At 39.2% G+C, this 129,598-nt stretch overlaps 20 protein-coding genes across 23 annotated transcripts; 16 read left to right on the top strand and 4 right to left on the bottom strand.

Moving 5' to 3' along the window:
- Nucleotides 1–15,842: 15,842 nt before the first annotated feature.
- LOC146364044 (uncharacterized) lies at nt 15,843–18,406 on the bottom strand. 2 transcript variants are annotated; one of them, XM_084918284.1, is made up of 5 exons: nt 18,155–18,406; nt 17,884–17,928; nt 17,464–17,662; nt 17,080–17,280; nt 15,843–16,959 (listed from the first exon to the last, which is right to left on the bottom strand). In XM_084918284.1, the coding sequence occupies exons 3-5, from the start codon at nt 17,527–17,529 to the stop codon at nt 16,366–16,368; spliced, it is 861 nt and encodes a 286-aa protein (XP_084774410.1). In that variant the 5' UTR covers nt 17,530–17,662; nt 17,884–17,928; nt 18,155–18,406; the 3' UTR covers nt 15,843–16,365. The 2 variants fall into 2 exon arrangements, with proteins under 2 accessions (XP_084774410.1, XP_084774409.1); XM_084918283.1 differs by having other exon boundaries at nt 17,464–17,928.
- A 9,364-nt stretch (nt 18,407–27,770) lies between these two features.
- Nucleotides 27,771–30,945, top strand: LOC146364043 (uncharacterized). Its single transcript, XM_084916033.1, has one exon. The coding sequence runs from the start codon at nt 28,415–28,417 to the stop codon at nt 30,533–30,535; it is 2,121 nt and encodes a 706-aa protein (XP_084772159.1). The 5' UTR covers nt 27,771–28,414; the 3' UTR covers nt 30,536–30,945.
- Nucleotides 30,946–32,647: 1,702 nt separating this feature from the next.
- LOC146364042 (uncharacterized) lies at nt 32,648–35,229 on the bottom strand. Of its 2 annotated transcripts, XM_084918359.1 has the most exons (5): nt 34,960–35,229; nt 34,689–34,733; nt 34,269–34,467; nt 33,885–34,085; nt 32,648–33,764 (listed from the first exon to the last, which is right to left on the bottom strand). In XM_084918359.1, exons 3-5 carry the CDS (start codon nt 34,332–34,334, stop codon nt 33,171–33,173), a joined length of 861 nt encoding a protein of 286 aa, XP_084774485.1. In that variant the 5' UTR covers nt 34,335–34,467; nt 34,689–34,733; nt 34,960–35,229; the 3' UTR covers nt 32,648–33,170. The 2 variants fall into 2 exon arrangements, with proteins under 2 accessions (XP_084774485.1, XP_084774484.1); XM_084918358.1 differs by having other exon boundaries at nt 34,269–34,733.
- Nucleotides 35,230–35,859: 630 nt separating this feature from the next.
- LOC146364041 (uncharacterized) lies at nt 35,860–39,694 on the top strand. Its single transcript, XM_084915867.1, has one exon. It carries the CDS (start codon nt 36,504–36,506, stop codon nt 38,622–38,624), a length of 2,121 nt encoding a protein of 706 aa, XP_084771993.1. The 5' UTR covers nt 35,860–36,503; the 3' UTR covers nt 38,625–39,694.
- A 523-nt stretch (nt 39,695–40,217) lies between these two features.
- LOC146364040 (uncharacterized) lies at nt 40,218–44,101 on the top strand. The gene has a single exon (XM_084915879.1). The coding sequence runs from the start codon at nt 40,862–40,864 to the stop codon at nt 42,980–42,982; it is 2,121 nt and encodes a 706-aa protein (XP_084772005.1). The 5' UTR covers nt 40,218–40,861; the 3' UTR covers nt 42,983–44,101.
- Nucleotides 44,102–45,237: 1,136 nt separating this feature from the next.
- On the top strand, nt 45,238–48,381 carry LOC146364039 (uncharacterized). Its single transcript, XM_084915957.1, has one exon. It carries the CDS (start codon nt 45,269–45,271, stop codon nt 47,387–47,389), a length of 2,121 nt encoding a protein of 706 aa, XP_084772083.1. The 5' UTR covers nt 45,238–45,268; the 3' UTR covers nt 47,390–48,381.
- A 1,263-nt stretch (nt 48,382–49,644) lies between these two features.
- LOC146364038 (uncharacterized) lies at nt 49,645–52,788 on the top strand. Its single transcript, XM_084915950.1, has one exon. It carries the CDS (start codon nt 49,676–49,678, stop codon nt 51,794–51,796), a length of 2,121 nt encoding a protein of 706 aa, XP_084772076.1. The 5' UTR covers nt 49,645–49,675; the 3' UTR covers nt 51,797–52,788.
- Nucleotides 52,789–53,750: 962 nt separating this feature from the next.
- LOC146364037 (uncharacterized) lies at nt 53,751–56,612 on the top strand. Its single transcript, XM_084916032.1, has one exon. The coding sequence runs from the start codon at nt 54,082–54,084 to the stop codon at nt 56,200–56,202; it is 2,121 nt and encodes a 706-aa protein (XP_084772158.1). The 5' UTR covers nt 53,751–54,081; the 3' UTR covers nt 56,203–56,612.
- Nucleotides 56,613–58,423: 1,811 nt separating this feature from the next.
- LOC146364036 (uncharacterized) lies at nt 58,424–60,990 on the bottom strand. Of its 2 annotated transcripts, XM_084918287.1 has the most exons (5): nt 60,733–60,990; nt 60,462–60,506; nt 60,042–60,240; nt 59,658–59,858; nt 58,424–59,537 (listed from the first exon to the last, which is right to left on the bottom strand). In XM_084918287.1, the coding sequence occupies exons 3-5, from the start codon at nt 60,105–60,107 to the stop codon at nt 58,947–58,949; spliced, it is 858 nt and encodes a 285-aa protein (XP_084774413.1). In that variant the 5' UTR covers nt 60,108–60,240; nt 60,462–60,506; nt 60,733–60,990; the 3' UTR covers nt 58,424–58,946. The 2 variants fall into 2 exon arrangements, with proteins under 2 accessions (XP_084774413.1, XP_084774412.1); XM_084918286.1 differs by having other exon boundaries at nt 60,042–60,506.
- A 642-nt stretch (nt 60,991–61,632) lies between these two features.
- On the top strand, nt 61,633–64,949 carry LOC146364035 (uncharacterized). The gene has a single exon (XM_084915995.1). The coding sequence runs from the start codon at nt 62,277–62,279 to the stop codon at nt 64,395–64,397; it is 2,121 nt and encodes a 706-aa protein (XP_084772121.1). The 5' UTR covers nt 61,633–62,276; the 3' UTR covers nt 64,398–64,949.
- A 1,654-nt stretch (nt 64,950–66,603) lies between these two features.
- Nucleotides 66,604–69,825, top strand: LOC146364034 (uncharacterized). The gene has a single exon (XM_084915882.1). The coding sequence runs from the start codon at nt 66,635–66,637 to the stop codon at nt 68,753–68,755; it is 2,121 nt and encodes a 706-aa protein (XP_084772008.1). The 5' UTR covers nt 66,604–66,634; the 3' UTR covers nt 68,756–69,825.
- A 1,136-nt stretch (nt 69,826–70,961) lies between these two features.
- On the top strand, nt 70,962–74,183 carry LOC146364033 (uncharacterized). Its single transcript, XM_084915889.1, has one exon. The coding sequence runs from the start codon at nt 70,993–70,995 to the stop codon at nt 73,111–73,113; it is 2,121 nt and encodes a 706-aa protein (XP_084772015.1). The 5' UTR covers nt 70,962–70,992; the 3' UTR covers nt 73,114–74,183.
- Nucleotides 74,184–74,706: 523 nt separating this feature from the next.
- On the top strand, nt 74,707–78,541 carry LOC146364032 (uncharacterized). Its single transcript, XM_084915874.1, has one exon. The coding sequence runs from the start codon at nt 75,351–75,353 to the stop codon at nt 77,469–77,471; it is 2,121 nt and encodes a 706-aa protein (XP_084772000.1). The 5' UTR covers nt 74,707–75,350; the 3' UTR covers nt 77,472–78,541.
- Nucleotides 78,542–79,113: 572 nt separating this feature from the next.
- LOC146364031 (uncharacterized) lies at nt 79,114–82,899 on the top strand. Its single transcript, XM_084915946.1, has one exon. The coding sequence runs from the start codon at nt 79,709–79,711 to the stop codon at nt 81,827–81,829; it is 2,121 nt and encodes a 706-aa protein (XP_084772072.1). The 5' UTR covers nt 79,114–79,708; the 3' UTR covers nt 81,830–82,899.
- A 1,092-nt stretch (nt 82,900–83,991) lies between these two features.
- On the top strand, nt 83,992–87,257 carry LOC146364030 (uncharacterized). The gene has a single exon (XM_084916025.1). It carries the CDS (start codon nt 84,067–84,069, stop codon nt 86,185–86,187), a length of 2,121 nt encoding a protein of 706 aa, XP_084772151.1. The 5' UTR covers nt 83,992–84,066; the 3' UTR covers nt 86,188–87,257.
- A 1,136-nt stretch (nt 87,258–88,393) lies between these two features.
- On the top strand, nt 88,394–91,260 carry LOC146364029 (uncharacterized). Its single transcript, XM_084915994.1, has one exon. It carries the CDS (start codon nt 88,425–88,427, stop codon nt 90,543–90,545), a length of 2,121 nt encoding a protein of 706 aa, XP_084772120.1. The 5' UTR covers nt 88,394–88,424; the 3' UTR covers nt 90,546–91,260.
- A 1,559-nt stretch (nt 91,261–92,819) lies between these two features.
- LOC146364028 (uncharacterized) lies at nt 92,820–95,204 on the bottom strand. Its single transcript, XM_084918308.1, has 5 exons — nt 95,130–95,204; nt 94,859–94,903; nt 94,439–94,637; nt 94,055–94,255; nt 92,820–93,934 (listed from the first exon to the last, which is right to left on the bottom strand). Exons 3-5 carry the CDS (start codon nt 94,502–94,504, stop codon nt 93,344–93,346), a joined length of 858 nt encoding a protein of 285 aa, XP_084774434.1. The 5' UTR covers nt 94,505–94,637; nt 94,859–94,903; nt 95,130–95,204; the 3' UTR covers nt 92,820–93,343.
- A 1,438-nt stretch (nt 95,205–96,642) lies between these two features.
- On the top strand, nt 96,643–99,509 carry LOC146364027 (uncharacterized). Its single transcript, XM_084915961.1, has one exon. It carries the CDS (start codon nt 96,674–96,676, stop codon nt 98,792–98,794), a length of 2,121 nt encoding a protein of 706 aa, XP_084772087.1. The 5' UTR covers nt 96,643–96,673; the 3' UTR covers nt 98,795–99,509.
- Nucleotides 99,510–101,000: 1,491 nt separating this feature from the next.
- LOC146364026 (uncharacterized) lies at nt 101,001–110,653 on the top strand. Its single transcript, XM_084917762.1, has 2 exons — nt 101,001–103,009; nt 110,483–110,653. The coding sequence occupies exons 1-2, from the start codon at nt 101,032–101,034 to the stop codon at nt 110,623–110,625; spliced, it is 2,121 nt and encodes a 706-aa protein (XP_084773888.1). The 5' UTR covers nt 101,001–101,031; the 3' UTR covers nt 110,626–110,653.
- A 5,874-nt stretch (nt 110,654–116,527) lies between these two features.
- Nucleotides 116,528–119,522, top strand: LOC146364025 (uncharacterized). Its single transcript, XM_084917628.1, has one exon. The coding sequence runs from the start codon at nt 117,172–117,174 to the stop codon at nt 119,290–119,292; it is 2,121 nt and encodes a 706-aa protein (XP_084773754.1). The 5' UTR covers nt 116,528–117,171; the 3' UTR covers nt 119,293–119,522.
- The last annotated feature ends 10,076 nt before the right edge of the window (nt 119,523–129,598 follow it).

Below are 129,598 nucleotides of genomic sequence, written 5' to 3'. Positions count from 1 at the left end.
CATTCAACGACAAAAGAATGCAGTACAGACAAAAGAAAATGACGATCTGCTGCAACAGCTGAAGGGACTTTATGACACGCTCGGCCACACTGTGCAAGTCGAGAAAAAAGCCTCCCCAGAGCAGCAAAGAAAGGATGGGGATGAACAAATAGCCCGGAAAAAGGTGAGATTTGACCTGAGCAATACGGAATACTTTCCATCCAAAGACGACAATGAGCTGAAAGAACAACAGAAAGAAGTTAGAGACCTTAAGGGTAAAATGGGTAACAAGCTTACCACATATGACAGTAAGCTAAAAGCAGTGCATGGCCTGCTACCTCCTATTTCCACTAGGGCCCGGTCTAAAACTGTAGACAACTCAAAGAAGCAGTCTGAGTCTAGGAGCTCACTCAACCTCAAGTCCACTGTTACTCCCAAGGCAGAAGAAGAAATGTTTCATCCCCATCCACCTGTACTTATTTCCCAGTCAACTCTACGTAGAGTATACAATCCTGGTACAAAAATACTCAAGCGCCGGCCTTCAGCCAAACCCGAACAAATCTAAAAAATCCTCCTACCAGTTCTCACACTGACTCCAAAGAAATAATCAGCTTTTAAGCTGGTTAAAAAAGATCTATTTCTTTGTTTCCAAAGTCAAAATAAATCACAAAGAGACAATATTAGAAAAAAAATTTAATACCCGCCCATCCTGAGGGTATATTACATCCGTAACCCAGGAGAGGCTGTATTTGCTATAACATCATAAATGTAAGACAATAAGGACATCTCTGCATGTGTGAGGAAGTGACATGCATTTCATCTATGTCGCTTCATCACCCCCAACCGGTCGCGGTAGATGGCCGCCCCTCACTGAGCCTGGTTCTACTGAAGGTGTCTTCCTGTTAAAAGGGAGTTTTTCCTTCCCACTGTCGCCAAGTGCTTGCTCATAGGGGATCTTCGGATTGTTGGGTTTTCTCTGCGTTATTGTAGGGATGTTACCTTGCAATATTATATTATATATTATAATATAATATTGTAGGGATGTTACCTTGCAATATTATATTATATATTATAATATAATAAAGGTTTAAAATTGGCACAAATAAAATTGATGTGAACTGAGTTTTTCTTTTGATGTGTACAAGTGGTTGTATTTGAGTACTTTTGATCTGCTTTTATTCACTACTACGCACACACTGGCTTCAAAAATACAAAGTGATGGCAGTCCCCATGAAAAGGGAATTTTGGCTTCATTTTTGTACAGTGGCAGGAAGTGGAGTGAGGTTATTAAAATAGGCTTTTCTCAGCTATTTTTAAAGCTACATTTTAGTTAGTTTTTAGTTAGCGAACCTTTAGTTACTGTGGCCAAATACATATTTCATTTTTTAAAGTAAACACATTTTCAGTCATTCGCAGTCAGACATTGAGGAAAAGCACATGTTCGGTAGCTAATCCTTGTATTTACCCTGACAGTGAAGACATCGTGGACAGCGGAGAATCTCCCGGTGGTGGAGCAGACTGGGACAGAGTTCCACTGATGAAAAAGAGAGTCACGATGGATATTATAAAAATTAAATAAAAAAAGATTCACACCAAAAGATTTGTGATCTACACAATCCAAGCTGATCAACGATGAGCTCAGTATTTTCATTTAATATATTTTTCATCTGCTTGAATGTTTCCTGGTTCACACAGTGCTCAACCTGCTAGATTTTTGTTTGTTATTAATTTATTTTAAATGTCTAATCTTATCTTTGAATCAAACATTCATACATATATACACTATGTTCATTATAATAAGATACATATATACTGTCAGACACCACTCTGACATTCCATTCATGCTCAGCTGAATATTAAAATGGAAAAATATGTGTCATCTCTGCATACGCTATGATCATTATAGAATGACATGAAATATTAAAACTGAGCTTAATCTTCAACATAAGCAGTAGTCATATAAATTCATATACTCTTAAGCACAAATGGTGAAAGTTTTTCTGCAGAATAAGTACTTGTACCTTTTGTGATGTTCGCCAGTATTAGTTGTATCTGTATTGCGGTGTTCTGATAGTATGGCTTCTTATACTGAAGAAATGGGTCTAAATAAATAACTAAATAAATCCTCCAGCACTCGTTATTGTCACCTATTGCTAATGTTTTGACGCTGGTAGCCTCTCATACGCTGTAAGAATTTAATTCAACTGTTTATCACAGAAAAAGTGTGACTTGTAGGACACGTGAACCTAACACTAGCGGGCATAATGTTAGCTTAATAGTCAGCTCAACAGCTGTTGTTAGCTCCGGACAAGTGACTACAACAGCAGCGATGAGCCCCGATGAACGGATCCGGGGGCGGATGGGCTCGTACATAAATGGATCGATCCGGGCGGGATACGGTGGGAAACGACAGATACCTTAAACTTGAAGACAGGCCAAGTAGAAGGATCGCTAAAGTCTGCTAAAAAAAAAATCGCAATGCAAGCTGATCAAACTTGCAAAGACACAAATTCAAATGTAACCCATTCTGGAACAAAATGACATCATAATAGACTGTCCTTTGAATGTCACGACGTTCGGCGATAACGTCACTTGAACTCCTTTGAAGACAGTTCTGGGGGCGGAGTCAGATCCTATAAATATCCCCCAAGTACATACCTTGAACCCATAGATCGCTATAGTTCTGAAGTAAGTAGGGTTTCAGTTTCCACTTGCGAACACTTTGTCGTCTCATTGAGTAGATCATTTTTCAAACACAGAATAACAGGTCGTATAAACTAAACTAAATACATTCATTTCGAAATGACTTCCCTAAGCTACTTTGATATGCAGATGCTCAGAAATGAGATAGAAAATTACAAACAAGCTGAAAAACTTCAGCTTGAGGAAATCCAAGAAAAGAATTGTAGGATTTCAAGTCTTGAGGCATCTTTGAAAAAAGAGCAGGGACTGGTTGCAAAGATGAAAGACGAGTCCAAAGAAATGCAGGTGCTCAGAAATGAAATACAAAAGTACAAACAAGCTGAAAAGCTTCAGCTTGAGGAAATCGATGAAAAGAATTCTAAGATTTCAAGTCTTGAGGCATCTTTGAAAGAAGAACAGGAACTGGTTGCTAAGATGACAGAGGAATCCAAAGATGAAAAGATGGAAAAAATGGAAAATGTTTTGCTGGAAACCAAATCCCAGCTAAGGTCCGCAGAGTCACAGAATGTAGATCTCACAAACAAATATGAGGCAAAAATTCGGGCTCTTCGTAAGGCAATCAAACACCTTGAAAATAAGTGTGCCACTGAAAAAACGATGCGGGACAAGAAAGAAAAGGAGGTGGAATCTCTGGTTGTCCTTAAAATCCAAAATGAGCAGGAAAACCAAGAACTCAAGATGAAGCTAAGCAAGACGACTGAGGAAAAAAATGAAAATGTTAAAGAACTGCAGAAACAAAATGAGCAGCTTCAGACTGAGATTCAGAACAATGAGAAGTACATTCATCGTAATGACTTCCTTGAAAGAAGGATAGACGAGCTTCTTACACTACCTGGGGAGGTGTACTGCCGTCAACAGAAAGTTAAAAGTGTGGAAGAAGAAAAAGAGAAACTACAGGCTGAACTTAAAAAGTGTCAAAGACAAAATGAGGAGTATAAAGCGGGAAAGCGCTGGGCAATAGACGAGAAAAACAAACTGACAAAGAAAAATGATGAACTGAAAGTATGTCTTAGGGAGAAGGAATGTAACAACATAACGTTGAGGAAAGAGTTAAAAGCCAAAGTCCTGGAATCTGAAAGTCAGATAAAGGAGCTGGCAAGGCAACGTTTTACTATCGACCGCCTGGAAAAATGTCTTAAGGTTAAAACTAAGCAAATAATTAAATTTGAAAATGAGACGCAGGAATCTGGGAAGAAAATTTCATCCCAAGAAAATAACATAGCCCGTCTGAAAACTGCTCTTAGCAAAGCAGAAAACGATCTGGAACTGGAGATAAAGAGAAGTGAAAATCTTAGGTCTGATAAAGTGCTCCTTTCTGAGACAAAGTTCTGCATTGAGAACAAACTCTATACAGCTAGAGACACTATAAAGACACTTCAGAATAAAATCAAAGAAAAGGCTCAAGAACTCCAAGAGACAAACGTAGACCTTGCCAATGCTAAGACCAGCTATAATGCTGTAAAGACTGAGCTGGACATTATCAAACTGCAGCAGGCAGAACAAAAGAAAGAACACGAGAAACAGCTTAGCTCTGCAAATGACAACCTCTTCACAGTGAAGTCAAAGTTGACGCAAACTGTGGAGGACAAAGAAGAGGTTGAGAAAGCTCTGACAAAGTCCAAACACGCAGTATTTAAGCTTGAGCAAGTAATAGAAGAACTGGAAACTGACATTGGCATTCAACGACAAAAGAATGCAGTACAGACAAAAGAAAATGACGATCTGCTGCAACAGCTGAAGGGACTTTATGACACGCTCGGCCACACTGTGCAAGTCGAGAAAAAAGCCTCCCCAGAGCAGCAAAGAAAGGATGGGGATGAACAAATAGCCCGGAAAAAGGTGAGATTTGACCTGAGCAATACGGAATACTTTCCATCCAAAGACGACAATGAGCTGAAAGAACAACAGAAAGAAGTTAGAGACCTTAAGGGTAAAATGGGTAACAAGCTTACCACATATGACAGTAAGCTAAAAGCAGTGCATGGCCTGCTACCTCCTATTTCCACTAGGGCCCGGTCTAAAACTGTAGACAACTCAAAGAAGCAGTCTGAGTCTAGGAGCTCACTCAACCTCAAGTCCACTGTTACTCCCAAGGCAGAAGAAGAAATGTTTCATCCCCATCCACCTGTACTTATTTCCCAGTCAACTCTACGTAGAGTATACAATCCTGGTACAAAAATACTCAAGCGCCGGCCTTCAGCCAAACCCGAACAAATCTAAAAAATCCTCCTACCAGTTCTCACACTGACTCCAAAGAAATAATCAGCTTTTAAGCTGGTTAAAAAAGATCTATTTCTTTGTTTCCAAAGTCAAAATAAATCACAAAGAGACAATATTAGAAAAAAAATTTAATACCCGCCCATCCTGAGGGTATATTACATCCGTAACCCAGGAGAGGCTGTATTTGCTATAACATCATAAATGTAAGACAATAAGGACATCTCTGCATGTGTGAGGAAGTGACATGCATTTCATCTATGTCGCTTCATCACCCCCAACCGGTCGCGGTAGATGGCCGCCCCTCACTGAGCCTGGTTCTACTGAAGGTGTCTTCCTGTTAAAAGGGAGTTTTTCCTTCCCACTGTCGCCAAGTGCTTGCTCATAGGGGATCTTCGGATTGTTGGGTTTTCTCTGCGTTATTGTAGGGATGTTACCTTGCAATATTATATTATATATTATAATATAATATTGTAGGGATGTTACCTTGCAATATTATATTATATATTATAATATAATAAAGGTTTAAAATTGGCACAAATAAAATTGATGTGAACTGAGTTTTTCTTTTGATGTGTACAAGTGGTTGTATTTGAGTACTTTTGATCTGCTTTTATTCACTACTACGCACACACTGGCTTCAAAAATACAAAGTGATGGCAGTCCCCATGAAAAGGGAATTTTGGCTTCATTTTTGTACAGTGGCAGGAAGTGGAGTGAGGTTATTAAAATAGGCTTTTCTCAGCTATTTTTAAAGCTACATTTTAGTTAGTTTTTAGTTAGCGAACCTTTAGTTACTGTGGCCAAATACATATTTCATTTTTTAAAGTAAACACATTTTCAGTCATTCGCAGTCAGACATTGAGGAAAAGCACATGTTCGGTAGCTAATCCTTGTATTTACCCTGACAGTGAAGACATCGTGGACAGCGGAGAATCTCCCGGTGGTGGAGCAGACTGGGACAGAGTTCCACTGATGAAAAAGAGAGTCACGATGGATATTATAAAAATTAAATAAAAAAAGATTCACACCAAAAGATTTGTGATCTACACAATCCAAGCTGATCAACGATGAGCTCAGTATTTTCATTTAATATATTTTTCATCTGCTTGAATGTTTCCTGGTTCACACAGTGCTCAACCTGCTAGATTTTTGTTTGTTATTAATTTATTTTAAATGTCTAATCTTATCTTTGAATCAAACATTCATACATATATACACTATGTTCATTATAATAAGATACATATATACTGTCAGACACCACTCTGACATTCCATTCATGCTCAGCTGAATATTAAAATGGAAAAATATGTGTCATCTCTGCATACGCTATGATCATTATAGAATGACATGAAATATTAAAACTGAGCTTAATCTTCAACATAAGCAGTAGTCATATAAATTCATATACTCTTAAGCACAAATGGTGAAAGTTTTTCTGCAGAATAAGTACTTGTACCTTTTGTGATGTTCGCCAGTATTAGTTGTATCTGTATTGCGGTGTTCTGATAGTATGGCTTCTTATACTGAAGAAATGGGTCTAAATAAATAACTAAATAAATCCTCCAGCACTCGTTATTGTCACCTATTGCTAATGTTTTGACGCTGGTAGCCTCTCATACGCTGTAAGAATTTAATTCAACTGTTTATCACAGAAAAAGTGTGACTTGTAGGACACGTGAACCTAACACTAGCGGGCATAATGTTAGCTTAATAGTCAGCTCAACAGCTGTTGTTAGCTCCGGACAAGTGACTACAACAGCAGCGATGAGCCCCGATGAACGGATCCGGGGGCGGATGGGCTCGTACATAAATGGATCGATCCGGGCGGGATACGGTGGGAAACGACAGATACCTTAAACTTGAAGACAGGCCAAGTAGAAGGATCGCTAAAGTCTGCTAAAAAAAAAATCGCAATGCAAGCTGATCAAACTTGCAAAGACACAAATTCAAATGTAACCCATTCTGGAACAAAATGACATCATAATAGACTGTCCTTTGAATGTCACGACGTTCGGCGATAACGTCACTTGAACTCCTTTGAAGACAGTTCTGGGGGCGGAGTCAGATCCTATAAATATCCCCCAAGTACATACCTTGAACCCATAGATCGCTATAGTTCTGAAGTAAGTAGGGTTTCAGTTTCCACTTGCGAACACTTTGTCGTCTCATTGAGTAGATCATTTTTCAAACACAGAATAACAGGTCGTATAAACTAAACTAAATACATTCATTTCGAAATGACTTCCCTAAGCTACTTTGATATGCAGATGCTCAGAAATGAGATAGAAAATTACAAACAAGCTGAAAAACTTCAGCTTGAGGAAATCCAAGAAAAGAATTGTAGGATTTCAAGTCTTGAGGCATCTTTGAAAAAAGAGCAGGGACTGGTTGCAAAGATGAAAGACGAGTCCAAAGAAATGCAGGTGCTCAGAAATGAAATACAAAAGTACAAACAAGCTGAAAAGCTTCAGCTTGAGGAAATCGATGAAAAGAATTCTAAGATTTCAAGTCTTGAGGCATCTTTGAAAGAAGAACAGGAACTGGTTGCTAAGATGACAGAGGAATCCAAAGATGAAAAGATGGAAAAAATGGAAAATGTTTTGCTGGAAACCAAATCCCAGCTAAGGTCCGCAGAGTCACAGAATGTAGATCTCACAAACAAATATGAGGCAAAAATTCGGGCTCTTCGTAAGGCAATCAAACACCTTGAAAATAAGTGTGCCACTGAAAAAACGATGCGGGACAAGAAAGAAAAGGAGGTGGAATCTCTGGTTGTCCTTAAAATCCAAAATGAGCAGGAAAACCAAGAACTCAAGATGAAGCTAAGCAAGACGACTGAGGAAAAAAATGAAAATGTTAAAGAACTGCAGAAACAAAATGAGCAGCTTCAGACTGAGATTCAGAACAATGAGAAGTACATTCATCGTAATGACTTCCTTGAAAGAAGGATAGACGAGCTTCTTACACTACCTGGGGAGGTGTACTGCCGTCAACAGAAAGTTAAAAGTGTGGAAGAAGAAAAAGAGAAACTACAGGCTGAACTTAAAAAGTGTCAAAGACAAAATGAGGAGTATAAAGCGGGAAAGCGCTGGGCAATAGACGAGAAAAACAAACTGACAAAGAAAAATGATGAACTGAAAGTATGTCTTAGGGAGAAGGAATGTAACAACATAACGTTGAGGAAAGAGTTAAAAGCCAAAGTCCTGGAATCTGAAAGTCAGATAAAGGAGCTGGCAAGGCAACGTTTTACTATCGACCGCCTGGAAAAATGCCTTAAGGTTAAAACTAAGCAAATAATTAAATTTGAAAATGAGACGCAGGAATCTGGGAAGAAAATTTCATCCCAAGAAAATAACATAGCCCGTCTGAAAACTGCTCTTAGCAAAGCAGAAAACGATCTGGAACTGGAGATAAAGAGAAGTGAAAATCTTAGGTCTGATAAAGTGCTCCTTTCTGAGACAAAGTTCTGCATTGAGAACGAACTCTATACAGCTAGAGACACTATAAAGACACTTCAGAATAAAATCAAAGAAAAGGCTCAAGAACTCCAAGAGACAAACGTAGACCTTGCCAATGCTAAGACCAGCTATAATGCTGTAAAGACTGAGCTGGACATTATCAAACTGCAGCAGGCAGAACAAAAGAAAGAACACGAGAAACAGCTTAGCTCTGCAAATGACAACCTCTTCACAGTGAAGTCAAAGTTGACGCAAACTGTGGAGGACAAAGAAGAGGTTGAGAAAGCTCTGACAAAGTCCAAACACGCAGTATTTAAGCTTGAGCAAGTAATAGAAGAACTGGAAACTGACATTGGCATTCAACGACAAAAGAATGCAGTACAGACAAAAGAAAATGACGATCTGCTGCAACAGCTGAAGGGACTTTATGACACGCTCGGCCACACTGTGCAAGTCGAGAAAAAAGCCTCCCCAGAGCAGCAAAGAAAGGATGGGGATGAACAAATAGCCCGGAAAAAGGTGAGATTTGACCTGAGCAATACGGAATACTTTCCATCCAAAGACGACAATGAGCTGAAAGAACAACAGAAAGAAGTTAGAGACCTTAAGGGTAAAATGGGTAACAAGCTTACCACATATGACAGTAAGCTAAAAGCAGTGCATGGCCTGCTACCTCCTATTTCCACTAGGGCCCGGTCTAAAACTGTAGACAACTCAAAGAAGCAGTCTGAGTCTAGGAGCTCACTCAACCTCAAGTCCACTGTTACTCCCAAGGCAGAAGAAGAAATGTTTCATCCCCATCCACCTGTACTTATTTCCCAGTCAACTCTACGTAGAGTATACAATCCTGGTACAAAAATACTCAAGCGCCGGCCTTCAGCCAAACCCGAACAAATCTAAAAAATCCTCCTACCAGTTCTCACACTGACTCCAAAGAAATAATCAGCTTTTAAGCTGGTTAAAAAAGATCTATTTCTTTGTTTCCAAAGTCAAAATAAATCACAAAGAGACAATATTAGAAAAAAAATTTAATACCCGCCCATCCTGAGGGTATATTACATCCGTAACCCAGGAGAGGCTGTATTTGCTATAACATCATAAATGTAAGACAATAAGGACATCTCTGCATGTGTGAGGAAGTGACATGCATTTCATCTATGTCGCTTCATCACCCCCAACCGGTCGCGGTAGATGGCCGCCCCTCACTGAGCCTGGTTCTACTGAAGGTGTCTTCCTGTTAAAAGGGAGTTTTTCCTTCCCACTGTCGCCAAGTGCTTGCTCATAGGGGATCTTCGGATTGTTGGGTTTTCTCTGCGTTATTGTAGGGATGTTACCTTGCAATATTATATTATATATTATAATATAATATTGTAGGGATGTTACCTTGCAATATTATATTATATATTATAATATAATAAAGGTTTAAAATTGGCACAAATAAAATTGATGTGAACTGAGTTTTTCTTTTGATGTGTACAAGTGGTTGTATTTGAGTACTTTTGATCTGCTTTTATTCACTACTACGCACACACTGGCTTCAAAAATACAAAGTGATGGCAGTCCCCATGAAAAGGGAATTTTGGCTTCATTTTTGTACAGTGGCAGGAAGTGGAGTGAGGTTATTAAAATAGGCTTTTCTCAGCTATTTTTAAAGCTACATTTTAGTTAGTTTTTAGTTAGCGAACCTTTAGTTACTGTGGCCAAATACATATTTCATTTTTTAAAGTAAACACATTTTCAGTCATTCGCAGTCAGACATTGAGGAAAAGCACATGTTCGGTAGCTAATCCTTGTATTTACCCTGACAGTGAAGACATCGTGGACAGCGGAGAATCTCCCGGTGGTGGAGCAGACTGGGACAGAGTTCCACTGATGAAAAAGAGAGTCACGATGGATATTATAAAAATTAAATAAAAAAAGATTCACACCAAAAGATTTGTGATCTACACAATCCAAGCTGATCAACGATGAGCTCAGTATTTTCATTTAATATATTTTTCATCTGCTTGAATGTTTCCTGGTTCACACAGTGCTCAACCTGCTAGATTTTTGTTTGTTATTAATTTATTTTAAATGTCTAATCTTATCTTTGAATCAAACATTCATACATATATACACTATGTTCATTATAATAAGATACATATATACTGTCAGACACCACTCTGACATTCCATTCATGCTCAGCTGAATATTAAAATGGAAAAATATGTGTCATCTCTGCATACGCTATGATCATTATAGAATGACATGAAATATTAAAACTGAGCTTAATCTTCAACATAAGCAGTAGTCATATAAATTCATATACTCTTAAGCACAAATGGTGAAAGTTTTTCTGCAGAATAAGTACTTGTACCTTTTGTGATGTTCGCCAGTATTAGTTGTATCTGTATTGCGGTGTTCTGATAGTATGGCTTCTTATACTGAAGAAATGGGTCTAAATAAATAACTAAATAAATCCTCCAGCACTCGTTATTGTCACCTATTGCTAATGTTTTGACGCTGGTAGCCTCTCATACGCTGTAAGAATTTAATTCAACTGTTTATCACAGAAAAAGTGTGACTTGTAGGACACGTGAACCTAACACTAGCGGGCATAATGTTAGCTTAATAGTCAGCTCAACAGCTGTTGTTAGCTCCGGACAAGTGACTACAACAGCAGCGATGAGCCCCGATGAACGGATCCGGGGGCGGATGGGCTCGTACATAAATGGATCGATCCGGGCGGGATACGGTGGGAAACGACAGATACCTTAAACTTGAAGACAGGCCAAGTAGAAGGATCGCTAAAGTCTGCTAAAAAAAAAATCGCAATGCAAGCTGATCAAACTTGCAAAGACACAAATTCAAATGTAACCCATTCTGGAACAAAATGACATCATAATAGACTGTCCTTTGAATGTCACGACGTTCGGCGATAACGTCACTTGAACTCCTTTGAAGACAGTTCTGGGGGCGGAGTCAGATCCTATAAATATCCCCCAAGTACATACCTTGAACCCATAGATCGCTATAGTTCTGAAGTAAGTAGGGTTTCAGTTTCCACTTGCGAACACTTTGTCGTCTCATTGAGTAGATCATTTTTCAAACACAGAATAACAGGTCGTATAAACTAAACTAAATACATTCATTTCGAAATGACTTCCCTAAGCTACTTTGATATGCAGATGCTCAGAAATGAGATAGAAAATTACAAACAAGCTGAAAAACTTCAGCTTGAGGAAATCCAAGAAAAGAATTGTAGGATTTCAAGTCTTGAGGCATCTTTGAAAAAAGAGCAGGGACTGGTTGCAAAGATGAAAGACGAGTCCAAAGAAATGCAGGTGCTCAGAAATGAAATACAAAAGTACAAACAAGCTGAAAAGCTTCAGCTTGAGGAAATCGATGAAAAGAATTCTAAGATTTCAAGTCTTGAGGCATCTTTGAAAGAAGAACAGGAACTGGTTGCTAAGATGACAGAGGAATCCAAAGATGAAAAGATGGAAAAAATGGAAAATGTTTTGCTGGAAACCAAATCCCAGCTAAGGTCCGCAGAGTCACAGAATGTAGACCTCACAAACAAATATGAGGCAAAAATTCGGGCTCTTCGTAAGGCAATCAAACACCTTGAAAATAAGTGTGCCACTGAAAAAACGATGCGGGACAAGAAAGAAAAGGAGGTGGAATCTCTGGTTGTCCTTAAAATCCAAAATGAGCAGGAAAACCAAGAACTCAAGATGAAGCTAAGCAAGACGACTGAGGAAAAAAATGAAAATGTTAAAGAACTGCAGAAACAAAATGAGCAGCTTCAGACTGAGATTCAGAACAATGAGAAGTACATTCATCGTAATGACTTCCTTGAAAGAAGGATAGACGAGCTTCTTACACTACCTGGGGAGGTGTACTGCCGTCAACAGAAAGTTAAAAGTGTGGAAGAAGAAAAAGAGAAACTACAGGCTGAACTTAAAAAGTGTCAAAGACAAAATGAGGAGTATAAAGCGGGAAAGCGCTGGGCAATAGACGAGAAAAACAAACTGACAAAGAAAAATGATGAACTGAAAGTATGTCTTAGGGAGAAGGAATGTAACAACATAACGTTGAGGAAAGAGTTAAAAGCCAAAGTCCTGGAATCTGAAAGTCAGATAAAGGAGCTGGCAAGGCAACGTTTTACTATCGACCGCCTGGAAAAATGCCTTAAGGTTAAAACTAAGCAAATAATTAAATTTGAAAATGAGACGCAGGAATCTGGGAAGAAAATTTCATCCCAAGAAAATAACATAGCCCGTCTGAAAACTGCTCTTAGCAAAGCAGAAAACGATCTGGAACTGGAGATAAAGAGAAGTGAAAATCTTAGGTCTGATAAAGTGCTCCTTTCTGAGACAAAGTTCTGCATTGAGAACGAACTCTATACAGCTAGAGACACTATAAAGACACTTCAGAATAAAATCAAAGAAAAGGCTCAAGAACTCCAAGAGACAAACGTAGACCTTGCCAATGCTAAGACCAGCTATAATGCTGTAAAGACTGAGCTGGACATTATCAAACTGCAGCAGGCAGAACAAAAGAAAGAACACGAGAAACAGCTTAGCTCTGCAAATGACAACCTCTTCACAGTGAAGTCAAAGTTGACGCAAACTGTGGAGGACAAAGAAGAGGTTGAGAAAGCTCTGACAAAGTCCAAACACGCAGTATTTAAGCTTGAGCAAGTAATAGAAGAACTGGAAACTGACATTGGCATTCAACGACAAAAGAATGCAGTACAGACAAAAGAAAATGACGATCTGCTGCAACAGCTGAAGGGACTTTATGACACGCTTGGCCACACTGTGCAAGTCGAGAAAAAAGCCTCCCCAGAGCAGCAAAGAAAGGATGGGGATGAACAAATAGCCCGGAAAAAGGTGAGATTTGACCTGAGCAATACGGAATACTTTCCATCCAAAGACGACAATGAGCTGAAAGAACAACAGAAAGAAGTTAGAGACCTTAAGGGTAAAATGGGTAACAAGCTTACCACATATGACAGTAAGCTAAAAGCAGTGCATGGCCTGCTACCTCCTATTTCCACTAGGGCCCGGTCTAAAACTGTAGACAACTCAAAGAAGCAGTCTGAGTCTAGGAGCTCACTCAACCTCAAGTCCACTGTTACTCCCAAGGCAGAAGAAGAAATGTTTCATCCCCATCCACCTGTACTTATTTCCCAGTCAACTCTACGTAGAGTATACAATCCTGGTACAAAAATACTCAAGCGCCGGCCTTCAGCCAAACCCGAACAAATCTAAAAAATCCTCCTACCAGTTCTCACACTGACTCCAAAGAAATAATCAGCTTTTAAGCTGGTTAAAAAAGATCTATTTCTTTGTTTCCAAAGTCAAAATAAATCACAAAGAGACAATATTAGAAAAAAAATTTAATACCCGCCCATCCTGAGGGTATATTACATCCGTAACCCAGGAGAGGCTGTATTTGCTATAACATCATAAATGTAAGACAATAAGGACATCTCTGCATGTGTGAGGAAGTGACATGCATTTCATCTATGTCGCTTCATCACCCCCAACCGGTCGCGGTAGATGGCCGCCCCTCACTGAGCCTGGTTCTACTGAAGGTGTCTTCCTGTTAAAAGGGAGTTTTTCCTTCCCACTGTCGCCAAGTGCTTGCTCATAGGGGATCTTCGGATTGTTGGGTTTTCTCTGCGTTATTGTAGGGATGTTACCTTGCAATATTATATTATATATTATAATATAATAAAGGTTTAAAATTGGCACAAATAAAATTGATGTGAACTGAGTTTTTCTTTTGATGTGTACAAGTGGTTGTATTTGAGTACTTTTGATCTGCTTTTATTCACTACTACGCACACACTGGCTTCAAAAATACAAAGTGATGGCAGTCCCCATGAAAAGGGAATTTTGGCTTCATTTTTGTACAGTGGCAGGAAGTGGAGTGAGGTTATTAAAATAGGCTGTTCTCAGCTATTTTTAAAGCTACATTTTAGTTAGTTTTTAGTTAGCGAACCTTTAGTTACTGTGGCCAAATACATATTTCATTTTTTAAAGTAAACACATTTTCAGTCATTCGCAGTCAGACATTGAGGAAAAGCACATGTTCGGTAGCTAATCCTTGTATTTACCCTGACTAACGAAATATCTCTGCTGAAGTCACTGAGATGGTTTATATGAGAAACAGAAATGTTACTGGCCTGATCAGTCACTAGGCAATGTTGCCGTTACTGTACCTTTAGGAGTTACACAGTCAGAGCAACATGCTGGACTCTTCTTTAGCTCCTCTGCAGAGCCAATTATTAAATATGTGTGTGTCGTGGGTGTGGTCTCTGGCCAGCTGCAGAGGAGGGGTGACGCAGTGAGCTCCCGGGGCGGCGCAGGGGCGGGGTGAACAGGTGTGCTGGGATCTGACAGTGATTGTGTCTCTTTATATGTTGGCAGTGACAGTCGGAGGAGGGAGGCGGACGTGACAGCAGAGAGAGAGAGCAGGAGTGTCTGTGTCCCAGTACAAAACCACAGTATTAAATAAAAGTTCTGCTGTCGTCATATTCGCTCCAGTTTATGTTTCTTGGGTCCAACGTTACAATGTGCAAACAGCAGCATGTTTCTGGCTCCCTCCACACATGGTCAAGGTCAAGTTTATTGATCGAGCACATTTCCAACAGCCCATGCTGCACAACTTGCTTTACAAACTAGAATGCAACTAAAACAAGTAAAATGCACTACAATGACGCAATAAAATGTAAATGAATAATAACACTAAAACAAAATAGAATGCATTTAAATTACTTATTGGCAGCTGATTTGACGCAGTTTCAACTGAAGATGAATCAATGAGAGGATTAAAAAAATGTTCTCACAGTTTTCTTCAGTCGCAAACTGTCTTTAATATCAGTTCCAGTTTCAAGCAGATATCTCAGTTTCTTGATAACACAGCTGATACATACTCCAATGTTTAATGCAAGAAAAACCTTTTTGAATGCTTCTCAGAGGAGATCAAAGCACTCATAACACTGGTGTTAATTTTCAACACATTATCGGTCTTTACCACAGTAAAATCAGGTAGCTGTCATTCAATGCCAACATCAGCCTACCTGACAAAGCCAAACTAAACTAAGCTTTTCCATCAACTTCCATCAGACATTATAGTTTATCCAAGCAAAATGTTTTCTTTTTAGAAATTTAAGGTTTTGAGGAAAATAACAGCATCTATGAAAGTACATGAATTATTGATTAGGCTATTTGAAAATGGTGAAAGACAAGTCTGATAAAAAGCTGAAAAGATGCTGACACTGTTGTATTTCACGTTAGAATGAATGAAACAAAACTGTAATGCCTGAAAGAAATGTACAGTGGATTTCTCATTTGACTATAAAATATAAATGACTTTTGCTGGAGGGACTGAATAGCCAAATTCAATATAAAGATCTACTGTTCCATCACGTTTGGCAGCAAATATCTCATTTATCAGTCCATAGTGGAAATAAATAAGCATTCAACCTCTGATTTGACATTTTATTACTGTCTTAACAAAAATTGCAGTAAGAAAACATGACATTCTGCAAAAGAACGATACAAGCTGAACTCATTTTGGTTTGAAGTGAATCAGATACCATTCATTCACTGACTCCATTTCTAATTTGCCATTTCCCAATTCAGTAGAGAGCTCTGACTTGAATCATGTGTGGAAGGGACAAAGTACAACTCTGAGCAGCACCGTACAGCACGCAGAGACAGTGTGCATCTCTATCGCTGCTGCAGGTATGAAGCTGTGAGGATCACTGACCAGAATGCGTCCCTTTAACAAACTGATGAAACCAGCTGTAACACAGGACTTGTTTTTTTTTTTGTAATGCAGTCCAGCAAATGTGTTCTAGGAAGAAAGAGTCAGCTGATTCATTTGCTACAATATAAGAGGTATTAGCAGTTCACCCTCCTTCTTAGCGTATGGCACAGTTTTTAAAAGTAGAGGCAGAGTTTCTGTTTAATGCTGTGAAAGCTCTGCCACACTCAGCTGTTATCCATCAGTGTTTAGCAGCCCGACTGGGCTTTTTAACAGTCTTCACTTTTACAGAGTTTTTGTACAGTAGCAGTCTCTCTGTGGTGTGAGGTGGCAGGCGGTTCCTTTTTGCTTTCACAATGCACGCAGCCATCGGACTGAAACGGTCAAAACCTCCAGATGTGGCGGGCACCGCCAGCAGCTTCTTGGCGAGGCCTTGGAGCTTCGGGAATCGAGAAGCACATTTCCAGTACTGAAGAGTAGAGTTGCTTTCCCACAGCGGTTCAGACAGGTACACGTCGAACTCTGACATCTTTAGAGTCTTTGCAGGCGGCTGAAGGAAGTTGAAGATGGACTTCCTCTTGAGGTCGTTTTCACTGATTTCAGGACAGTTGTTGTCTGAGCTGCCAGCACAAGTGTCCTTCACGGCATCTGTCTGGCTTTCTTCTTTCACATCGTGCTCCAGCCCACTGCCTGTCTGATCTTTCTCTGCCTCAACAGTAAGAAAAGTTGAGGCTTCCATGTTTTCTAATGTGGACTCAACAATGCTGCGAGCCTCAGATTTTGACGGAGGTGTTAGGAAATCACTCTGTTCATCCTGGTTGTCATCAGAAAACGGCTGCAAAAAAAATGGTTGTTTTAAATGTACACACATTTTTTTCCTTTATCTACTCAACACGCATATTCAACTAAATATCAATCTACAGAAGTCCGCTATGCTTCTGGCCTAATTTGGTACCTGCAGTTTGATCCTAGGATCCAGCACAGCAGCTAGTATCATGTCCTTCTGGTGAATCACTGGCTGGAAGTGTGTGTAGAGGCCTGTGCGCAGGGCCTTGCAGAAGTGGGTGTAGTTGGTGACACAATTCTCCAAGGTTTTATCAAGTCCAATGAGGGACGGTATGATGAGAGACATAGTCACACCATTTCCCTGCAGGACCTACGATAGATAAGACACAAACATGTCTTCTATTAAAGACCCTGTTCACATTTCTTCTTAGCCTGATTATGGGATTACTGAACAAAAGGTTACACATGTAGATTTGGAAATTTCATTATAGATGTTGAAGATGCCTGGTGTAATTATTGCACACATCAGGTTTTTATTAACTTGCTCTGTTACCTGTAAATCCTCCTCAAAGGGCTCAAGAAGACCTAGAATGTCAATCACTTGTTCCCTCATAACCATGACCAGCGGTGGGGCGCTGGCTGTGTCACTACCTCCAGACAGACTCCTGGACCATTCGCCGTAGCATCATGGAGTTCCAACGACAGTTGCTAGAGGAAGGGCACAAAGACACATTGTACTCCTTCATCAAAACCTAATTTAAAAGAAAAAAGAAAAAAAGGCAAAAATAATCTTGTTAAAAGAGCTCAGGTCTGCATCTTTTCTGTAAAACATTTGCCACATTACACTAAATAATGTAAGCAAGAGGAAACGTCTCTTAAATTCTGTTTTTCCTCCCTCGCAATGTAAATGAATATATTGAAACCCAGCTTTAAATACACTTGGAAATAACATTTAAATCCTTTCGTCTCATACCTCGCTCCAGTAGGGGCTGCTCAGAATCATTCATACCAGAGTAACCTGAGAGGATAATATATATTTACGCTGAAATGTTAGAAGTGTGACAACATATCATCTCTTTAAACTAAAGCATTGTATTCCTTTTTGAAAAATACAAATTTGATGGCAGCAACATAAAAGTTTGAGACATGCAACAAAAGACAGGAGAAGCTCTGCAATGGTAAAATTAAGCCCCAATTCGAATTATGTTATATAAAAAAAGTATCTGGCAGCAGTCCCAACTTACCTGAGCCTGAACTCACAGATGGTGTGATACCTAGGCTAAAAGGGAGAGGAGGACAATCTGGGTTTATCAAACCACACTTCAAAAGCAAAGCAATTGTAATTGTACAGGGGTGCACTCCTGCTCGTGACATGAATAACTTGCACAGCTGGGGAGGCACCATCAATGCTGAATGGTATTTGCAAGTTTTCTTGTGTTGTATTCCCTGGCATCCACAGTGAAGACATCGTGGACAGCGGAGAATCTCCCGGTGGTGGAGCAGACTGGGACAGACTTCCACTGATGAAAAAGAGAGTCACGATGGATATTATAAAAATTAAATAAAAAAAGATTCAGACCAAAAGATTTGTGATCTACACAATCCAAGCTGATCAACGATAAGCTCAGTATTTTCATTTAATATATTTTTCATCTGCTTGAATGTTTCCTGGTTCACACAGTGCTCAACCTGCTAGATTTTTGTTTGTTATTAATTTATTTTAAATGTCTAATCTTATCTTTGAATCAAACATTCATACATATATACACTATGTTCATTATAATAAGATACATATATACTGTCAGACACCACTCTGACATTCCATTCATGCTCAGCTGAATATTAAAATGGAAAAATATGTGTCATCTCTGCATACGCTATGATCATTATAGAATGACATGAAATATTAAAACTGAGCTTAATCTTCAACATAAGCAGTAGTCATATAAATTCATATACTCTTAAGCACAAATGGTGAAAGTTTTTCTGCAGAATAAGTACTTGTACCTTTTGTGATGTTCGCCAGTATTAGTTGTATCTGTATTGCGGTGTTCTGATAGTATGGCTTCTTATACTGAAGAAATGGGTCTAAATAAATAACTAAATAAATCCTCCAGCACTCGTTATTGTCACCTATTGCTAATATTTTGACGCTGGTAGCCTCTCATACGCTGTAAGAATTTAATTCAACTGTTTATCACAGAAAAAGTGTGACTTGTAGGACACGTGAACCTAACACTAGCGGGCATAATGTTAGCTTAATAGTCAGCTCAACAGCTGTTGTTAGCTCCGGACAAGTGACTACAACAGCAGCGATGAGCCCCGATGAACGGATCCGGGGGCGGATGGGCTCGTACATAAATGGATCGATCCGGGCGGGATACGGTGGGAAACGACAGATACCTTAAACTTGAAGACAGGCCAAGTAGAAGGATCGCTAAAGTCTGCTAAAAAAAAAATCGCAATGCAAGCTGATCAAACTTGCAAAGACACAAATTCAAATGTAACCCATTCTGGAACAAAATGACATCATAATAGACTGTCCTTTGAATGTCACGACGTTCGGCGATAACGTCACTTGAACTCCTTTGAAGACAGTTCTGGGGGCGGAGTCAGATCCTATAAATATCCCCCAAGTACATACCTTGAACCCATAGATCGCTATAGTTCTGAAGTAAGTAGGGTTTCAGTTTCCACTTGCGAACACTTTGTCGTCTCATTGAGTAGATCATTTTTCAAACACAGAATAACAGGTCGTATAAACTAAACTAAATACATTCATTTCGAAATGACTTCCCTAAGCTACTTTGATATGCAGATGCTCAGAAATGAGATAGAAAATTACAAACAAGCTGAAAAACTTCAGCTTGAGGAAATCCAAGAAAAGAATTGTAGGATTTCAAGTCTTGAGGCATCTTTGAAAAAAGAGCAGGGACTGGTTGCAAAGATGAAAGACGAGTCCAAAGAAATGCAGGTGCTCAGAAATGAAATACAAAAGTACAAACAAGCTGAAAAGCTTCAGCTTGAGGAAATCGATGAAAAGAATTCTAAGATTTCAAGTCTTGAGGCATCTTTGAAAGAAGAACAGGAACTGGTTGCTAAGATGACAGAGGAATCCAAAGATGAAAAGATGGAAAAAATGGAAAATGTTTTGCTGGAAACCAAATCCCAGCTAAGGTCCGCAGAGTCACAGAATGTAGACCTCACAAACAAATATGAGGCAAAAATTCGGGCTCTTCGTAAGGCAATCAAACACCTTGAAAATAAGTGTGCCACTGAAAAAACGATGCGGGACAAGAAAGAAAAGGAGGTGGAATCTCTGGTTGTCCTTAAAATCCAAAATGAGCAGGAAAACCAAGAACTCAAGATGAAGCTAAGCAAGACGACTGAGGAAAAAAATGAAAATGTTAAAGAACTGCAGAAACAAAATGAGCAGCTTCAGACTGAGATTCAGAACAATGAGAAGTACATTCATCGTAATGACTTCCTTGAAAGAAGGATAGACGAGCTTCTTACACTACCTGGGGAGGTGTACTGCCGTCAACAGAAAGTTAAAAGTGTGGAAGAAGAAAAAGAGAAACTACAGGCTGAACTTAAAAAGTGTCAAAGACAAAATGAGGAGTATAAAGCGGGAAAGCGCTGGGCAATAGACGAGAAAAACAAACTGACAAAGAAAAATGATGAACTGAAAGTATGTCTTAGGGAGAAGGAATGTAACAACATAACGTTGAGGAAAGAGTTAAAAGCCAAAGTCCTGGAATCTGAAAGTCAGATAAAGGAGCTGGCAAGGCAACGTTTTACTATCGACCGCCTGGAAAAATGCCTTAAGGTTAAAACTAAGCAAATAATTAAATTTGAAAATGAGACGCAGGAATCTGGGAAGAAAATTTCATCCCAAGAAAATAACATAGCCCGTCTGAAAACTGCTCTTAGCAAAGCAGAAAACGATCTGGAACTGGAGATAAAGAGAAGTGAAAATCTTAGGTCTGATAAAGTGCTCCTTTCTGAGACAAAGTTCTGCATTGAGAACGAACTCTATACAGCTAGAGACACTATAAAGACACTTCAGAATAAAATCAAAGAAAAGGCTCAAGAACTCCAAGAGACAAACGTAGACCTTGCCAATGCTAAGACCAGCTATAATGCTGTAAAGACTGAGCTGGACATTATCAAACTGCAGCAGGCAGAACAAAAGAAAGAACACGAGAAACAGCTTAGCTCTGCAAATGACAACCTCTTCACAGTGAAGTCAAAGTTGACGCAAACTGTGGAGGACAAAGAAGAGGTTGAGAAAGCTCTGACAAAGTCCAAACACGCAGTATTTAAGCTTGAGCAAGTAATAGAAGAACTGGAAACTGACATTGGCATTCAACGACAAAAGAATGCAGTACAGACAAAAGAAAATGACGATCTGCTGCAACAGCTGAAGGGACTTTATGACACGCTCGGCCACACTGTGCAAGTCGAGAAAAAAGCCTCCCCAGAGCAGCAAAGAAAGGATGGGGATGAACAAATAGCCCGGAAAAAGGTGAGATTTGACCTGAGCAATACGGAATACTTTCCATCCAAAGACGACAATGAGCTGAAAGAACAACAGAAAGAAGTTAGAGACCTTAAGGGTAAAATGGGTAACAAGCTTACCACATATGACAGTAAGCTAAAAGCAGTGCATGGCCTGCTACCTCCTATTTCCACTAGGGCCCGGTCTAAAACTGTAGACAACTCAAAGAAGCAGTCTGAGTCTAGGAGCTCACTCAACCTCAAGTCCACTGTTACTCCCAAGGCAGAAGAAGAAATGTTTCATCCCCATCCACCTGTACTTATTTCCCAGTCAACTCTACGTAGAGTATACAATCCTGGTACAAAAATACTCAAGCGCCGGCCTTCAGCCAAACCCGAACAAATCTAAAAAATCCTCCTACCAGTTCTCACACTGACTCCAAAGAAATAATCAGCTTTTAAGCTGGTTAAAAAAGATCTATTTCTTTGTTTCCAAAGTCAAAATAAATCACAAAGAGACAATATTAGAAAAAAAATTTAATACCCGCCCATCCTGAGGGTATATTACATCCGTAACCCAGGAGAGGCTGTATTTGCTATAACATCATAAATGTAAGACAATAAGGACATCTCTGCATGTGTGAGGAAGTGACATGCATTTCATCTATGTCGCTTCATCACCCCCAACCGGTCGCGGTAGATGGCCGCCCCTCACTGAGCCTGGTTCTACTGAAGGTGTCTTCCTGTTAAAAGGGAGTTTTTCCTTCCCACTGTCGCCAAGTGCTTGCTCATAGGGGATCTTCGGATTGTTGGGTTTTCTCTGCGTTATTGTAGGGATGTTACCTTGCAATATTATATTATATATTATAATATAATATTGTAGGGATGTTACCTTGCAATATTATATTATATATTATAATATAATAAAGGTTTAAAATTGGCACAAATAAAATTGATGTGAACTGAGTTTTTCTTTTGATGTGTACAAGTGGTTGTATTTGAGTACTTTTGATCTGCTTTTATTCACTACTACGCACACACTGGCTTCAAAAATACAAAGTGATGGCAGTCCCCATGAAAAGGGAATTTTGGCTTCATTTTTGTACAGTGGCAGGAAGTGGAGTGAGGTTATTAAAATAGGCTTTTCTCAGCTATTTTTAAAGCTACATTTTAGTTAGTTTTTAGTTAGCGAACCTTTAGTTACTGTGGCCAAATACATATTTCATTTTTTAAAGTAAACACATTTTCAGTCATTCGCAGTCAGACATTGAGGAAAAGCACATGTTCGGTAGCTAATCCTTGTATTTACCCTGACAGTGAAGACATCGTGGACAGCGGAGAATCTCCCGGTGGTGGAGCAGACTGGGACAGAGTTCCACTGATGAAAAAGAGAGTCACGATGGATATTATAAAAATTAAATAAAAAAAGATTCACACCAAAAGATTTGTGATCTACACAATCCAAGCTGATCAACGATGAGCTCAGTATTTTCATTTAATATATTTTTCATCTGCTTGAATGTTTCCTGGTTCACACAGTGCTCAACCTGCTAGATTTTTGTTTGTTATTAATTTATTTTAAATGTCTAATCTTATCTTTGAATCAAACATTCATACATATATACACTATGTTCATTATAATAAGATACATATATACTGTCAGACACCACTCTGACATTCCATTCATGCTCAGCTGAATATTAAAATGGAAAAATATGTGTCATCTCTGCATACGCTATGATCATTATAGAATGACATGAAATATTAAAACTGAGCTTAATCTTCAACATAAGCAGTAGTCATATAAATTCATATACTCTTAAGCACAAATGGTGAAAGTTTTTCTGCAGAATAAGTACTTGTACCTTTTGTGATGTTCGCCAGTATTAGTTGTATCTGTATTGCGGTGTTCTGATAGTATGGCTTCTTATACTGAAGAAATGGGTCTAAATAAATAACTAAATAAATCCTCCAGCACTCGTTATTGTCACCTATTGCTAATGTTTTGACGCTGGTAGCCTCTCATACGCTGTAAGAATTTAATTCAACTGTTTATCACAGAAAAAGTGTGACTTGTAGGACACGTGAACCTAACACTAGCGGGCATAATGTTAGCTTAATAGTCAGCTCAACAGCTGTTGTTAGCTCCGGACAAGTGACTACAACAGCAGCGATGAGCCCCGATGAACGGATCCGGGGGCGGATGGGCTCGTACATAAATGGATCGATCCGGGCGGGATACGGTGGGAAACGACAGATACCTTAAACTTGAAGACAGGCCAAGTAGAAGGATCGCTAAAGTCTGCTAAAAAAAAAATCGCAATGCAAGCTGATCAAACTTGCAAAGACACAAATTCAAATGTAACCCATTCTGGAACAAAATGACATCATAATAGACTGTCCTTTGAATGTCACGACGTTCGGCGATAACGTCACTTGAACTCCTTTGAAGACAGTTCTGGGGGCGGAGTCAGATCCTATAAATATCCCCCAAGTACATACCTTGAACCCATAGATCGCTATAGTTCTGAAGTAAGTAGGGTTTCAGTTTCCACTTGCGAACACTTTGTCGTCTCATTGAGTAGATCATTTTTCAAACACAGAATAACAGGTCGTATAAACTAAACTAAATACATTCATTTCGAAATGACTTCCCTAAGCTACTTTGATATGCAGATGCTCAGAAATGAGATAGAAAATTACAAACAAGCTGAAAAACTTCAGCTTGAGGAAATCCAAGAAAAGAATTGTAGGATTTCAAGTCTTGAGGCATCTTTGAAAAAAGAGCAGGGACTGGTTGCAAAGATGAAAGACGAGTCCAAAGAAATGCAGGTGCTCAGAAATGAAATACAAAAGTACAAACAAGCTGAAAAGCTTCAGCTTGAGGAAATCGATGAAAAGAATTCTAAGATTTCAAGTCTTGAGGCATCTTTGAAAGAAGAACAGGAACTGGTTGCTAAGATGACAGAGGAATCCAAAGATGAAAAGATGGAAAAAATGGAAAATGTTTTGCTGGAAACCAAATCCCAGCTAAGGTCCGCAGAGTCACAGAATGTAGATCTCACAAACAAATATGAGGCAAAAATTCGGGCTCTTCGTAAGGCAATCAAACACCTTGAAAATAAGTGTGCCACTGAAAAAACGATGCGGGACAAGAAAGAAAAGGAGGTGGAATCTCTGGTTGTCCTTAAAATCCAAAAAGAGCAGGAAAACCAAGAACTCAAGATGAAGCTAAGCAAGACGACTGAGGAAAAAAATGAAAATGTTAAAGAACTGCAGAAACAAAATGAGCAGCTTCAGACTGAGATTCAGAACAATGAGAAGTACATTCATCGTAATGACTTCCTTGAAAGAAGGATAGACGAGCTTCTTACACTACCTGGGGAGGTGTACTGCCGTCAACAGAAAGTTAAAAGTGTGGAAGAAGAAAAAGAGAAACTACAGGCTGAACTTAAAAAGTGTCAAAGACAAAATGAGGAGTATAAAGCGGGAAAGCGCTGGGCAATAGACGAGAAAAACAAACTGACAAAGAAAAATGATGAACTGAAAGTATGTCTTAGGGAGAAGGAATGTAACAACATAACGTTGAGGAAAGAGTTAAAAGCCAAAGTCCTGGAATCTGAAAGTCAGATAAAGGAGCTGGCAAGGCAACGTTTTACTATCGACCGCCTGGAAAAATGCCTTAAGGTTAAAACTAAGCAAATAATTAAATTTGAAAATGAGACGCAGGAATCTGGGAAGAAAATTTCATCCCAAGAAAATAACATAGCCCGTCTGAAAACTGCTCTTAGCAAAGCAGAAAACGATCTGGAACTGGAGATAAAGAGAAGTGAAAATCTTAGGTCTGATAAAGTGCTCCTTTCTGAGACAAAGTTCTGCATTGAGAACGAACTCTATACAGCTAGAGACACTATAAAGACACTTCAGAATAAAATCAAAGAAAAGGCTCAAGAACTCCAAGAGACAAACGTAGACCTTGCCAATGCTAAGACCAGCTATAATGCTGTAAAGACTGAGCTGGACATTATCAAACTGCAGCAGGCAGAACAAAAGAAAGAACACGAGAAACAGCTTAGCTCTGCAAATGACAACCTCTTCACAGTGAAGTCAAAGTTGACGCAAACTGTGGAGGACAAAGAAGAGGTTGAGAAAGCTCTGACAAAGTCCAAACACGCAGTATTTAAGCTTGAGCAAGTAATAGAAGAACTGGAAACTGACATTGGCATTCAACGACAAAAGAATGCAGTACAGAAAAAAGAAAATGACGATCTGCTGCAACAGCTGAAGGGACTTTATGACACGCTCGGCCACACTGTGCAAGTCGAGAAAAAAGCCTCCCCAGAGCAGCAAAGAAAGGATGGGGATGAACAAATAGCCCGGAAAAAGGTGAGATTTGACCTGAGCAATACGGAATACTTTCCATCCAAAGACGACAATGAGCTGAAAGAACAACAGAAAGAAGTTAGAGACCTTAAGGGTAAAATGGGTAACAAGCTTACCACATATGACAGTAAGCTAAAAGCAGTGCATGGCCTGCTACCTCCTATTTCCACTAGGGCCCGGTCTAAAACTGTAGACAACTCAAAGAAGCAGTCTGAGTCTAGGAGCTCACTCAACCTCAAGTCCACTGTTACTCCCAAGGCAGAAGAAGAAATGTTTCATCCCCATCCACCTGTACTTATTTCCCAGTCAACTCTACGTAGAGTATACAATCCTGGTACAAAAATACTCAAGCGCCGGCCTTCAGCCAAACCCGAACAAATCTAAAAAATCCTCCTACCAGTTCTCACACTGACTCCAAAGAAATAATCAGCTTTTAAGCTGGTTAAAAAAGATCTATTTCTTTGTTTCCAAAGTCAAAATAAATCACAAAGAGACAATATTAGAAAAAAAATTTAATACCCGCCCATCCTGAGGGTATATTACATCCGTAACCCAGGAGAGGCTGTATTTGCTATAACATCATAAATGTAAGACAATAAGGACATCTCTGCATGTGTGAGGAAGTGACATGCATTTCATCTATGTCGCTTCATCACCCCCAACCGGTCGCGGTAGATGGCCGCCCCTCACTGAGCCTGGTTCTACTGAAGGTGTCTTCCTGTTAAAAGGGAGTTTTTCCTTCCCACTGTCGCCAAGTGCTTGCTCATAGGGGATCTTCGGATTGTTGGGTTTTCTCTGCGTTATTGTAGGGATGTTACCTTGCAATATTATATTATATATTATAATATAATATTGTAGGGATGTTACCTTGCAATATTATATTATATATTATAATATAATAAAGGTTTAAAATTGGCACAAATAAAATTGATGTGAACTGAGTTTTTCTTTTGATGTGTACAAGTGGTTGTATTTGAGTACTTTTGATCTGCTTTTATTCACTACTACGCACACACTGGCTTCAAAAATACAAAGTGATGGCAGTCCCCATGAAAAGGGAATTTTGGCTTCATTTTTGTACAGTGGCAGGAAGTGGAGTGAGGTTATTAAAATAGGCTTTTCTCAGCTATTTTTAAAGCTACATTTTAGTTAGTTTTTAGTTAGCGAACCTTTAGTTACTGTGGCCAAATACATATTTCATTTTTTAAAGTAAACACATTTTCAGTCATTCGCAGTCAGACATTGAGGAAAAGCACATGTTCGGTAGCTAATCCTTGTATTTACCCTGACAGTGAAGACATCGTGGACAGCGGAGAATCTCCCGGTGGTGGAGCAGACTGGGACAGAGTTCCACTGATGAAAAAGAGAGTCACGATGGATATTATAAAAATTAAATAAAAAAAGATTCACACCAAAAGATTTGTGATCTACACAATCCAAGCTGATCAACGATGAGCTCAGTATTTTCATTTAATATATTTTTCATCTGCTTGAATGTTTCCTGGTTCACACAGTGCTCAACCTGCTAGATTTTTGTTTGTTATTAATTTATTTTAAATGTCTAATCTTATCTTTGAATCAAACATTCATACATATATACACTATGTTCATTATAATAAGATACATATATACTGTCAGACACCACTCTGACATTCCATTCATGCTCAGCTGAATATTAAAATGGAAAAATATGTGTCATCTCTGCATACGCTATGATCATTATAAAATGACATGAAATATTAAAACTGAGCTTAATCTTCAACATAAGCAGTAGTCATATAAATTCATATACTCTTAAGCACAAATGGTGAAAGTTTTTCTGCAGAATAAGTACTTGTACCTTTTGTGATGTTCGCCAGTATTAGTTGTATCTGTATTGCGGTGTTCTGATAGTATGGCTTCTTATACTGAAGAAATGGGTCTAAATAAATAACTAAATAAATCCTCCAGCACTCGTTATTGTCACCTATTGCTAATGTTTTGACGCTGGTAGCCTCTCATACGCTGTAAGAATTTAATTCAACTGTTTATCACAGAAAAAGTGTGACTTGTAGGACACGTGAACCTAACACTAGCGGGCATAATGTTAGCTTAATAGTCAGCTCAACAGCTGTTGTTAGCTCCGGACAAGTGACTACAACAGCAGCGATGAGCCCCGATGAACGGATCCGGGGGCGGATGGGCTCGTACATAAATGGATCGATCCGGGCGGGATACGGTGGGAAACGACAGATACCTTAAACTTGAAGACAGGCCAAGTAGAAGGATCGCTAAAGTCTGCTAAAAAAAAAATCGCAATGCAAGCTGATCAAACTTGCAAAGACACAAATTCAAATGTAACCCATTCTGGAACAAAATGACATCATAATAGACTGTCCTTTGAATGTCACGACGTTCGGCGATAACGTCACTTGAACTCCTTTGAAGACAGTTCTGGGGGCGGAGTCAGATCCTATAAATATCCCCCAAGTACATACCTTGAACCCATAGATCGCTATAGTTCTGAAGTAAGTAGGGTTTCAGTTTCCACTTGCGAACACTTTGTCGTCTCATTGAGTAGATCATTTTTCAAACACAGAATAACAGGTCGTATAAACTAAACTAAATACATTCATTTCGAAATGACTTCCCTAAGCTACTTTGATATGCAGATGCTCAGAAATGAGATAGAAAATTACAAACAAGCTGAAAAACTTCAGCTTGAGGAAATCCAAGAAAAGAATTGTAGGATTTCAAGTCTTGAGGCATCTTTGAAAAAAGAGCAGGGACTGGTTGCAAAGATGAAAGACGAGTCCAAAGAAATGCAGGTGCTCAGAAATGAAATACAAAAGTACAAACAAGCTGAAAAGCTTCAGCTTGAGGAAATCGATGAAAAGAATTCTAAGATTTCAAGTCTTGAGGCATCTTTGAAAGAAGAACAGGAACTGGTTGCTAAGATGACAGAGGAATCCAAAGATGAAAAGATGGAAAAAATGGAAAATGTTTTGCTGGAAACCAAATCCCAGCTAAGGTCCGCAGAGTCACAGAATGTAGACCTCACAAACAAATATGAGGCAAAAATTCGGGCTCTTCGTAAGGCAATCAAACACCTTGAAAATAAGTGTGCCACTGAAAAAACGATGCGGGACAAGAAAGAAAAGGAGGTGGAATCTCTGGTTGTCCTTAAAATCCAAAATGAGCAGGAAAACCAAGAACTCAAGATGAAGCTAAGCAAGACGACTGAGGAAAAAAATGAAAATGTTAAAGAACTGCAGAAACAAAATGAGCAGCTTCAGACTGAGATTCAGAACAATGAGAAGTACATTCATCGTAATGACTTCCTTGAAAGAAGGATAGACGAGCTTCTTACACTACCTGGGGAGGTGTACTGCCGTCAACAGAAAGTTAAAAGTGTGGAAGAAGAAAAAGAGAAACTACAGGCTGAACTTAAAAAGTGTCAAAGACAAAATGAGGAGTATAAAGCGGGAAAGCGCTGGGCAATAGACGAGAAAAACAAACTGACAAAGAAAAATGATGAACTGAAAGTATGTCTTAGGGAGAAGGAATGTAACAACATAACGTTGAGGAAAGAGTTAAAAGCCAAAGTCCTGGAATCTGAAAGTCAGATAAAGGAGCTGGCAAGGCAACGTTTTACTATCGACCGCCTGGAAAAATGCCTTAAGGTTAAAACTAAGCAAATAATTAAATTTGAAAATGAGACGCAGGAATCTGGGAAGAAAATTTCATCCCAAGAAAATAACATAGCCCGTCTGAAAACTGCTCTTAGCAAAGCAGAAAACGATCTGGAACTGGAGATAAAGAGAAGTGAAAATCTTAGGTCTGATAAAGTGCTCCTTTCTGAGACAAAGTTCTGCATTGAGAACGAACTCTATACAGCTAGAGACACTATAAAGACACTTCAGAATAAAATCAAAGAAAAGGCTCAAGAACTCCAAGAGACAAACGTAGACCTTGCCAATGCTAAGACCAGCTATAATGCTGTAAAGACTGAGCTGGACATTATCAAACTGCAGCAGGCAGAACAAAAGAAAGAACACGAGAAACAGCTTAGCTCTGCAAATGACAACCTCTTCACAGTGAAGTCAAAGTTGACGCAAACTGTGGAGGACAAAGAAGAGGTTGAGAAAGCTCTGACAAAGTCCAAACACGCAGTATTTAAGCTTGAGCAAGTAATAGAAGAACTGGAAACTGACATTGGCATTCAACGACAAAAGAATGCAGTACAGAAAAAAGAAAATGACGATCTGCTGCAACAGCTGAAGGGACTTTATGACACGCTCGGCCACACTGTGCAAGTCGAGAAAAAAGCCTCCCCAGAGCAGCAAAGAAAGGATGGGGATGAACAAATAGCCCGGAAAAAGGTGAGATTTGACCTGAGCAATACGGAATACTTTCCATCCAAAGACGACAATGAGCTGAAAGAACAACAGAAAGAAGTTAGAGACCTTAAGGGTAAAATGGGTAACAAGCTTACCACATATGACAGTAAGCTAAAAGCAGTGCATGGCCTGCTACCTCCTATTTCCACTAGGGCCCGGTCTAAAACTGTAGACAACTCAAAGAAGCAGTCTGAGTCTAGGAGCTCACTCAACCTCAAGTCCACTGTTACTCCCAAGGCAGAAGAAGAAATGTTTCATCCCCATCCACCTGTACTTATTTCCCAGTCAACTCTACGTAGAGTATACAATCCTGGTACAAAAATACTCAAGCGCCGGCCTTCAGCCAAACCCGAACAAATCTAAAAAATCCTCCTACCAGTTCTCACACTGACTCCAAAGAAATAATCAGCTTTTAAGCTGGTTAAAAAAGATCTATTTCTTTGTTTCCAAAGTCAAAATAAATCACAAAGAGACAATATTAGAAAAAAAATTTAATACCCGCCCATCCTGAGGGTATATTACATCCGTAACCCAGGAGAGGCTGTATTTGCTATAACATCATAAATGTAAGACAATAAGGACATCTCTGCATGTGTGAGGAAGTGACATGCATTTCATCTATGTCGCTTCATCACCCCCAACCGGTCGCGGTAGATGGCCGCCCCTCACTGAGCCTGGTTCTACTGAAGGTGTCTTCCTGTTAAAAGGGAGTTTTTCCTTCCCACTGTCGCCAAGTGCTTGCTCATAGGGGATCTTCGGATTGTTGGGTTTTCTCTGCGTTATTGTAGGGATGTTACCTTGCAATATTATATTATATATTATAATATAATAAAGGTTTAAAATTGGCACAAATAAAATTGATGTGAACTGAGTTTTTCTTTTGATGTGTACAAGTGGTTGTATTTGAGTACTTTTGATCTGCTTTTATTCACTACTACGCACACACTGGCTTCAAAAATACAAAGTGATGGCAGTCCCCATGAAAAGGGAATTTTGGCTTCATTTTTGTACAGTGGCAGGAAGTGGAGTGAGGTTATTAAAATAGGCTGTTCTCAGCTATTTTTAAAGCTACATTTTAGTTAGTTTTTAGTTAGCGAACCTTTAGTTACTGTGGCCAAATACATATTTCATTTTTTAAAGTAAACACATTTTCAGTCATTCGCAGTCAGACATTGAGGAAAAGCACATGTTCGGTAGCTAATCCTTGTATTTACCCTGACTAACGAAATATCTCTGCTGAAGTCACTGAGATGGTTTATATGAGAAACAGAAATGTTACTGGCCTGATCAGTCACTAGGCAATGTTGCCGTTACTGTACCTTTAGGAGTTACACAGTCAGAGCAACATGCTGGACTCTTCTTTAGCTCCTCTGCAGAGCCAATTATTAAATATGTGTCTCTTTATATGTTGGCAGTGACAGTCGGAGGAGGGAGGCGGACGTGACAGCAGAGAGAGAGAGCAGGAGTGTCTGTGTCCCAGTACAAAACCACAGTATTAAATAAAAGTTCTGCTGTCGTCATATTCGCTCCAGTTTATGTTTCTTGGGTCCAACGTTACAATGTGCAAACAGCAGCATGTTTCTGGCTCCCTCCACACATGGTCAAGGTCAAGTTTATTGATCGAGCACATTTCCAACAGCCCATGCTGCACAACTTGCTTTACAAACTAGAATGCAACTAAAACAAGTAAAATGCACTACAATGACGCAATAAAATGTAAATGAATAATAACACTAAAACAAAATAGAATGCATTTAAATTACTTATTGGCAGCTGATTTGACGCAGTTTCAACTGAAGATGAATCAATGAGAGGATTAAAAAAATGTTCTCACAGTTTTCTTCAGTCGCAAACTGTCTTTAATATCAGTTCCAGTTTCAAGCAGATATCTCAGTTTCTTGATAACACAGCTGATACATACTCCAATGTTTAATGCAAGAAAAACCTTTTTGAATGCTTCTCAGAGGAGATCAAAGCACTCATAACACTGGTGTTAATTTTCAACACATTATCGGTCTTTACCACAGTAAAATCAGGTAGCTGTCATTCAATGCCAACATCAGCCTACCTGACAAAGCCAAACTAAACTAAGCTTTTCCATCAACTTCCATCAGACATTATAGTTTATCCAAGCAAAATGTTTTCTTTTTAGAAATTTAAGGTTTTGAGGAAAATAACAGCATCTATGAAAGTACATGAATTATTGATTAGGCTATTTGAAAATGGTGAAAGACAAATCTGATAAAAAGCTGAAAAGATGCTGACACTGTTGTATTTCACGTTAGAATGAATGAAACAAAACTGTAATGCCTGAAAGAAATGTACAGTGGATTTCTCATTTGACTATAAAATATAAATGACTTTTGCTGGAGGGACTGAATAGCCAAATTCAATATAAAGATCTACTGTTCCATCACGTTTGGCAGCAAATATCTCATTTATCAGTCCATAGTGGAAATAAATAAGCATTCAACCTCTGATTTGACATTTTATTACTGTCTTAACAAAAATTGCAGTAAGAAAACATGACATTCTGCAAAAGAACGATACAAGCTGAACTCATTTTGGTTTGAAGTGAATCAGATACCATTCATTCACTGACTCCATTTCTAATTTGCCATTTCCCAATTCAGTAGAGAGCTCTGACTTGAATCATGTGTGGAAGGGACAAAGTACAACTCTGAGCAGCACCGTACAGCACGCAGAGACAGTGTGCATCTCTATCGCTGCTGCAGGTATGAAGCTGTGAGGATCACTGACCAGAATGCGTCCCTTTAACAAACTGATGAAACCAGCTGTAACACAGGACTTGTTTTTTTTTTTGTAATGCAGTCCAGCAAATGTGTTCTAGGAAGAAAGAGTCAGCTGATTCATTTGCTACAATATAAGAGGTATTAGCAGTTCACCCTCCTTCTTAGCGTATGGCACAGTTTTTAAAAGTAGAGGCAGAGTTTCTGTTTAATGCTGTGAAAGCTCTGCCACACTCAGCTGTAATCCATCAGTGTTTAGCAGCCCGACTGGGCTTTTTAACAGTCTTCACTTTTACAGAGTTTTTGTACAGTAGCAGTCTCTCTGTGGTGTGAGGTGGCAGGCGGTTCCTTTTTGCTTTCACAATGCACGCAGCCATCGGACTGAAACGGTCAAAACCTCCAGATGTGGCGGGCACCGCCAGCAGCTTCTTGGCGAGGCCTTGGAGCTTCGGGAATCGAGAAGCACATTTCCAGTACTGAAGAGTAGAGTTGCTTTCCCACAGCGGTTCAGACAGGTACACGTCGAACTCTGACATCTTTAGAGTCTTTGCAGGCGGCTGAAGGAAGTTGAAGATGGACTTCCTCTTGAGGTCGTTTTCACTGATTTCAGGACAGTTGTTGTCTGAGCTGCCAGCACAAGTGTCCTTCACGGCATCTGTCTGGCTTTCTTCTTTCACATCGTGCTCCAGCCCACTGCCTGTCTGATCTTTCTCTGCCTCAACAGTAAGAAAAGTTGAGGCTTCCATGTTTTCTAATGTGGACTCAACAATGCTGCGAGCCTCAGATTTTGACGGAGGTGTTAGGAAATCACTCTGTTCATCCTGGTTGTCATCAGAAAACGGCTGCAAAAAAAATGGTTGTTTTAAATGTACACACATTTTTTTCCTTTATCTACTCAACACGCATATTCAACTAAATATCAATCTACAGAAGTCCGCTATGCTTCTGGCCTAATTTGGTACCTGCAGTTTGATCCTAGGATCCAGCACAGCAGCTAGTATCATGTCTTTCTGGTGAATCACTGGCTGGAAGTGTGTGTAGAGGCCTGTGCGCAGGGCCTTGCAGAAGTGGGTGTAGTTGGTGACACAATTCTCCAAGGTTTTATCAAGTCCAATGAGGGACGGTATGATGAGAGACATAGTCACACCATTTCCCTGCAGGACCTACGATAGATAAGACACAAACATGTCTTCTATTAAAGACCCTGTTCACATTTCTTCTTAGCCTGATTATGGGATTACTGAACAAAAGGTTACACATGTAGATTTGGAAATTTCATTATAGATGTTGAAGATGCCTGGTGTAATTATTGCACACATCAGGTTTTTATTAACTTGCTCTGTTACCTGTAAATCCTCCTCAAAGGGCTCAAGAAGACCTAGAATGTCAATCACTTGTTCCCTCATAACCATGACCAGCGGTGGGGCGCTGGCTGTGTCACTACCTCCAGACAGACTCCTGGACCATTCGCCGTAGCATCATGGAGTTCCAACGACAGTTGCTAGAGGAAGGGCACAAAGACACATTGTACTCCTTCATCAAAACCTAATTTAAAAGAAAAAAGAAAAAAAGGCAAAAATAATCTTGTTAAAAGAGCTCAGGTCTGCATCTTTTCTGTAAAACATTTGCCACATTACACTAAATAATGTAAGCAAGAGGAAACGTCTCTTAAATTCTGTTTTTCCTCCCTCGCAATGTAAATGAATATATTGAAACCCAGCTTTAAATACACTTGGAAATAACATTTAAATCCTTTCGTCTCATACCTCGCTCCAGTAGGGGCTGCTCAGAATCATTCATACCAGAGTAACCTGAGAGGATAATATATATTTACGCTGAAATGTTAGAAGTGTGACAACATATCATCTCTTTAAACTAAAGCATTGTATTCCTTTTTGAAAAATACAAATTTGATGGCAGCAACATAAAAGTTTGAGACATGCAACAAAAGACAGGAGAAGCTCTGCAATGGTAAAATTAAGCCCCAATTCGAATTATGTTATATAAAAAAAGTATCTGGCAGCAGTCCCAACTTACCTGAGCCTGAACTCACAGATGGTGTGATACCTAGGCTAAAAGGGAGAGGAGGACAATCTGGGTTTATCAAACCACACTTCAAAAGCAAAGCAATTGTAATTGTACAGGGGTGCACTCCTGCTCGTGACATGAATAACTTGCACAGCTGGGGAGGCACCATCAATGCTGAATGGTATTTGCAAGTTTTCTTGTGTTGTATTCCCTGGCATCCACAGTGAAGACATCGTGGACAGCGGAGAATCTCCCGGTGGTGGAGCAGACTGGGACAGACTTCCACTGATGAAAAAGAGAGTCACGATGGATATTATAAAAATTAAATAAAAAAAGATTCAGACCAAAAGATTTGTGATCTACACAATCCAAGCTGATCAACGATAAGCTCAGTATTTTCATTTAATATATTTTTCATCTGCTTGAATGTTTCCTGGTTCACACAGTGCTCAACCTGCTAGATTTTTGTTTGTTATTAATTTATTTTAAATGTCTAATCTTATCTTTGAATCAAACATTCATACATATATACACTATGTTCATTATAATAAGATACATATATACTGTCAGACACCACTCTGACATTCCATTCATGCTCAGCTGAATATTAAAATGGAAAAATATGTGTCATCTCTGCATACGCTATGATCATTATAGAATGACATGAAATATTAAAACTGAGCTTAATCTTCAACATAAGCAGTAGTCATATAAATTCATATACTCTTAAGCACAAATGGTGAAAGTTTTTCTGCAGAATAAGTACTTGTACCTTTTGTGATGTTCGCCAGTATTAGTTGTATCTGTATTGCGGTGTTCTGATAGTATGGCTTCTTATACTGAAGAAATGGGTCTAAATAAATAACTAAATAAATCCTCCAGCACTCGTTATTGTCACCTATTGCTAATGTTTTGACGCTGGTAGCCTCTCATACGCTGTAAGAATTTAATTCAACTGTTTATCACAGAAAAAGTGTGACTTGTAGGACACGTGAACCTAACACTAGCGGGCATAATGTTAGCTTAATAGTCAGCTCAACAGCTGTTGTTAGCTCCGGACAAGTGACTACAACAGCAGCGATGAGCCCCGATGAACGGATCCGGGGGCGGATGGGCTCGTACATAAATGGATCGATCCGGGCGGGATACGGTGGGAAACGACAGATACCTTAAACTTGAAGACAGGCCAAGTAGAAGGATCGCTAAAGTCTGCTAAAAAAAAAATCGCAATGCAAGCTGATCAAACTTGCAAAGACACAAATTCAAATGTAACCCATTCTGGAACAAAATGACATCATAATAGACTGTCCTTTGAATGTCACGACGTTCGGCGATAACGTCACTTGAACTCCTTTGAAGACAGTTCTGGGGGCGGAGTCAGATCCTATAAATATCCCCCAAGTACATACCTTGAACCCATAGATCGCTATAGTTCTGAAGTAAGTAGGGTTTCAGTTTCCACTTGCGAACACTTTGTCGTCTCATTGAGTAGATCATTTTTCAAACACAGAATAACAGGTCGTATAAACTAAACTAAATACATTCATTTCGAAATGACTTCCCTAAGCTACTTTGATATGCAGATGCTCAGAAATGAGATAGAAAATTACAAACAAGCTGAAAAACTTCAGCTTGAGGAAATCCAAGAAAAGAATTGTAGGATTTCAAGTCTTGAGGCATCTTTGAAAAAAGAGCAGGGACTGGTTGCAAAGATGAAAGACGAGTCCAAAGAAATGCAGGTGCTCAGAAATGAAATACAAAAGTACAAACAAGCTGAAAAGCTTCAGCTTGAGGAAATCGATGAAAAGAATTCTAAGATTTCAAGTCTTGAGGCATCTTTGAAAGAAGAACAGGAACTGGTTGCTAAGATGACAGAGGAATCCAAAGATGAAAAGATGGAAAAAATGGAAAATGTTTTGCTGGAAACCAAATCCCAGCTAAGGTCCGCAGAGTCACAGAATGTAGATCTCACAAACAAATATGAGGCAAAAATTCGGGCTCTTCGTAAGGCAATCAAACACCTTGAAAATAAGTGTGCCACTGAAAAAACGATGCGGGACAAGAAAGAAAAGGAGGTGGAATCTCTGGTTGTCCTTAAAATCCAAAATGAGCAGGAAAACCAAGAACTCAAGATGAAGCTAAGCAAGACGACTGAGGAAAAAAATGAAAATGTTAAAGAACTGCAGAAACAAAATGAGCAGCTTCAGACTGAGATTCAGAACAATGAGAAGTACATTCATCGTAATGACTTCCTTGAAAGAAGGATAGACGAGCTTCTTACACTACCTGGGGAGGTGTACTGCCGTCAACAGAAAGTTAAAAGTGTGGAAGAAGAAAAAGAGAAACTACAGGCTGAACTTAAAAAGTGTCAAAGACAAAATGAGGAGTATAAAGCGGGAAAGCGCTGGGCAATAGACGAGAAAAACAAACTGACAAAGAAAAATGATGAACTGAAAGTATGTCTTAGGGAGAAGGAATGTAACAACATAACGTTGAGGAAAGAGTTAAAAGCCAAAGTCCTGGAATCTGAAAGTCAGATAAAGGAGCTGGCAAGGCAACGTTTTACTATCGACCGCCTGGAAAAATGCCTTAAGGTTAAAACTAAGCAAATAATTAAATTTGAAAATGAGACGCAGGAATCTGGGAAGAAAATTTCATCCCAAGAAAATAACATAGCCCGTCTGAAAACTGCTCTTAGCAAAGCAGAAAACGATCTGGAACTGGAGATAAAGAGAAGTGAAAATCTTAGGTCTGATAAAGTGCTCCTTTCTGAGACAAAGTTCTGCATTGAGAACGAACTCTATACAGCTAGAGACACTATAAAGACACTTCAGAATAAAATCAAAGAAAAGGCTCAAGAACTCCAAGAGACAAACGTAGACCTTGCCAATGCTAAGACCAGCTATAATGCTGTAAAGACTGAGCTGGACATTATCAAACTGCAGCAGGCAGAACAAAAGAAAGAACACGAGAAACAGCTTAGCTCTGCAAATGACAACCTCTTCACAGTGAAGTCAAAGTTGACGCAAACTGTGGAGGACAAAGAAGAGGTTGAGAAAGCTCTGACAAAGTCCAAACACGCAGTATTTAAGCTTGAGCAAGTAATAGAAGAACTGGAAACTGACATTGGCATTCAACGACAAAAGAATGCAGTACAGACAAAAGAAAATGACGATCTGCTGCAACAGCTGAAGGGACTTTATGACACGCTCGGCCACACTGTGCAAGTCGAGAAAAAAGCCTCCCCAGAGCAGCAAAGAAAGGATGGGGATGAACAAATAGCCCGGAAAAAGGTGAGATTTGACCTGAGCAATACGGAATACTTTCCATCCAAAGACGACAATGAGCTGAAAGAACAACAGAAAGAAGTTAGAGACCTTAAGGGTAAAATGGGTAACAAGCTTACCACATATGACAGTAAGCTAAAAGCAGTGCATGGCCTGCTACCTCCTATTTCCACTAGGGCCCGGTCTAAAACTGTAGACAACTCAAAGAAGCAGTCTGAGTCTAGGAGCTCACTCAACCTCAAGTCCACTGTTACTCCCAAGGCAGAAGAAGAAATGTTTCATCCCCATCCACCTGTACTTATTTCCCAGTCAACTCTACGTAGAGTATACAATCCTGGTACAAAAATACTCAAGCGCCGGCCTTCAGCCAAACCCGAACAAATCTAAAAAATCCTCCTACCAGTTCTCACACTGACTCCAAAGAAATAATCAGCTTTTAAGCTGGTTAAAAAAGATCTATTTCTTTGTTTCCAAAGTCAAAATAAATCACAAAGAGACAATATTAGAAAAAAAATTTAATACCCGCCCATCCTGAGGGTATATTACATCCGTAACCCAGGAGAGGCTGTATTTGCTATAACATCATAAATGTAAGACAATAAGGACATCTCTGCATGTGTGAGGAAGTGACATGCATTTCATCTATGTCGCTTCATCACCCCCAACCGGTCGCGGTAGATGGCCGCCCCTCACTGAGCCTGGTTCTACTGAAGGTGTCTTCCTGTTAAAAGGGAGTTTTTCCTTCCCACTGTCGCCAAGTGCTTGCTCATAGGGGATCTTCGGATTGTTGGGTTTTCTCTGCGTTATTGTAGGGATGTTACCTTGCAATATTATATTATATATTATAATATAATATTGTAGGGATGTTACCTTGCAATATTATATTATATATTATAATATAATAAAGGTTTAAAATTGGCACAAATAAAATTGATGTGAACTGAGTTTTTCTTTTGATGTGTACAAGTGGTTGTATTTGAGTACTTTTGATCTGCTTTTATTCACTACTACGCACACACTGGCTTCAAAAATACAAAGTGATGGCAGTCCCCATGAAAAGGGAATTTTGGCTTCATTTTTGTACAGTGGCAGGAAGTGGAGTGAGGTTATTAAAATAGGCTTTTCTCAGCTATTTTTAAAGCTACATTTTAGTTAGTTTTTAGTTAGCGAACCTTTAGTTACTGTGGCCAAATACATATTTCATTTTTTAAAGTAAACACATTTTCAGTCATTCGCAGTCAGACATTGAGGAAAAGCACATGTTCGGTAGCTAATCCTTGTATTTACCCTGACAGTGAAGACATCGTGGACAGCGGAGAATCTCCCGGTGGTGGAGCAGACTGGGACAGAGTTCCACTGATGAAAAAGAGAGTCACGATGGATATTATAAAAATTAAATAAAAAAAGATTCACACCAAAAGATTTGTGATCTACACAATCCAAGCTGATCAACGATGAGCTCAGTATTTTCATTTAATATATTTTTCATCTGCTTGAATGTTTCCTGGTTCACACAGTGCTCAACCTGCTAGATTTTTGTTTGTTATTAATTTATTTTAAATGTCTAATCTTATCTTTGAATCAAACATTCATACATATATACACTATGTTCATTATAATAAGATACATATATACTGTCAGACACCACTCTGACATTCCATTCATGCTCAGCTGAATATTAAAATGGAAAAATATGTGTCATCTCTGCATACGCTATGATCATTATAGAATGACATGAAATATTAAAACTGAGCTTAATCTTCAACATAAGCAGTAGTCATATAAATTCATATACTCTTAAGCACAAATGGTGAAAGTTTTTCTGCAGAATAAGTACTTGCACCTTTTGTGATGTTCGCCAGTATTAGTTGTATCTGTATTGCGGTGTTCTGATAGTATGGCTTCTTATACTGAAGAAATGGGTCTAAATAAATAACTAAATAAATCCTCCAGCACTCGTTATTGTCACCTATTGCTAATGTTTTGACGCTGGTAGCCTCTCATACGCTGTAAGAATTTAATTCAACTGTTTATCACAGAAAAAGTGTGACTTGTAGGACACGTGAACCTAACACTAGCGGGCATAATGTTAGCTTAATAGTCAGCTCAACAGCTGTTGTTAGCTCCGGACAAGTGACTACAACAGCAGCGATGAGCCCCGATGAACGGATCCGGGGGCGGATGGGCTCGTACATAAATGGATCGATCCGGGCGGGATACGGTGGGAAACGACAGATACCTTAAACTTGAAGACAGGCCAAGTAGAAGGATCGCTAAAGTCTGCTAAAAAAAAAATCGCAATGCAAGCTGATCAAACTTGCAAAGACACAAATTCAAATGTAACCCATTCTGGAACAAAATGACATCATAATAGACTGTCCTTTGAATGTCACGACGTTCGGCGATAACGTCACTTGAACTCCTTTGAAGACAGTTCTGGGGGCGGAGTCAGATCCTATAAATATCCCCCAAGTACATACCTTGAACCCATAGATCGCTATAGTTCTGAAGTAAGTAGGGTTTCAGTTTCCACTTGCGAACACTTTGTCGTCTCATTGAGTAGATCATTTTTCAAACACAGAATAACAGGTCGTATAAACTAAACTAAATACATTCATTTCGAAATGACTTCCCTAAGCTACTTTGATATGCAGATGCTCAGAAATGAGATAGAAAATTACAAACAAGCTGAAAAACTTCAGCTTGAGGAAATCCAAGAAAAGAATTGTAGGATTTCAAGTCTTGAGGCATCTTTGAAAAAAGAGCAGGGACTGGTTGCAAAGATGAAAGACGAGTCCAAAGAAATGCAGGTGCTCAGAAATGAAATACAAAAGTACAAACAAGCTGAAAAGCTTCAGCTTGAGGAAATCGATGAAAAGAATTCTAAGATTTCAAGTCTTGAGGCATCTTTGAAAGAAGAACAGGAACTGGTTGCTAAGATGACAGAGGAATCCAAAGATGAAAAGATGGAAAAAATGGAAAATGTTTTGCTGGAAACCAAATCCCAGCTAAGGTCCGCAGAGTCACAGAATGTAGATCTCACAAACAAATATGAGGCAAAAATTCGGGCTCTTCGTAAGGCAATCAAACACCTTGAAAATAAGTGTGCCACTGAAAAAACGATGCGGGACAAGAAAGAAAAGGAGGTGGAATCTCTGGTTGTCCTTAAAATCCAAAATGAGCAGGAAAACCAAGAACTCAAGATGAAGCTAAGCAAGACGACTGAGGAAAAAAATGAAAATGTTAAAGAACTGCAGAAACAAAATGAGCAGCTTCAGACTGAGATTCAGAACAATGAGAAGTACATTCATCGTAATGACTTCCTTGAAAGAAGGATAGACGAGCTTCTTACACTACCTGGGGAGGTGTACTGCCGTCAACAGAAAGTTAAAAGTGTGGAAGAAGAAAAAGAGAAACTACAGGCTGAACTTAAAAAGTGTCAAAGACAAAATGAGGAGTATAAAGCGGGAAAGCGCTGGGCAATAGACGAGAAAAACAAACTGACAAAGAAAAATGATGAACTGAAAGTATGTCTTAGGGAGAAGGAATGTAACAACATAACGTTGAGGAAAGAGTTAAAAGCCAAAGTCCTGGAATCTGAAAGTCAGATAAAGGAGCTGGCAAGGCAACGTTTTACTATCGACCGCCTGGAAAAATGCCTTAAGGTTAAAACTAAGCAAATAATTAAATTTGAAAATGAGACGCAGGAATCTGGGAAGAAAATTTCATCCCAAGAAAATAACATAGCCCGTCTGAAAACTGCTCTTAGCAAAGCAGAAAACGATCTGGAACTGGAGATAAAGAGAAGTGAAAATCTTAGGTCTGATAAAGTGCTCCTTTCTGAGACAAAGTTCTGCATTGAGAACGAACTCTATACAGCTAGAGACACTATAAAGACACTTCAGAATAAAATCAAAGAAAAGGCTCAAGAACTCCAAGAGACAAACGTAGACCTTGCCAATGCTAAGACCAGCTATAATGCTGTAAAGACTGAGCTGGACATTATCAAACTGCAGCAGGCAGAACAAAAGAAAGAACACGAGAAACAGCTTAGCTCTGCAAATGACAACCTCTTCACAGTGAAGTCAAAGTTGACGCAAACTGTGGAGGACAAAGAAGAGGTTGAGAAAGCTCTGACAAAGTCCAAACACGCAGTATTTAAGCTTGAGCAAGTAATAGAAGAACTGGAAACTGACATTGGCATTCAACGACAAAAGAATGCAGTACAGACAAAAGAAAATGACGATCTGCTGCAACAGCTGAAGGGACTTTATGACACGCTCGGCCACACTGTGCAAGTCGAGAAAAAAGCCTCCCCAGAGCAGCAAAGAAAGGATGGGGATGAACAAATAGCCCGGAAAAAGGTGAGATTTGACCTGAGCAATACGGAATACTTTCCATCCAAAGACGACAATGAGCTGAAAGAACAACAGAAAGAAGTTAGAGACCTTAAGGGTAAAATGGGTAACAAGCTTACCACATATGACAGTAAGCTAAAAGCAGTGCATGGCCTGCTACCTCCTATTTCCACTAGGGCCCGGTCTAAAACTGTAGACAACTCAAAGAAGCAGTCTGAGTCTAGGAGCTCACTCAACCTCAAGTCCACTGTTACTCCCAAGGCAGAAGAAGAAATGTTTCATCCCCATCCACCTGTACTTATTTCCCAGTCAACTCTACGTAGAGTATACAATCCTGGTACAAAAATACTCAAGCGCCGGCCTTCAGCCAAACCCGAACAAATCTAAAAAATCCTCCTACCAGTTCTCACACTGACTCCAAAGAAATAATCAGCTTTTAAGCTGGTTAAAAAAGATCTATTTCTTTGTTTCCAAAGTCAAAATAAATCACAAAGAGACAATATTAGAAAAAAAATTTAATACCCGCCCATCCTGAGGGTATATTACATCCGTAACCCAGGAGAGGCTGTATTTGCTATAACATCATAAATGTAAGACAATAAGGACATCTCTGCATGTGTGAGGAAGTGACATGCATTTCATCTATGTCGCTTCATCACCCCCAACCGGTCGCGGTAGATGGCCGCCCCTCACTGAGCCTGGTTCTACTGAAGGTGTCTTCCTGTTAAAAGGGAGTTTTTCCTTCCCACTGTCGCCAAGTGCTTGCTCATAGGGGATCTTCGGATTGTTGGGTTTTCTCTGCGTTATTGTAGGGATGTTACCTTGCAATATTATATTATATATTATAATATAATATTGTAGGGATGTTACCTTGCAATATTATATTATATATTATAATATAATATTGTAGGGATGTTACCTTGCAATATTATATTATATATTATAATATAATAAAGGTTTAAAATTGGCACAAATAAAATTGATGTGAACTGAGTTTTTCTTTTGATGTGTACAAGTGGTTGTATTTGAGTACTTTTGATCTGCTTTTATTCACTACTACGCACACACTGGCTTCAAAAATACAAAGTGATGGCAGTCCCCATGAAAAGGGAATTTTGGCTTCATTTTTGTACAGTGGCAGGAAGTGGAGTGAGGTTATTAAAATAGGCTTTTCTCAGCTATTTTTAAAGCTACATTTTAGTTAGTTTTTAGTTAGCGAACCTTTAGTTACTGTGGCCAAATACATATTTCATTTTTTAAAGTAAACACATTTTCAGTCATTCGCAGTCAGACATTGAGGAAAAGCACATGTTCGGTAGCTAATCCTTGTATTTACCCTGACAGTGAAGACATCGTGGACAGCGGAGAATCTCCCGGTGGTGGAGCAGACTGGGACAGAGTTCCACTGATGAAAAAGAGAGTCACGATGGATATTATAAAAATTAAATAAAAAAAGATTCACACCAAAAGATTTGTGATCTACACAATCCAAGCTGATCAACGATGAGCTCAGTATTTTCATTTAATATATTTTTCATCTGCTTGAATGTTTCCTGGTTCACACAGTGCTCAACCTGCTAGATTTTTGTTTGTTATTAATTTATTTTAAATGTCTAATCTTATCTTTGAATCAAACATTCATACATATATACACTATGTTCATTATAATAAGATACATATATACTGTCAGACACCACTCTGACATTCCATTCATGCTCAGCTGAATATTAAAATGGAAAAATATGTGTCATCTCTGCATACGCTATGATCATTATAGAATGACATGAAATATTAAAACTGAGCTTAATCTTCAACATAAGCAGTAGTCATATAAATTCATATACTCTTAAGCACAAATGGTGAAAGTTTTTCTGCAGAATAAGTACTTGTACCTTTTGTGATGTTCGCCAGTATTAGTTGTATCTGTATTGCGGTGTTCTGATAGTATGGCTTCTTATACTGAAGAAATGGGTCTAAATAAATAACTAAATAAATCCTCCAGCACTCGTTATTGTCACCTATTGCTAATGTTTTGACGCTGGTAGCCTCTCATACGCTGTAAGAATTTAATTCAACTGTTTATCACAGAAAAAGTGTGACTTGTAGGACACGTGAACCTAACACTAGCGGGCATAATGTTAGCTTAATAGTCAGCTCAACAGCTGTTGTTAGCTCCGGACAAGTGACTACAACAGCAGCGATGAGCCCCGATGAACGGATCCGGGGGCGGATGGGCTCGTACATAAATGGATCGATCCGGGCGGGATACGGTGGGAAACGACAGATACCTTAAACTTGAAGACAGGCCAAGTAGAAGGATCGCTAAAGTCTGCTAAAAAAAAAATCGCAATGCAAGCTGATCAAACTTGCAAAGACACAAATTCAAATGTAACCCATTCTGGAACAAAATGACATCATAATAGACTGTCCTTTGAATGTCACGACGTTCGGCGATAACGTCACTTGAACTCCTTTGAAGACAGTTCTGGGGGCGGAGTCAGATCCTATAAATATCCCCCAAGTACATACCTTGAACCCATAGATCGCTATAGTTCTGAAGTAAGTAGGGTTTCAGTTTCCACTTGCGAACACTTTGTCGTCTCATTGAGTAGATCATTTTTCAAACACAGAATAACAGGTGGTATAAACTAAACTAAATACATTCATTTCGAAATGACTTCCCTAAGCTACTTTGATATGCAGATGCTCAGAAATGAGATAGAAAATTACAAACAAGCTGAAAAACTTCAGCTTGAGGAAATCCAAGAAAAGAATTGTAGGATTTCAAGTCTTGAGGCATCTTTGAAAAAAGAGCAGGGACTGGTTGCAAAGATGAAAGACGAGTCCAAAGAAATGCAGGTGCTCAGAAATGAAATACAAAAGTACAAACAAGCTGAAAAGCTTCAGCTTGAGGAAATCGATGAAAAGAATTCTAAGATTTCAAGTCTTGAGGCATCTTTGAAAGAAGAACAGGAACTGGTTGCTAAGATGACAGAGGAATCCAAAGATGAAAAGATGGAAAAAATGGAAAATGTTTTGCTGGAAACCAAATCCCAGCTAAGGTCCGCAGAGTCACAGAATGTAGATCTCACAAACAAATATGAGGCAAAAATTCGGGCTCTTCGTAAGGCAATCAAACACCTTGAAAATAAGTGTGCCACTGAAAAAACGATGCGGGACAAGAAAGAAAAGGAGGTGGAATCTCTGGTTGTCCTTAAAATCCAAAATGAGCAGGAAAACCAAGAACTCAAGATGAAGCTAAGCAAGACGACTGAGGAAAAAAATGAAAATGTTAAAGAACTGCAGAAACAAAATGAGCAGCTTCAGACTGAGATTCAGAACAATGAGAAGTACATTCATCGTAATGACTTCCTTGAAAGAAGGATAGACGAGCTTCTTACACTACCTGGGGAGGTGTACTGCCGTCAACAGAAAGTTAAAAGTGTGGAAGAAGAAAAAGAGAAACTACAGGCTGAACTTAAAAAGTGTCAAAGACAAAATGAGGAGTATAAAGCGGGAAAGCGCTGGGCAATAGACGAGAAAAACAAACTGACAAAGAAAAATGATGAACTGAAAGTATGTCTTAGGGAGAAGGAATGTAACAACATAACGTTGAGGAAAGAGTTAAAAGCCAAAGTCCTGGAATCTGAAAGTCAGATAAAGGAGCTGGCAAGGCAACGTTTTACTATCGACCGCCTGGAAAAATGCCTTAAGGTTAAAACTAAGCAAATAATTAAATTTGAAAATGAGACGCAGGAATCTGGGAAGAAAATTTCATCCCAAGAAAATAACATAGCCCGTCTGAAAACTGCTCTTAGCAAAGCAGAAAACGATCTGGAACTGGAGATAAAGAGAAGTGAAAATCTTAGGTCTGATAAAGTGCTCCTTTCTGAGACAAAGTTCTGCATTGAGAACGAACTCTATACAGCTAGAGACACTATAAAGACACTTCAGAATAAAATCAAAGAAAAGGCTCAAGAACTCCAAGAGACAAACGTAGACCTTGCCAATGCTAAGACCAGCTATAATGCTGTAAAGACTGAGCTGGACATTATCAAACTGCAGCAGGCAGAACAAAAGAAAGAACACGAGAAACAGCTTAGCTCTGCAAATGACAACCTCTTCACAGTGAAGTCAAAGTTGACGCAAACTGTGGAGGACAAAGAAGAGGTTGAGAAAGCTCTGACAAAGTCCAAACACGCAGTATTTAAGCTTGAGCAAGTAATAGAAGAACTGGAAACTGACATTGGCATTCAACGACAAAAGAATGCAGTACAGAAAAAAGAAAATGACGATCTGCTGCAACAGCTGAAGGGACTTTATGACACGCTCGGCCACACTGTGCAAGTCGAGAAAAAAGCCTCCCCAGAGCAGCAAAGAAAGGATGGGGATGAACAAATAGCCCGGAAAAAGGTGAGATTTGACCTGAGCAATACGGAATACTTTCCATCCAAAGACGACAATGAGCTGAAAGAACAACAGAAAGAAGTTAGAGACCTTAAGGGTAAAATGGGTAACAAGCTTACCACATATGACAGTAAGCTAAAAGCAGTGCATGGCCTGCTACCTCCTATTTCCACTAGGGCCCGGTCTAAAACTGTAGACAACTCAAAGAAGCAGTCTGAGTCTAGGAGCTCACTCAACCTCAAGTCCACTGTTACTCCCAAGGCAGAAGAAGAAATGTTTCATCCCCATCCACCTGTACTTATTTCCCAGTCAACTCTACGTAGAGTATACAATCCTGGTACAAAAATACTCAAGCGCCGGCCTTCAGCCAAACCCGAACAAATCTAAAAAATCCTCCTACCAGTTCTCACACTGACTCCAAAGAAATAATCAGCTTTTAAGCTGGTTAAAAAAGATCTATTTCTTTGTTTCCAAAGTCAAAATAAATCACAAAGAGACAATATTAGAAAAAAAATTTAATACCCGCCCATCCTGAGGGTATATTACATCCGTAACCCAGGAGAGGCTGTATTTGCTATAACATCATAAATGTAAGACAATAAGGACATCTCTGCATGTGTGAGGAAGTGACATGCATTTCATCTATGTCGCTTCATCACCCCCAACCGGTCGCGGTAGATGGCCGCCCCTCACTGAGCCTGGTTCTACTGAAGGTGTCTTCCTGTTAAAAGGGAGTTTTTCCTTCCCACTGTCGCCAAGTGCTTGCTCATAGGGGATCTTCGGATTGTTGGGTTTTCTCTGCGTTATTGTAGGGATGTTACCTTGCAATATTATATTATATATTATAATATAATATTGTAGGGATGTTACCTTGCAATATTATATTATATATTATAATATAATATTGTAGGGATGTTACCTTGCAATATTATATTATATATTATAATATAATAAAGGTTTAAAATTGGCACAAATAAAATTGATGTGAACTGAGTTTTTCTTTTGATGTGTACAAGTGGTTGTATTTGAGTACTTTTGATCTGCTTTTATTCACTACTACGCACACACTGGCTTCAAAAATACAAAGTGATGGCAGTCCCCATGAAAAGGGAATTTTGGCTTCATTTTTGTACAGTGGCAGGAAGTGGAGTGAGGTTATTAAAATAGGCTTTTCTCAGCTATTTTTAAAGCTACATTTTAGTTAGTTTTTAGTTAGCGAACCTTTAGTTACTGTGGCCAAATACATATTTCATTTTTTAAAGTAAACACATTTTCAGTCATTCGCAGTCAGACATTGAGGAAAAGCACATGTTCGGTAGCTAATCCTTGTATTTACCCTGACAGTGAAGACATCGTGGACAGCGGAGAATCTCCCGGTGGTGGAGCAGACTGGGACAGAGTTCCACTGATGAAAAAGAGAGTCACGATGGATATTATAAAAATTAAATAAAAAAAGATTCAGACCAAAAGATTTGTGATCTACACAATCCAAGCTGATCAACGATGAGCTCAGTATTTTCATTTAATATATTTTTCATCTGCTTGAATGTTTCCTGGTTCACACAGTGCTCAACCTGCTAGATTTTTGTTTGTTATTAATTTATTTTAAATGTCTAATCTTATCTTTGAATCAAACATTCATACATATATACACTATGTTCATTATAATAAGATACATATATACTGTCAGACACCACTCTGACATTCCATTCATGCTCAGCTGAATATTAAAATGGAAAAATATGTGTCATCTCTGCATACGCTATGATCATTATAGAATGACATGAAATATTAAAACTGAGCTTAATCTTCAACATAAGCAGTAGTCATATAAATTCATATACTCTTAAGCACAAATGGTGAAAGTTTTTCTGCAGAATAAGTACTTGTACCTTTTGTGATGTTCGCCAGTATTAGTTGTATCTGTATTGCGGTGTTCTGATAGTATGGCTTCTTATACTGAAGAAATGGGTCTAAATAAATAACTAAATAAATCCTCCAGCACTCGTTATTGTCACCTATTGCTAATGTTTTGACGCTGGTAGCCTCTCATACGCTGTAAGAATTTAATTCAACTGTTTATCACAGAAAAAGTGTGACTTGTAGGACACGTGAACCTAACACTAGCGGGCATAATGTTAGCTTAATAGTCAGCTCAACAGCTGTTGTTAGCTCCGGACAAGTGACTACAACAGCAGCGATGAGCCCCGATGAACGGATCCGGGGGCGGATGGGCTCGTACATAAATGGATCGATCCGGGCGGGATACGGTGGGAAACGACAGATACCTTAAACTTGAAGACAGGCCAAGTAGAAGGATCGCTAAAGTCTGCTAAAAAAAAAATCGCAATGCAAGCTGATCAAACTTGCAAAGACACAAATTCAAATGTAACCCATTCTGGAACAAAATGACATCATAATAGACTGTCCTTTGAATGTCACGACGTTCGGCGATAACGTCACTTGAACTCCTTTGAAGACAGTTCTGGGGGCGGAGTCAGATCCTATAAATATCCCCCAAGTACATACCTTGAACCCATAGATCGCTATAGTTCTGAAGTAAGTAGGGTTTCAGTTTCCACTTGCGAACACTTTGTCGTCTCATTGAGTAGATCATTTTTCAAACACAGAATAACAGGTGGTATAAACTAAACTAAATACATTCATTTCGAAATGACTTCCCTAAGCTACTTTGATATGCAGATGCTCAGAAATGAGATAGAAAATTACAAACAAGCTGAAAAACTTCAGCTTGAGGAAATCCAAGAAAAGAATTGTAGGATTTCAAGTCTTGAGGCATCTTTGAAAAAAGAGCAGGGACTGGTTGCAAAGATGAAAGACGAGTCCAAAGAAATGCAGGTGCTCAGAAATGAAATACAAAAGTACAAACAAGCTGAAAAGCTTCAGCTTGAGGAAATCGATGAAAAGAATTCTAAGATTTCAAGTCTTGAGGCATCTTTGAAAGAAGAACAGGAACTGGTTGCTAAGATGACAGAGGAATCCAAAGATGAAAAGATGGAAAAAATGGAAAATGTTTTGCTGGAAACCAAATCCCAGCTAAGGTCCGCAGAGTCACAGAATGTAGATCTCACAAACAAATATGAGGCAAAAATTCGGGCTCTTCGTAAGGCAATCAAACACCTTGAAAATAAGTGTGCCACTGAAAAAACGATGCGGGACAAGAAAGAAAAGGAGGTGGAATCTCTGGTTGTCCTTAAAATCCAAAATGAGCAGGAAAACCAAGAACTCAAGATGAAGCTAAGCAAGACGACTGAGGAAAAAAATGAAAATGTTAAAGAACTGCAGAAACAAAATGAGCAGCTTCAGACTGAGATTCAGAACAATGAGAAGTACATTCATCGTAATGACTTCCTTGAAAGAAGGATAGACGAGCTTCTTACACTACCTGGGGAGGTGTACTGCCGTCAACAGAAAGTTAAAAGTGTGGAAGAAGAAAAAGAGAAACTACAGGCTGAACTTAAAAAGTGTCAAAGACAAAATGAGGAGTATAAAGCGGGAAAGCGCTGGGCAATAGACGAGAAAAACAAACTGACAAAGAAAAATGATGAACTGAAAGTATGTCTTAGGGAGAAGGAATGTAACAACATAACGTTGAGGAAAGAGTTAAAAGCCAAAGTCCTGGAATCTGAAAGTCAGATAAAGGAGCTGGCAAGGCAACGTTTTACTATCGACCGCCTGGAAAAATGCCTTAAGGTTAAAACTAAGCAAATAATTAAATTTGAAAATGAGACGCAGGAATCTGGGAAGAAAATTTCATCCCAAGAAAATAACATAGCCCGTCTGAAAACTGCTCTTAGCAAAGCAGAAAACGATCTGGAACTGGAGATAAAGAGAAGTGAAAATCTTAGGTCTGATAAAGTGCTCCTTTCTGAGACAAAGTTCTGCATTGAGAACGAACTCTATACAGCTAGAGACACTATAAAGACACTTCAGAATAAAATCAAAGAAAAGGCTCAAGAACTCCAAGAGACAAACGTAGACCTTGCCAATGCTAAGACCAGCTATAATGCTGTAAAGACTGAGCTGGACATTATCAAACTGCAGCAGGCAGAACAAAAGAAAGAACACGAGAAACAGCTTAGCTCTGCAAATGACAACCTCTTCACAGTGAAGTCAAAGTTGACGCAAACTGTGGAGGACAAAGAAGAGGTTGAGAAAGCTCTGACAAAGTCCAAACACGCAGTATTTAAGCTTGAGCAAGTAATAGAAGAACTGGAAACTGACATTGGCATTCAACGACAAAAGAATGCAGTACAGACAAAAGAAAATGACGATCTGCTGCAACAGCTGAAGGGACTTTATGACACGCTCGGCCACACTGTGCAAGTCGAGAAAAAAGCCTCCCCAGAGCAGCAAAGAAAGGATGGGGATGAACAAATAGCCCGGAAAAAGGTGAGATTTGACCTGAGCAATACGGAATACTTTCCATCCAAAGACGACAATGAGCTGAAAGAACAACAGAAAGAAGTTAGAGACCTTAAGGGTAAAATGGGTAACAAGCTTACCACATATGACAGTAAGCTAAAAGCAGTGCATGGCCTGCTACCTCCTATTTCCACTAGGGCCCGGTCTAAAACTGTAGACAACTCAAAGAAGCAGTCTGAGTCTAGGAGCTCACTCAACCTCAAGTCCACTGTTACTCCCAAGGCAGAAGAAGAAATGTTTCATCCCCATCCACCTGTACTTATTTCCCAGTCAACTCTACGTAGAGTATACAATCCTGGTACAAAAATACTCAAGCGCCGGCCTTCAGCCAAACCCGAACAAATCTAAAAAATCCTCCTACCAGTTCTCACACTGACTCCAAAGAAATAATCAGCTTTTAAGCTGGTTAAAAAAGATCTATTTCTTTGTTTCCAAAGTCAAAATAAATCACAAAGAGACAATATTAGAAAAAAAATTTAATACCCGCCCATCCTGAGGGTATATTACATCCGTAACCCAGGAGAGGCTGTATTTGCTATAACATCATAAATGTAAGACAATAAGGACATCTCTGCATGTGTGAGGAAGTGACATGCATTTCATCTATGTCGCTTCATCACCCCCAACCGGTCGCGGTAGATGGCCGCCCCTCACTGAGCCTGGTTCTACTGAAGGTGTCTTCCTGTTAAAAGGGAGTTTTTCCTTCCCACTGTCGCCAAGTGCTTGCTCATAGGGGATCTTCGGATTGTTGGGTTTTCTCTGCGTTATTGTAGGGATGTTACCTTGCAATATTATATTATATATTATAATATAATATTGTAGGGATGTTACCTTGCAATATTATATTATATATTATAATATAATATTGTAGGGATGTTACCTTGCAATATTATATTATATATTATAATATAATAAAGGTTTAAAATTGGCACAAATAAAATTGATGTGAACTGAGTTTTTCTTTTGATGTGTACAAGTGGTTGTATTTGAGTACTTTTGATCTGCTTTTATTCACTACTACGCACACACTGGCTTCAAAAATACAAAGTGATGGCAGTCCCCATGAAAAGGGAATTTTGGCTTCATTTTTGTACAGTGGCAGGAAGTGGAGTGAGGTTATTAAAATAGGCTTTTCTCAGCTATTTTTAAAGCTACATTTTAGTTAGTTTTTAGTTAGCGAACCTTTAGTTACTGTGGCCAAATACATATTTCATTTTTTAAAGTAAACACATTTTCAGTCATTCGCAGTCAGACATTGAGGAAAAGCACATGTTCGGTAGCTAATCCTTGTATTTACCCTGACAGTGAAGACATCGTGGACAGCGGAGAATCTCCCGGTGGTGGAGCAGACTGGGACAGAGTTCCACTGATGAAAAAGAGAGTCACGATGGATATTATAAAAATTAAATAAAAAAAGATTCAGACCAAAAGATTTGTGATCTACACAATCCAAGCTGATCAACGATGAGCTCAGTATTTTCATTTAATATATTTTTCATCTGCTTGAATGTTTCCTGGTTCACACAGTGCTCAACCTGCTAGATTTTTGTTTGTTATTAATTTATTTTAAATGTCTAATCTTATCTTTGAATCAAACATTCATACATATATACACTATGTTCATTATAATAAGATACATATATACTGTCAGACACCACTCTGACATTCCATTCATGCTCAGCTGAATATTAAAATGGAAAAATATGTGTCATCTCTGCATACGCTATGATCATTATAGAATGACATGAAATATTAAAACTGAGCTTAATCTTCAACATAAGCAGTAGTCATATAAATTCATATACTCTTAAGCACAAATGGTGAAAGTTTTTCTGCAGAATAAGTACTTGTACCTTTTGTGATGTTCGCCAGTATTAGTTGTATCTGTATTGCGGTGTTCTGATAGTATGGCTTCTTATACTGAAGAAATGGGTCTAAATAAATAACTAAATAAATCCTCCAGCACTCGTTATTGTCACCTATTGCTAATGTTTTGACGCTGGTAGCCTCTCATACGCTGTAAGAATTTAATTCAACTGTTTATCACAGAAAAAGTGTGACTTGTAGGACACGTGAACCTAACACTAGCGGGCATAATGTTAGCTTAATAGTCAGCTCAACAGCTGTTGTTAGCTCCGGACAAGTGACTACAACAGCAGCGATGAGCCCCGATGAACGGATCCGGGGGCGGATGGGCTCGTACATAAATGGATCGATCCGGGCGGGATACGGTGGGAAACGACAGATACCTTAAACTTGAAGACAGGCCAAGTAGAAGGATCGCTAAAGTCTGCTAAAAAAAAATCGCAATGCAAGCTGATCAAACTTGCAAAGACACAAATTCAAATGTAACCCATTCTGGAACAAAATGACATCATAATAGACTGTCCTTTGAATGTCACGACGTTCGGCGATAACGTCACTTGAACTCCTTTGAAGACAGTTCTGGGGGCGGAGTCAGATCCTATAAATATCCCCCAAGTACATACCTTGAACCCATAGATCGCTATAGTTCTGAAGTAAGTAGGGTTTCAGTTTCCACTTGCGAACACTTTGTCGTCTCATTGAGTAGATCATTTTTCAAACACAGAATAACAGGTCGTATAAACTAAACTAAATACATTCATTTCGAAATGACTTCCCTAAGCTACTTTGATATGCAGATGCTCAGAAATGAGATAGAAAATTACAAACAAGCTGAAAAACTTCAGCTTGAGGAAATCCAAGAAAAGAATTGTAGGATTTCAAGTCTTGAGGCATCTTTGAAAAAAGAGCAGGGACTGGTTGCAAAGATGAAAGACGAGTCCAAAGAAATGCAGGTGCTCAGAAATGAAATACAAAAGTACAAACAAGCTGAAAAGCTTCAGCTTGAGGAAATCGATGAAAAGAATTCTAAGATTTCAAGTCTTGAGGCATCTTTGAAAGAAGAACAGGAACTGGTTGCTAAGATGACAGAGGAATCCAAAGATGAAAAGATGGAAAAAATGGAAAATGTTTTGCTGGAAACCAAATCCCAGCTAAGGTCCGCAGAGTCACAGAATGTAGACCTCACAAACAAATATGAGGCAAAAATTCGGGCTCTTCGTAAGGCAATCAAACACCTTGAAAATAAGTGTGCCACTGAAAAAACGATGCGGGACAAGAAAGAAAAGGAGGTGGAATCTCTGGTTGTCCTTAAAATCCAAAATGAGCAGGAAAACCAAGAACTCAAGATGAAGCTAAGCAAGACGACTGAGGAAAAAAATGAAAATGTTAAAGAACTGCAGAAACAAAATGAGCAGCTTCAGACTGAGATTCAGAACAATGAGAAGTACATTCATCGTAATGACTTCCTTGAAAGAAGGATAGACGAGCTTCTTACACTACCTGGGGAGGTGTACTGCCGTCAACAGAAAGTTAAAAGTGTGGAAGAAGAAAAAGAGAAACTACAGGCTGAACTTAAAAAGTGTCAAAGACAAAATGAGGAGTATAAAGCGGGAAAGCGCTGGGCAATAGACGAGAAAAACAAACTGACAAAGAAAAATGATGAACTGAAAGTATGTCTTAGGGAGAAGGAATGTAACAACATAACGTTGAGGAAAGAGTTAAAAGCCAAAGTCCTGGAATCTGAAAGTCAGATAAAGGAGCTGGCAAGGCAACGTTTTACTATCGACCGCCTGGAAAAATGCCTTAAGGTTAAAACTAAGCAAATAATTAAATTTGAAAATGAGACGCAGGAATCTGGGAAGAAAATTTCATCCCAAGAAAATAACATAGCCCGTCTGAAAACTGCTCTTAGCAAAGCAGAAAACGATCTGGAACTGGAGATAAAGAGAAGTGAAAATCTTAGGTCTGATAAAGTGCTCCTTTCTGAGACAAAGTTCTGCATTGAGAACGAACTCTATACAGCTAGAGACACTATAAAGACACTTCAGAATAAAATCAAAGAAAAGGCTCAAGAACTCCAAGAGACAAACGTAGACCTTGCCAATGCTAAGACCAGCTATAATGCTGTAAAGACTGAGCTGGACATTATCAAACTGCAGCAGGCAGAACAAAAGAAAGAACACGAGAAACAGCTTAGCTCTGCAAATGACAACCTCTTCACAGTGAAGTCAAAGTTGACGCAAACTGTGGAGGACAAAGAAGAGGTTGAGAAAGCTCTGACAAAGTCCAAACACGCAGTATTTAAGCTTGAGCAAGTAATAGAAGAACTGGAAACTGACATTGGCATTCAACGACAAAAGAATGCAGTACAGACAAAAGAAAATGACGATCTGCTGCAACAGCTGAAGGGACTTTATGACACGCTCGGCCACACTGTGCAAGTCGAGAAAAAAGCCTCCCCAGAGCAGCAAAGAAAGGATGGGGATGAACAAATAGCCCGGAAAAAGGTGAGATTTGACCTGAGCAATACGGAATACTTTCCATCCAAAGACGACAATGAGCTGAAAGAACAACAGAAAGAAGTTAGAGACCTTAAGGGTAAAATGGGTAACAAGCTTACCACATATGACAGTAAGCTAAAAGCAGTGCATGGCCTGCTACCTCCTATTTCCACTAGGGCCCGGTCTAAAACTGTAGACAACTCAAAGAAGCAGTCTGAGTCTAGGAGCTCACTCAACCTCAAGTCCACTGTTACTCCCAAGGCAGAAGAAGAAATGTTTCATCCCCATCCACCTGTACTTATTTCCCAGTCAACTCTACGTAGAGTATACAATCCTGGTACAAAAATACTCAAGCGCCGGCCTTCAGCCAAACCCGAACAAATCTAAAAAATCCTCCTACCAGTTCTCACACTGACTCCAAAGAAATAATCAGCTTTTAAGCTGGTTAAAAAAGATCTATTTCTTTGTTTCCAAAGTCAAAATAAATCACAAAGAGACAATATTAGAAAAAAAATTTAATACCCGCCCATCCTGAGGGTATATTACATCCGTAACCCAGGAGAGGCTGTATTTGCTATAACATCATAAATGTAAGACAATAAGGACATCTCTGCATGTGTGAGGAAGTGACATGCATTTCATCTATGTCGCTTCATCACCCCCAACCGGTCGCGGTAGATGGCCGCCCCTCACTGAGCCTGGTTCTACTGAAGGTGTCTTCCTGTTAAAAGGGAGTTTTTCCTTCCCACTGTCGCCAAGTGCTTGCTCATAGGGGATCTTCGGATTGTTGGGTTTTCTCTGCGTTATTGTAGGGATGTTACCTTGCAATATTATATTATATATTATAATATAATAAAGGTTTAAAATTGGCACAAATAAAATTGATGTGAACTGAGTTTTTCTTTTGATGTGTACAAGTGGTTGTATTTGAGTACTTTTGATCTGCTTTTATTCACTACTACGCACACACTGGCTTCAAAAATACAAAGTGATGGCAGTCCCCATGAAAAGGGAATTCTGGCTTCATTTTTGTACAGTGGCAGGAAGTGGAGTGAGGTTATTAAAATAGGCTGTTCTCAGCTATTTTTAAAGCTACATTTTAGTTAGTTTTTAGTTAGCGAACCTTTAGTTACTGTGGCCAAATACATATTTCATTTTTTAAAGTAAACACATTTTCAGTCATTCGCAGTCAGACATTGAGGAAAAGCACATGTTCGGTAGCTAATCCTTGTATTTACCCTGACTAACGAAATATCTCTGCTGAAGTCACTGAGATGGTTTATATGAGAAACAGAAATGTTACTGGCCTGATCAGTCACTAGGCAATGTTGCCGTTACTGTACCTTTAGGAGTTACACAGTCAGAGCAACATGCTGGACTCTTCTTTAGCTCCTCTGCAGAGCCAATTATTAAATATGTGTGTGGCGTGGGTGTGGTCTCTGGCCAGCTGCAGAGGAGGGGTGACGCAGTGAGCTCCCGGGGCGGCGCAGGGGCGGGGTGAACAGGTGTGCTGGGATCTGACAGTGATTGTGTCTCTTTATATGTTGGCAGTGACAGTCGGAGGAGGGAGGCGGACGTGACAGCAGAGAGAGAGAGCAGGAGTGTCTGTGTCCCAGTACAAAACCACAGTATTAAATAAAAGTTCTGCTGTCGTCATATTCGCTCCAGTTTATGTTTCTTGGGTCCAACGTTACAATGTGCAAACAGCAGCATGTTTCTGGCTCCCTCCACACATGGTCAAGGTCAAGTTTATTGATCGAGCACATTTCCAACAGCCCATGCTGCACAACTTGCTTTACAAACTAGAATGCAACTAAAACAAGTAAAATGCACTACAATGACGCAATAAAATGTAAATGAATAATAACACTAAAACAAAATAGAATGCATTTAAATTACTTATTGGCAGCTGATTTGACGCAGTTTCAACTGAAGATGAATCAATGAGAGGATTAAAAAAATGTTCTCACAGTTTTCTTCAGTCGCAAACTGTCTTTAATATCAGTTCCAGTTTCAAGCAGATATCTCAGTTTCTTGATAACACAGCTGATACATACTCCAATGTTTAATGCAAGCAAAACCTTTTTGAATGCTTCTCAGAGGAGATCAAAGCACTCATAACACTGGTGTTAATTTTCAACACATTATCGGTCTTTACCACAGTAAAATCAGGTAGCTGTCATTCAATGCCAACATCAGCCTACCTGACAAAGCCAAACTAAACTAAGCTTTTCCATCAACTTCCATCAGACATAGTTTATCCAAGCAAAATGTTTTCTTTTTAGAAATTTAAGGTTTTGAGGAAAATAACAGCATCTATGAAAGTACATGAATTATTGATTAGGCTATTTGAAAATGGTGAAAGACAAGTCTGATAAAAAGCTGAAAAGATGCTGACACTGTTGTATTTCACGTTAGAATGAATGAAACAAAACTGTAATGCCTGAAAGAAATGTACAGTGGATTTCTCATTTGACTATAAAATATAAATGACTTTTGCTGGAGGGACTGAATAGCCAAATTCAATATAAAGATCTACTGTTCCATCACGTTTGGCAGCAAATATCTCATTTATCAGTCCATAGTGGAAATAAATAAGCATTCAACCTCTGATTTGACATTTTATTACTGTCTTAACAAAAATTGCAGTAAGAAAACATGACATTCTGCAAAAGAACGATACAAGCTGAACTCATTTTGGTTTGAAGTGAATCAGATACCATTCATTCACTGACTCCATTTCTAATTTGCCATTTCCCAATTCAGTAGAGAGCTCTGACTTGAATCATGTGTGGAAGGGACAAAGTACAACTCTGAGCAGCACCGTACAGCACGCAGAGACAGTGTGCATCTCTATCGCTGCTGCAGGTATGAAGCTGTGAGGATCACTGACCAGAATGCGTCCCTTTAACAAACTGATGAAACCAGCTGTAACACAGGACTTGTTTTTTTTTTTGTAATGCAGTCCAGCAAATGTGTTCTAGGAAGAAAGAGTCAGCTGATTCATTTGCTACAATATAAGAGGTATTAGCAGTTCACCCTCCTTCTTAGCGTATGGCACAGTTTTTAAAAGTAGAGGCAGAGTTTCTGTTTAATGCTGTGAAAGCTCTGCCACACTCAGCTGTTATCCATCAGTGTTTAGCAGCCCAACTGGGCTTTTTAACAGTCTTCACTTTTACAGAGTTTTTGTACAGTAGCAGTCTCTCTGTGGTGTGAGGTGGCAGGCGGTTCCTTTTTGCTTTCACAATGCACGCAGCCATCGGACTGAAACGGTCAAAACCTCCAGATGTGGCGGGCACCGCCAGCAGCTTCTTGGCGAGGCCTTGGAGCTTCGGGAATCGAGAAGCACATTTCCAGTACTGAAGAGTAGAGTTGCTTTCCCACAGCGGTTCAGACAGGTACACGTCGAACTCTGACATCTTTAGAGTCTTTGCAGGCGGCTGAAGGAAGTTGATGGACTTCCTCTTGAGGTCGTTTTCACTGATTTCAGGACAGTTGTTGTCTGAGCTGCCAGCACAAGTGTCCTTCACGGCATCTGTCTGGCTTTCTTCTTTCACATCGTGCTCCAGCCCACTGCCTGTCTGATCTTTCTCTGCCTCAACAGTAAGAAAAGTTGAGGCTTCCATGTTTTCTAATGTGGACTCAACAATGCTGCGAGCCTCAGATTTTGACGGAGGTGTTAGGAAATCACTCTGTTCATCCTGGTTGTCATCAGAAAACGGCTGCAAAAAAAATGGTTGTTTTAAATGTACACACATTTTTTTCCTTTATCTACTCAACACGCATATTCAACTAAATATCAATCTACAGAAGTCCGCTATGCTTCTGGCCTAATTTGGTACCTGCAGTTTGATCCTAGGATCCAGCACAGCAGCTAGTATCATGTCCTTCTGGTGAATCACTGGCTGGAAGTGTGTGTAGAGGCCTGTGCGCAGGGCCTTGCAGAAGTGGGTGTAGTTGGTGACACAATTCTCCAAGGTTTTATCAAGTCCAATGAGGGACGGTATGATGAGAGACATAGTCACACCATTTCCCTGCAGGACCTACGATAGATAAGACACAAACATGTCTTCTATTAAAGACCCTGTTCACATTTCTTCTTAGCCTGATTATGGGATTACTGAACAAAAGGTTACACATGTAGATTTGGAAATTTCATTATAGATGTTGAAGATGCCTGGTGTAATTATTGCACACATCAGGTTTTTATTAACTTGCTCTGTTACCTGTAAATCCTCCTCAAAGGGCTCAAGAAGACCTAGAATGTCAATCACTTGTTCCCTCATAACCATGACCAGCGGTGGGGCGCTGGCTGTGTCACTACCTCCAGACAGACTCCTGGACCATTCGCCGTAGCATCATGGAGTTCCAACGACAGTTGCTAGAGGAAGGGCACAAAGACACATTGTACTCCTTCATCAAAACCTAATTTAAAAGAAAAAAGAAAAAAAGGCAAAAATAATCTTGTTAAAAGAGCTCAGGTCTGCATCTTTTCTGTAAAACATTTGCCACATTACACTAAATAATGTAAGCAAGAGGAAACGTCTCTTAAATTCTGTTTTTCCTCCCTCGCAATGTAAATGAATATATTGAAACCCAGCTTTAAATACACTTGGAAATAACATTTAAATCCTTTCGTCTCATACCTCGCTCCAGTAGGGGCTGCTCAGAATCATTCATACCAGAGTAACCTGAGAGGATAATATATATTTACGCTGAAATGTTAGAAGTGTGACAACATATCATCTCTTTAAACTAAAGCATTGTATTCCTTTTTGAAAAATACAAATTTGATGGCAGCAACATAAAAGTTTGAGACATGCAACAAAAGACAGGAGAAGCTCTGCAATGGTAAAATTAAGCCCCAATTCGAATTATGTTATATAAAAAAAGTATCTGGCAGCAGTCCCAACTTACCTGAGCCTGAACTCACAGATGGTGTGATACCTAGGCTAAAAGGGAGAGGAGGACAATCTGGGTTTATCAAACCACACTTCAAAAGCAAAGCAATTGTAATTGTACAGGGGTGCACTCCTGCTCGTGACATGAATAACTTGCACAGCTGAGGAGGCACCATCAATGCTGAATGGTATTTGCAAGTTTTCTTGTGTTGTATTCCCTGGCATCCACAGTGAAGACATCGTGGACAGCGGAGAATCTCCCGGTGGTGGAGCAGACTGGGACAGACTTCCACTGATGAAAAAGAGAGTCACGATGGATATTATAAAAATTAAATAAAAAAAGATTCAGACCAAAAGATTTGTGATCTACACAATCCAAGCTGATCAACGATAAGCTCAGTATTTTCATTTAATATATTTTTCATCTGCTTGAATGTTTCCTGGTTCACACAGTGCTCAACCTGCTAGATTTTTGTTTGTTATTAATTTATTTTAAATGTCTAATCTTATCTTTGAATCAAACATTCATACATATATACACTATGTTCATTATAATAAGATACATATATACTGTCAGACACCACTCTGACATTCCATTCATGCTCAGCTGAATATTAAAATGGAAAAATATGTGTCATCTCTGCATACGCTATGATCATTATAGAATGACATGAAATATTAAAACTGAGCTTAATCTTCAACATAAGCAGTAGTCATATAAATTCATATACTCTTAAGCACAAATGGTGAAAGTTTTTCTGCAGAATAAGTACTTGTACCTTTTGTGATGTTCGCCAGTATTAGTTGTATCTGTATTGCGGTGTTCTGATAGTATGGCTTCTTATACTGAAGAAATGGGTCTAAATAAATAACTAAATAAATCCTCCAGCACTCGTTATTGTCACCTATTGCTAATGTTTTGACGCTGGTAGCCTCTCATACGCTGTAAGAATTTAATTCAACTGTTTATCACAGAAAAAGTGTGACTTGTAGGACACGTGAACCTAACACTAGCGGGCATAATGTTAGCTTAATAGTCAGCTCAACAGCTGTTGTTAGCTCCGGACAAGTGACTACAACAGCAGCGATGAGCCCCGATGAACGGATCCGGGGGCGGATGGGCTCGTACATAAATGGATCGATCCGGGCGGGATACGGTGGGAAACGACAGATACCTTAAACTTGAAGACAGGCCAAGTAGAAGGATCGCTAAAGTCTGCTAAAAAAAAAATCGCAATGCAAGCTGATCAAACTTGCAAAGACACAAATTCAAATGTAACCCATTCTGGAACAAAATGACATCATAATAGACTGTCCTTTGAATGTCACGACGTTCGGCGATAACGTCACTTGAACTCCTTTGAAGACAGTTCTGGGGGCGGAGTCAGATCCTATAAATATCCCCCAAGTACATACCTTGAACCCATAGATCGCTATAGTTCTGAAGTAAGTAGGGTTTCAGTTTCCACTTGCGAACACTTTGTCGTCTCATTGAGTAGATCATTTTTCAAACACAGAATAACAGGTCGTATAAACTAAACTAAATACATTCATTTCGAAATGACTTCCCTAAGCTACTTTGATATGCAGATGCTCAGAAATGAGATAGAAAATTACAAACAAGCTGAAAAACTTCAGCTTGAGGAAATCCAAGAAAAGAATTGTAGGATTTCAAGTCTTGAGGCATCTTTGAAAAAAGAGCAGGGACTGGTTGCAAAGATGAAAGACGAGTCCAAAGAAATGCAGGTGCTCAGAAATGAAATACAAAAGTACAAACAAGCTGAAAAGCTTCAGCTTGAGGAAATCGATGAAAAGAATTCTAAGATTTCAAGTCTTGAGGCATCTTTGAAAGAAGAACAGGAACTGGTTGCTAAGATGACAGAGGAATCCAAAGATGAAAAGATGGAAAAAATGGAAAATGTTTTGCTGGAAACCAAATCCCAGCTAAGGTCCGCAGAGTCACAGAATGTAGATCTCACAAACAAATATGAGGCAAAAATTCGGGCTCTTCGTAAGGCAATCAAACACCTTGAAAATAAGTGTGCCACTGAAAAAACGATGCGGGACAAGAAAGAAAAGGAGGTGGAATCTCTGGTTGTCCTTAAAATCCAAAATGAGCAGGAAAACCAAGAACTCAAGATGAAGCTAAGCAAGACGACTGAGGAAAAAAATGAAAATGTTAAAGAACTGCAGAAACAAAATGAGCAGCTTCAGACTGAGATTCAGAACAATGAGAAGTACATTCATCGTAATGACTTCCTTGAAAGAAGGATAGACGAGCTTCTTACACTACCTGGGGAGGTGTACTGCCGTCAACAGAAAGTTAAAAGTGTGGAAGAAGAAAAAGAGAAACTACAGGCTGAACTTAAAAAGTGTCAAAGACAAAATGAGGAGTATAAAGCGGGAAAGCGCTGGGCAATAGATGAGAAAAACAAACTGACAAAGAAAAATGATGAACTGAAAGTATGTCTTAGGGAGAAGGAATGTAACAACATAACGTTGAGGAAAGAGTTAAAAGCCAAAGTCCTGGAATCTGAAAGTCAGATAAAGGAGCTGGCAAGGCAACGTTTTACTATCGACCGCCTGGAAAAATGCCTTAAGGTTAAAACTAAGCAAATAATTAAATTTGAAAATGAGACGCAGGAATCTGGGAAGAAAATTTCATCCCAAGAAAATAACATAGCCCGTCTGAAAACTGCTCTTAGCAAAGCAGAAAACGATCTGGAACTGGAGATAAAGAGAAGTGAAAATCTTAGGTCTGATAAAGTGCTCCTTTCTGAGACAAAGTTCTGCATTGAGAACGAACTCTATACAGCTAGAGACACTATAAAGACACTTCAGAATAAAATCAAAGAAAAGGCTCAAGAACTCCAAGAGACAAACGTAGACCTTGCCAATGCTAAGACCAGCTATAATGCTGTAAAGACTGAGCTGGACATTATCAAACTGCAGCAGGCAGAACAAAAGAAAGAACACGAGAAACAGCTTAGCTCTGCAAATGACAACCTCTTCACAGTGAAGTCAAAGTTGACGCAAACTGTGGAGGACAAAGAAGAGGTTGAGAAAGCTCTGACAAAGTCCAAACACGCAGTATTTAAGCTTGAGCAAGTAATAGAAGAACTGGAAACTGACATTGGCATTCAACGACAAAAGAATGCAGTACAGACAAAAGAAAATGACGATCTGCTGCAACAGCTGAAGGGACTTTATGACACGCTCGGCCACACTGTGCAAGTCGAGAAAAAAGCCTCCCCAGAGCAGCAAAGAAAGGATGGGGATGAACAAATAGCCCGGAAAAAGGTGAGATTTGACCTGAGCAATACGGAATACTTTCCATCCAAAGACGACAATGAGCTGAAAGAACAACAGAAAGAAGTTAGAGACCTTAAGGGTAAAATGGGTAACAAGCTTACCACATATGACAGTAAGCTAAAAGCAGTGCATGGCCTGCTACCTCCTATTTCCACTAGGGCCCGGTCTAAAACTGTAGACAACTCAAAGAAGCAGTCTGAGTCTAGGAGCTCACTCAACCTCAAGTCCACTGTTACTCCCAAGGCAGAAGAAGAAATGTTTCATCCCCATCCACCTGTACTTATTTCCCAGTCAACTCTACGTAGAGTATACAATCCTGGTACAAAAATACTCAAGCGCCGGCCTTCAGCCAAACCCGAACAAATCTAAAAAATCCTCCTACCAGTTCTCACACTGACTCCAAAGAAATAATCAGCTTTTAAGCTGGTTAAAAAAGATCTATTTCTTTGTTTCCAAAGTCAAAATAAATCACAAAGAGACAATATTAGAAAAAAAATTTAATACCCGCCCATCCTGAGGGTATATTACATCCGTAACCCAGGAGAGGCTGTATTTGCTATAACATCATAAATGTAAGACAATAAGGACATCTCTGCATGTGTGAGGAAGTGACATGCATTTCATCTATGTCGCTTCATCACCCCCAACCGGTCGCGGTAGATGGCCGCCCCTCACTGAGCCTGGTTCTACTGAAGGTGTCTTCCTGTTAAAAGGGAGTTTTTCCTTCCCACTGTCGCCAAGTGCTTGCTCATAGGGGATCTTCGGATTGTTGGGTTTTCTCTGCGTTATTGTAGGGATGTTACCTTGCAATATTATATTATATATTATAATATAATATTGTAGGGATGTTACCTTGCAATATTATATTATATATTATAATATAATAAAGGTTTAAAATTGGCACAAATAAAATTGATGTGAACTGAGTTTTTCTTTTGATGTGTACAAGTGGTTGTATTTGAGTACTTTTGATCTGCTTTTATTCACTACTACTCACACACTGGCTTCAAAAATACAAAGTGATGGCAGTCCCCATGAAAAGGGAATTTTGGCTTCATTTTTGTACAGTGGCAGGAAGTGGAGTGAGGTTATTAAAATAGGCTTTTCTCAGCTATTTTTAAAGCTACATTTTAGTTAGTTTTTAGTTAGCGAACCTTTAGTTACTGTGGCCAAATACATATTTCATTTTTTAAAGTAAACACATTTTCAGTCATTCGCAGTCAGACATTGAGGAAAAGCACATGTTCGGTAGCTAATCCTTGTATTTACCCTGACAGTGAAGACATCGTGGACAGCGGAGAATCTCCCGGTGGTGGAGCAGACTGGGACAGAGTTCCACTGATGAAAAAGAGAGTCACGATGGATATTATAAAAATTAAATAAAAAAAGATTCACACCAAAAGATTTGTGATCTACACAATCCAAGCTGATCAACGATAAGCTCAGTATTTTCATTTAATATATTTTTCATCTGCTTGAATGTTTCCTGGTTCACACAGTGCTCAACCTGCTAGATTTTTGTTTGTTATTAATTTATTTTAAATGTCTAATCTTATCTTTGAATCAAACATTCATACATATATACACTATGTTCATTATAATAAGATACATATATACTGTCAGACACCACTCTGACATTCCATTCATGCTCAGCTGAATATTAAAATGGAAAAATATGTGTCATCTCTGCATACGCTATGATCATTATAGAATGACATGAAATATTAAAACTGAGCTTAATCTTCAACATAAGCAGTAGTCATATAAATTCATATACTCTTAAGCACAAATGGTGAAAGTTTTTCTGCAGAATAAGTACTTGTACCTTTTGTGATGTTCGCCAGTATTAGTTGTATCTGTATTGCGGTGTTCTGATAGTATGGCTTCTTATACTGAAGAAATGGGTCTAAATAAATAACTAAATAAATCCTCCAGCACTCGTTATTGTCACCTATTGCTAATGTTTTGACGCTGGTAGCCTCTCATACGCTGTAAGAATTTAATTCAACTGTTTATCACAGAAAAAGTGTGACTTGTAGGACACGTGAACCTAACACTAGCGGGCATAATGTTAGCTTAATAGTCAGCTCAACAGCTGTTGTTAGCTCCGGACAAGTGACTACAACAGCAGCGATGAGCCCCGATGAACGGATCCGGGGGCGGATGGGCTCGTACATAAATGGATCGATCCGGGCGGGATACGGTGGGAAACGACAGATACCTTAAACTTGAAGACAGGCCAAGTAGAAGGATCGCTAAAGTCTGCTAAAAAAAAAATCGCAATGCAAGCTGATCAAACTTGCAAAGACACAAATTCAAATGTAACCCATTCTGGAACAAAATGACATCATAATAGACTGTCCTTTGAATGTCACGACGTTCGGCGATAACGTCACTTGAACTCCTTTGAAGACAGTTCTGGGGGCGGAGTCAGATCCTATAAATATCCCCCAAGTACATACCTTGAACCCATAGATCGCTATAGTTCTGAAGTAAGTAGGGTTTCAGTTTCCACTTGCGAACACTTTGTCGTCTCATTGAGTAGATCATTTTTCAAACACAGAATAACAGGTGGTATAAACTAAACTAAATACATTCATTTCGAAATGACTTCCCTAAGCTACTTTGATATGCAGATGCTCAGAAATGAGATAGAAAATTACAAACAAGCTGAAAAACTTCAGCTTGAGGAAATCCAAGAAAAGAATTGTAGGATTTCAAGTCTTGAGGCATCTTTGAAAAAAGAGCAGGGACTGGTTGCAAAGATGAAAGACGAGTCCAAAGAAATGCAGGTGCTCAGAAATGAAATACAAAAGTACAAACAAGCTGAAAAGCTTCAGCTTGAGGAAATCGATGAAAAGAATTCTAAGATTTCAAGTCTTGAGGCATCTTTGAAAGAAGAACAGGAACTGGTTGCTAAGATGACAGAGGAATCCAAAGATGAAAAGATGGAAAAAATGGAAAATGTTTTGCTGGAAACCAAATCCCAGCTAAGGTCCGCAGAGTCACAGAATGTAGATCTCACAAACAAATATGAGGCAAAAATTCGGGCTCTTCGTAAGGCAATCAAACACCTTGAAAATAAGTGTGCCACTGAAAAAACGATGCGGGACAAGAAAGAAAAGGAGGTGGAATCTCTGGTTGTCCTTAAAATCCAAAATGAGCAGGAAAACCAAGAACTCAAGATGAAGCTAAGCAAGACGACTGAGGAAAAAAATGAAAATGTTAAAGAACTGCAGAAACAAAATGAGCAGCTTCAGACTGAGATTCAGAACAATGAGAAGTACATTCATCGTAATGACTTCCTTGAAAGAAGGATAGACGAGCTTCTTACACTACCTGGGGAGGTGTACTGCCGTCAACAGAAAGTTAAAAGTGTGGAAGAAGAAAAAGAGAAACTACAGGCTGAACTTAAAAAGTGTCAAAGACAAAATGAGGAGTATAAAGCGGGAAAGCGCTGGGCAATAGACGAGAAAAACAAACTGACAAAGAAAAATGATGAACTGAAAGTATGTCTTAGGGAGAAGGAATGTAACAACATAACGTTGAGGAAAGAGTTAAAAGCCAAAGTCCTGGAATCTGAAAGTCAGATAAAGGAGCTGGCAAGGCAACGTTTTACTATCGACCGCCTGGAAAAATGCCTTAAGGTTAAAACTAAGCAAATAATTAAATTTGAAAATGAGACGCAGGAATCTGGGAAGAAAATTTCATCCCAAGAAAATAACATAGCCCGTCTGAAAACTGCTCTTAGCAAAGCAGAAAACGATCTGGAACTGGAGATAAAGAGAAGTGAAAATCTTAGGTCTGATAAAGTGCTCCTTTCTGAGACAAAGTTCTGCATTGAGAACGAACTCTATACAGCTAGAGACACTATAAAGACACTTCAGAATAAAATCAAAGAAAAGGCTCAAGAACTCCAAGAGACAAACGTAGACCTTGCCAATGCTAAGACCAGCTATAATGCTGTAAAGACTGAGCTGGACATTATCAAACTGCAGCAGGCAGAACAAAAGAAAGAACACGAGAAACAGCTTAGCTCTGCAAATGACAACCTCTTCACAGTGAAGTCAAAGTTGACGCAAACTGTGGAGGACAAAGAAGAGGTTGAGAAAGCTCTGACAAAGTCCAAACACGCAGTATTTAAGCTTGAGCAAGTAATAGAAGAACTGGAAACTGACATTGGCATTCAACGACAAAAGAATGCAGTACAGACAAAAGAAAATGACGATCTGCTGCAACAGCTGAAGGGACTTTATGACACGCTCGGCCACACTGTGCAAGTCGAGAAAAAAGCCTCCCCAGAGCAGCAAAGAAAGGATGGGGATGAACAAATAGCCCGGAAAAAGGTGAGATTTGACCTGAGCAATACGGAATACTTTCCATCCAAAGACGACAATGAGCTGAAAGAACAACAGAAAGAAGTTAGAGACCTTAAGGGTAAAATGGGTAACAAGCTTACCACATATGACAGTAAGCTAAAAGCAGTGCATGGCCTGCTACCTCCTATTTCCACTAGGGCCCGGTCTAAAACTGTAGACAACTCAAAGAAGCAGTCTGAGTCTAGGAGCTCACTCAACCTCAAGTCCACTGTTACTCCCAAGGCAGAAGAAGAAATGTTTCATCCCCATCCACCTGTACTTATTTCCCAGTCAACTCTACGTAGAGTATACAATCCTGGTACAAAAATACTCAAGCGCCGGCCTTCAGCCAAACCCGAACAAATCTAAAAAATCCTCCTACCAGTTCTCACACTGACTCCAAAGAAATAATCAGCTTTTAAGCTGGTTAAAAAAGATCTATTTCTTTGTTTCCAAAGTCAAAATAAATCACAAAGAGACAATATTAGAAAAAAAATTTAATACCCGCCCATCCTGAGGGTATATTACATCCGTAACCCAGGAGAGGCTGTATTTGCTATAACATCATAAATGTAAGACAATAAGGACATCTCTGCATGTGTGAGGAAGTGACATGCATTTCATCTATGTCGCTTCATCACCCCCAACCGGTCGCGGTAGATGGCCGCCCCTCACTGAGCCTGGTTCTACTGAAGGTGTCTTCCTGTTAAAAGGGAGTTTTTCCTTCCCACTGTCGCCAAGTGCTTGCTCATAGGGGATCTTCGGATTGTTGGGTTTTCTCTGCGTTATTGTAGGGATGTTACCTTGCAATATTATATTATATATTATAATATAATATTGTAGGGATGTTACCTTGCAATATTATATTATATATTATAATATAATAAAGGTTTAAAATTGGCACAAATAAAATTGATGTGAACTGAGTTTTTCTTTTGATGTGTACAAGTGGTTGTATTTGAGTACTTTTGATCTGCTTTTATTCACTACTACGCACACACTGGCTTCAAAAATACAAAGTGATGGCAGTCCCCATGAAAAGGGAATTTTGGCTTCATTTTTGTACAGTGGCAGGAAGTGGAGTGAGGTTATTAAAATAGGCTTTTCTCAGCTATTTTTAAAGCTACATTTTAGTTAGTTTTTAGTTAGCGAACCTTTAGTTACTGTGGCCAAATACATATTTCATTTTTTAAAGTAAACACATTTTCAGTCATTCGCAGTCAGACATTGAGGAAAAGCACATGTTCGGTAGCTAATCCTTGTATTTACCCTGACAGTGAAGACATCGTGGACAGCGGAGAATCTCCCGGTGGTGGAGCAGACTGGGACAGAGTTCCACTGATGAAAAAGAGAGTCACGATGGATATTATAAAAATTAAATAAAAAAAGATTCACACCAAAAGATTTGTGATCTACACAATCCAAGCTGATCAACGATGAGCTCAGTATTTTCATTTAATATATTTTTCATCTGCTTGAATGTTTCCTGGTTCACACAGTGCTCAACCTGCTAGATTTTTGTTTGTTATTAATTTATTTTAAATGTCTAATCTTATCTTTGAATCAAACATTCATACATATATACACTATGTTCATTATAATAAGATACATATATACTGTCAGACACCACTCTGACATTCCATTCATGCTCAGCTGAATATTAAAATGGAAAAATATGTGTCATCTCTGCATACGCTATGATCATTATAAAATGACATGAAATATTAAAACTGAGCTTAATCTTCAACATAAGCAGTAGTCATATAAATTCATATACTCTTAAGCACAAATGGTGAAAGTTTTTCTGCAGAATAAGTACTTGTACCTTTTGTGATGTTCGCCAGTATTAGTTGTATCTGTATTGCGGTGTTCTGATAGTATGGCTTCTTATACTGAAGAAATGGGTCTAAATAAATAACTAAATAAATCCTCCAGCACTCGTTATTGTCACCTATTGCTAATGTTTTGCCGCTAGTAGCCTCTCATACGCTGTAAGAATTTAATTCAACTGTTTATCACAGAAAAAGTGTGACTTGTAGGACACGTGAACCTAACACTAGCGGGCATAATGTTAGCTTAATAGTCAGCTCAACAGCTGTTGTTAGCTCCGGACAAGTGACTACAACAGCAGCGATGAGCCCCGATGAACGGATCCGGGGGCGGATGGGCTCGTACATAAATGGATCGATCCGGGCGGGATACGGTGGGAAACGACAGATACCTTAAACTTGAAGACAGGCCAAGTAGAAGGATCGCTAAAGTCTGCTAAAAAAAAAATCGCAATGCAAGCTGATCAAACTTGCAAAGACACAAATTCAAATGTAACCCATTCTGGAACAAAATGACATCATAATAGACTGTCCTTTGAATGTCACGACGTTCGGCGATAACGTCACTTGAACTCCTTTGAAGACAGTTCTGGGGGCGGAGTCAGATCCTATAAATATCCCCCAAGTACATACCTTGAACCCATAGATCGCTATAGTTCTGAAGTAAGTAGGGTTTCAGTTTCCACTTGCGAACACTTTGTCGTCTCATTGAGTAGATCATTTTTCAAACACAGAATAACAGGTGGTATAAACTAAACTAAATACATTCATTTCGAAATGACTTCCCTAAGCTACTTTGATATGCAGATGCTCAGAAATGAGATAGAAAATTACAAACAAGCTGAAAAACTTCAGCTTGAGGAAATCCAAGAAAAGAATTGTAGGATTTCAAGTCTTGAGGCATCTTTGAAAAAAGAGCAGGGACTGGTTGCAAAGATGAAAGACGAGTCCAAAGAAATGCAGGTGCTCAGAAATGAAATACAAAAGTACAAACAAGCTGAAAAGCTTCAGCTTGAGGAAATCGATGAAAAGAATTCTAAGATTTCAAGTCTTGAGGCATCTTTGAAAGAAGAACAGGAACTGGTTGCTAAGATGACAGAGGAATCCAAAGATGAAAAGATGGAAAAAATGGAAAATGTTTTGCTGGAAACCAAATCCCAGCTAAGGTCCGCAGAGTCACAGAATGTAGATCTCACAAACAAATATGAGGCAAAAATTCGGGCTCTTCGTAAGGCAATCAAACACCTTGAAAATAAGTGTGCCACTGAAAAAACGATGCGGGACAAGAAAGAAAAGGAGGTGGAATCTCTGGTTGTCCTTAAAATCCAAAATGAGCAGGAAAACCAAGAACTCAAGATGAAGCTAAGCAAGACGACTGAGGAAAAAAATGAAAATGTTAAAGAACTGCAGAAACAAAATGAGCAGCTTCAGACTGAGATTCAGAACAATGAGAAGTACATTCATCGTAATGACTTCCTTGAAAGAAGGATAGACGAGCTTCTTACACTACCTGGGGAGGTGTACTGCCGTCAACAGAAAGTTAAAAGTGTGGAAGAAGAAAAAGAGAAACTACAGGCTGAACTTAAAAAGTGTCAAAGACAAAATGAGGAGTATAAAGCGGGAAAGCGCTGGGCAATAGACGAGAAAAACAAACTGACAAAGAAAAATGATGAACTGAAAGTATGTCTTAGGGAGAAGGAATGTAACAACATAACGTTGAGGAAAGAGTTAAAAGCCAAAGTCCTGGAATCTGAAAGTCAGATAAAGGAGCTGGCAAGGCAACGTTTTACTATCGACCGCCTGGAAAAATGCCTTAAGGTTAAAACTAAGCAAATAATTAAATTTGAAAATGAGACGCAGGAATCTGGGAAGAAAATTTCATCCCAAGAAAATAACATAGCCCGTCTGAAAACTGCTCTTAGCAAAGCAGAAAACGATCTGGAACTGGAGATAAAGAGAAGTGAAAATCTTAGGTCTGATAAAGTGCTCCTTTCTGAGACAAAGTTCTGCATTGAGAACGAACTCTATACAGCTAGAGACACTATAAAGACACTTCAGAATAAAATCAAAGAAAAGGCTCAAGAACTCCAAGAGACAAACGTAGACCTTGCCAATGCTAAGACCAGCTATAATGCTGTAAAGACTGAGCTGGACATTATCAAACTGCAGCAGGCAGAACAAAAGAAAGAACACGAGAAACAGCTTAGCTCTGCAAATGACAACCTCTTCACAGTGAAGTCAAAGTTGACGCAAACTGTGGAGGACAAAGAAGAGGTTGAGAAAGCTCTGACAAAGTCCAAACACGCAGTATTTAAGCTTGAGCAAGTAATAGAAGAACTGGAAACTGACATTGGCATTCAACGACAAAAGAATGCAGTACAGACAAAAGAAAATGACGATCTGCTGCAACAGCTGAAGGGACTTTATGACACGCTCGGCCACACTGTGCAAGTCGAGAAAAAAGCCTCCCCAGAGCAGCAAAGAAAGGATGGGGATGAACAAATAGCCCGGAAAAAGGTGAGATTTGACCTGAGCAATACGGAATACTTTCCATCCAAAGACGACAATGAGCTGAAAGAACAACAGAAAGAAGTTAGAGACCTTAAGGGTAAAATGGGTAACAAGCTTACCACATATGACAGTAAGCTAAAAGCAGTGCATGGCCTGCTACCTCCTATTTCCACTAGGGCCCGGTCTAAAACTGTAGACAACTCAAAGAAGCAGTCTGAGTCTAGGAGCTCACTCAACCTCAAGTCCACTGTTACTCCCAAGGCAGAAGAAGAAATGTTTCATCCCCATCCACCTGTACTTATTTCCCAGTCAACTCTACGTAGAGTATACAATCCTGGTACAAAAATACTCAAGCGCCGGCCTTCAGCCAAACCCGAACAAATCTAAAAAATCCTCCTACCAGTTCTCACACTGACTCCAAAGAAATAATCAGCTTTTAAGCTGGTTAAAAAAGATCTATTTCTTTGTTTCCAAAGTCAAAATAAATCACAAAGAGACAATATTAGAAAAAAAATTTAATACCCGCCCATCCTGAGGGTATATTACATCCGTAACCCAGGAGAGGCTGTATTTGCTATAACATCATAAATGTAAGACAATAAGGACATCTCTGCATGTGTGAGGAAGTGACATGCATTTCATCTATGTCGCTTCATCACCCCCAACCGGTCGCGGTAGATGGCCGCCCCTCACTGAGCCTGGTTCTACTGAAGGTGTCTTCCTGTTAAAAGGGAGTTTTTCCTTCCCACTGTCGCCAAGTGCTTGCTCATAGGGGATCTTCGGATTGTTGGGTTTTCTCTGCGTTATTGTAGGGATGTTACCTTGCAATATTATATTATATATTATAATATAATATTGTAGGGATGTTACCTTGCAATATTATATTATATATTATAATATAATAAAGGTTTAAAATTGGCACAAATAAAATTGATGTGAACTGAGTTTTTCTTTTGATGTGTACAAGTGGTTGTATTTGAGTACTTTTGATCTGCTTTTATTCACTACTACGCACACACTGGCTTCAAAAATACAAAGTGATGGCAGTCCCCATGAAAAGGGAATTTTGGCTTCATTTTTGTACAGTGGCAGGAAGTGGAGTGAGGTTATTAAAATAGGCTTTTCTCAGCTATTTTTAAAGCTACATTTTAGTTAGTTTTTAGTTAGCGAACCTTTAGTTACTGTGGCCAAATACATATTTCATTTTTTAAAGTAAACACATTTTCAGTCATTCGCAGTCAGACATTGAGGAAAAGCACATGTTCGGTAGCTAATCCTTGTATTTACCCTGACAGTGAAGACATCGTGGACAGCGGAGAATCTCCCGGTGGTGGAGCAGACTGGGACAGAGTTCCACTGATGAAAAAGAGAGTCACGATGGATATTATAAAAATTAAATAAAAAAAGATTCACACCAAAAGATTTGTGATCTACACAATCCAAGCTGATCAACGATGAGCTCAGTATTTTCATTTAATATATTTTTCATCTGCTTGAATGTTTCCTGGTTCACACAGTGCTCAACCTGCTAGATTTTTGTTTGTTATTAATTTATTTTAAATGTCTAATCTTATCTTTGAATCAAACATTCATACATATATACACTATGTTCATTATAATAAGATACATATATACTGTCAGACACCACTCTGACATTCCATTCATGCTCAGCTGAATATTAAAATGGAAAAATATGTGTCATCTCTGCATACGCTATGATCATTATAGAATGACATGAAATATTAAAACTGAGCTTAATCTTCAACATAAGCAGTAGTCATATAAATTCATATACTCTTAAGCACAAATGGTGAAAGTTTTTCTGCAGAATAAGTACTTGTACCTTTTGTGATGTTCGCCAGTATTAGTTGTATCTGTATTGCGGTGTTCTGATAGTATGGCTTCTTATACTGAAGAAATGGGTCTAAATAAATAACTAAATAAATCCTCCAGCACTCGTTATTGTCACCTATTGCTAATGTTTTGACGCTGGTAGCCTCTCATACGCTGTAAGAATTTAATTCAACTGTTTATCACAGAAAAAGTGTGACTTGTAGGACACGTGAACCTAACACTAGCGGGCATAATGTTAGCTTAATAGTCAGCTCAACAGCTGTTGTTAGCTCCGGACAAGTGACTACAACAGCAGCGATGAGCCCCGATGAACGGATCCGGGGGCGGATGGGCTCGTACATAAATGGATCGATCCGGGCGGGATACGGTGGGAAACGACAGATACCTTAAACTTGAAGACAGGCCAAGTAGAAGGATCGCTAAAGTCTGCTAAAAAAAAAATCGCAATGCAAGCTGATCAAACTTGCAAAGACACAAATTCAAATGTAACCCATTCTGGAACAAAATGACATCATAATAGACTGTCCTTTGAATGTCACGACGTTCGGCGATAACGTCACTTGAACTCCTTTGAAGACAGTTCTGGGGGCGGAGTCAGATCCTATAAATATCCCCCAAGTACATACCTTGAACCCATAGATCGCTATAGTTCTGAAGTAAGTAGGGTTTCAGTTTCCACTTGCGAACACTTTGTCGTCTCATTGAGTAGATCATTTTTCAAACACAGAATAACAGGTCGTATAAACTAAACTAAATACATTCATTTCGAAATGACTTCCCTAAGCTACTTTGATATGCAGATGCTCAGAAATGAGATAGAAAATTACAAACAAGCTGAAAAACTTCAGCTTGAGGAAATCCAAGAAAAGAATTGTAGGATTTCAAGTCTTGAGGCATCTTTGAAAAAAGAGCAGGGACTGGTTGCAAAGATGAAAGACGAGTCCAAAGAAATGCAGGTGCTCAGAAATGAAATACAAAAGTACAAACAAGCTGAAAAGCTTCAGCTTGAGGAAATCGATGAAAAGAATTCTAAGATTTCAAGTCTTGAGGCATCTTTGAAAGAAGAACAGGAACTGGTTGCTAAGATGACAGAGGAATCCAAAGATGAAAAGATGGAAAAAATGGAAAATGTTTTGCTGGAAACCAAATCCCAGCTAAGGTCCGCAGAGTCACAGAATGTAGATCTCACAAACAAATATGAGGCAAAAATTCGGGCTCTTCGTAAGGCAATCAAACACCTTGAAAATAAGTGTGCCACTGAAAAAACGATGCGGGACAAGAAAGAAAAGGAGGTGGAATCTCTGGTTGTCCTTAAAATCCAAAATGAGCAGGAAAACCAAGAACTCAAGATGAAGCTAAGCAAGACGACTGAGGAAAAAAATGAAAATGTTAAAGAACTGCAGAAACAAAATGAGCAGCTTCAGACTGAGATTCAGAACAATGAGAAGTACATTCATCGTAATGACTTCCTTGAAAGAAGGATAGACGAGCTTCTTACACTACCTGGGGAGGTGTACTGCCGTCAACAGAAAGTTAAAAGTGTGGAAGAAGAAAAAGAGAAACTACAGGCTGAACTTAAAAAGTGTCAAAGACAAAATGAGGAGTATAAAGCGGGAAAGCGCTGGGCAATAGACGAGAAAAACAAACTGACAAAGAAAAATGATGAACTGAAAGTATGTCTTAGGGAGAAGGAATGTAACAACATAACGTTGAGGAAAGAGTTAAAAGCCAAAGTCCTGGAATCTGAAAGTCAGATAAAGGAGCTGGCAAGGCAACGTTTTACTATCGACCGCCTGGAAAAATGCCTTAAGGTTAAAACTAAGCAAATAATTAAATTTGAAAATGAGACGCAGGAATCTGGGAAGAAAATTTCATCCCAAGAAAATAACATAGCCCGTCTGAAAACTGCTCTTAGCAAAGCAGAAAACGATCTGGAACTGGAGATAAAGAGAAGTGAAAATCTTAGGTCTGATAAAGTGCTCCTTTCTGAGACAAAGTTCTGCATTGAGAACGAACTCTATACAGCTAGAGACACTATAAAGACACTTCAGAATAAAATCAAAGAAAAGGCTCAAGAACTCCAAGAGACAAACGTAGACCTTGCCAATGCTAAGACCAGCTATAATGCTGTAAAGACTGAGCTGGACATTATCAAACTGCAGCAGGCAGAACAAAAGAAAGAACACGAGAAACAGCTTAGCTCTGCAAATGACAACCTCTTCACAGTGAAGTCAAAGTTGACGCAAACTGTGGAGGACAAAGAAGAGGTTGAGAAAGCTCTGACAAAGTCCAAACACGCAGTATTTAAGCTTGAGCAAGTAATAGAAGAACTGGAAACTGACATTGGCATTCAACGACAAAAGAATGCAGTACAGACAAAAGAAAATGACGATCTGCTGCAACAGCTGAAGGGACTTTATGACACGCTCGGCCACACTGTGCAAGTCGAGAAAAAAGCCTCCCCAGAGCAGCAAAGAAAGGATGGGGATGAACAAATAGCCCGGAAAAAGGTGAGATTTGACCTGAGCAATACGGAATACTTTCCATCCAAAGACGACAATGAGCTGAAAGAACAACAGAAAGAAGTTAGAGACCTTAAGGGTAAAATGGGTAACAAGCTTACCACATATGACAGTAAGCTAAAAGCAGTGCATGGCCTGCTACCTCCTATTTCCACTAGGGCCCGGTCTAAAACTGTAGACAACTCAAAGAAGCAGTCTGAGTCTAGGAGCTCACTCAACCTCAAGTCCACTGTTACTCCCAAGGCAGAAGAAGAAATGTTTCATCCCCATCCACCTGTACTTATTTCCCAGTCAACTCTACGTAGAGTATACAATCCTGGTACAAAAATACTCAAGCGCCGGCCTTCAGCCAAACCCGAACAAATCTAAAAAATCCTCCTACCAGTTCTCACACTGACTCCAAAGAAATAATCAGCTTTTAAGCTGGTTAAAAAAGATCTATTTCTTTGTTTCCAAAGTCAAAATAAATCACAAAGAGACAATATTAGAAAAAAAATTTAATACCCGCCCATCCTGAGGGTATATTACATCCGTAACCCAGGAGAGGCTGTATTTGCTATAACATCATAAATGTAAGACAATAAGGACATCTCTGCATGTGTGAGGAAGTGACATGCATTTCATCTATGTCGCTTCATCACCCCCAACCGGTCGCGGTAGATGGCCGCCCCTCACTGAGCCTGGTTCTACTGAAGGTGTCTTCCTGTTAAAAGGGAGTTTTTCCTTCCCACTGTCGCCAAGTGCTTGCTCATAGGGGATCTTCGGATTGTTGGGTTTTCTCTGCGTTATTGTAGGGATGTTACCTTGCAATATTATATTATATATTATAATATAATATTGTAGGGATGTTACCTTGCAATATTATATTATATATTATAATATAATAAAGGTTTAAAATTGGCACAAATAAAATTGATGTGAACTGAGTTTTTCTTTTGATGTGTACAAGTGGTTGTATTTGAGTACTTTTGATCTGCTTTTATTCACTACTACGCACACACTGGCTTCAAAAATACAAAGTGATGGCAGTCCCCATGAAAAGGGAATTTTGGCTTCATTTTTGTACAGTGGCAGGAAGTGGAGTGAGGTTATTAAAATAGGCTTTTCTCAGCTATTTTTAAAGCTACATTTTAGTTAGTTTTTAGTTAGCGAACCTTTAGTTACTGTGGCCAAATACATATTTCATTTTTTAAAGTAAACACATTTTCAGTCATTCGCAGTCAGACATTGAGGAAAAGCACATGTTCGGTAGCTAATCCTTGTATTTACCCTGACAGTGAAGACATCGTGGACAGCGGAGAATCTCCCGGTGGTGGAGCAGACTGGGACAGAGTTCCACTGATGAAAAAGAGAGTCACGATGGATATTATAAAAATTAAATAAAAAAAGATTCACACCAAAAGATTTGTGATCTACACAATCCAAGCTGATCAACGATGAGCTCAGTATTTTCATTTAATATATTTTTCATCTGCTTGAATGTTTCCTGGTTCACACAGTGCTCAACCTGCTAGATTTTTGTTTGTTATTAATTTATTTTAAATGTCTAATCTTATCTTTGAATCAAACATTCATACATATATACACTATGTTCATTATAATAAGATACATATATACTGTCAGACACCACTCTGACATTCCATTCATGCTCAGCTGAATATTAAAATGGAAAAATATGTGTCATCTCTGCATACGCTATGATCATTATAGAATGACATGAAATATTAAAACTGAGCTTAATCTTCAACATAAGCAGTAGTCATATAAATTCATATACTCTTAAGCACAAATGGTGAAAGTTTTTCTGCAGAATAAGTACTTGTACCTTTTGTGATGTTCGCCAGTATTAGTTGTATCTGTATTGCGGTGTTCTGATAGTATGGCTTCTTATACTGAAGAAATGGGTCTAAATAAATAACTAAATAAATCCTCCAGCACTCGTTATTGTCACCTATTGCTAATGTTTTGACGCTAGTAGCCTCTCATACGCTGTAAGAATTTAATTCAACTGTTTATCACAGAAAAAGTGTGACTTGTAGGACACGTGAACCTAACACTAGCGGGCATAATGTTAGCTTAATAGTCAGCTCAACAGCTGTTGTTAGCTCCGGACAAGTGACTACAACAGCAGCGATGAGCCCCGATGAACGGATCCGGGGGCGGATGGGCTCGTACATAAATGGATCGATCCGGGCGGGATACGGTGGGAAACGACAGATACCTTAAACTTGAAGACAGGCCAAGTAGAAGGATCGCTAAAGTCTGCTAAAAAAAAAATCGCAATGCAAGCTGATCAAACTTGCAAAGACACAAATTCAAATGTAACCCATTCTGGAACAAAATGACATCATAATAGACTGTCCTTTGAATGTCACGACGTTCGGCGATAACGTCACTTGAACTCCTTTGAAGACAGTTCTGGGGGCGGAGTCAGATCCTATAAATATCCCCCAAGTACATACCTTGAACCCATAGATCGCTATAGTTCTGAAGTAAGTAGGGTTTCAGTTTCCACTTGCGAACACTTTGTCGTCTCATTGAGTAGATCATTTTTCAAACACAGAATAACAGGTCGTATAAACTAAACTAAATACATTCATTTCGAAATGACTTCCCTAAGCTACTTTGATATGCAGATGCTCAGAAATGAGATAGAAAATTACAAACAAGCTGAAAAACTTCAGCTTGAGGAAATCCAAGAAAAGAATTGTAGGATTTCAAGTCTTGAGGCATCTTTGAAAAAAGAGCAGGGACTGGTTGCAAAGATGAAAGACGAGTCCAAAGAAATGCAGGTGCTCAGAAATGAAATACAAAAGTACAAACAAGCTGAAAAGCTTCAGCTTGAGGAAATCGATGAAAAGAATTCTAAGATTTCAAGTCTTGAGGCATCTTTGAAAGAAGAACAGGAACTGGTTGCTAAGATGACAGAGGAATCCAAAGATGAAAAGATGGAAAAAATGGAAAATGTTTTGCTGGAAACCAAATCCCAGCTAAGGTCCGCAGAGTCACAGAATGTAGATCTCACAAACAAATATGAGGCAAAAATTCGGGCTCTTCGTAAGGCAATCAAACACCTTGAAAATAAGTGTGCCACTGAAAAAACGATGCGGGACAAGAAAGAAAAGGAGGTGGAATCTCTGGTTGTCCTTAAAATCCAAAATGAGCAGGAAAACCAAGAACTCAAGATGAAGCTAAGCAAGACGACTGAGGAAAAAAATGAAAATGTTAAAGAACTGCAGAAACAAAATGAGCAGCTTCAGACTGAGATTCAGAACAATGAGAAGTACATTCATCGTAATGACTTCCTTGAAAGAAGGATAGACGAGCTTCTTACACTACCTGGGGAGGTGTACTGCCGTCAACAGAAAGTTAAAAGTGTGGAAGAAGAAAAAGAGAAACTACAGGCTGAACTTAAAAAGTGTCAAAGACAAAATGAGGAGTATAAAGCGGGAAAGCGCTGGGCAATAGACGAGAAAAACAAACTGACAAAGAAAAATGATGAACTGAAAGTATGTCTTAGGGAGAAGGAATGTAACAACATAACGTTGAGGAAAGAGTTAAAAGCCAAAGTCCTGGAATCTGAAAGTCAGATAAAGGAGCTGGCAAGGCAACGTTTTACTATCGACCGCCTGGAAAAATGCCTTAAGGTTAAAACTAAGCAAATAATTAAATTTGAAAATGAGACGCAGGAATCTGGGAAGAAAATTTCATCCCAAGAAAATAACATAGCCCGTCTGAAAACTGCTCTTAGCAAAGCAGAAAACGATCTGGAACTGGAGATAAAGAGAAGTGAAAATCTTAGGTCTGATAAAGTGCTCCTTTCTGAGACAAAGTTCTGCATTGAGAACGAACTCTATACAGCTAGAGACACTATAAAGACACTTCAGAATAAAATCAAAGAAAAGGCTCAAGAACTCCAAGAGACAAACGTAGACCTTGCCAATGCTAAGACCAGCTATAATGCTGTAAAGACTGAGCTGGACATTATCAAACTGCAGCAGGCAGAACAAAAGAAAGAACACGAGAAACAGCTTAGCTCTGCAAATGACAACCTCTTCACAGTGAAGTCAAAGTTGACGCAAACTGTGGAGGACAAAGAAGAGGTTGAGAAAGCTCTGACAAAGTCCAAACACGCAGTATTTAAGCTTGAGCAAGTAATAGAAGAACTGGAAACTGACATTGGCATTCAACGACAAAAGAATGCAGTACAGAAAAAAGAAAATGACGATCTGCTGCAACAGCTGAAGGGACTTTATGACACGCTCGGCCACACTGTGCAAGTCGAGAAAAAAGCCTCCCCAGAGCAGCAAAGAAAGGATGGGGATGAACAAATAGCCCGGAAAAAGGTGAGATTTGACCTGAGCAATACGGAATACTTTCCATCCAAAGACGACAATGAGCTGAAAGAACAACAGAAAGAAGTTAGAGACCTTAAGGGTAAAATGGGTAACAAGCTTACCACATATGACAGTAAGCTAAAAGCAGTGCATGGCCTGCTACCTCCTATTTCCACTAGGGCCCGGTCTAAAACTGTAGACAACTCAAAGAAGCAGTCTGAGTCTAGGAGCTCACTCAACCTCAAGTCCACTGTTACTCCCAAGGCAGAAGAAGAAATGTTTCATCCCCATCCACCTGTACTTATTTCCCAGTCAACTCTACGTAGAGTATACAATCCTGGTACAAAAATACTCAAGCGCCGGCCTTCAGCCAAACCCGAACAAATCTAAAAAATCCTCCTACCAGTTCTCACACTGACTCCAAAGAAATAATCAGCTTTTAAGCTGGTTAAAAAAGATCTATTTCTTTGTTTCCAAAGTCAAAATAAATCACAAAGAGACAATATTAGAAAAAAAATTTAATACCCGCCCATCCTGAGGGTATATTACATCCGTAACCCAGGAGAGGCTGTATTTGCTATAACATCATAAATGTAAGACAATAAGGACATCTCTGCATGTGTGAGGAAGTGACATGCATTTCATCTATGTCGCTTCATCACCCCCAACCGGTCGCGGTAGATGGCCGCCCCTCACTGAGCCTGGTTCTACTGAAGGTGTCTTCCTGTTAAAAGGGAGTTTTTCCTTCCCACTGTCGCCAAGTGCTTGCTCATAGGGGATCTTCGGATTGTTGGGTTTTCTCTGCGTTATTGTAGGGATGTTACCTTGCAATATTATATTATATATTATAATATAATATTGTAGGGATGTTACCTTGCAATATTATATTATATATTATAATATAATAAAGGTTTAAAATTGGCACAAATAAAATTGATGTGAACTGAGTTTTTCTTTTGATGTGTACAAGTGGTTGTATTTGAGTACTTTTGATCTGCTTTTATTCACTACTACGCACACACTGGCTTCAAAAATACAAAGTGATGGCAGTCCCCATGAAAAGGGAATTTTGGCTTCATTTTTGTACAGTGGCAGGAAGTGGAGTGAGGTTATTAAAATAGGCTTTTCTCAGCTATTTTTAAAGCTACATTTTAGTTAGTTTTTAGTTAGCGAACCTTTAGTTACTGTGGCCAAATACATATTTCATTTTTTAAAGTAAACACATTTTCAGTCATTCGCAGTCAGACATTGAGGAAAAGCACATGTTCGGTAGCTAATCCTTGTATTTACCCTGACAGTGAAGACATCGTGGACAGCGGAGAATCTCCCGGTGGTGGAGCAGACTGGGACAGAGTTCCACTGATGAAAAAGAGAGTCACGATGGATATTATAAAAATTAAATAAAAAAAGATTCACACCAAAAGATTTGTGATCTACACAATCCAAGCTGATCAACGATGAGCTCAGTATTTTCATTTAATATATTTTTCATCTGCTTGAATGTTTCCTGGTTCACACAGTGCTCAACCTGCTAGATTTTTGTTTGTTATTAATTTATTTTAAATGTCTAATCTTATCTTTGAATCAAACATTCATACATATATACACTATGTTCATTATAATAAGATACATATATACTGTCAGACACCACTCTGACATTCCATTCATGCTCAGCTGAATATTAAAATGGAAAAATATGTGTCATCTCTGCATACGCTATGATCATTATAAAATGACATGAAATATTAAAACTGAGCTTAATCTTCAACATAAGCAGTAGTCATATAAATTCATATACTCTTAAGCACAAATGGTGAAAGTTTTTCTGCAGAATAAGTACTTGTACCTTTTGTGATGTTCGCCAGTATTAGTTGTATCTGTATTGCGGTGTTCTGATAGTATGGCTTCTTATACTGAAGAAATGGGTCTAAATAAATAACTAAATAAATCCTCCAGCACTCGTTATTGTCACCTATTGCTAATGTTTTGACGCTAGTAGCCTCTCATACGCTGTAAGAATTTAATTCAACTGTTTATCACAGAAAAAGTGTGACTTGTAGGACACGTGAACCTAACACTAGCGGGCATAATGTTAGCTTAATAGTCAGCTCAACAGCTGTTGTTAGCTCCGGACAAGTGACTACAACAGCAGCGATGAGCCCCGATGAACGGATCCGGGGGCGGATGGGCTCGTACATAAATGGATCGATCCGGGCGGGATACGGTGGGAAACGACAGATACCTTAAACTTGAAGACAGGCCAAGTAGAAGGATCGCTAAAGTCTGCTAAAAAAAAAATCGCAATGCAAGCTGATCAAACTTGCAAAGACACAAATTCAAATGTAACCCATTCTGGAACAAAATGACATCATAATAGACTGTCCTTTGAATGTCACGACGTTCGGCGATAACGTCACTTGAACTCCTTTGAAGACAGTTCTGGGGGCGGAGTCAGATCCTATAAATATCCCCCAAGTACATACCTTGAACCCATAGATCGCTATAGTTCTGAAGTAAGTGGGGTTTCAGTTTCCACTTGCGAACACTTTGTCGTCTCATTGAGTAGATCATTTTTCAAACACAGAATAACAGGTCGTATAAACTAAACTAAATACATTCATTTCGAAATGACTTCCCTAAGCTACTTTGATATGCAGATGCTCAGAAATGAGATAGAAAATTACAAACAAGCTGAAAAACTTCAGCTTGAGGAAATCCAAGAAAAGAATTGTAGGATTTCAAGTCTTGAGGCATCTTTGAAAAAAGAGCAGGGACTGGTTGCAAAGATGAAAGAGGAGTCCAAAGAAATGCAGGTGCTCAGAAATGAAATACAAAAGTACAAACAAGCTGAAAAGCTTCAGCTTGAGGAAATCGATGAAAAGAATTCTAAGATTTCAAGTCTTGAGGCATCTTTGAAAGAAGAACAGGAACTGGTTGCTAAGATGACAGAGGAATCCAAAGATGAAAAGATGGAAAAAATGGAAAATGTTTTGCTGGAAACCAAATCCCAGCTAAGGTCCGCAGAGTCACAGAATGTAGATCTCACAAACAAATATGAGGCAAAAATTCGGGCTCTTCGTAAGGCAATCAAACACCTTGAAAATAAGTGTGCCACTGAAAAAACGATGCGGGACAAGAAAGAAAAGGAGGTGGAATCTCTGGTTGTCCTTAAAATCCAAAATGAGCAGGAAAACCAAGAACTCAAGATGAAGCTAAGCAAGACGACTGAGGAAAAAAATGAAAATGTTAAAGAACTGCAGAAACAAAATGAGCAGCTTCAGACTGAGATTCAGAACAATGAGAAGTACATTCATCGTAATGACTTCCTTGAAAGAAGGATAGACGAGCTTCTTACACTACCTGGGGAGGTGTACTGCCGTCAACAGAAAGTTAAAAGTGTGGAAGAAGAAAAAGAGAAACTACAGGCTGAACTTAAAAAGTGTCAAAGACAAAATGAGGAGTATAAAGCGGGAAAGCGCTGGGCAATAGACGAGAAAAACAAACTGACAAAGAAAAATGATGAACTGAAAGTATGTCTTAGGGAGAAGGAATGTAACAACATAACGTTGAGGAAAGAGTTAAAAGCCAAAGTCCTGGAATCTGAAAGTCAGATAAAGGAGCTGGCAAGGCAACGTTTTACTATCGACCGCCTGGAAAAATGCCTTAAGGTTAAAACTAAGCAAATAATTAAATTTGAAAATGAGACGCAGGAATCTGGGAAGAAAATTTCATCCCAAGAAAATAACATAGCCCGTCTGAAAACTGCTCTTAGCAAAGCAGAAAACGATCTGGAACTGGAGATAAAGAGAAGTGAAAATCTTAGGTCTGATAAAGTGCTCCTTTCTGAGACAAAGTTCTGCATTGAGAACGAACTCTATACAGCTAGAGACACTATAAAGACACTTCAGAATAAAATCAAAGAAAAGGCTCAAGAACTCCAAGAGACAAACGTAGACCTTGCCAATGCTAAGACCAGCTATAATGCTGTAAAGACTGAGCTGGACATTATCAAACTGCAGCAGGCAGAACAAAAGAAAGAACACGAGAAACAGCTTAGCTCTGCAAATGACAACCTCTTCACAGTGAAGTCAAAGTTGACGCAAACTGTGGAGGACAAAGAAGAGGTTGAGAAAGCTCTGACAAAGTCCAAACACGCAGTATTTAAGCTTGAGCAAGTAATAGAAGAACTGGAAACTGACATTGGCATTCAACGACAAAAGAATGCAGTACAGAAAAAAGAAAATGACGATCTGCTGCAACAGCTGAAGGGACTTTATGACACGCTCGGCCACACTGTGCAAGTCGAGAAAAAAGCCTCCCCAGAGCAGCAAAGAAAGGATGGGGATGAACAAATAGCCCGGAAAAAGGTGAGATTTGACCTGAGCAATACGGAATACTTTCCATCCAAAGACGACAATGAGCTGAAAGAACAACAGAAAGAAGTTAGAGACCTTAAGGGTAAAATGGGTAACAAGCTTACCACATATGACAGTAAGCTAAAAGCAGTGCATGGCCTGCTACCTCCTATTTCCACTAGGGCCCGGTCTAAAACTGTAGACAACTCAAAGAAGCAGTCTGAGTCTAGGAGCTCACTCAACCTCAAGTCCACTGTTACTCCCAAGGCAGAAGAAGAAATGTTTCATCCCCATCCACCTGTACTTATTTCCCAGTCAACTCTACGTAGAGTATACAATCCTGGTACAAAAATACTCAAGCGCCGGCCTTCAGCCAAACCCGAACAAATCTAAAAAATCCTCCTACCAGTTCTCACACTGACTCCAAAGAAATAATCAGCTTTTAAGCTGGTTAAAAAAGATCTATTTCTTTGTTTCCAAAGTCAAAATAAATCACAAAGAGACAATATTAGAAAAAAAATTTAATACCCGCCCATCCTGAGGGTATATTACATCCGTAACCCAGGAGAGGCTGTATTTGCTATAACATCATAAATGTAAGACAATAAGGACATCTCTGCATGTGTGAGGAAGTGACATGCATTTCATCTATGTCGCTTCATCACCCCCAACCGGTCGCGGTAGATGGCCGCCCCTCACTGAGCCTGGTTCTACTGAAGGTGTCTTCCTGTTAAAAGGGAGTTTTTCCTTCCCACTGTCGCCAAGTGCTTGCTCATAGGGGATCTTCGGATTGTTGGGTTTTCTCTGCGTTATTGTAGGGATGTTACCTTGCAATATTATATTATATATTATAATATAATATTGTAGGGATGTTACCTTGCAATATTATATTATATATTATAATATAATAAAGGTTTAAAATTGGCACAAATAAAATTGATGTGAACTGAGTTTTTCTTTTGATGTGTACAAGTGGTTGTATTTGAGTACTTTTGATCTGCTTTTATTCACTACTACGCACACACTGGCTTCAAAAATACAAAGTGATGGCAGTCCCCATGAAAAGGGAATTTTGGCTTCATTTTTGTACAGTGGCAGGAAGTGGAGTGAGGTTATTAAAATAGGCTTTTCTCAGCTATTTTTAAAGCTACATTTTAGTTAGTTTTTAGTTAGCGAACCTTTAGTTACTGTGGCCAAATACATATTTCATTTTTTAAAGTAAACACATTTTCAGTCATTCGCAGTCAGACATTGAGGAAAAGCACATGTTCGGTAGCTAATCCTTGTATTTACCCTGACAGTGAAGACATCGTGGACAGCGGAGAATCTCCCGGTGGTGGAGCAGACTGGGACAGAGTTCCACTGATGAAAAAGAGAGTCACGATGGATATTATAAAAATTAAATAAAAAAAGATTCACACCAAAAGATTTGTGATCTACACAATCCAAGCTGATCAACGATGAGCTCAGTATTTTCATTTAATATATTTTTCATCTGCTTGAATGTTTCCTGGTTCACACAGTGCTCAACCTGCTAGATTTTTGTTTGTTATTAATTTATTTTAAATGTCTAATCTTATCTTTGAATCAAACATTCATACATATATACACTATGTTCATTATAATAAGATACATATATACTGTCAGACACCACTCTGACATTCCATTCATGCTCAGCTGAATATTAAAATGGAAAAATATGTGTCATCTCTGCATACGCTATGATCATTATAAAATGACATGAAATATTAAAACTGAGCTTAATCTTCAACATAAGCAGTAGTCATATAAATTCATATACTCTTAAGCACAAATGGTGAAAGTTTTTCTGCAGAATAAGTACTTGTACCTTTTGTGATGTTCGCCAGTATTAGTTGTATCTGTATTGCGGTGTTCTGATAGTATGGCTTCTTATACTGAAGAAATGGGTCTAAATAAATAACTAAATAAATCCTCCAGCACTCGTTATTGTCACCTATTGCTAATGTTTTGACGCTAGTAGCCTCTCATACGCTGTAAGAATTTAATTCAACTGTTTATCACAGAAAAAGTGTGACTTGTAGGACACGTGAACCTAACACTAGCGGGCATAATGTTAGCTTAATAGTCAGCTCAACAGCTGTTGTTAGCTCCGGACAAGTGACTACAACAGCAGCGATGAGCCCCGATGAACGGATCCGGGGGCGGATGGGCTCGTACATAAATGGATCGATCCGGGCGGGATACGGTGGGAAACGACAGATACCTTAAACTTGAAGACAGGCCAAGTAGAAGGATCGCTAAAGTCTGCTAAAAAAAAAATCGCAATGCAAGCTGATCAAACTTGCAAAGACACAAATTCAAATGTAACCCATTCTGGAACAAAATGACATCATAATAGACTGTCCTTTGAATGTCACGACGTTCGGCGATAACGTCACTTGAACTCCTTTGAAGACAGTTCTGGGGGCGGAGTCAGATCCTATAAATATCCCCCAAGTACATACCTTGAACCCATAGATCGCTATAGTTCTGAAGTAAGTAGGGTTTCAGTTTCCACTTGCGAACACTTTGTCGTCTCATTGAGTAGATCATTTTTCAAACACAGAATAACAGGTGGTATAAACTAAACTAAATACATTCATTTCGAAATGACTTCCCTAAGCTACTTTGATATGCAGATGCTCAGAAATGAGATAGAAAATTACAAACAAGCTGAAAAACTTCAGCTTGAGGAAATCCAAGAAAAGAATTGTAGGATTTCAAGTCTTGAGGCATCTTTGAAAAAAGAGCAGGGACTGGTTGCAAAGATGAAAGACGAGTCCAAAGAAATGCAGGTGCTCAGAAATGAAATACAAAAGTACAAACAAGCTGAAAAGCTTCAGCTTGAGGAAATCGATGAAAAGAATTCTAAGATTTCAAGTCTTGAGGCATCTTTGAAAGAAGAACAGGAACTGGTTGCTAAGATGACAGAGGAATCCAAAGATGAAAAGATGGAAAAAATGGAAAATGTTTTGCTGGAAACCAAATCCCAGCTAAGGTCCGCAGAGTCACAGAATGTAGATCTCACAAACAAATATGAGGCAAAAATTCGGGCTCTTCGTAAGGCAATCAAACACCTTGAAAATAAGTGTGCCACTGAAAAAACGATGCGGGACAAGAAAGAAAAGGAGGTGGAATCTCTGGTTGTCCTTAAAATCCAAAATGAGCAGGAAAACCAAGAACTCAAGATGAAGCTAAGCAAGACGACTGAGGAAAAAAATGAAAATGTTAAAGAACTGCAGAAACAAAATGAGCAGCTTCAGACTGAGATTCAGAACAATGAGAAGTACATTCATCGTAATGACTTCCTTGAAAGAAGGATAGACGAGCTTCTTACACTACCTGGGGAGGTGTACTGCCGTCAACAGAAAGTTAAAAGTGTGGAAGAAGAAAAAGAGAAACTACAGGCTGAACTTAAAAAGTGTCAAAGACAAAATGAGGAGTATAAAGCGGGAAAGCGCTGGGCAATAGACGAGAAAAACAAACTGACAAAGAAAAATGATGAACTGAAAGTATGTCTTAGGGAGAAGGAATGTAACAACATAACGTTGAGGAAAGAGTTAAAAGCCAAAGTCCTGGAATCTGAAAGTCAGATAAAGGAGCTGGCAAGGCAACGTTTTACTATCGACCGCCTGGAAAAATGCCTTAAGGTTAAAACTAAGCAAATAATTAAATTTGAAAATGAGACGCAGGAATCTGGGAAGAAAATTTCATCCCAAGAAAATAACATAGCCCGTCTGAAAACTGCTCTTAGCAAAGCAGAAAACGATCTGGAACTGGAGATAAAGAGAAGTGAAAATCTTAGGTCTGATAAAGTGCTCCTTTCTGAGACAAAGTTCTGCATTGAGAACGAACTCTATACAGCTAGAGACACTATAAAGACACTTCAGAATAAAATCAAAGAAAAGGCTCAAGAACTCCAAGAGACAAACGTAGACCTTGCCAATGCTAAGACCAGCTATAATGCTGTAAAGACTGAGCTGGACATTATCAAACTGCAGCAGGCAGAACAAAAGAAAGAACACGAGAAACAGCTTAGCTCTGCAAATGACAACCTCTTCACAGTGAAGTCAAAGTTGACGCAAACTGTGGAGGACAAAGAAGAGGTTGAGAAAGCTCTGACAAAGTCCAAACACGCAGTATTTAAGCTTGAGCAAGTAATAGAAGAACTGGAAACTGACATTGGCATTCAACGACAAAAGAATGCAGTACAGAAAAAAGAAAATGACGATCTGCTGCAACAGCTGAAGGGACTTTATGACACGCTCGGCCACACTGTGCAAGTCGAGAAAAAAGCCTCCCCAGAGCAGCAAAGAAAGGATGGGGATGAACAAATAGCCCGGAAAAAGGTGAGATTTGACCTGAGCAATACGGAATACTTTCCATCCAAAGACGACAATGAGCTGAAAGAACAACAGAAAGAAGTTAGAGACCTTAAGGGTAAAATGGGTAACAAGCTTACCACATATGACAGTAAGCTAAAAGCAGTGCATGGCCTGCTACCTCCTATTTCCACTAGGGCCCGGTCTAAAACTGTAGACAACTCAAAGAAGCAGTCTGAGTCTAGGAGCTCACTCAACCTCAAGTCCACTGTTACTCCCAAGGCAGAAGAAGAAATGTTTCATCCCCATCCACCTGTACTTATTTCCCAGTCAACTCTACGTAGAGTATACAATCCTGGTACAAAAATACTCAAGCGCCGGCCTTCAGCCAAACCCGAACAAATCTAAAAAATCCTCCTACCAGTTCTCACACTGACTCCAAAGAAATAATCAGCTTTTAAGCTGGTTAAAAAAGATCTATTTCTTTGTTTCCAAAGTCAAAATAAATCACAAAGAGACAATATTAGAAAAAAAATTTAATACCCGCCCATCCTGAGGGTATATTACATCCGTAACCCAGGAGAGGCTGTATTTGCTATAACATCATAAATGTAAGACAATAAGGACATCTCTGCATGTGTGAGGAAGTGACATGCATTTCATCTATGTCGCTTCATCACCCCCAACCGGTCGCGGTAGATGGCCGCCCCTCACTGAGCCTGGTTCTACTGAAGGTGTCTTCCTGTTAAAAGGGAGTTTTTCCTTCCCACTGTCGCCAAGTGCTTGCTCATAGGGGATCTTCGGATTGTTGGGTTTTCTCTGCGTTATTGTAGGGATGTTACCTTGCAATATTATATTATATATTATAATATAATATTGTAGGGATGTTACCTTGCAATATTATATTATATATTATAATATAATAAAGGTTTAAAATTGGCACAAATAAAATTGATGTGAACTGAGTTTTTCTTTTGATGTGTACAAGTGGTTGTATTTGAGTACTTTTGATCTGCTTTTATTCACTACTACGCACACACTGGCTTCAAAAATACAAAGTGATGGCAGTCCCCATGAAAAGGGAATTTTGGCTTCATTTTTGTACAGTGGCAGGAAGTGGAGTGAGGTTATTAAAATAGGCTGTTCTCAGCTATTTTTAAAGCTACATTTTAGTTAGTTTTTAGTTAGCGAACCTTTAGTTACTGTGGCCAAATACATATTTCATTTTTTAAAGTAAACACATTTTCAGTCATTCGCAGTCAGACATTGAGGAAAAGCACATGTTCGGTAGCTAATCCTTGTATTTACCCTGACTAACGAAATATCTCTGCTGAAGTCACTGAGATGGTTTATATGAGAAACAGAAATGTTACTTGCCTGATCAGTCACTAGGCAATGTTGCCGTTACTGTACCTTTAGGAGTTACACAGTCAGAGCAACATGCTGGACTCTTCTTTAGCTCCTCTGCAGAGCCAATTATTAAATATGTGTGTGGCGTGGGTGTGGTCTCTGGCCAGCTGCAGAGGAGGGGTGACGCAGTGAGCTCCCGGGGCGGCGCAGGGGCGGGGTGAACAGGTGTGCTGGGATCTGACAGTGATTGTGTCTCTTTATATGTTGGCAGTGACAGTCGGAGGAGGGAGGCGGACGTGACAGCAGAGAGAGAGAGCAGGAGTGTCTGTGTCCCAGTACAAAACCACAGTATTAAATAAAAGTTCTGCTGTCGTCATATTCGCTCCAGTTTATGTTTCTTGGGTCCAACGTTACAATGTGCAAACAGCAGCATGTTTCTGGCTCCCTCCACACATGGTCAAGGTCAAGTTTATTGATCGAGCACATTTCCAACAGCCCATGCTGCACAACTTGCTTTACAAACTAGAATGCAACTAAAACAAGTAAAATGCACTACAATGACGCAATAAAATGTAAATGAATAATAACACTAAAACAAAATAGAATGCATTTAAATTACTTATTGGCAGCTGATTTGACGCAGTTTCAACTGAAGATGAATCAATGAGAGGATTAAAAAAATGTTCTCACAGTTTTCTTCAGTCGCAAACTGTCTTTAATATCAGTTCCAGTTTCAAGCAGATATCTCAGTTTCTTGATAACACAGCTGATACATACTCCAATGTTTAATGCAAGCAAAACCTTTTTGAATGCTTCTCAGAGGAGATCAAAGCACTCATAACACTGGTGTTAATTTTCAACACATTATCGGTCTTTACCACAGTAAAATCAGGTAGCTGTCATTCAATGCCAACATCAGCCTACCTGACAAAGCCAAACTAAACTAAGCTTTTCCATCAACTTCCATCAGACATTATAGTTTATCCAAGCAAAAATGTTTTCTTTTTAGAAATTTAAGGTTTTGAGGAAAATAACAGCATCTATGAAAGTACATTAATTATTGATTAGGCTATTTGAAAATGGTGAAAGACAAGTCTGATAAAAAGCTGAAAAGATGCTGACACTGTTGTATTTCACGTTAGAATGAATGAAACAAAACTGTAATGCCTGAAAGAAATGTACAGTGGATTTCTCATTTGACTATAAAATATAAATGACTTTTGCTGGAGGGACTGAATAGCCAAATTCAATATAAAGATCTACTGTTCCATCACGTTTGGCAGCAAATATCTCATTTATCAGTCCATAGTGGAAATAAATAAGCATTCAACCTCTGATTTGACATTTTATTACTGTCTTAACAAAAATTGCAGTAAGAAAACATGACATTCTGCAAAAGAACGATACAAGCTGAACTCATTTTGGTTTGAAGTGAATCAGATACCATTCATTCACTGACTCCATTTCTAATTTGCCATTTCCCAATTCAGTAGAGAGCTCTGACTTGAATCATGTGTGGAAGGGACAAAGTACAACTCTGAGCAGCACCGTACAGCACGCAGAGACAGTGTGCATCTCTATCGCTGCTGCAGGTATGAAGCTGTGAGGATCACTGACCAGAATGCGTCCCTTTAACAAACTGATGAAACCAGCTGTAACACAGGACTTGTTTTTTTTTTTTGTAATGCAGTCCAGCAAATGCGTTCTAGGAAGAAAGAGTCAGCTGATTCATTTGCTACAATATAAGAGGTATTAGCAGTTCACCCTCCTTCTTAGCGTATGGCACAGTTTTTAAAAGTAGAGGCAGAGTTTCTGTTTAATGCTGTGAAAGCTCTGCCACACTCAGCTGTTATCCATCAGTGTTTAGCAGCCCGACTGGGCTTTTTAACAGTCTTCACTTTTACAGAGTTTTTGTACAGTAGCAGTCTCTCTGTGGTGTGAGGTGGCAGGCAGTTCCTTTTTGCTTTCACAATGCACGCAGCCATCGGACTGAAACGGTCAAAACCTCCAGATGTGGCGGGCACCGCCAGCAGCTTCTTGGCGAGGCCTTGGAGCTTCGGGAATCGAGAAGCACATTTCCAGTACTGAAGAGTAGAGTTGCTTTCCCACAGCGGTTCAGACAGGTACACGTCGAACTCTGACATCTTTAGAGTCTTTGCAGGCGGCTGAAGGAAGTTGATGGACTTCCTCTTGAGGTCGTTTTCACTGATTTCAGGACAGTTGTTGTCTGAGCTGCCAGCACAAGTGTCCTTCACGGCATCTGTCTGGCTTTCTTCTTTCACATCGTGCTCCAGCCCACTGCCTGTCTGATCTTTCTCTGCCTCAACAGTAAGAAAAGTTGAGGCTTCCATGTTTTCTAATGTGGACTCAACAATGCTGCGAGCCTCAGATTTTGACGGAGGTGTTAGGAAATCACTCTGTTCATCCTGGTTGTCATCAGAAAACGGCTGCAAAAAAAATGGTTGTTTTAAATGTACACACATTTTTTTCCTTTATCTACTCAACACGCATATTCAACTAAATATCAATCTACAGAAGTCCGCTATGCTTCTGGCCTAATTTGGTACCTGCAGTTTGATCCTAGGATCCAGCACAGCAGCTAGTATCATGTCCTTCTGGTGAATCACTGGCTGGAAGTGTGTGTAGAGGCCTGTGCGCAGGGCCTTGCAGAAGTGGGTGTAGTTGGTGACACAATTCTCCAAGGTTTTATCAAGTCCAATGAGGGACGGTATGATGAGAGACATAGTCACACCATTTCCCTGCAGGACCTACGACAGATAAGACACAAACATGTCTTCTATTAAAGACCCTGTTCACATTTCTTCTTAGCCTGATTATGGGATTACTGAACAAAAGGTTACACATGTAGATTTGGAAATTTCATTATAGATGTTGAAGATGCCTGGTGTAATTATTGCACACATCAGGTTTTTATTAACTTGCTCTGTTACCTGTAAATCCTCCTCAAAGGGCTCAAGAAGACCTAGAATGTCAATCACTTGTTCCCTCATAACCATGACCAGCGGTGGGGCGCTGGCTGTGTCACTACCTCCAGACAGACTCCTGGACCATTCGCCGTAGCATCATGGAGTTCCAACGACAGTTGCTAGAGGAAGGGCACAAAGACACATTGTACTCCTTCATCAAAACCTAATTTAAAAGAAAAAAGAAAAAAAGGCAAAAATAATCTTGTTAAAAGAGCTCAGGTCTGCATCTTTTCTGTAAAACATTTGCCACATTACACTAAATAATGTAAGCAAGAGGAAACGTCTCTTAAATTCTGTTTTTCCTCCCTCGCAATGTAAATGAATATATTGAAACCCAGCTTTAAATACACTTGGAAATAACATTTAAATCCTTTCGTCTCATACCTCGCTCCAGTAGGGGCTGCTCAGAATCATTCATACCAGAGTAACCTGAGAGGATAATATATATTTACGCTGAAATGTTAGAAGTGTGACAACATATCATCTCTTTAAACTAAAGCATTGTATTCCTTTTTGAAAAATACAAATTTGATGGCAGCAACATAAAAGTTTGAGACATGCAACAAAAGACAGGAGAAGCTCTGCAATGGTAAAATTAAGCCCCAATTCGAATTATGTTATATAAAAAAAGTATCTGGCAGCAGTCCCAACTTACCTGAGCCTGAACTCACAGATGGTGTGATACCTAGGCTAAAAGGGAGAGGAGGACAATCTGGGTTTATCAAAGCACACTTCAAAAGCAAAGCAATTGTAATTGTACAGGGGTGCACTCCTGCTCGTGACATGAATAACTTGCACAGCTGGGGAGGCACCATCAATGCTGAATGGTATTTGCAAGTTTTCTTGTGTTGTATTCCCTGGCATCCACAGTGAAGACATCGTGGACAGCGGAGAATCTCCCGGTGGTGGAGCAGACTGGGACAGACTTCCACTGATGAAAAAGAGAGTCACGATGGATATTATAAAAATTAAATAAAAAAAGATTCAGACCAAAAGATTTGTGATCTACACAATCCAAGCTGATCAACGATAAGCTCAGTATTTTCATTTAATATATTTTTCATCTGCTTGAATGTTTCCTGGTTCACACAGTGCTCAACCTGCTAGATTTTTGTTTGTTATTAATTTATTTTAAATGTCTAATCTTATCTTTGAATCAAACATTCATACATATATACACTATGTTCATTATAATAAGATACATATATACTGTCAGACACCACTCTGACATTCCATTCATGCTCAGCTGAATATTAAAATGGAAAAATATGTGTCATCTCTGCATACGCTATGATCATTATAGAATGACATGAAATATTAAAACTGAGCTTAATCTTCAACATAAGCAGTAGTCATATAAATTCATATACTCTTAAGCACAAATGGTGAAAGTTTTTCTGCAGAATAAGTACTTGTACCTTTTGTGATGTTCGCCAGTATTAGTTGTATCTGTATTGCGGTGTTCTGATAGTATGGCTTCTTATACTGAAGAAATGGGTCTAAATAAATAACTAAATAAATCCTCCAGCACTCGTTATTGTCACCTATTGCTAATGTTTTGACGCTGGTAGCCTCTCATACGCTGTAAGAATTTAATTCAACTGTTTATCACAGAAAAAGTGTGACTTGTAGGACACGTGAACCTAACACTAGCGGGCATAATGTTAGCTTAATAGTCAGCTCAACAGCTGTTGTTAGCTCCGGACAAGTGACTACAACAGCAGCGATGAGCCCCGATGAACGGATCCGGGGGCGGATGGGCTCGTACATAAATGGATCGATCCGGGCGGGATACGGTGGGAAACGACAGATACCTTAAACTTGAAGACAGGCCAAGTAGAAGGATCGCTAAAGTCTGCTAAAAAAAAAATCGCAATGCAAGCTGATCAAACTTGCAAAGACACAAATTCAAATGTAACCCATTCTGGAACAAAATGACATCATAATAGACTGTCCTTTGAATGTCACGACGTTCGGCGATAACGTCACTTGAACTCCTTTGAAGACAGTTCTGGGGGCGGAGTCAGATCCTATAAATATCCCCCAAGTACATACCTTGAACCCATAGATCGCTATAGTTCTGAAGTAAGTAGGGTTTCAGTTTCCACTTGCGAACACTTTGTCGTCTCATTGAGTAGATCATTTTTCAAACACAGAATAACAGGTGGTATAAACTAAACTAAATACATTCATTTCGAAATGACTTCCCTAAGCTACTTTGATATGCAGATGCTCAGAAATGAGATAGAAAATTACAAACAAGCTGAAAAACTTCAGCTTGAGGAAATCCAAGAAAAGAATTGTAGGATTTCAAGTCTTGAGGCATCTTTGAAAAAAGAGCAGGGACTGGTTGCAAAGATGAAAGACGAGTCCAAAGAAATGCAGGTGCTCAGAAATGAAATACAAAAGTACAAACAAGCTGAAAAGCTTCAGCTTGAGGAAATCGATGAAAAGAATTCTAAGATTTCAAGTCTTGAGGCATCTTTGAAAGAAGAACAGGAACTGGTTGCTAAGATGACAGAGGAATCCAAAGATGAAAAGATGGAAAAAATGGAAAATGTTTTGCTGGAAACCAAATCCCAGCTAAGGTCCGCAGAGTCACAGAATGTAGATCTCACAAACAAATATGAGGCAAAAATTCGGGCTCTTCGTAAGGCAATCAAACACCTTGAAAATAAGTGTGCCACTGAAAAAACGATGCGGGACAAGAAAGAAAAGGAGGTGGAATCTCTGGTTGTCCTTAAAATCCAAAATGAGCAGGAAAACCAAGAACTCAAGATGAAGCTAAGCAAGACGACTGAGGAAAAAAATGAAAATGTTAAAGAACTGCAGAAACAAAATGAGCAGCTTCAGACTGAGATTCAGAACAATGAGAAGTACATTCATCGTAATGACTTCCTTGAAAGAAGGATAGACGAGCTTCTTACACTACCTGGGGAGGTGTACTGCCGTCAACAGAAAGTTAAAAGTGTGGAAGAAGAAAAAGAGAAACTACAGGCTGAACTTAAAAAGTGTCAAAGACAAAATGAGGAGTATAAAGCGGGAAAGCGCTGGGCAATAGACGAGAAAAACAAACTGACAAAGAAAAATGATGAACTGAAAGTATGTCTTAGGGAGAAGGAATGTAACAACATAACGTTGAGGAAAGAGTTAAAAGCCAAAGTCCTGGAATCTGAAAGTCAGATAAAGGAGCTGGCAAGGCAACGTTTTACTATCGACCGCCTGGAAAAATGCCTTAAGGTTAAAACTAAGCAAATAATTAAATTTGAAAATGAGACGCAGGAATCTGGGAAGAAAATTTCATCCCAAGAAAATAACATAGCCCGTCTGAAAACTGCTCTTAGCAAAGCAGAAAACGATCTGGAACTGGAGATAAAGAGAAGTGAAAATCTTAGGTCTGATAAAGTGCTCCTTTCTGAGACAAAGTTCTGCATTGAGAACGAACTCTATACAGCTAGAGACACTATAAAGACACTTCAGAATAAAATCAAAGAAAAGGCTCAAGAACTCCAAGAGACAAACGTAGACCTTGCCAATGCTAAGACCAGCTATAATGCTGTAAAGACTGAGCTGGACATTATCAAACTGCAGCAGGCAGAACAAAAGAAAGAACACGAGAAACAGCTTAGCTCTGCAAATGACAACCTCTTCACAGTGAAGTCAAAGTTGACGCAAACTGTGGAGGACAAAGAAGAGGTTGAGAAAGCTCTGACAAAGTCCAAACACGCAGTATTTAAGCTTGAGCAAGTAATAGAAGAACTGGAAACTGACATTGGCATTCAACGACAAAAGAATGCAGTACAGAAAAAAGAAAATGACGATCTGCTGCAACAGCTGAAGGGACTTTATGACACGCTCGGCCACACTGTGCAAGTCGAGAAAAAAGCCTCCCCAGAGCAGCAAAGAAAGGATGGGGATGAACAAATAGCCCGGAAAAAGGTGAGATTTGACCTGAGCAATACGGAATACTTTCCATCCAAAGACGACAATGAGCTGAAAGAACAACAGAAAGAAGTTAGAGACCTTAAGGGTAAAATGGGTAACAAGCTTACCACATATGACAGTAAGCTAAAAGCAGTGCATGGCCTGCTACCTCCTATTTCCACTAGGGCCCGGTCTAAAACTGTAGACAACTCAAAGAAGCAGTCTGAGTCTAGGAGCTCACTCAACCTCAAGTCCACTGTTACTCCCAAGGCAGAAGAAGAAATGTTTCATCCCCATCCACCTGTACTTATTTCCCAGTCAACTCTACGTAGAGTATACAATCCTGGTACAAAAATACTCAAGCGCCGGCCTTCAGCCAAACCCGAACAAATCTAAAAAATCCTCCTACCAGTTCTCACACTGACTCCAAAGAAATAATCAGCTTTTAAGCTGGTTAAAAAAGATCTATTTCTTTGTTTCCAAAGTCAAAATAAATCACAAAGAGACAATATTAGAAAAAAAATTTAATACCCGCCCATCCTGAGGGTATATTACATCCGTAACCCAGGAGAGGCTGTATTTGCTATAACATCATAAATGTAAGACAATAAGGACATCTCTGCATGTGTGAGGAAGTGACATGCATTTCATCTATGTCGCTTCATCACCCCCAACCGGTCGCGGTAGATGGCCGCCCCTCACTGAGCCTGGTTCTACTGAAGGTGTCTTCCTGTTAAAAGGGAGTTTTTCCTTCCCACTGTCGCCAAGTGCTTGCTCATAGGGGATCTTCGGATTGTTGGGTTTTCTCTGCGTTATTGTAGGGATGTTACCTTGCAATATTATATTATATATTATAATATAATATTGTAGGGATGTTACCTTGCAATATTATATTATATATTATAATATAATAAAGGTTTAAAATTGGCACAAATAAAATTGATGTGAACTGAGTTTTTCTTTTGATGTGTACAAGTGGTTGTATTTGAGTACTTTTGATCTGCTTTTATTCACTACTACGCACACACTGGCTTCAAAAATACAAAGTGATGGCAGTCCCCATGAAAAGGGAATTTTGGCTTCATTTTTGTACAGTGGCAGGAAGTGGAGTGAGGTTATTAAAATAGGCTGTTCTCAGCTATTTTTAAAGCTACATTTTAGTTAGTTTTTAGTTAGCGAACCTTTAGTTACTGTGGCCAAATACATATTTCATTTTTTAAAGTAAACACATTTTCAGTCATTCGCAGTCAGACATTGAGGAAAAGCACATGTTCGGTAGCTAATCCTTGTATTTACCCTGACAGTGAAGACATCGTGGACAGCGGAGAATCTCCCGGTGGTGGAGCAGACTGGGACAGAGTTCCACTGATGAAAAAGAGAGTCACGATGGATATTATAAAAATTAAATAAAAAAAGATTCACACCAAAAGATTTGTGATCTACACAATCCAAGCTGATCAACGATGAGCTCAGTATTTTCATTTAATATATTTTTCATCTGCTTGAATGTTTCCTGGTTCACACAGTGCTCAACCTGCTAGATTTTTGTTTGTTATTAATTTATTTTAAATGTCTAATCTTATCTTTGAATCAAACATTCATACATATATACACTATGTTCATTATAATAAGATACATATATACTGTCAGACACCACTCTGACATTCCATTCATGCTCAGCTGAATATTAAAATGGAAAAATATGTGTCATCTCTGCATACGCTATGATCATTATAGAATGACATGAAATATTAAAACTGAGCTTAATCTTCAACATAAGCAGTAGTCATATAAATTCATATACTCTTAAGCACAAATGGTGAAAGTTTTTCTGCAGAATAAGTACTTGTACCTTTTGTGATGTTCGCCAGTATTAGTTGTATCTGTATTGCGGTGTTCTGATAGTATGGCTTCTTATACTGAAGAAATGGGTCTAAATAAATAACTAAATAAATCCTCCAGCACTCGTTATTGTCACCTATTGCTAATGTTTTGACGCTGGTAGCCTCTCATACGCTGTAAGAATTTAATTCAACTGTTTATCACAGAAAAAGTGTGACTTGTAGGACACGTGAACCTAACACTAGCGGGCATAATGTTAGCTTAATAGTCAGCTCAACAGCTGTTGTTAGCTCCGGACAAGTGACTACAACAGCAGCGATGAGCCCCGATGAACGGATCCGGGGGCGGATGGGCTCGTACATAAATGGATCGATCCGGGCGGGATACGGTGGGAAACGACAGATACCTTAAACTTGAAGACAGGCCAAGTAGAAGGATCGCTAAAGTCTGCTAAAAAAAAAATCGCAATGCAAGCTGATCAAACTTGCAAAGACACAAATTCAAATGTAACCCATTCTGGAACAAAATGACATCATAATAGACTGTCCTTTGAATGTCACGACGTTCGGCGATAACGTCACTTGAACTCCTTTGAAGACAGTTCTGGGGGCGGAGTCAGATCCTATAAATATCCCCCAAGTACATACCTTGAACCCATAGATCGCTATAGTTCTGAAGTAAGTAGGGTTTCAGTTTCCACTTGCGAACACTTTGTCGTCTCATTGAGTAGATCATTTTTCAAACACAGAATAACAGGTGGTATAAACTAAACTAAATACATTCATTTCGAAATGACTTCCCTAAGCTACTTTGATATGCAGATGCTCAGAAATGAGATAGAAAATTACAAACAAGCTGAAAAACTTCAGCTTGAGGAAATCCAAGAAAAGAATTGTAGGATTTCAAGTCTTGAGGCATCTTTGAAAAAAGAGCAGGGACTGGTTGCAAAGATGAAAGACGAGTCCAAAGAAATGCAGGTGCTCAGAAATGAAATACAAAAGTACAAACAAGCTGAAAAGCTTCAGCTTGAGGAAATCGATGAAAAGAATTCTAAGATTTCAAGTCTTGAGGCATCTTTGAAAGAAGAACAGGAACTGGTTGCTAAGATGACAGAGGAATCCAAAGATGAAAAGATGGAAAAAATGGAAAATGTTTTGCTGGAAACCAAATCCCAGCTAAGGTCCGCAGAGTCACAGAATGTAGATCTCACAAACAAATATGAGGCAAAAATTCGGGCTCTTCGTAAGGCAATCAAACACCTTGAAAATAAGTGTGCCACTGAAAAAACGATGCGGGACAAGAAAGAAAAGGAGGTGGAATCTCTGGTTGTCCTTAAAATCCAAAATGAGCAGGAAAACCAAGAACTCAAGATGAAGCTAAGCAAGACGACTGAGGAAAAAAATGAAAATGTTAAAGAACTGCAGAAACAAAATGAGCAGCTTCAGACTGAGATTCAGAACAATGAGAAGTACATTCATCGTAATGACTTCCTTGAAAGAAGGATAGACGAGCTTCTTACACTACCTGGGGAGGTGTACTGCCGTCAACAGAAAGTTAAAAGTGTGGAAGAAGAAAAAGAGAAACTACAGGCTGAACTTAAAAAGTGTCAAAGACAAAATGAGGAGTATAAAGCGGGAAAGCGCTGGGCAATAGACGAGAAAAACAAACTGACAAAGAAAAATGATGAACTGAAAGTATGTCTTAGGGAGAAGGAATGTAACAACATAACGTTGAGGAAAGAGTTAAAAGCCAAAGTCCTGGAATCTGAAAGTCAGATAAAGGAGCTGGCAAGGCAACGTTTTACTATCGACCGCCTGGAAAAATGCCTTAAGGTTAAAACTAAGCAAATAATTAAATTTGAAAATGAGACGCAGGAATCTGGGAAGAAAATTTCATCCCAAGAAAATAACATAGCCCGTCTGAAAACTGCTCTTAGCAAAGCAGAAAACGATCTGGAACTGGAGATAAAGAGAAGTGAAAATCTTAGGTCTGATAAAGTGCTCCTTTCTGAGACAAAGTTCTGCATTGAGAACGAACTCTATACAGCTAGAGACACTATAAAGACACTTCAGAATAAAATCAAAGAAAAGGCTCAAGAACTCCAAGAGACAAACGTAGACCTTGCCAATGCTAAGACCAGCTATAATGCTGTAAAGACTGAGCTGGACATTATCAAACTGCAGCAGGCAGAACAAAAGAAAGAACACGAGAAACAGCTTAGCTCTGCAAATGACAACCTCTTCACAGTGAAGTCAAAGTTGACGCAAACTGTGGAGGACAAAGAAGAGGTTGAGAAAGCTCTGACAAAGTCCAAACACGCAGTATTTAAGCTTGAGCAAGTAATAGAAGAACTGGAAACTGACATTGGCATTCAACGACAAAAGAATGCAGTACAGAAAAAAGAAAATGACGATCTGCTGCAACAGCTGAAGGGACTTTATGACACGCTCGGCCACACTGTGCAAGTCGAGAAAAAAGCCTCCCCAGAGCAGCAAAGAAAGGATGGGGATGAACAAATAGCCCGGAAAAAGGTGAGATTTGACCTGAGCAATACGGAATACTTTCCATCCAAAGACGACAATGAGCTGAAAGAACAACAGAAAGAAGTTAGAGACCTTAAGGGTAAAATGGGTAACAAGCTTACCACATATGACAGTAAGCTAAAAGCAGTGCATGGCCTGCTACCTCCTATTTCCACTAGGGCCCGGTCTAAAACTGTAGACAACTCAAAGAAGCAGTCTGAGTCTAGGAGCTCACTCAACCTCAAGTCCACTTGTAACTGCTCCTGAAGCTTTTTCATGTTCGAAGTAGAATAAAGGGCCATGCTCCAACTGATGTTCAGCCAGTATTTTAATCTTCTTTTCACCAGCAAACACCGTGAAAAACTATGGTGAAATGATCAATGAAAATACGGATATTACATCAGCAGAAGAAAAATTACAACTCAAATAAAACATACACACAAAGTAAATGCACCAACATACCGTGTGCGCCTTTCTACTGAACATTCATGAGCAATTGTAGTCCATATCTTCTATATTTCCACCTTTTACACAAGCCAGCATTCTCTTTCTGGCTCGAGCCTTCAGTCTCTGGTGACATGTGCGCTTAATTGAGCATCACCCCAAAGCATGCGCACCACAAAGCGCCACACTCAGGCCCACCAGTAGGTGGCGACAACACAACATGAATCCAGATTAAACACCAAATTTTGAACATTGCAATCACATAATAATTACATTTCAATGCGACGGCTACACTGCCACCAAAATTACAAAGGATTTCTATTTACATGTGTTAAACAAAATTAAATCCTGTAATTTTTAATAAATTGACAATCAAACATCAACTTATGTTACAAAAAAACACTTCTTAAATAAACTTATAGATCACATATTATGTTTGTGTTCTTAATCCTTGTACTACTTCACTGTAGTTTAGACCCTTTAACTAGTACCACTAGTTTCTGAACTGGTCTCTCAAGAAAAGAGACTTGTTTCAAACGTTCACCTTTCTTTCCCAGATCCTTTTGCCCTATTTGGATCTTAACCTTCCGCACTAAACCATCATCATCTTCATTGGCTTCAACCACCCTTGCCAATTTCCACTCATTTCTTGGAATATTGTCCTCCTTTAAAATCACTACATCTCCAACCTGTACATTTTGTTTAGGAGTATGCCATCGTTGTCTTAAACTAATGCTGGTTAGGTATTCCTTGCGCCACCTGCTCCAGAACAACTCTGTTAAATATTGCACCTTCCGCCACCTCTTCCTGGCGTACAAATCTTCTCTTACAAATCTACCAGGAGGCGGAAGTGGCACAGACTCTTTCATTGTAAGCAAATGATTAGGCGTCAAAGGCTCAGCACTGTTGGGGTCGTTGATTGTATCAGTAGTGAGTGGACGATGGTTCAAAATTGACATGGCCTCGTAGAAGAAAGTTCTCAATGAGGTGTCATCTAACCTCCCTGTGGCTTGGGCTAGGACAGAACTCATGACATTCCTAACAGTGCGGATCTGTCGTTCCCAAATGCCTCCTCTGTGACTAGCTTCAGGAACATTCATTTGAAAGTCACACTGGTTTTTAGCTAGGTAAGTAGAAATCATCTCCTTGTCTAATTCCAATAGACCCTTCTTGAACTCGTTCTTAGCTCCGACAAAATTTGTCCCTTGGTCAGAACGAATCTGTCTGACTGTGCCTCTGATTGCTATGAAGCATCTTAAAGCGTTTATAAATGCGTCAGTGGAGAGATCCTCCAACATCTCAATGTGCGCGGCTCTCGAGCTTAAACACGTAAACAATAGGCCATACCTCTTCCATTCCTTTCGACCTTGTTTCGTATAGAAGGGGCCGAAAACATCAACTCCAGTGTAGGTGAATGGGGGCGAAGGATCCACTCTGTCAAATGGCAAGTCAGCCATGCGTTGTTCTTCAGCTGGCCCACGCACTTTTCTACAATTGACACACCCTTTAATGTATTTGGCCACTACCCTACTGCCACCTATGATCCAATAGCCACTTTCCCTGAGTTTGTTTAGAGTTTGGCCTCGGCCTTGGTGTTGCGTTTTCTTGTGACAGTGGTCAAGAATGAGTTGTGTGACAATGCCTTCCTTTGGAAGGATTACTGGATGATTCAATGCAAATGATGCTGAGGACTTTCTCAACCTTCCTCCAACCCTAAGCAAGTTGTCTACCAAAATAGGATCAAGCTGATACATTTTATGAGTTTTTGGTAGTCCAGCTGAGTTTTGACTGAACCATTTGAGCTCTTCTTTAAAGGCTTCCCTCTGTGCTGCCTGGAAGAGTACAAAAGCAGCCATTTGTCTTTCTTCTACACTAATGGGTCCTGAGTTATCTCTCCTTGCAAGTCTTTTAATTCTTGCCACAACGTTAAGAGCTGTATCCCAATTGGAAAATCTTGAGAACCTCTCAAGAAACCTGTTTTCTTCAAGGGCATTTGTCTTCAGGACCTTTACTTCTGGGTCCCCAACAAGAAGATCAGGGGAATGTTGGTTTGTGACAATTTCCCTTTCCCATAGGAATTTAGGTCCAGTGAGCCAATTCGAGCTTAGCAGATCTGCCACCTTGAGGCCCCTAGACGCGTGATCAGCTGGATTTTGATCAGATTCAATGTAAAACCATTGCTTCGGATCAGTAGAGTCTCTTATTTTCTGAACTCTATTTGCCACAAAGACATGAAAGCGACGAGCATCATTTTTTATGTATCCAAGCGTCACTTTAGAATCTGTCCAGAAAAACTCCTCGTCAATTTTCTGCTCGAGCTCTGACCTGAGGAAGTTACTTACAGCTGCAGAAACTGCAGCTGCAGTGAGCTCAAGGCGTGGGATAGTGATTATTCTTGTGGGTGCCACTCTGGCTTTACCCATGACCAGTGCACAATGTACGTTCTTATCAGCAACAATCCTGATGTATGAACATTGTCCATAGCCACTGCTGCTGGCATCCGAAAAATGATGCAGCTCAATTTTCTTGACCTTGCCGAAGTTCTCAGGAACAAGGCATCTTGGTATTTCAATCATTTTTAGATTCTCCAAGTCACTGAGCCATGCTTTCCATTTGGTCTCTAGTGCCGGGGGAATAGGTTCATCCCATCCCACTCCGCGTTTGCACATTTCCTGGAGTACTTGTTTTCCTGTCAAAATGTAGGGTGAGAGAAATCCTAACGGATCATACACACTAGCAACTGTTGCTAGAATTCCTCGGCGTGTGGCTGGCCTTTCTTTGAGGGCTACACTGAATGAGAACACGTCAGCCTCTATGTTCCACTTTACTCCCAGCACACTTTGCATTTGAATTACAGAGTAGTTCAGGTTTACATCTTTGGTATTGCTGGCTCATTCTGTTTCTGGGATAATGCTCATGACCTCCTTGTTGTTGCATGCAAATTTGTGCAAGCGCAGTTTCCCTTTTGCACAGACCTCTTGTGCTTCACAGACCAGCTGCTTGGCTTCCCTGACTGAATCAATGCTGATTAGCCCGTCATCCACATAAAAGTTTTTGTGAATGAATCTGGCTGCCAGTGGGTAGTCCTTTTCTTGTTCCCTGGCGAGATACTTCATGCCATAGTTAGCACATCCCGGTGATGATGCCGCTCCAAAAATGTGCACTCGCATGCGATACTCCTTAGGCTCAGTATCTGTATTCCCGTCCTTCCACCACAGAAACCTTAAGAAGTCTCGATCCTCTGGGTTGACACGGAAGCGATGAAACATTTTTTCCACATCACACATAATTGCTATTTGATGCTCTCGAAATCTGCACAAAACCCCTGCCAGAGCATTAATCAAGTCTGGGCCTGTGAGTAGGTGGTCATTTAAAGAGATGCCTTCGTGTTTAGCAGAGCAGTCGAAAACAACTCGAATTTTCTCTGGCTTCCTGGGATGATACACGCCATGGTGCGGAATGTACCATGTGTTACTACCTGATGTGCCATCTGCTTCCTCTGCATCACCATCTTTAAAGACATTAATCATGAACTTGATGTAGTCTTCCTTGTACTTTGGGTTCTTATCCATTTTTCCTTTTAAACGTTTCAAGCGAAACATTGCAAGCTGCTTGTTATTTGGAAGCTGTGGGCGTTCTCTAAAAGGCAGAGGCATTTCTAAATGGCCTTCCTCATTGTAGTGAATGTTCTCATTCAGCATCTCTAGAAACTGAATGTCCTCTTGAGATACACTCCCTTCTTTATGGTTTGTGTCCAGAAAGTCATTTTCAAGTGCTTTAATCACAGAAGCAGGTGTGACAGATGGCAGCTCCTTTACTGTGACACGATGACAGATCCCTGCAGCTTCCATCGAACTTTTCCATGGCTTAATGGCTCCCACGATACTCCACCCTAAATCTGTTTTTATTGCATAGGGATCATAATCGTTTCCTGGTATGACTTCCCTTGGTTTTAAAGCTCTTGCACAGTCGTAACCAATGAGAAGAGCTATAGGACAGTCCAAGAGATCTGGCATTTCATTTGCAATGCTGAGTAGATGGGGCCACTTTTTTGCTGTCTCTCGAGTTGGAATACTGTGTTTCTCCAATGGAATGTACTCTTGAGTGTAAGTTGGTGGCAAGTCAGTGTACTTTTCTGAGTTGTACCCTCTTACCCTCAGTCCATCCACTCTTTGACTAGGTACAATCGAACACCTGTCAGTCATTGTTGTCAGCTTTAGCTTCACTGGTTCCCTGCTTGCCTGTATCTTTTCACAAATATCTTGGTCAATAAATGTGTTGCTGCTTTGGGTGTCTAGCAGAGCATAAACCAATGTCTCTTGATTCTTCGCTGATGAAGAAAGCCACACTGGAACGATCATTGAAGTGCAATCATTGTTGCCTACTCTCACACTGCACGATACGGTGGCTGCATTCTCCTCTTCTGATGGTGGTTCAGGTTCGTCTCCCAGTGGAGGATCTTCATGGAGAGGAGAAGGATGGCTTCGTCTGCAGACATTACATGTTGCTCTCTGTCGACAGTTTTTGGAAATGTGGCCGACTCGCAGACAAGCAAAGCACATATTGTTGTCCCTAATAAACTGTTTCTTTTCTTCAAGCGGCATTGCTGTAAACTTTGCACATTTATAGATAAAATGATTTTGCTTGCAGCAGATACATTGAAGTTGCCGTTTGTTCTGATTTGAGGAAGGGTTGGGTTTTGATTTTCTGTTGCTCTGAACTGTAGTTGTGTTCTTCACATCTTTAGACCTATTTGCTGATGTCACCAGGACACTGGCCTTCAGACGTTTTTGTTCTTTCTCAGGTTTTTCAAATGTGTTTTTTAAGGCAAACAGAGAAGAAACTGGATTACATGCTATACGCGCCTCTTCAGCCACAAAGTCTGCAAATTCTGCAAACCCTGGATATGCCCTTTCTTCATCTAGTAATTTTGTGACAAAACGATTCCAGCGGGTTGTGGCCCAGTCAGGAAGTTTCAGCAATATTTTTTGATTTTCTTCACAATCATCTAAAACCTTGAGGCCTTGGACGTGGGGCATTGCATTCTTACAAGAAATGAGGAAATCACTAAACTCTTAATTTAAGTGACTCCTTTGGACCAATCTTTGGCCAACTGCTTAGTTTTCCCCTAAAGGCTCTTTGAACTACAAATGGGTGTCCATAGCGTTTGTTCAGAGCATCCCAAGCTTGCTTGTAAGCTTCCTCGTCACTTCGATAAAATGTCCCTTCTAAAACACAGAGAGCTTCTCCACCAATGTACTTCTTCAAGTAGAACAGCTTATGCGCTGAATCTGCGCAGCTAGTCTCGATAAGCGCCTTAAAGCAAGTGCTCCACTCAACAAATTTCAGTGGGTCTCCTGTAAATGTAAACGGCTCTGGTACTGGAAGTCTAGACATTACTAAGGACTCTTTTAATGCCTGCACCAGAGAGAGCTCACTTTCTTTTGGCACCACTTGAGTATCATAGTGAGGGGAGTGAACACTTTGTGAGGTCCGTATGAATTTACCTTCAGAGTGAGGAGGTGCAGTGCTCTGAGGAACTTGGGTGCCTGGGGGACTGCTAAGTGGTTTAGGAAGCTGACTGAAAGACAAAGTACTCCTTACTTCACAATTTCTTATTTCAGCATTCATTTTTGATTCCTCTTCAGCATATACATTGTATTCTGCCTGAATGACCTCAAGATCTCTTTGATTTTCCAACATTTTCAGTTGCTCTTGTTGAGCTAATATCTCCTTTCTCCGGGCAGATATTTCCATTTCTCTGTTTATTTCAGCTTGCTTCGATGCCAGTCGTGCTGCTGCCTCTGCTTTCCTTGCAGATACATGACTTCCTTGCTGACTATGGCTGTGCTGGCTATTTCTTCCAGCTCTAGACACAGTTGAGCCATAAATTGATTCTGCACCTTCTCTTTGGAGTAACTGAAGGAGTGATTCTTTTACAGCTCCTGCATCAAACTCTTTGTCAACATCTGCGTAACGTCTTTTCAGAAGTATCATCATCTCAGCAGAAACTGAAGTACAGCTATCCATCTTTCTTCTCATATCTTGAGATGGTGTAGTCAGTGCACGTAAAGCCACATAATCTTGCTGTAGGCCTAACTCACATTTTTCTACTGACTTGATCATTTCAGCTAATTCTGCTTTAGAACATTCTTCTTTAAGTTTGGACCTAGTGAGCTGAATTTCTGCCTTAAAGTTTAAATATGTTGACATAAACTTTCTTTCTTTGCTTGTTATCTCTGTCTGTTTAAACTCACGCATTTTTTCTGTTAGTTGCCTTTGACGGTCTGTCCGTCTCACCTCTGCATCAGGTTTAGATGATGGCTGAGGCAGCCCTATTTTGTGTATTTCAAGGTCTCCATGAATTTCTCCTATGCGTGCTTCAACTTCTTCTCTTTCTGCATCTTTAAGTTCAGTTTCTAATTTCTTTTCTAACTGTGCCTTTTCATCTTCTAAGGCTATAAGTATTTGCTCAAGGATATGAGTTTCTTGTGTACTCTGCTCCATTACAATGTTTTGAACCAACAACTTAGAACAATAAAAGGAAACTTACCCAGAGTACACTACCTTAAATATCAAACAGCACAGTAATAAACTTTCAATAAATGAACAAATGTACAATATCTACACCATACAATTTTCTTTTTGGCTTTTTCTTAGATCTCTTTATGCAGTTCAAACGTTTCGCTGATGTAAGAACTCACAGTCTACTCTTCCACGTGGGCTGCCGTCTTGGAAGAATGGCGTGCAGGGCTCTGGCTGCTCGCTCCAAAACAGGCCACGTTTTTCACTGTAACTGCTCCTGAAGCTTTTTCATGTTCGAAGTAGAATAAAGGGCCATGCTCCAACTGATGTTCAGCCAGTATTTTAATCTTCTTTTCACCAGCAAACACCGTGAAAAACTATGGTGAAATGATCAATGAAAATACGGATATTACATCAGCAGAAGAAAAATTACAACTCAAATAAAACATACACACAAAGTAAATGCACCAACATACCGTGTGCGCCTTTCTACTGAACATTCATGAGCAATTGTAGTCCATATCTTCTATATTTCCACCTTTTACACAAGCCAGCATTCTCTTTCTGGCTCGAGCCTTCAGTCTCTGGTGACATGTGCGCTTAATTGAGCATCACCCCAAAGCATGCGCACCACAAAGCGCCACACTCAGGCCCACCAGTAGGTGGCGACAACACAACATGAATCCAGATTAAACACCAAATTTTGAACATTGCAATCACATAATAATTACATTTCAATGCGACGGCTACACCACTGTTACTCCCAAGGCAGAAGAAGAAATGTTTCATCCCCATCCACCTGTACTTATTTCCCAGTCAACTCTACGTAGAGTATACAATCCTGGTACAAAAATACTCAAGCGCCGGCCTTCAGCCAAACCCGAACAAATCTAAAAAATCCTCCTACCAGTTCTCACACTGACTCCAAAGAAATAATCAGCTTTTAAGCTGGTTAAAAAATATCTATTTCTTTGTTTCCAAAGTCAAAATAAATCACAAAGAGACAATATTAGAAAAAAAATTTAATACCCGCCCATCCTGAGGGTATATTACATCCGTAACCCAGGAGAGGCTGTATTTGCTATAACATCATAAATGTAAGACAATAAGGACATCTCTGCATGTGTGAGGAAGTGACATGCATTTCATCTATGTCGCTTCATCACCCCCAACCGGTCGCGGTAGATGGCCGCCCCTCACTGAGCCTGGTTCTACTGAAGGTGTCTTCCTGTTAAAAGGGAGTTTTTCCTTCCCACTGTCGCCAAGTGCTTGCTCATAGGGGATCTTTGGATTGTTGGGTTTTCTCTGCGTTATTGTAGGGATGTTACCTTGCAATATTATATTATATATTATAATATAATAAAGGTTTAAAATTGGCACAAATAAAATTGATGTGAACTGAGTTTTTCTTTTGATGTGTACAAGTGGTTGTATTTGAGTACTTTTGATCTGCTTTTATTCACTACTACGCACACACTGGCTTCAAAAATACAAAGTGATGGCAGTCCCCATGAAAAGGGAATTTTGGCTTCATTTTTGTACAGTGGCAGGAAGTGGAGTGAGGTTATTAAAATAGGCTGTTCTCAGCTATTTTTAAAGCTACATTTTAGTTAGTTTTTAGTTAGCGAACCTTTAGTTACTGTGGCCAAATACATATTTCATTTTTTAAAGTAAACACATTTTCAGTCATTCGCAGTCAGACATTGAGGAAAAGCACATGTTCGGTAGCTAATCCTTGTATTTACCCTGACAGTGAAGACATCGTGGACAGCGGAGAATCTCCCGGTGGTGGAGCAGACTGGGACAGACTTCCACTGATGAAAAAGAGAGTCACGATGGATATTATAAAAATTAAATAAAAAAAGATTCACACCAAAAGATTTGTGATCTACACAATCCAAGCTGATCAACGATGAGCTCAGTATTTTCATTTAATATATTTTTCATCTGCTTGAATGTTTCCTGGTTCACACAGTGCTCAACCTGCTAGATTTTTGTTTGTTATTAATTTATTTTAAATGTCTAATCTTATCTTTGAATCAAACATTCATACATATATACACTATGTTCATTATAATAAGATACATATATACTGTCAGACACCACTCTGACATTCCATTCATGCTCAGCTGAATATTAAAATGGAAAAATATGTGTCATCTCTGCATACGCTATGATCATTATAGAATGACATGAAATATTAAAACTGAGCTTAATCTTCAACATAAGCAGTAGTCATATAAATTCATATACTCTTAAGCACAAATGGTGAAAGTTTTTCTGCAGAATAAGTACTTGCACCTTTTGTGATGTTCGCCAGTATTAGTTGTATCTGTATTGCGGTGTTCTGATAGTATGGCTTCTTATACTGAAGAAATGGGTCTAAATAAATAACTAAATAAATCCTCCAGCACTCGTTATTGTCACCTATTGCTAATGTTTTGACGCTGGTAGCCTCTCATACGCTGTAAGAATTTAATTCAACTGTTTATCACAGAAAAAGTGTGACTTGTAGGACACGTGAACCTAACACTAGCGGGCATAATGTTAGCTTAATAGTCAGCTCAACAGCTGTTGTTAGCTCCGGACAAGTGACTACAACAGCAGCGATGAGCCCCGATGAACGGATCCGGGGGCGGATGGGCTCGTACATAAATGGATCGATCCGGGCGGGATACGGTGGGAAACGACAGATACCTTAAACTTGAAGACAGGCCAAGTAGAAGGATCGCTAAAGTCTGCTAAAAAAAAAATCGCAATGCAAGCTGATCAAACTTGCAAAGACACAAATTCAAATGTAACCCATTCTGGAACAAAATGACATCATAATAGACTGTCCTTTGAATGTCACGACGTTCGGCGATAACGTCACTTGAACTCCTTTGAAGACAGTTCTGGGGGCGGAGTCAGATCCTATAAATATCCCCCAAGTACATACCTTGAACCCATAGATCGCTATAGTTCTGAAGTAAGTAGGGTTTCAGTTTCCACTTGCGAACACTTTGTCGTCTCATTGAGTAGATCATTTTTCAAACACAGAATAACAGGTGGTATAAACTAAACTAAATACATTCATTTCGAAATGACTTCCCTAAGCTACTTTGATATGCAGATGCTCAGAAATGAGATAGAAAATTACAAACAAGCTGAAAAACTTCAGCTTGAGGAAATCCAAGAAAAGAATTGTAGGATTTCAAGTCTTGAGGCATCTTTGAAAAAAGAGCAGGGACTGGTTGCAAAGATGAAAGACGAGTCCAAAGAAATGCAGGTGCTCAGAAATGAAATACAAAAGTACAAACAAGCTGAAAAGCTTCAGCTTGAGGAAATCGATGAAAAGAATTCTAAGGTTTCAAGTCTTGAGGCATCTTTGAAAGAAGAACAGGAACTGGTTGCTAAGATGACAGAGGAATCCAAAGATGAAAAGATGGAAAAAATGGAAAATGTTTTGCTGGAAACCAAATCCCAGCTAAGGTCCGCAGAGTCACAGAATGTAGATCTCACAAACAAATATGAGGCAAAAATTCGGGCTCTTCGTAAGGCAATCAAACACCTTGAAAATAAGTGTGCCACTGAAAAAACGATGCGGGACAAGAAAGAAAAGGAGGTGGAATCTCTGGTTGTCCTTAAAATCCAAAATGAGCAGGAAAACCAAGAACTCAAGATGAAGCTAAGCAAGACGACTGAGGAAAAAAATGAAAATGTTAAAGAACTGCAGAAACAAAATGAGCAGCTTCAGACTGAGATTCAGAACAATGAGAAGTACATTCATCGTAATGACTTCCTTGAAAGAAGGATAGACGAGCTTCTTACACTACCTGGGGAGGTGTACTGCCGTCAACAGAAAGTTAAAAGTGTGGAAGAAGAAAAAGAGAAACTACAGGCTGAACTTAAAAAGTGTCAAAGACAAAATGAGGAGTATAAAGCGGGAAAGCGCTGGGCAATAGACGAGAAAAACAAACTGACAAAGAAAAATGATGAACTGAAAGTATGTCTTAGGGAGAAGGAATGTAACAACATAACGTTGAGGAAAGAGTTAAAAGCCAAAGTCCTGGAATCTGAAAGTCAGATAAAGGAGCTGGCAAGGCAACGTTTTACTATCGACCGCCTGGAAAAATGCCTTAAGGTTAAAACTAAGCAAATAATTAAATTTGAAAATGAGACGCAGGAATCTGGGAAGAAAATTTCATCCCAAGAAAATAACATAGCCCGTCTGAAAACTGCTCTTAGCAAAGCAGAAAACGATCTGGAACTGGAGATAAAGAGAAGTGAAAATCTTAGGTCTGATAAAGTGCTCCTTTCTGAGACAAAGTTCTGCATTGAGAACGAACTCTATACAGCTAGAGACACTATAAAGACACTTCAGAATAAAATCAAAGAAAAGGCTCAAGAACTCCAAGAGACAAACGTAGACCTTGCCAATGCTAAGACCAGCTATAATGCTGTAAAGACTGAGCTGGACATTATCAAACTGCAGCAGGCAGAACAAAAGAAAGAACACGAGAAACAGCTTAGCTCTGCAAATGACAACCTCTTCACAGTGAAGTCAAAGTTGACGCAAACTGTGGAGGACAAAGAAGAGGTTGAGAAAGCTCTGACAAAGTCCAAACACGCAGTATTTAAGCTTGAGCAAGTAATAGAAGAACTGGAAACTGACATTGGCATTCAACGACAAAAGAATGCAGTACAGACAAAAGAAAATGACGATCTGCTGCAACAGCTGAAGGGACTTTATGACACGCTCGGCCACACTTTGCAAGTCGAGAAAAAAGCCTCCCCAGAGCAGCAAAGAAAGGATGGGGATGAACAAATAGCCCGGAAAAAGGTGAGATTTGACCTGAGCAATACAGAATACTTTCCATCCAAAGACGACAATGAGCTGAAAGAACAACAGAAAGAAGTTAGAGACCTTAAGGGTAAAATGGGTAACAAGCTTACCACATATGACAGTAAGCTAAAAGCAGTGCATGGCCTGCTACCTCCTATTTCCACTAGGGCCCGGTCTAAAACTGTAGACAACTCAAAGAAGCAGTCTGAGTCTAGGAGCTCACTCAACCTCAAGTCCACTGTTACTCCCAAGGCAGAAGAAGAAATGTTTCATCCCCATCCACCTGTACTTATTTCCCAGTCAACTCTACGTAGAGTACACAATCCTGGTACAAAAATACTCAAGCGCCGGCCTTCAGCCAAACCCGAACAAATCTAAAAAATCCTCCTACCAGTTCTCACACTGACTCCAAAGAAATAATCAGCTTTTAAGCTGGTTAAAAAATATCTATTTCTTTGTTTCCAAAGTCAAAATAAATCACAAAGAGACAATATTAGAAAAAAAATTTAATACCCGCCCATCCTGAGGGTATATTACATCCGTAACCCAGGAGAGGCTGTATTTGCTATAACATCATAAATGTAAGACAATAAGGACATCTCTGCATGTGTGAGGAAGTGACATGCATTTCATCTATGTCGCTTCATCACCCCCAACCGGTCGCGGTAGATGGCCGCCCCTCACTGAGCCTGGTTCTACTGAAGGTGTCTTCCTGTTAAAAGGGAGTTTTTCCTTCCCACTGTCGCCAAGTGCTTGCTCATAGGGGATCTTCGGATTGTTGGGTTTTCTCTGCGTTATTGTAGGGATGTTACCTTGCAATATTATATTATATATTATAATATAATATTGTAGGGATGTTACCTTGCAATATTATATTATATATTATAATATAATAAAGGTTTAAAATTGGCACAAATAAAATTGATGTGAACTGAGTTTTTCTTTTGATGTGTACAAGTGGTTGTATTTGAGTACTTTTGATCTGCTTTTATTCACTACTACGCACACACTGGCTTCAAAAATACAAAGTGATGGCAGTCCCCATGAAAAGGGAATTTTGGCTTCATTTTTGTACAGTGGCAGGAAGTGGAGTGAGGTTATTAAAATAGGCTTTTCTCAGCTATTTTTAAAGCTACATTTTAGTTAGTTTTTAGTTAGCGAACCTTTAGTTACTGTGGCCAAATACATATTTCATTTTTTAAAGTAAACACATTTTCAGTCATTCGCAGTCAGACATTGAGGAAAAGCACATGTTCGGTAGCTAATCCTTGTATTTACCCTGACAGTGAAGACATCGTGGACAGCGGAGAATCTCCCGGTGGTGGAGCAGACTGGGACAGACTTCCACTGATGAAAAAGAGAGTCACGATGGATATTATAAAAATTAAATAAAAAAAGATTCACACCAAAAGATTTGTGATCTACACAATCCAAGCTGATCAACGATGAGCTCAGTATTTTCATTTAATATATTTTTCATCTGCTTGAATGTTTCCTGGTTCACACAGTGCTCAACCTGCTAGATTTTTGTTTGTTATTAATTTATTTTAAATGTCTAATCTTATCTTTGAATCAAACATTCATACATATATACACTATGTTCATTATAATAAGATACATATATACTGTCAGACACCACTCTGACATTCCATTCATGCTCAGCTGAATATTAAAATGGAAAAATATGTGTCATCTCTGCATACGCTATGATCATTATAAAATGACATGAAATATTAAAACTGAGCTTAATCTTCAACATAAGCAGTAGTCATATAAATTCATATACTCTTAAGCACAAATGGTGAAAGTTTTTCTGCAGAATAAGTACTTGCACCTTTTGTGATGTTCGCCAGTATTAGTTGTATCTGTATTGCGGTGTTCTGATAGTATGGCTTCTTATACTGAAGAAATGGGTCTAAATAAATAACTAAATAAATCCTCCAGCACTCGTTATTGTCACCTATTGCTAATGTTTTGACGCTGGTAGCCTCTCATACGCTGTAAGAATTTAATTCAACTGTTTATCACAGAAAAAGTGTGACTTGTAGGACACGTGAACCTAACACTAGCGGGCATAATGTTAGCTTAATAGTCAGCTCAACAGCTGTTGTTAGCTCCGGACAAGTGACTACAACAGCAGCGATGAGCCCCGATGAACGGATCCGGGGGCGGATGGGCTCGTACATAAATGGATCGATCCGGGCGGGATACGGTGGGAAACGACAGATACCTTAAACTTGAAGACAGGCCAAGTAGAAGGATCGCTAAAGTCTGCTAAAAAAAAAATCGCAATGCAAGCTGATCAAACTTGCAAAGACACAAATTCAAATGTAACCCATTCTGGAACAAAATGACATCATAATAGACTGTCCTTTGAATGTCACGACGTTCGGCGATAACGTCACTTGAACTCCTTTGAAGACAGTTCTGGGGGCGGAGTCAGATCCTATAAATATCCCCCAAGTACATACCTTGAACCCATAGATCGCTATAGTTCTGAAGTAAGTAGGGTTTCAGTTTCCACTTGCGAACACTTTGTCGTCTCATTGAGTAGATCATTTTTCAAACACAGAATAACAGGTCGTATAAACTAAACTAAATACATTCATTTCGAAATGACTTCCCTAAGCTACTTTGATATGCAGATGCTCAGAAATGAGATAGAAAATTACAAACAAGCTGAAAAACTTCAGCTTGAGGAAATCCAAGAAAAGAATTGTAGGATTTCAAGTCTTGAGGCATCTTTGAAAAAAGAGCAGGGACTGGTTGCAAAGATGAAAGAGGAGTCCAAAGAAATGCAGGTGCTCAGAAATGAAATACAAAAGTACAAACAAGCTGAAAAGCTTCAGCTTGAGGAAATCGATGAAAAGAATTCTAAGATTTCAAGTCTTGAGGCATCTTTGAAAGAAGAACAGGAACTGGTTGCTAAGATGACAGAGGAATCCAAAGATGAAAAGATGGAAAAAATGGAAAATGTTTTGCTGGAAACCAAATCCCAGCTAAGGTCCGCAGAGTCACAGAATGTAGATCTCACAAACAAATATGAGGCAAAAATTCGGGCTCTTCGTAAGGCAATCAAACACCTTGAAAATAAGTGTGCCACTGAAAAAACGATGCGGGACAAGAAAGAAAAGGAGGTGGAATCTCTGGTTGTCCTTAAAATCCAAAATGAGCAGGAAAACCAAGAACTCAAGATGAAGCTAAGCAAGACGACTGAGGAAAAAAATGAAAATGTTAAAGAACTGCAGAAACAAAATGAGCAGCTTCAGACTGAGATTCAGAACAATGAGAAGTACATTCATCGTAATGACTTCCTTGAAAGAAGGATAGACGAGCTTCTTACACTACCTGGGGAGGTGTACTGCCATCAACAGAAAGTTAAAAGTGTGGAAGAAGAAAAAGAGAAACTACAGGCTGAACTTAAAAAGTGTCAAAGACAAAATGAGGAGTATAAAGCGGGAAAGCGCTGGGCAATAGACGAGAAAAACAAACTGACAAAGAAAAATGATGAACTGAAAGTATGTCTTAGGGAGAAGGAATGTAACAACATAACGTTGAGGAAAGAGTTAAAAGCCAAAGTCCTGGAATCTGAAAGTCAGATAAAGGAGCTGGCAAGGCAACGTTTTACTATCGACCGCCTGGAAAAATGCCTTAAGGTTAAAACTAAGCAAATAATTAAATTTGAAAATGAGACGCAGGAATCTGGGAAGAAAATTTCATCCCAAGAAAATAACATAGCCCGTCTGAAAACTGCTCTTAGCAAAGCAGAAAACGATCTGGAACTGGAGATAAAGAGAAGTGAAAATCTTAGGTCTGATAAAGTGCTCCTTTCTGAGACAAAGTTCTGCATTGAGAACGAACTCTATACAGCTAGAGACACTATAAAGACACTTCAGAATAAAATCAAAGAAAAGGCTCAAGAACTCCAAGAGACAAACGTAGACCTTGCCAATGCTAAGACCAGCTATAATGCTGTAAAGACTGAGCTGGACATTATCAAACTGCAGCAGGCAGAACAAAAGAAAGAACACGAGAAACAGCTTAGCTCTGCAAATGACAACCTCTTCACAGTGAAGTCAAAGTTGACGCAAACTGTGGAGGACAAAGAAGAGGTTGAGAAAGCTCTGACAAAGTCCAAACACGCAGTATTTAAGCTTGAGCAAGTAATAGAAGAACTGGAAACTGACATTGGCATTCAACGACAAAAGAATGCAGTACAGAAAAAAGAAAATGACGATCTGCTGCAACAGCTGAAGGGACTTTATGACACGCTCGGCCACACTTTGCAAGTCGAGAAAAAAGCCTCCCCAGAGCAGCAAAGAAAGGATGGGGATGAACAAATAGCCCGGAAAAAGGTGAGATTTGACCTGAGCAATACAGAATACTTTCCATCCAAAGACGACAATGAGCTGAAAGAACAACAGAAAGAAGTTAGAGACCTTAAGGGTAAAATGGGTAACAAGCTTACCACATATGACAGTAAGCTAAAAGCAGTGCATGGCCTGCTACCTCCTATTTCCACTAGGGCCCGGTCTAAAACTGTAGACAACTCAAAGAAGCAGTCTGAGTCTAGGAGCTCACTCAACCTCAAGTCCACTGTTACTCCCAAGGCAGAAGAAGAAATGTTTCATCCCCATCCACCTGTACTTATTTCCCAGTCAACTCTACGTAGAGTATACAATCCTGGTACAAAAATACTCAAGCGCCGGCCTTCAGCCAAACCCGAACAAATCTAAAAAATCCTCCTACCAGTTCTCACACTGACTCCAAAGAAATAATCAGCTTTTAAGCTGGTTAAAAAAGATCTATTTCTTTGTTTCCAAAGTCAAAATAAATCACAAAGAGACAATATTAGAAAAAAAATTTAATACCCGCCCATCCTGAGGGTATATTACATCCGTAACCCAGGAGAGGCTGTATTTGCTATAACATCATAAATGTAAGACAATAAGGACATCTCTGCATGTGTGAGGAAGTGACATGCATTTCATCTATGTCACTTCATCACCCCCAACCGGTCGCGGTAGATGGCCGCCCCTCACTGAGCCTGGTTCTACTGAAGGTGTCTTCCTGTTAAAAGGGAGTTTTTCCTTCCCACTGTCGCCAAGTGCTTGCTCATAGGGGATCTTCGGATTGTTGGGTTTTCTCTGCGTTATTGTAGGGATGTTACCTTGCAATATTATATTATATATTATAATATAATATTGTAGGGATGTTACCTTGCAATATTATATTATATATTATAATATAATAAAGGTTTAAAATTGGCACAAATAAAATTGATGTGAACTGAGTTTTTCTTTTGATGTGTACAAGTGGTTGTATTTGAGTACTTTTGATCTGCTTTTATTCACTACTACGCACACACTGGCTTCAAAAATACAAAGTGATGGCAGTCCCCATGAAAAGGGAATTTTGGCTTCATTTTTGTACAGTGGCAGGAAGTGGAGTGAGGTTATTAAAATAGGCTTTTCTCAGCTATTTTTAAAGCTACATTTTAGTTAGTTTTTAGTTAGCGAACCTTTAGTTACTGTGGCCAAATACATATTTCATTTTTTAAAGTAAACACATTTTCAGTCATTCGCAGTCAGACATTGAGGAAAAGCACATGTTCGGTAGCTAATCCTTGTATTTACCCTGACAGTGAAGACATCGTGGACAGCGGAGAATCTCCCGGTGGTGGAGCAGACTGGGACAGACTTCCACTGATGAAAAAGAGAGTCACGATGGATATTATAAAAATTAAATAAAAAAAGATTCACACCAAAAGATTTGTGATCTACACAATCCAAGCTGATCAACGATGAGCTCAGTATTTTCATTTAATATATTTTTCATCTGCTTGAATGTTTCCTGGTTCACACAGTGCTCAACCTGCTAGATTTTTGTTTGTTATTAATTTATTTTAAATGTCTAATCTTATCTTTGAATCAAACATTCATACATATATACACTATGTTCATTATAATAAGATACATATATACTGTCAGACACCACTCTGACATTCCATTCATGCTCAGCTGAATATTAAAATGGAAAAATATGTGTCATCTCTGCATACGCTATGATCATTATAAAATGACATGAAATATTAAAACTGAGCTTAATCTTCAACATAAGCAGTAGTCATATAAATTCATATACTCTTAAGCACAAATGGTGAAAGTTTTTCTGCAGAATAAGTACTTGCACCTTTTGTGATGTTCGCCAGTATTAGTTGTATCTGTATTGCGGTGTTCTGATAGTATGGCTTCTTATACTGAAGAAATGGGTCTAAATAAATAACTAAATAAATCCTCCAGCACTCGTTATTGTCACCTATTGCTAATGTTTTGACGCTGGTAGCCTCTCATACGCTGTAAGAATTTAATTCAACTGTTTATCACAGAAAAAGTGTGACTTGTAGGACACGTGAACCTAACACTAGCGGGCATAATGTTAGCTTAATAGTCAGCTCAACAGCTGTTGTTAGCTCCGGACAAGTGACTACAACAGCAGCGATGAGCCCCGATGAACGGATCCGGGGGCGGATGGGCTCGTACATAAATGGATCGATCCGGGCGGGATACGGTGGGAAACGACAGATACCTTAAACTTGAAGACAGGCCAAGTAGAAGGATCGCTAAAGTCTGCTAAAAAAAAAATCGCAATGCAAGCTGATCAAACTTGCAAAGACACAAATTCAAATGTAACCCATTCTGGAACAAAATGACATCATAATAGACTGTCCTTTGAATGTCACGACGTTCGGCGATAACGTCACTTGAACTCCTTTGAAGACAGTTCTGGGGGCGGAGTCAGATCCTATAAATATCCCCCAAGTACATACCTTGAACCCATAGATCGCTATAGTTCTGAAGTAAGTAGGGTTTCAGTTTCCACTTGCGAACACTTTGTCGTCTCATTGAGTAGATCATTTTTCAAACACAGAATAACAGGTCGTATAAACTAAACTAAATACATTCATTTCGAAATGACTTCCCTAAGCTACTTTGATATGCAGATGCTCAGAAATGAGATAGAAAATTACAAACAAGCTGAAAAACTTCAGCTTGAGGAAATCCAAGAAAAGAATTGTAGGATTTCAAGTCTTGAGGCATCTTTGAAAAAAGAGCAGGGACTGGTTGCAAAGATGAAAGACGAGTCCAAAGAAATGCAGGTGCTCAGAAATGAAATACAAAAGTACAAACAAGCTGAAAAGCTTCAGCTTGAGGAAATCGATGAAAAGAATTCTAAGATTTCAAGTCTTGAGGCATCTTTGAAAGAAGAACAGGAACTGGTTGCTAAGATGACAGAGGAATCCAAAGATGAAAAGATGGAAAAAATGGAAAATGTTTTGCTGGAAACCAAATCCCAGCTAAGGTCCGCAGAGTCACAGAATGTAGATCTCACAAACAAATATGAGGCAAAAATTCGGGCTCTTCGTAAGGCAATCAAACACCTTGAAAATAAGTGTGCCACTGAAAAAACGATGCGGGACAAGAAAGAAAAGGAGGTGGAATCTCTGGTTGTCCTTAAAATCCAAAATGAGCAGGAAAACCAAGAACTCAAGATGAAGCTAAGCAAGACGACTGAGGAAAAAAATGAAAATGTTAAAGAACTGCAGAAACAAAATGAGCAGCTTCAGACTGAGATTCAGAACAATGAGAAGTACATTCATCGTAATGACTTCCTTGAAAGAAGGATAGACGAGCTTCTTACACTACCTGGGGAGGTGTACTGCCATCAACAGAAAGTTAAAAGTGTGGAAGAAGAAAAAGAGAAACTACAGGCTGAACTTAAAAAGTGTCAAAGACAAAATGAGGAGTATAAAGCGGGAAAGCGCTGGGCAATAGACGAGAAAAACAAACTGACAAAGAAAAATGATGAACTGAAAGTATGTCTTAGGGAGAAGGAATGTAACAACATAACGTTGAGGAAAGAGTTAAAAGCCAAAGTCCTGGAATCTGAAAGTCAGATAAAGGAGCTGGCAAGGCAACGTTTTACTATCGACCGCCTGGAAAAATGCCTTAAGGTTAAAACTAAGCAAATAATTAAATTTGAAAATGAGACGCAGGAATCTGGGAAGAAAATTTCATCCCAAGAAAATAACATAGCCCGTCTGAAAACTGCTCTTAGCAAAGCAGAAAACGATCTGGAACTGGAGATAAAGAGAAGTGAAAATCTTAGGTCTGATAAAGTGCTCCTTTCTGAGACAAAGTTCTGCATTGAGAACGAACTCTATACAGCTAGAGACACTATAAAGACACTTCAGAATAAAATCAAAGAAAAGGCTCAAGAACTCCAAGAGACAAACGTAGACCTTGCCAATGCTAAGACCAGCTATAATGCTGTAAAGACTGAGCTGGACATTATCAAACTGCAGCAGGCAGAACAAAAGAAAGAACACGAGAAACAGCTTAGCTCTGCAAATGACAACCTCTTCACAGTGAAGTCAAAGTTGACGCAAACTGTGGAGGACAAAGAAGAGGTTGAGAAAGCTCTGACAAAGTCCAAACACGCAGTATTTAAGCTTGAGCAAGTAATAGAAGAACTGGAAACTGACATTGGCATTCAACGACAAAAGAATGCAGTACAGACAAAAGAAAATGACGATCTGCTGCAACAGCTGAAGGGACTTTATGACACGCTCGGCCACACTGTGCAAGTCGAGAAAAAAGCCTCCCCAGAGCAGCAAAGAAAGGATGGGGATGAACAAATAGCCCGGAAAAAGGTGAGATTTGACCTGAGCAATACGGAATACTTTCCATCCAAAGACGACAATGAGCTGAAAGAACAACAGAAAGAAGTTAGAGACCTTAAGGGTAAAATGGGTAACAAGCTTACCACATATGACAGTAAGCTAAAAGCAGTGCATGGCCTGCTACCTCCTATTTCCACTAGGGCCCGGTCTAAAACTGTAGACAACTCAAAGAAGCAGTCTGAGTCTAGGAGCTCACTCAACCTCAAGTCCACTGTTACTCCCAAGGCAGAAGAAGAAATGTTTCATCCCCATCCACCTGTACTTATTTCCCAGTCAACTCTACGTAGAGTATACAATCCTGGTACAAAAATACTCAAGCGCCGGCCTTCAGCCAAACCCGAACAAATCTAAAAAATCCTCCTACCAGTTCTCACACTGACTCCAAAGAAATAATCAGCTTTTAAGCTGGTTAAAAAAGATCTATTTCTTTGTTTCCAAAGTCAAAATAAATCACAAAGAGACAATATTAGAAAAAAAATTTAATACCCGCCCATCCTGAGGGTATATTACATCCGTAACCCAGGAGAGGCTGTATTTGCTATAACATCATAAATGTAAGACAATAAGGACATCTCTGCATGTGTGAGGAAGTGACATGCATTTCATCTATGTCGCTTCATCACCCCCAACCGGTCGCGGTAGATGGCCGCCCCTCACTGAGCCTGGTTCTACTGAAGGTGTCTTCCTGTTAAAAGGGAGTTTTTCCTTCCCACTGTCGCCAAGTGCTTGCTCATAGGGGATCTTCGGATTGTTGGGTTTTCTCTGCGTTATTGTAGGGATGTTACCTTGCAATATTATATTATATATTATAATATAATATTGTAGGGATGTTACCTTGCAATATTATATTATATATTATAATATAATAAAGGTTTAAAATTGGCACAAATAAAATTGATGTGAACTGAGTTTTTCTTTTGATGTGTACAAGTGGTTGTATTTGAGTACTTTTGATCTGCTTTTATTCACTACTACGCACACACTGGCTTCAAAAATACAAAGTGATGGCAGTCCCCATGAAAAGGGAATTTTGGCTTCATTTTTGTACAGTGGCAGGAAGTGGAGTGAGGTTATTAAAATAGGCTTTTCTCAGCTATTTTTAAAGCTACATTTTAGTTAGTTTTTAGTTAGCGAACCTTTAGTTACTGTGGCCAAATACATATTTCATTTTTTAAAGTAAACACATTTTCAGTCATTCGCAGTCAGACATTGAGGAAAAGCACATGTTCGGTAGCTAATCCTTGTATTTACCCTGACAGTGAAGACATCGTGGACAGCGGAGAATCTCCCGGTGGTGGAGCAGACTGGGACAGACTTCCACTGATGAAAAAGAGAGTCACGATGGATATTATAAAAATTAAATAAAAAAAGATTCACACCAAAAGATTTGTGATCTACACAATCCAAGCTGATCAACGATGAGCTCAGTATTTTCATTTAATATATTTTTCATCTGCTTGAATGTTTCCTGGTTCACACAGTGCTCAACCTGCTAGATTTTTGTTTGTTATTAATTTATTTTAAATGTCTAATCTTATCTTTGAATCAAACATTCATACATATATACACTATGTTCATTATAATAAGATACATATATACTGTCAGACACCACTCTGACATTCCATTCATGCTCAGCTGAATATTAAAATGGAAAAATATGTGTCATCTCTGCATACGCTATGATCATTATAGAATGACATGAAATATTAAAACTGAGCTTAATCTTCAACATAAGCAGTAGTCATATAAATTCATATACTCTTAAGCACAAATGGTGAAAGTTTTTCTGCAGAATAAGTACTTGCACCTTTTGTGATGTTCGCCAGTATTAGTTGTATCTGTATTGCGGTGTTCTGATAGTATGGCTTCTTATACTGAAGAAATGGGTCTAAATAAATAACTAAATAAATCCTCCAGCACTCGTTATTGTCACCTATTGCTAATGTTTTGACGCTGGTAGCCTCTCATACGCTGTAAGAATTTAATTCAACTGTTTATCACAGAAAAAGTGTGACTTGTAGGACACGTGAACCTAACACTAGCGGGCATAATGTTAGCTTAATAGTCAGCTCAACAGCTGTTGTTAGCTCCGGACAAGTGACTACAACAGCAGCGATGAGCCCCGATGAACGGATCCGGGGGCGGATGGGCTCGTACATAAATGGATCGATCCGGGCGGGATACGGTGGGAAACGACAGATACCTTAAACTTGAAGACAGGCCAAGTAGAAGGATCGCTAAAGTCTGCTAAAAAAAAAATCGCAATGCAAGCTGATCAAACTTGCAAAGACACAAATTCAAATGTAACCCATTCTGGAACAAAATGACATCATAATAGACTGTCCTTTGAATGTCACGACGTTCGGCGATAACGTCACTTGAACTCCTTTGAAGACAGTTCTGGGGGCGGAGTCAGATCCTATAAATATCCCCCAAGTACATACCTTGAACCCATAGATCGCTATAGTTCTGAAGTAAGTAGGGTTTCAGTTTCCACTTGCGAACACTTTGTCGTCTCATTGAGTAGATCATTTTTCAAACACAGAATAACAGGTCGTATAAACTAAACTAAATACATTCATTTCGAAATGACTTCCCTAAGCTACTTTGATATGCAGATGCTCAGAAATGAGATAGAAAATTACAAACAAGCTGAAAAACTTCAGCTTGAGGAAATCCAAGAAAAGAATTGTAGGATTTCAAGTCTTGAGGCATCTTTGAAAAAAGAGCAGGGACTGGTTGCAAAGATGAAAGAGGAGTCCAAAGAAATGCAGGTGCTCAGAAATGAAATACAAAAGTACAAACAAGCTGAAAAGCTTCAGCTTGAGGAAATCGATGAAAAGAATTCTAAGATTTCAAGTCTTGAGGCATCTTTGAAAGAAGAACAGGAACTGGTTGCTAAGATGACAGAGGAATCCAAAGATGAAAAGATGGAAAAAATGGAAAATGTTTTGCTGGAAACCAAATCCCAGCTAAGGTCCGCAGAGTCACAGAATGTAGATCTCACAAACAAATATGAGGCAAAAATTCGGGCTCTTCGTAAGGCAATCAAACACCTTGAAAATAAGTGTGCCACTGAAAAAACGATGCGGGACAAGAAAGAAAAGGAGGTGGAATCTCTGGTTGTCCTTAAAATCCAAAATGAGCAGGAAAACCAAGAACTCAAGATGAAGCTAAGCAAGACGACTGAGGAAAAAAATGAAAATGTTAAAGAACTGCAGAAACAAAATGAGCAGCTTCAGACTGAGATTCAGAACAATGAGAAGTACATTCATCGTAATGACTTCCTTGAAAGAAGGATAGACGAGCTTCTTACACTACCTGGGGAGGTGTACTGCCATCAACAGAAAGTTAAAAGTGTGGAAGAAGAAAAAGAGAAACTACAGGCTGAACTTAAAAAGTGTCAAAGACAAAATGAGGAGTATAAAGCGGGAAAGCGCTGGGCAATAGACGAGAAAAACAAACTGACAAAGAAAAATGATGAACTGAAAGTATGTCTTAGGGAGAAGGAATGTAACAACATAACGTTGAGGAAAGAGTTAAAAGCCAAAGTCCTGGAATCTGAAAGTCAGATAAAGGAGCTGGCAAGGCAACGTTTTACTATCGACCGCCTGGAAAAATGCCTTAAGGTTAAAACTAAGCAAATAATTAAATTTGAAAATGAGACGCAGGAATCTGGGAAGAAAATTTCATCCCAAGAAAATAACATAGCCCGTCTGAAAACTGCTCTTAGCAAAGCAGAAAACGATCTGGAACTGGAGATAAAGAGAAGTGAAAATCTTAGGTCTGATAAAGTGCTCCTTTCTGAGACAAAGTTCTGCATTGAGAACGAACTCTATACAGCTAGAGACACTATAAAGACACTTCAGAATAAAATCAAAGAAAAGGCTCAAGAACTCCAAGAGACAAACGTAGACCTTGCCAATGCTAAGACCAGCTATAATGCTGTAAAGACTGAGCTGGACATTATCAAACTGCAGCAGGCAGAACAAAAGAAAGAACACGAGAAACAGCTTAGCTCTGCAAATGACAACCTCTTCACAGTGAAGTCAAAGTTGACGCAAACTGTGGAGGACAAAGAAGAGGTTGAGAAAGCTCTGACAAAGTCCAAACACGCAGTATTTAAGCTTGAGCAAGTAATAGAAGAACTGGAAACTGACATTGGCATTCAACGACAAAAGAATGCAGTACAGACAAAAGAAAATGACGATCTGCTGCAACAGCTGAAGGGACTTTATGACACGCTCGGCCACACTGTGCAAGTCGAGAAAAAAGCCTCCCCAGAGCAGCAAAGAAAGGATGGGGATGAACAAATAGCCCGGAAAAAGGTGAGATTTGACCTGAGCAATACGGAATACTTTCCATCCAAAGACGACAATGAGCTGAAAGAACAACAGAAAGAAGTTAGAGACCTTAAGGGTAAAATGGGTAACAAGCTTACCACATATGACAGTAAGCTAAAAGCAGTGCATGGCCTGCTACCTCCTATTTCCACTAGGGCCCGGTCTAAAACTGTAGACAACTCAAAGAAGCAGTCTGAGTCTAGGAGCTCACTCAACCTCAAGTCCACTGTTACTCCCAAGGCAGAAGAAGAAATGTTTCATCCCCATCCACCTGTACTTATTTCCCAGTCAACTCTACGTAGAGTATACAATCCTGGTACAAAAATACTCAAGCGCCGGCCTTCAGCCAAACCCGAACAAATCTAAAAAATCCTCCTACCAGTTCTCACACTGACTCCAAAGAAATAATCAGCTTTTAAGCTGGTTAAAAAAGATCTATTTCTTTGTTTCCAAAGTCAAAATAAATCACAAAGAGACAATATTAGAAAAAAAATTTAATACCCGCCCATCCTGAGGGTATATTACATCCGTAACCCAGGAGAGGCTGTATTTGCTATAACATCATAAATGTAAGACAATAAGGACATCTCTGCATGTGTGAGGAAGTGACATGCATTTCATCTATGTCGCTTCATCACCCCCAACCGGTCGCGGTAGATGGCCGCCCCTCACTGAGCCTGGTTCTACTGAAGGTGTCTTCCTGTTAAAAGGGAGTTTTTCCTTCCCACTGTCGCCAAGTGCTTGCTCATAGGGGATCTTCGGATTGTTGGGTTTTCTCTGCGTTATTGTAGGGATGTTACCTTGCAATATTATATTATATATTATAATATAATATTGTAGGGATGTTACCTTGCAATATTATATTATATATTATAATATAATAAAGGTTTAAAATTGGCACAAATAAAATTGATGTGAACTGAGTTTTTCTTTTGATGTGTACAAGTGGTTGTATTTGAGTACTTTTGATCTGCTTTTATTCACTACTACGCACACACTGGCTTCAAAAATACAAAGTGATGGCAGTCCCCATGAAAAGGGAATTTTGGCTTCATTTTTGTACAGTGGCAGGAAGTGGAGTGAGGTTATTAAAATAGGCTTTTCTCAGCTATTTTTAAAGCTACATTTTAGTTAGTTTTTAGTTAGCGAACCTTTAGTTACTGTGGCCAAATACATATTTCATTTTTTAAAGTAAACACATTTTCAGTCATTCGCAGTCAGACATTGAGGAAAAGCACATGTTCGGTAGCTAATCCTTGTATTTACCCTGACAGTGAAGACATCGTGGACAGCGGAGAATCTCCCGGTGGTGGAGCAGACTGGGACAGACTTCCACTGATGAAAAAGAGAGTCACGATGGATATTATAAAAATTAAATAAAAAAAGATTCACACCAAAAGATTTGTGATCTACACAATCCAAGCTGATCAACGATGAGCTCAGTATTTTCATTTAATATATTTTTCATCTGCTTGAATGTTTCCTGGTTCACACAGTGCTCAACCTGCTAGATTTTTGTTTGTTATTAATTTATTTTAAATGTCTAATCTTATCTTTGAATCAAACATTCATACATATATACACTATGTTCATTATAATAAGATACATATATACTGTCAGACACCACTCTGACATTCCATTCATGCTCAGCTGAATATTAAAATGGAAAAATATGTGTCATCTCTGCATACGCTATGATCATTATAGAATGACATGAAATATTAAAACTGAGCTTAATCTTCAACATAAGCAGTAGTCATATAAATTCATATACTCTTAAGCACAAATGGTGAAAGTTTTTCTGCAGAATAAGTACTTGCACCTTTTGTGATGTTCGCCAGTATTAGTTGTATCTGTATTGCGGTGTTCTGATAGTATGGCTTCTTATACTGAAGAAATGGGTCTAAATAAATAACTAAATAAATCCTCCAGCACTCGTTATTGTCACCTATTGCT

The sequence above is a fragment of the Perissodus microlepis genome, chromosome 20 (assembly GCF_051167445.1).
Source record: "Perissodus microlepis isolate ML-2025 ecotype Zambia chromosome 20, ASM5116744v1, whole genome shotgun sequence".
Taxonomy (NCBI): domain Eukaryota; kingdom Metazoa; phylum Chordata; class Actinopteri; order Cichliformes; family Cichlidae; genus Perissodus; species Perissodus microlepis.
Note: the sequence above shows the minus strand (reverse complement) of the source record. Positions and strands in the feature narration are given on the sequence as shown.

Bases quoted from the DNA above. Each gene is read 5' to 3' on its own strand.
- LOC146364044 (XM_084918283.1), bottom strand. From the start codon at position 17,529: ATGGTTATGAGGGAACAAGTGATTGACATTCTAGGTCTTCTTGAGCCC. The intron at 17,281-17,463 runs GTAACAGAGCAA...TATCTATCGTAG, and splicing joins CCTTTGAGGAGGATTTACAG to GTCCTGCAGGGAAATGGTGT. The intron at 16,960-17,079 runs GTACCAAATTAG...TTTTTTTTGCAG, and splicing joins ATCCTAGGATCAAACTGCAG to CCGTTTTCTGATGACAACCA.
- LOC146364043 (XM_084916033.1), top strand. From the start codon at position 28,415: ATGACTTCCCTAAGCTACTTTGATATGCAGATGCTCAGAAATGAGATA.
- LOC146364042 (XM_084918358.1), bottom strand. From the start codon at position 34,334: ATGGTTATGAGGGAACAAGTGATTGACATTCTAGGTCTTCTTGAGCCC. The intron at 34,086-34,268 runs GTAACAGAGCAA...TATCTATCGTAG, and splicing joins CCTTTGAGGAGGATTTACAG to GTCCTGCAGGGAAATGGTGT. The intron at 33,765-33,884 runs GTACCAAATTAG...TTTTTTTTGCAG, and splicing joins ATCCTAGGATCAAACTGCAG to CCGTTTTCTGATGACAACCA.
- LOC146364041 (XM_084915867.1), top strand. From the start codon at position 36,504: ATGACTTCCCTAAGCTACTTTGATATGCAGATGCTCAGAAATGAGATA.
- LOC146364040 (XM_084915879.1), top strand. From the start codon at position 40,862: ATGACTTCCCTAAGCTACTTTGATATGCAGATGCTCAGAAATGAGATA.
- LOC146364039 (XM_084915957.1), top strand. From the start codon at position 45,269: ATGACTTCCCTAAGCTACTTTGATATGCAGATGCTCAGAAATGAGATA.
- LOC146364038 (XM_084915950.1), top strand. From the start codon at position 49,676: ATGACTTCCCTAAGCTACTTTGATATGCAGATGCTCAGAAATGAGATA.
- LOC146364037 (XM_084916032.1), top strand. From the start codon at position 54,082: ATGACTTCCCTAAGCTACTTTGATATGCAGATGCTCAGAAATGAGATA.
- LOC146364036 (XM_084918286.1), bottom strand. From the start codon at position 60,107: ATGGTTATGAGGGAACAAGTGATTGACATTCTAGGTCTTCTTGAGCCC. The intron at 59,859-60,041 runs GTAACAGAGCAA...TATCTATCGTAG, and splicing joins CCTTTGAGGAGGATTTACAG to GTCCTGCAGGGAAATGGTGT. The intron at 59,538-59,657 runs GTACCAAATTAG...TTTTTTTTGCAG, and splicing joins ATCCTAGGATCAAACTGCAG to CCGTTTTCTGATGACAACCA.
- LOC146364035 (XM_084915995.1), top strand. From the start codon at position 62,277: ATGACTTCCCTAAGCTACTTTGATATGCAGATGCTCAGAAATGAGATA.
- LOC146364034 (XM_084915882.1), top strand. From the start codon at position 66,635: ATGACTTCCCTAAGCTACTTTGATATGCAGATGCTCAGAAATGAGATA.
- LOC146364033 (XM_084915889.1), top strand. From the start codon at position 70,993: ATGACTTCCCTAAGCTACTTTGATATGCAGATGCTCAGAAATGAGATA.
- LOC146364032 (XM_084915874.1), top strand. From the start codon at position 75,351: ATGACTTCCCTAAGCTACTTTGATATGCAGATGCTCAGAAATGAGATA.
- LOC146364031 (XM_084915946.1), top strand. From the start codon at position 79,709: ATGACTTCCCTAAGCTACTTTGATATGCAGATGCTCAGAAATGAGATA.
- LOC146364030 (XM_084916025.1), top strand. From the start codon at position 84,067: ATGACTTCCCTAAGCTACTTTGATATGCAGATGCTCAGAAATGAGATA.
- LOC146364029 (XM_084915994.1), top strand. From the start codon at position 88,425: ATGACTTCCCTAAGCTACTTTGATATGCAGATGCTCAGAAATGAGATA.
- LOC146364028 (XM_084918308.1), bottom strand. From the start codon at position 94,504: ATGGTTATGAGGGAACAAGTGATTGACATTCTAGGTCTTCTTGAGCCC. The intron at 94,256-94,438 runs GTAACAGAGCAA...TATCTGTCGTAG, and splicing joins CCTTTGAGGAGGATTTACAG to GTCCTGCAGGGAAATGGTGT. The intron at 93,935-94,054 runs GTACCAAATTAG...TTTTTTTTGCAG, and splicing joins ATCCTAGGATCAAACTGCAG to CCGTTTTCTGATGACAACCA.
- LOC146364027 (XM_084915961.1), top strand. From the start codon at position 96,674: ATGACTTCCCTAAGCTACTTTGATATGCAGATGCTCAGAAATGAGATA.
- LOC146364026 (XM_084917762.1), top strand. From the start codon at position 101,032: ATGACTTCCCTAAGCTACTTTGATATGCAGATGCTCAGAAATGAGATA. The intron at 103,010-110,482 runs CCACTTGTAACT...GCGACGGCTACA, and splicing joins GAGCTCACTCAACCTCAAGT to CCACTGTTACTCCCAAGGCA.
- LOC146364025 (XM_084917628.1), top strand. From the start codon at position 117,172: ATGACTTCCCTAAGCTACTTTGATATGCAGATGCTCAGAAATGAGATA.